Source organism: Lepisma saccharinum, chromosome 7, assembly GCF_977018435.1.
Source record: "Lepisma saccharinum chromosome 7, izLepSacc3.1, whole genome shotgun sequence".
NCBI lineage: Eukaryota > Metazoa > Arthropoda > Insecta > Zygentoma > Lepismatidae > Lepisma > Lepisma saccharinum.
Window position 1 is genome coordinate 22,496,338 of NC_139235.1, and position 122,640 is coordinate 22,618,977.

General features: G+C 38.5%; 1 protein-coding gene across 2 annotated transcripts; it reads right to left on the minus strand.

The window, feature by feature from the left end:
- Positions 1-39,170: 39,170 nt before the first annotated feature.
- LOC145989766 (protein arginine N-methyltransferase 9-like) lies at positions 39,171-121,689 on the minus strand. 2 transcript variants are annotated; one of them, XM_083125078.1, is made up of 8 exons: positions 121,603-121,689; positions 109,588-109,793; positions 103,732-103,858; positions 66,284-66,520; positions 62,491-62,658; positions 55,335-56,480; positions 44,481-44,634; positions 39,171-39,632 (listed from the first exon to the last, which is right to left on the minus strand). In XM_083125078.1, the coding sequence occupies exons 2-8, from the start codon at positions 109,751-109,753 to the stop codon at positions 39,249-39,251; spliced, it is 2,382 nt and encodes a 793-aa protein (XP_082981204.1). In that variant the 5' UTR covers positions 109,754-109,793; positions 121,603-121,689; the 3' UTR covers positions 39,171-39,248. The 2 variants fall into 2 exon arrangements, with proteins under 2 accessions (XP_082981204.1, XP_082981203.1); XM_083125077.1 differs by having other exon boundaries at positions 39,172-39,632; positions 121,543-121,654.
- Between the last annotated feature and the right edge of the window lie 951 nt (positions 121,690-122,640).

Below are 122,640 nucleotides of genomic sequence, written 5' to 3' on the forward strand. Positions count from 1 at the left end.
GACACAATATCAACATAGAGTAGTAATACTGCTCTATTGTTTCATCATCACCCTTCTTTCGTGCACTAAGTTCGATTAAGGCGTCGCCCTCTGGATAGACAGGTGAAAAGGCTTCTTCTAGTTTTGCCTTTAGTTCAGAAAACAAATTTAATGCCTCTAAGGTACTCTTATGCAATTCCCAAAAATCAGATGCGCTGTTCTTTAAATATGCTGGAAGGTACTTTATTTTATCCCTTTCGGACCATCCCAAAATAGTTGCTACCCTCTCATAGGTTTGAATAAACTGTCGGACGTTTTCACCATTATTTCCTGAAAACGTGTCGGGCTGCACGGACGGTACACGCCCGTGACATGGAACTGATGTTGTCTTTGTACTAGTGCTTTCTGAGTCGGTCGGCATTGTGACTATTTGTGGTTTTCTTTCCGCTATAGGCTGGTTACATTCACTAAGGATACACGGAATTTCTATTTGTCTACGTGATGCAATTCTTCACTACGTCTTGGCTCTTTTATTTCTTGATCAGACATCCAAGTATTTCCAAAGTCATAGTTTCAACAATTTCAATAATTACATGTACCAATTATTTTGGTGAGATGCCTTCTCTTTTACTACTATTTTTTTTGGTGAGATGCCTTCTCACTTTTACTACTACTTTTGGTGAGATGCCTTCTCACTTTTACTACTACTTTTGGTGAGATGCCCCGCACCTCCACCATTTAATATGTCACGAACCCTGACTCGAACCATAGACTTCCAAGTCTACCACTGGGCTACCCTCAGAGTCCGTGGGACATATGTTTGCCGGGGCTCACCAGGGATCTCACAGCCACTGCGCTCACCTGACACAGAACTAGGTTCTTGGGCTGTACACTCTTTTCTCATCTGTACTCCCGGCAGAAGAGTACAAGATACAAAGAGAAAAGGGCAATATATATGGGGGTTCCACCACTTAACTTCTAAGAGTTAAGAATTTAAAGCAACTGACATTCACCATTACCATTTGCGTAGAGATTAGACACTACTTCTATATCTATGACTCTTGGAAAGAAACTTGTATGCATTACCTTCTGAAATCAAGATGAATAAAAGAGAAACACAAATATAAACTTAATAAACATATATTCTTTAGTAAATGTTACAATATCGGGCTTTATACAGACTCTAATGTATTCACTCGCCATGAGTGATCGTTCGAAGTGTACATATCGATCTGCTTGATCGAACCTCCTTTCCTTTGGAGTTTTACGATGAACATTCAAGTTACATGGGCCGTTAGGCCTAATGGTATACAAAAATATATAAAAACACATACATTACCTTGCAGCTATGCTTCTAGTGAAGTTGGCTTCATAGCTCAGGCTTAGAACCTGGCTTAATTCTACTCTCTCTGACTGAACTAAATGAATGAACTGAATGAATCTTCTGCTCTCTCTCTGTCTCACACTGACATTTGAGGCAAAACCTAAGCTTTTATACGACTGAAAAAGGCTTGTCACTGGGTGGGGTTATCTACTGGCACCCTCTGATTGACGTGTTATTCTTTGAACTCTGACTTATGTTAAAACTAAGAAATAACAAGTTTCTAAAGAATTGGGAAAGTTCCTATTACCATATATGAAAGGTTAATGTTTTTGGCTCTTTGGGCTTGAAAGGTTGGATAAGGAAATCATGGTAATTGATCATTCACTCGAGCATATGAGTGGCGTGATCTTATCAACTCTACAAACAAACAGGAAGCTCATTATTCCTTTCTGCGGCTTGGCTGGGACAACCCTTGACAAAGCGTGCTTCCCTCCGGAAGACAAACAATGCAGATTATCAACCAATGCGGGCAGACCTCTGACATATGAGATAAACTGTATCCTGTTGTGGCTTCTTGCCAAGTTGATAAACAAGTATTTTCCTTGTCGAAAGAGCTCTTCTAAGCCTCCTAAAAACTTACCATTGCTGAGCAATGAATAACATAAAGGAAAGTAATGGTTGAAGGCATATGGTAGTCGGAATAAAGTTACTGAGTTCGATTCCGGTGGGTGACTAAAATTCTAGGTGTGACACATCCATCACTTAACGTTCCACTTGATGCTGTGAGAGCATCGGTAGGCATCTAAGAAAAGCATCCTGTGGAAATACAGATGTAGCAGAGTTACATTTGCTACGGTGAATGGTTTCCAAGGTGTAGTCACAGTATATTCCATTCTCATTGCTTTCCTTCAAGTGGATTCACTCACTTCCATAATCAGATACATCGGAGGTTTGTATACACTAAAAGTAGCTCTTAAAAAAGAATGTGGACATTAAAGTAGCTCTTAAATAATGCAATATTTAGAATGCTTCCATCATTTAACGTTCCACTTGATGCTGTGAGAGCATCGGCAGGCATCTAAGAAAAGCATCCTGTGGAAATACAGCTGTAGCAGAGTTACATTTGGTACGGTGAATGGTTTCCAAGGTGTAGTCAGAGTATATTCCATTCTCATTGGTTTCCTTCAAGTGGATTCACTCACTTCCATAATCAGATACATCGAAGGAATGTATACACTAAAAGTAGCTCCTAAAGAAGAATGTGGACACTAAAAGTAGCTCTTAAGAAATGGAATATTTAAAATGCATCTATCACATGACGTTCCACTTGATGCTGTGAGTGCATAGTCAGGCATCTAAGAAAAACATCCTGTCGAAATACAGCTGTAGCAGAGTTACATTTGCTACGGTGAATGGTTTCCAAGGAGTAGTCACAGTATATTCCATTCTCATTGCTTTCCTTCAAGTGGATTCACTCACTTCCATAATCAGATACATCGGAGGTTTGTATACACTAAAAGTAGCTCTTAAAAAAGAATGTGGACACTAAAAGTAGCTCTTAAATAATGCAATATTTAAAATACTTCCATCATTTAACGTTCCACTTCATGCTGTGAGTGCATTGGCAGGCATCTAAGAAAAGCATCCTGTGGAAATTCAGCTGTAGCAGAGTTACATTTGCTACGGTGAATGGTTTCCAAGGTGTAGTCACAGTATATTCCATTCTCAGTGTTTTGCTTCAAGTGGATTCACTCACTTCCATAATCAGATACATTGGAGGAATGTATACACTAAAAGTAGCTCTTAAATAATGCAATATTTAAAATGCATCCATCACTTAACGTTCCACTTGATGCTGTGAGAGCATCGGTAGGCATCTAAGAAAAGCATCCTGTGGAAATACAGATGTAGCAGAGTTACATTTGCTATGGTGAATGGTTTCCAAGGTGTAGTCACAGCATATTCCATTCTCATTGCTTTCCTTCAAGTGGATTCACTCACTTCCATAATCAGATACATCGGAAGTTTGTATACACTAAAAGTAGCTCTTAAAAAAGAATGTGGACACTAAAAGTAGCTCTTAAATAATGCAATATTTAGAATGCTTCCATCATTTAACGTTCCACTTGATGCTGTGAGAGCATCGGCAGGCATCTAAGAAAAGCATCCTGAGGAAATACAGCTGTAGCAGAGTTACATTTGGTATGGTGAATGGTTTCCAAGGTGTAGTCACAGTATATTCCATTCTCATTGGTTTCATTCCAGTGGATTCACTCACTTCCATAATCAGATACATCGAAGGAATGTATACACTAAAAGTAGCTCTTAAAAAAGAATGTGGACACTAAAAGTAGCTCTTAAATAATGCAATATTTAGAATGCTTCCATCATTTAACGTTCCACTTGATGCTGTGAGAACATCGGCAGGCATCTAAGAAAAGCATCCTGTGGAAATACAGCTGTAGCAGAGTTACATTTGGTACGGTGAATGGTTTCCAAGGTGTAGTCAGAGTACATTCCATTCTCATTGGTTTCCTTCAAGTGGATTCACTCACTTCCATAATCAGATACATCGAAGGAATGTATACACTAAAAGTAGCTCTTAAAGAAGAATGTGGACACTAAAAGTAGCTCTTAAGAAATGGAATATTTAAAATGCATCTATCACATGACGTTCCACTTGATGTTGTGAGTGCATAGTCAGGCATCTAAGAAAAACATCCTGTCGAAATACAGTTTTAGCAGAGTTACATTTGCTACGGTGATTTGTTTCCAAGGAGTAGTCACAGTATATTCCATTCTCATTGCTTTCCTTCAAGTGGATTCACTCACTTCCATAATCAGATACATCGGAGGTTTGTATACACTAAAAGTAGCTCTTAAAAAAGAATGTGGACACTAAAAGTAGCTCTTAAATAATACAATATTTAAAATGCTTCCATCATTTAACGTTCCACTTGATGCTGTGAGTGCATCGGCAGGCATCTAAGAAAAGCATCCTGTGGAAATACAGCTGTAGCAGAGTTACATTTGGTACGGTGAATGGTTTCCAAGGTGTAGTCAGAGTATATTCCATTCTCATTGGTTTCCCTCAAGTGGATTCACTCACTTCCATAATCAGATACATCGAAGAAATGTATACACTAAAAGTAGCTCTTAAAGAAGAATGTGGACACTAAAAGTAGCTCTTAAAGAAGAAGTGGACACTAAAAGTAGCTCTTAAATAATGCAATATTTAAAATGCATCCATCACTTAACGTTCCACTTGATGCTGTGAGAGCATCAGTAGGCATCTAAGAAAAGCATCCTGTGGAAATACAGATGTAGCAGAGTTACATTTGCTACGGTGAATGGTTTCCAAGGTGTAGTCACAGTATATTCCATTCTCATTGCTTTCCTTCAAGTGGATTCACTCACTTCCATAATCAGATACATCGGAGGTTTGTATACACTAAAAGTAGTTCTTAAAGAAGAATGTGGATACTAAAAGTAGCTCCTAAATAATGCAATATTTAAAATGCTTCCATCATTTAATGTTCCACTTGATGATGTGAGTGCATCGGCAGGCATCTAAGAAAAGCATCCTGTGGAAATACAGCTGTAGCAGAGATACATTTGCTACGGTGAATGGTTTCCAAGGTGTAGTCACAGTATATTCCATTCTCATTGGTTTCCTTCAAGTGGATTCACTCACTTCCATAATCAGATACATCGAAGGAATGTATACACTAAAAGTAGCTCTTAAAGAAGAATGTGGACACTAAAAGTAACTCTTAAATAATGGAATATTTAAAATGCATCTATCACATGACGTTCCACTTGATGCTGTGAATGCATGGACAGGCATCCAAGAAAAACTTCCTGTCGAAATACAGCTGTAGCAGAGTTACATTTGCTATGGTGAATGGTTTCCAAGGTGTAGTCAGAGTATATTCCATTATCATTGGTTTCCTTCAAGTGGATTCACTCACTTCCATAATCAGATACATCGAAGGAATGTATACACTAAAAGTAGCTCTTAAAGAAGAATGTGGACACTAAAAGTAACTCTTAAATAATGGAATATTTAAAATGCATCTATCACATGACGTTCCACTTGATGCTGTGAATGCATGGACAGGCATCCAAAAAAAACTTCCTGTCGAAATACAGCTGTAGCAGAGTTACATTTGCTACGGTGAATAGTTTCCAAGGAGTAGTCACAGTATAATCCATTCTCATTGCTTTCCTTCAAGTGGATTCACTCACTTCCATAATCAGATACATCGGAGGTTTGTATACACTAAAAGTAGCTCTTAAAAAGAATGTGGACACTAAAAGTAGCTCTTAAATAATACAATATTTAAAATGCTTCCATCATATAACGTTCCACTTGATGCTGTGAATGCATCGGCAGGCATCTAAGAAAAGCATCATGTGGAAATACAGCTGTAGCAGAGTTACATTTGCTACGGTGAATGGTTTCTAAGGTGTAGTCACACTATATTCCATTCTCATTGGTTTCCTTCAAGTGGATTCACTCACTTCCATAATCAGATACATCGAAGGAATGTATACACTAAAAGTAGCTCTTAAAGAAGAATGTGGACACTAAATGTAGCTCTTAAATAATGCAATATTTAAAATGCATCCATCACTTAACGTTCCACTTGATGCTGTGAGAGCATCGGTAGGCATCTAAGAAAAGCATCCTGTGAAAATACAGATGTAGCAGAGTTACATTTGCTATGGTGAATGGTTTCCAAGGTGTAGTCACAGTATATTTTATTCTCATTGGTTTCCTTCAAGTGGATTCACTCACTTCCATAATCAGATACATCGGAGGTTTGTATACACTAAAAGTAGCTCTTAAAAAAGAATGTGGACACTAAAAGTAGCTCCTAAATAATGCAATATTTAAAATGCTTCCATCATTTAACGTTCCACTTCATGTTGTGAGTGCATTGGCAGGCATCTAAGAAAAGCATCCTGTGGAAATTCAGCTGTAGCAGAGTTACATTTGCTACGGTGAATGGTTTCCAAGGTGTAGTCAGAGTATATTCCATTCTCAGTGTTTTGCTTCAAGTGGATTCACTCACTTCCATAATCAGATACATTGGAGGAATGTATACACTAAAAGTAGCTCTTAAATAATGCAATATTTAAAATGCATCTATCACACATCACTTAACGTTCCACTTGATGCTGTGAGAGCATAGTCAGGCATCTAAGAAAAACATCCTGCCGAAATACAGCTGTAGCATAGTTACATTTGCTACGGTGAATGGTTTCCAAGGAGTAGTCACAGTATATTCCATTCTCATTGCTCTCCTTCAAGTGGATTCACTCACTTCCATAATCAGATACATCGAAGGAATGTATACACTAAAAGTAGCTCTTGATTATTGGAATATTTAAAATGCATCTATCACATGACGTTCCACTTGATGCTGTGAGTGCATAGTCAGGCATCTAAGAAAAACATCCTGCCGAAATACAGCTGTAGCATAGTTACATTTGCTACGGTGAATGGTTTCCAAGGAGTAGTCACAGTATATTCCATTCTCATTGCTCTCCTTCAAGTGGATTCATTCACTTCCATAATCAGATACATCGAAGGAATGTATACACTAAAAGTAGCTCTTAAAGAAGAATGTGGACACTAAAAGTAACTCTTAAATAATGCAATATTTAAAATGCGTCCATCACTTAACGTTCCACTTGATGCTGTGAGAGCATCGGTAGGCATCTAAGAAAAGCATCCTGTGGAAATACAGATGTAGCAGAGTTACATTTGCTACGGTGAATGGTTTCCAAGGTGTAGTCACAGTATATTCCATTCTCATTGCTTTCCTTCAAGTGGATTCACTCACTTCCATAATCAGATACATCGAAGGAATGTATACACTAAAAGTAGCTCTTAAAGAAGAATGTGGACACTAAACGTAGCTCTTAAGAAATGGAATATTTAAAATGCATCTATCACATGACGTTCCACTTGATGCTGTGAGTGCATAGTCAGGCATCTAAGAAAAACATCCTGTCGAAATACAGCTGTAGCAGAGTTACATTTGCTGCGGTGAATGGTTTCCAAGGAGTAGTCACAGTATATTCCATTCTCATTGCTTTCCTTCAAGTGGATTCACTCACTTCCATAATCAGATACATCGGAGGTTTGTATACACTAAAAGTAGCTGTTAAAAAAGAATGTGGACACTAAAAGTAGCTCCTAAATAATGCAATATTTAAAATGCTTCCATCATTTAACGTTCCACTTCATGCTGTGAGTGCATTGGCAGGCATCTAAGAAAAGCATCCTGTGGAAATTCAGCTGTAGCAGAGTGTCATTTGCTACGGTGAATGGTTTCCACGGTGTAGTCACAGTATATTCCATTCTCAGTGTTTTGCTTCAAGTGGATTCACTCACTTCCATAATCAGATACATTGGAGGAATGTATACACTAAAAGTAGCTCTTAAATAATGCAATATTTAAAATGCATCTATCACACATCACTTAACGTTCCACTTGATGCTGTGAGAGCATCCGTAGGCATCTAAGAAAAGCATCCTGTGGAAATACAGATATATCAGAGTTACATTTGCTACGGTTAATGGTTTCCAAGGTGTAGTCACAGTATATTCCATTCTCATTGCTTTCCTTCAAGTGGATTCACTCACTTCCATAATCAGATACATCGGAAGTTTGTATACACTAAAAGTAGATCTTAAAAAAGAATGTGGACACTAAAAGTAGCTCTTAAATAATGCAATATTTAGAATGCTTCCATCATTTAACATTCCACTTGATGCTGTGAGAGCATCGGCAGGCATCTAAGAAAAGCATCCTGTGGAAATACAGCTGTAGCAGAGTTACATTTGGTATGGTGAATGGTTTCCAAGGTGTAGTCACAGTATATTCCATTCTCATTGGTTTCCTCCAAGTGGATTCACTCACTTCCATAATCAGATACATCGAAGGAATGTATACACTAAAAGTAGCTCTTAAAGAAGAATGTGGATACTAAAAGTAGCTCTTAAATAATGCAATATTTAAAATGCTTCCATCATTTAATGTTCCACTTGATGCTGTGAGTGCATCGGCAGGCATCTAAGAAAAACATCCTGTGGAAATACAGCTGTAGCAGAGATACATTTGCTACGGTGAATGGTTTCCAAGGTATAGTCACAGTATATTACATTCTCATTGGTTTCCTTCAAGTGGATTCACTCACTTCCATAATCAGATACATCGAAGGAATGTATACACTAAAGGTAGCTCTTAAAGAAGAATGAGGACACTAAAAGTAGCTCTTAATTATTGGAATATTTAAAATGCATCTATCACATGACGTTCCACTTGATGCTGTGAGTGCATAGTCAGGCATCTAAGAAAAACATCCTGCCGAAATACAGCTGTAGCAGAGTTACATTTGCTACGGTGAATGGTTTCCAAGGAGTAGTCACAGTATATTCCATTCTCATTGCTCTCCTTCAAGTGGATTCACTCACTTCCATAATCAGATACATCGAAGGAATGTATACACTAAAAGTAGCTCTTAAAGAAGAATGTGGACACTAAAAGTAGCTCTTAAATAATGGAATATTTAAAATGCATCCATCACATGACGTTCCACTTGATGCTGTGAGTGCATAGTCAGGCATCTAAGAAAAACATCCTGTGGAAATACAGCTGTAGCAGAGTTACATTTGCTACAGTGAATGGTTTCCAAGGAGTAGTCAAAGTATATTCCATTCTCGTTGCTTTCCTTCAAGTGGATTCACTCACTTCCATAATCAGATACATCGGAGGTTTGTATACACTAAAATTAGCTCTTAAAAAAGAATGTGGACACTAAAAGTAGCTCTTAAATAATACAATATTTAAAATGCTTCCATCATTTAACGTTCCACTTGATGCTGTGAGTGCATTGGCAGGCATCTAAGAAAAGCATCCTGTGGAAATACAGCTGTAGCAGAGTTACATTTGCTACGGTGAATGGTTTCCAAGGTGTAGTCACACTATATTCCATTCTCATTGGTTTCCTTCAAGTGGATTCACTCACTTCCATAATCAGATACATCGGAGGTTTGTATACACTAAAAGTAGCTCTTAAAAAAGAATGTGGACACTAAAAGTAGCTCTTAAATTATGCAATATTTAAAATGCTTCCATCATTTAACGTTCCACTTGATGCTGTGAGTGCATCGGCAGGCATCTAAGAAAAGCATCCTGTAGAAATACAGTTGTAGCAGAGTTACATTTGGTACGGTGAATGGTTTCCAAGGTGTAGTCAGAGTATATTTCATTCTCATTGGTTTCCTTCAACTGGATTCACTCACTTCCATAATCAGATACATCGAAGGAATGTATACACTAAAAGTAGATCTTAAAGAAAAATCTGGATACTAAAAGTAGCTCTTAAATAATGCAATATTTAAAATGCTTCCATCATTTAAGGTTCCACTTGATGCTGTGAGTGCATCGGCAGGCATCTAAGAAAAGCATCCTGTGGAAATACAACTGTAGCAGAGTTACATTTGCTACGGTGAATGGTTTCCAAGGAGTAGTCACAGTATATTCCATTCTCATTGCTCTCCTTCAAGTGGATTCACTCACTTCCATAATCAGATACATCGGAGGTTTGTATACAATAAAAGTAGCTGTTAAAAAAGAATGTGGACACTAAAAGTAGCTCTTAAATAATACAATATTTAAAATGCTTCCATCATATAACGTTCCACTTGATGCTGTGAGTGCATCGGCAGGCATCTAAGAAAAGCATCATGTGGAAATACAGCTGTAGCAGAGTTACATTTGCTACGGTGAATGGTTTCTAAGGTGTAGTCACACTATATTCCATTCTCATTGGTTTCCTTCAAGTGGATTCACTCACTTCCATAATCAGATACATCGAAGGAATGTATACACTAAAAGTAGCTCTTAAAGAAGAATGTGGACACTAAATGTAGCTCTTAAATAATGCAATATTTAAAATGCATCCATCACTTAACGTTCCACTTGATGCTGTGAGAGCATTGGTAGGCATCTAAGAAAAGCATCCTGTGAAAATACAGATGTAGCAGAGTTACATTTGCTATGGTGAATGGTTTCCAAGGTGTAGTCACAGTATATTTTATTCTCATTGGTTTCCTTCAAGTGGATTCACTCACTTCCATAATCAGATACATCGGAGGTTTGTATACACTAAAAGTAGCTCTTAAAAAAGAATGTGGACACTAAAAGTAGCTCCTAAATAATGCAATATTTAAAATGCTTCCATCATTTAACGTTCCACTTCATGCTGTGAGTGCATTGGCAGGCATCTAAGAAAAGCATCCTGTGGAAATTCAGCTGTAGCAGAGTTACATTTGCTACGGTGAATGGTTTCCAAGGTGTAGTCAGAGTATATTCCATTCTCAGTGTTTTGCTTCAAGTGGATTCACTCACTTCCATAATCAGATACATTGGAGGAATGTATACACTAAAAGTAGCTCTTAAATAATGCAATATTTAAAATGCATCTATCACACATCACTTAACGTTCCACTTGATGCTGTGAGAGCATAGTCAGGCATCTAAGAAAAACATCCTGCCGAAATACAGCTGTAGCATAGTTACATTTGCTACGGTGAATGGTTTCCAAGGAGTAGTCACAGTATATTCCATTCTCATTGCTCTCCTTCAAGTGGATTCACTCACTTCCATAATCAGATACATCGAAGGAATGTATACACTAAAAGTAGCTCTTAAAGAAGAATGTGGACACTAAAAGTAGCTCTTGATTATTGGAATATTTAAAATGCATCTATCACATGACGTTCCACTTGATGCTGTGAGTGCATAGTCAGGCATCTAAGAAAAACATCCTGCCGAAATACAGGTGTAGCATAGTTACATTTGCTACGGTGAATGGTTTCCAAGGAGTAGTCACAGTATATTCCATTCTCATTGAACTCCTTCAAGTGGATTCATTCACTTCCATAATCAGATACATCGAAGGAATGTATACACTAAAAGTAGCTCTTAAAGAAGAATGTGGACACTAAAAGTAACTCTTAAATAATGCAATATTTAAAATGCGTCCATCACTTAACGTTCCACTTGATGCTGTGAGAGCATCGGTAGGCATCTAAGAAAAGCATCCTGTGGAAATACAGATGTAGCAGAGTTACATTTGCTACGGTGAATGGTTTCCAAGGTGTAGTCACAGTATATTCCATTCTCATTGCTTTCCTTCAAGTGGATTCACTCACTTCCATAATCAGATACATCGAAGGAATGTATACACTAAAAGTAGCTCTTAAAGAAGAATGTGGACACTAAACGTAGCTCTTAAGAAATGGAATATTTAAAATGCATCTATCACATGACGTTCCACTTGATGCTGTGAGTGCATAGTCAGGCATCTAAGAAAAACATCCTGTCGAAATACAGCTGTAGCAGAGTTACATTTGCTGCGGTGAATGGTTTCCAAGGAGTAGTCACAGTATATTCCATTCTCATTGCTTTCCTTCAAGTGGATTCACTCACTTCCATAATCAGATACATCGGAGGTTTGTATACACTAAAAGTAGCTGTTAAAAAAGAATGTGGACACTAAAAGTAGCTCCTAAATAATGCAATATTTAAAATGCTTCCATCATTTAACGTTCCACTTCATGCTGTGAGTGCATTGGCAGGCATCTAAGAAAAGCATCCTGTGGAAATTCAGCTGTAGCAGAGTGTCATTTGCTACGGTGAATGGTTTCCACGGTGTAGTCACAGTATATTCCATTCTCAGTGTTTTGCTTCAAGTGGATTCACTCACTTCCATAATCAGATACATTGGAGGAATGTATACACTAAAAGTAGCTCTTAAATAATGCAATATTTAAAATGCATCCATCACTTAACGTTCCACTTGATGCTGTGAGAGCATCGGTAGGCATCTAAGAAAAGCATCCTGTGGAAATACAGATGTAGCAGAGTTACATTTGCTACGGTTAATGGTTTCCAAGGTGTAGTCACAGTATATTCCATTCTCATTGCTTTCCTTCAAGTGGATTCACTCACTTCCATAATCAGATACATCGGAAGTTTGTATACACTAAAAGTAGATCTTAAAAAAGAATGTGGACACTAAAAGTAGCTCTTAAATAATGCAATATTTAGAATGCTTCCATCATTTAACATTCCACTTGATGCTGTGAGAGCATCGGCAGGCATCTAAGAAAAGCATCCGGTGGAAATACAGCTGTAGCAGAGTTACATTTGGTATGGTGAATGGTTTCCAAGGTGTAGTCACAGTATATTCCATTCTCATTGGTTTCCTCCAAGTGGATTCACTCACTTCCATAATCAGATACATCGAAGGAATGTATACACTAAAAGTAGCTCTTAAAGAAGAATGTGGATACTAAAAGTAGCTCTTAAATAATGCAATATTTAAAATGCTTCCATCATTTAATGTTCCACTTGATGCTGTGAGTGCATCGGCAGGCATCTAAGAAAAACATCCTGTGGAAATACAGCTGTAGCAGAGATACATTTGCTACGGTGAATGGTTTCCAAGGTATAGTCACAGTATATTACATTCTCATTGGTTTCCTTCAAGTGGATTCACTCACTTCCATAATCAGATACATCGAAGGAATGTATACACTAAAGGTAGCTCTTAAAGAAGAATGAGGACACTAAAAGTAGCTCTTAATTATTGGAATATTTAAAATGCATCTATCACATGACGTTCCACTTGATGCTGTGAGTGCATAGTCAGGCATCTAAGAAAAACATCCTGCCGAAATACAGCTGTAGCAGAGTTACATTTGCTACGGTGAATGGTTTCCAAGGAGTAGTCACAGTATATTCCATTCTCATTGCTCTCCTTCAAGTGGATTCACTCACTTCCATAATCAGATACATCGAAGGAATGTATACACTAAAAGTAGCTCTTAAAGAAGAATGTGGACACTAAAAGTAGCTCTTAAATAATGGAATATTTAAAATGCATCCATCACATGACGTTCCACTTGATGCTGTGAGTGCATAGTCAGGCATCTAAGAAAAACATCCTGTGGAAATACAGCTGTAGCAGAGTTACATTTGCTACAGTGAATGGTTTCCAAGGAGTAGTCACAGTATATTCCATTCTCGTTGCTTTCCTTCAAGTGGATTCACTCACTTCCATAATCAGATACATCGGAGGTTTGTATACACTAAAATTAGCTCTTAAAAAAGAATGTGGACACTAAAAGTAGCTCTTAAATAATACAATATTTAAAATGCTTCCATCATTTAACGTTCCACTTGATGCTGTGAGTGCATTGGCAGGCATCTAAGAAAAGCATCCTGTGGAAATACAGCTGTAGCAGAGTTACATTTGCTACGGTGAATGGTTTCCAAGGTGTAGTCACACTATATTCCATTCTCATTGGTTTCCTTCAAGTGGATTCACTCACTTCCATAATCAGATACATCGGAGGTTTGTATACACTAAAAGTAGCTCTTAAAAAAGAATGTGGACACTAAAAGTAGCTCTTAAATTATGCAATATTTAAAATGCTTCCATCATTTAACGTTCCACTTGATGCTGTGAGTGCATCGGCAGGCATCTAAGAAAAGCATCCTGTAGAAATACAGTTGTAGCAGAGTTACATTTGGTACGGTGAATGGTTTCCAAGGTGTAGTCAGAGTATATTTCATTCTCATTGGTTTCCTTCAACTGGATTCACTCACTTCCATAATCAGATACATCGAAGGAATGTATACACTAAAAGTAGATCTTAAAGAAAAATCTGGATACTAAAAGTAGCTCTTAAATAATGCAATATTTAAAATGCTTCCATCATTTAAGGTTCCACTTGATGCTGTGAGTGCATCGGCAGGCATCTAAGAAAAGCATCCTGTGGAAATACAACTGTAGCAGAGTTACATTTGCTACGGTGAATGGTTTCCAAGGAGTAGTCACAGTATATTCCATTCTCATTGCTCTCCTTCAAGTGGATTCACTCACTTCCATAATCAGATACATCGGAGGTTTGTATACAATAAAAGTAGCTGTTAAAAAAGAATGTGGACACTAAAAGTAGCTCTTAAATAATACAATATTTAAAATGCTTCCATCATTTAACGTTCCACTTGATGCTGTGAGTGCATCGGCAGGCATCTAAGAAAAGCATCCTGTGGAAATACAGCTGTAGCAGAGTTACATTAGCTACGGTGAATGGTTTCCAAGGTGTAGTCACAGTATATTCCATTCTCATTGGGTTCCTTCAAGTGGATTCACTCACTTCCATAATCAGATACATCGAAGGAATGTATACACTAAAAGTAGCTCTTAAAGAAGAATGTGGACACTAAAAGTAGCTCTTAAAGAAGAATGTGGACACTAAAAGTAGCTCTTAAATAATGCAATATTTAAAATGCATCCATCACTTAACGTTCCACTTGATGCTGTGAGAGCATCAGTAGGCATCTAAGAAAAGCATCCTGTGAAAATACAGATGTAGCAGAGTTACATTTGGTACGGTGAATGGTTTCCAAGGTGTAGTCAGAGTATATTCCATTCTCATTAGTTTCCTTCAAGTGGATTCACTCACTTCCATAATCAGATACATCGAAGGAATGTATACACTAAAAGTAGCTCTTAAAGAAGAATGTGGACACTAAACGTAGCTCTAAACAAATGGAATATTTAAAATGCATCTATCACATGACGTTGCACTTGATGCTGTGAGTGCATAGTCAGGCATCTAAGAAAAAAATCCTGTCGAAATACAGCTGTAGCAGAGTTACATTTGCTACGGTGAATGGTTTCCAAGGAGTAGTCACAGTATATTCCATTCTCATTGCTTTCCTTCAAGTGGATTCACTCACTTCCATAATCAGATACATCGGAGGTTTGTATACACTAAAAGTAGCTCTTAAAAAAGAATGTGGACACTAAAAGTAGCTCTTAAATAATGCAATATTTAGAATGCTTCCATCATTTAACGTTCCACTTCATGCTGTGAGTGCATTGGCAGGCATCTAAGAAAAGCATCCTGTGGAAATTCAGCTGTAGCAGAGTTACATTTGCTACGGTGAATGGTTTCCAAGGTGTAGTCACAGTATATTCCATTCTCAGTGTTTTGCTTCAAGTGGATTCACTCACTTCCATAATCAGATACATTGGAGGAATGTATACACTAAAAGTAGCTCTTAAATAATGCAATATTTAAAATGCATCCATCACTTAACGTTCCACTTGATGCTGTGAGAGCATCGGTAGGCATCTAAGAAAACCATCCTGTGGAAATACAGATGTAGCAGAGTTAATTTTGCGAAGGTGAATGGTTTCCAAGGTGTAGTCACAGTATATTCCATTCTCATTGCTTTCCTTCAAGTGGATTCACTCACTTCCATAATCAGATACATCGGAAGTTTGTATACACTAAAAGTAGCTCTTAAAAAAGAATGTGGACACTAAAAGTAGCTCTTAAATAATGCAATATTTAGAATGCTTCCATCATTTAACGTTCCACTTGATGCTGTGAGAGCATCGGCAGGCATCTAAGAAAAGCATCCTGTGGAAATACAGCTGTAGCAGAGTTACATTTGGTATGGTGAATGGTTTCCAAGGTGTAGTCACAGTATATTACATTCTCATTGGTTTCCTTCCAGTGGATTCACTCATTTCCATAATCAGATACATCGAAGGAATGTATACACTAAAAGTAGCTCTTAAAGAAGAATGTGGACACTAAAAGTAGCTTTTAAAAAATGGAATATTTAAAATGCATCTATCACATGATGTTCCACTTGATGCTGTGAGTGCATCGGCAGGCATCTAAGAAAAGCATCCTGTGGAAATACAGCTGTACCAGAGTTACATTTGCTATGGTGAATGGTTTCCAAGGTGTAGTAACAGTATATTCGAATCTCATTGCTTTCCTTCACGTGGATTCACTCACTTCCATACTCAGATACATCAGAGGAATGTATACACTAAAAGTAGCTCTTAAAGAAGAATGTGGACACTAAAAGTAGCTCTTAAACAATGCAATATTTAAAATGCATCTATCACTTAACGTTCCACTTGATGCTGTGTGTGCATCAGCAGGCATCTAAGAAAAGCATCCTGTGGAAATACAGCTGTAGCAGAGTTACATTTGCTTCGGTGAATCGTTTTCATGGTGTAGTCACAGTATATTCCATTCTCATTGGTTTCCTTCAAGTGGATTCACTCACTTCCATAATCAGATACATCCGAGGAATGTATACACTAAAAGTAGCTCTTAAAGAAGAATGTGGACACTAAAAATAGCTGTTAATTAATGCAATATTTAAAATGCACCCATCATTGAAAGTTCCACTTGATGCTGTGAGTGCATTGGCAGGCATATTTATGAAAAGCATCTTGTGGTGGTCCATCTGTAGCATTACTATGCTTGTTGAGGTGGATGGTTTCCAAGGTATAGTCACAGTATAAACCTTTCTCGTTGGATTCTTTCAAGCGAATTCATGCATTTCCCACTTCCATAATCAGATAACCTTTGAAGGAATGTTGAGGTTCATTGATGTGACACTATTAACATTGTTGATGGGAAAGTAACTTTTAGATTAATGCAAGTTCGAAATGTTACTCAGTCATTTAACACTCCATTTGATGCTGTGCCAAAACATCCACAAAGATAAGAAGCATCTTCACAGAGATCCAGCTGGTGTACACTTGCTATGGTGATGTATCCAAAGTGTAGTCACAGTATAATCCATTCGTGATGTATATCCAAGGTATAGTAACAGTATAATAGATTCTCATGGGATTCTTTCAAGTGGATTCACACATTTCCATAATGAACCTTGGAAAGCATATTTAGTTTCATATTAAATTATTATTATTCTTTATTTATTGTTACTGGAAAGTGGCTTTTAAAACTCATGGAATTTTGGCCGACATCAGCCAAGTTGTTTCTGAAATTTCCTCTCTTTTACCAAAATTGCTATGATACTCAAAATTCTGAAAAATTAAAACTGCTTAAAATCCATTCATGTGAATCTTTGTGTAGTGTGTTTTCACTGCTATCTATATATTTTGAATAATTTCATAGCTAAGTAAGCATATTAAATTATTGTGAATATCTAGGCAATAGAAAAAGCAAAACACACCAAAATTCACTTGAATTCTTTATGTTTAGAATGTTACACCATTATTGAACATTCCACTTGATGCTTCGAGTACACTGGTTTATATCTAAGAAGCATTATGTGGGGTCCAGCTTGGAGTGAGTATATACAAGTTGTGGTGGGCAATTTTCAAGGTGCAGTATGAAAATGATTTGTGATCAACTTGTAAGCTTAAAAATTATGAATGCTTTTGAATTCGAGGAATAAAATACATTTTTTAAATTTCTGTGTAGATGGGTGGGCTGGATGGATGTTTTTCCTATTTCTGTGAATTTTAGAGAAAATTTATGACTTGCCTTTAGATTAAGAGAGAAGTGAGTCGTTACAGTTTAATTCTGGTAACACACCAACCTTACGCTGATCACTTCTCATAGGAAAACCCAAACAAAAACTTTGGCTCGTTAGTCCTGGGTTTCCATCGCGTTCCACACCAGCTGCAGTGGGGTTACACTCACTGTGGTGAAAGATATCCAAGGTGTAGTCACAATATAATACATATTCATGGAATTCTTTCAAGTGGATTCACACATTTCCATGATCAGATAATCTTCGAAAGAATTTTGAGGTTCACTGATGTCCCACTATTAACTTTCTTGACTGGAAAGTGATTTAAAGAATACCTGTTGTAGAATATCACCCAATTCTTAACCATTTCACATTCCACTTGATGGTGTGAGTGCGTAGTCAGGCATCTAAGAATATATATATATAGGAATATATAAACTAAAAGTAGCTCTTAAAGAAGAATGTGGACACTAAAATTAACTCTTAAATAATGCAATATTTAAAATGCATCCATCACTTAACGTTCCACTTGATGCTGTGAGTGAATCGGCAGGCATCTCAGAAAAGCATCCTGTGGAAGTACAGCTATAGAAGAGTTACATTTCCTATGGTGAATGGTTTCCAAGGAGTAGTCACAGTATATTCCAATCTCATTGGTTTCCTTCAAGTGGATTCACTCACTTCCATAATCAGATACATCGGTGGAATGTATACACTAAAAGTAGCTCTTAAAAAAGAATGTGGACACTAAAAGTAGTTCTTACATAATGCAATATTTAAAATGCATCCATCACTTAACGGTCCACTTGATGCTGTGCGTGCATCGGCAGGCATCTAAGAAAAGCATCCTGTTGAAATACTGCTGTAGCAGAGTTTCATTTGCTACGGTGAATGGTTTCCAAGGTGTAGTCACAGTATATTCCAATTTCATTGGTTTCCTTCAAGTGGATTCACTCACTTCCATAATCAGATATATCAGAGGAATGTATACACTAAAAGTAGGTCTCAAAGAAGAATGTGGACACTAAAAGTAGCTCTTAAACAATGCAATATTTAAAATGCATCCATCACTTAACATTCCACTTGATGATGTGAGTGCATCGGCAGGCTTCTAAGAAAAGCATCATGTGGAAATACAGCTGTAGCAGAGATACATTTGCTACCGTGAATGGTTTCCAAGGTGTAGTCACAGTATATTCCATTCTCAGTGTTTTCCTTCAAGTGGATTTACTCACTTCCATAATCAGATACATTGGAGGAATGTATACACTAAAAGTAACTCTTAAAGAATGCAATATTTAAAATGCATCCATCACTTAACATTCCACTTGATGGTGTGAGTGCATAATCAGGTATCTAAGAAAAGAATCCTGTGGAAATACAGCTGTAGCAGAGTTGCACGACCTGTGGCGGATGGTTTCCAAGATGGAGTCACAGTATATTTATTTCTCAATGGTTTCCTAGAAATAGGATTCACTCATTTTCATAATCAGATACCATTGGAGGAATGTATACACCAAAAAAAAGCTCTTAAAGAATGTAGATACTAAAAGTAGCTATTAAAGAATGTGGACACTAAAAGTATCTCTTAAATAATGCAATATTTAAAATGGACCCATCATTTAACATTCCACTTGATACTGTGCATGATTCGGCAGGCTTCTAAGAAAAGCACCCTGTCGAAATACTGCTGTAGCAGAGTTACATTTGCTATGGTGAATGCTTTCCAAGGTGGAGTCACAGTATATTCCCATCTCATTGGTTTCCTTCAAGTGGATTCACTCACTTCCATAATCAGATATATCAGAGGAATGCATACGCTAAAAGTAGCTCTTAAAGAAGAATGTGGATACTAAAAGTAGCTCTTAAATAATGCAACATTTAAAATGCATCCATTACTTAACGTTCCACTTGATGCTGTGAGTGCACAGTCAGGCATCTAAGAAAAACATCCTGTGGAAATACAGCTGTAGCAGAGTTACTTTTGCTATGGTGAATGGTTTCCAAGGAGTAGTCACAGTATATTCCATTATCATTGCTTTCCTTCAAGTGCATTCACTCACTTCCATAATCAGATACATCAGAGGTTTGTATACACTAAAAGTAGCTCTTAAAGAAGAATGTGGACACTAAAAGTAGATCTTAAATAATGCAATATTTAAAATGCTTCCATCATTTATCGTTTAAGGCTTCTAAGGAAAGCATCATGTGGAAATACAGCTGTAGCAGAGTTACATTTGATACCGTGAATGGTTTCCAAGGTGTAGTCACAGTATATTCCATTCTCAGTGTTTTCCTTCAAGTGGATTTACTCACTTCCATAATCAGATACGTTGGAGGAATGTATACACTAAAAGTAGCTCTTAAAGAATACAATATTTAAAATGCATCCATCACTTAACATTCCACTTGATGGTGTGAGTGCATAGTCAGGCATCTAAGAAAAGAATCCTGTGAAAATACAGCTGTAACAGAGTTGCACGACCTGTGGTGGATGGTTTCCAAGATGGAGTCACAGTATATTTATTTCTCAATGGGTTCCTAGAAATAGGATTCACTCATTTTCATAATCAGATACCATTGGAGGAATGTATACACCAAAAAAAAGCTCTTAAAGAATGTAGATACTAAAAGTAGCTATTAAAGAATGTGGACACTAAAAGTATCTCTTAAATAATGCAATATTTAAAATGGACCCATCATTTAACATTCCACTTGATACTGTGAGTGCATTGGCAGGCATATTTATGAAAAGCATCTTGTGGTGGTCCATCTGTAGCATTACTATGCTTGTTGAGGTGGATGGTTTCCAAGGTATAGTCACAGTATAAACCTTTCTCGTTGGATTCTTTCAAGCGAATTCATGCATTTCCCACTTCCATAATCAGATAACCTTTGAAGGAATGTTGAGGTTCATTGATGTGACACTATTAACATTGTTGATGGGAAAGTAACTTTTAGATTAATGCAAGTTCGAAATGTTACTCAATCATTTAACACTCCATTTGATGCTGTGCCAAAACATCCACAAAGATAAGAAGCATCCTCACAGAGATCCAGCTGGTGTACACTTGCTATGGTGATGTATCCAAAGTGTAGTCACAGTATAATCCATTCGTGATGTATATCCAAGGTATAGTAACAGTATAATAGATTCTCATGGGATTCTTTCAAGTGGATTCACACATTTCCATAATGAACCTTGGAAAGCATATTTAGTTTCATATTAAATTATTATTATTCTTTATTTATTGTTACTGGAAAGTGGCTTTTAAAACTCATGGAATTTTGGCCGACATCAGCCAAGTTGTTTCTGAAATTTCCTCTCTTTTACCAAAATTGCTATGATACTCAAAATTCTGAAAAATTAAAACTGCTTAAAATCCATTCATGTGAATCTTTGTGTAGCGTGTTTTCACTGCTATCTATATATTTTGAATAATTTCATAGCTAAGTAAGCATATTAAATTATTGTGAATATCTAGGCAATAGAAAAAGCAAAACACACCAAAATTCACTTGAATTCTTTATGTTTAGAATGTTACACCATTATTGAACATTCCACTTGATGCTTCGAGTACACTGGTTTATATCTAAGAAGCATTATGTGGGGTCCAGCTTGGAGTGAGTATATACAAGTTGTGGTGGGCAATTTTCAAGGTGCAGTATGAAAATGATTTGTGATCAACTTGTAAGCTTAAAAATTATGAATGCTTTTGAATTCGAGGAATAAAATACATTTTTTAAATTTCTGTGTAGATGGGTGGGCTGGATGGATGTTTTTCCTATTTCTGTGAATTTTAGAGAAAATTTATGACTTGCCTTTAGATTAAGAGAGAAGTGAGTCGTTACAGTTTAATTCTGGTAACACACCAACCTTACGCTGATCACTTCTCATAGGAAAACCCAAACAAAAACTTTGGCTCGTTAGTCCTGGGTTTCCATCGCGTTCCACACCAGCTGCAGTGGGGTTACACTCACTGTGGTGAAAGATATCCAAGGTGTAGTCACAATATAATACATATTCATGGAATTCTTTCAAGTGGATTCACACATTTCCATGATCAGATAATCTTCGAAAGAATTTTGAGGTTCACTGATGTCCCACTATTAACTTTCTTGACTGGAAAGTGATTTAAAGAATACCTGTTGTAGAATATCACCCAATTCTTAACCATTTCACATTCCACTTGATGGTGTGAGTGCGTAGTCAGGCATCTAAGAATATATATATATAGGAATATATAAACTAAAAGTAGCTCTTAAAGAAGAATGTGGACACTAAAATTAGCTCTTAAATAATGCAATATTTAAAATGCATCCATCACTTAACGTTCCACTTGATGCTGTGAGTGAATCGGCAGGCATCTCAGAAAAGCATCCTGTGGAAGTACAGCTATAGAAGAGTTACATTTGCTATGGTGAATGGTTTCCAAGGAGTAGTCACAGTATATTCCAATCTCATTGGTTTCCTTCAAGTGGATTCACTCACTTCCATAATCAGATACATCGGTGGAATGTATACACTAAAAGTAGCTCTTAAAAAAGAATGTGGACACTAAAAGTAGTTCTTACATAATGCAATATTTAAAATGCATCCATCACTTAACGGTCCACTTGATGCTGTGCGTGCATCGGCAGGCATCTAAGAAAAGCATCCTGTTGAAATACTGCTGTAGCAGAGTTACATTTGCTACGGTGAATGGTTTCCAAGGTGTAGTCACAGTATATTCCAATTTCATTGGTTTCCTTCAAGTGGATTCACTCACTTCCATAATCAGATATATCAGAGGAATGTATACACTAAAAGTAGGTCTCAAAGAAGAATGTGGACACTAAAAGTAGCTCTTAAACAATGCAATATTTAAAATGCATCCATCACTTAACATTCCACTTGATGATGTGAGTGCATCGGCAGGCTTCTAAGAAAAGCATCATGTGGAAATACAGCTGTAGCAGAGATACATTTGCTACCGTGAATGGTTTCCAAGGTGTAGTCACAGTATATTCCATTCTCAGTGTTTTCCTTCAAGTGGATTTACTCACTTCCATAATCAGATACATTGGAGGAATGTATACACTAAAAGTAACTCTTAAAGAATGCAATATTTAAAATGCATCCATCACTTTACATTCCACTTGATGGTGTGAGTGCATAATCAGGCATCTAAGAAAAGAATCCTGTGGAAATACAGCTGTAGCAGAGTTGCACGACCTGTGGTGGATGGTTTCCAAGATGGAGTCACAGTATATTTATTTCTCAATGGTTTCCTAGAAATAGGATTCACTCATTTTCATAATCAGATACCATTGGAGAAATGTATACACCAAAAAAAAGCTCTTAAAGAATGTAGATACTAAAAGTAGCTATTAAAGAATGTGGACACTAAAAGTATCTCTTAAATAATGCAATATTTAAAATGGACTCATCATTTAACATTCCACTTGAGACTGTGCATGATTCGGCAGGCTTCTAAGAAAAGCACCCTGTCGAAATACTGCTGTAGCAGAGTTACATTTGCTATGGTGAATGCTTTCCAAGGTGGAGTCACAGTATATTCCCATCTCATTGGTTTCCTTCAAGTGGATTCACTCACTTCCATAATCAGATATATCAGAGGAATGCATACGCTAAAAGTAGCTCTTAAAGAAGAATGTGGATACTAAAAGTAGCTCTTAAATAATGCAACATTTAAAATGCATCCATTACTTAACGTTCCACTTGATGCTGTGAGTGCACAGTCAGGCATCTAAGAAAAACATCCTGTGGAAATACAGCTGTAGCAGAGTTACTTTTGCTATGGTGAATGGTTTCCAAGAAGTAGTCACAGTATATTCCATTATCATTGCTTTCCTTCAAGTGCATTCACTCACTTCCATAATCAGATACATCAGAGGTTTGTATACACTAAAAGTAGCTCTTAAAGAAGAATGTGGACACTAAAAGTAGCTCTTAAATAATGCAATATTTAAAATGCTTCCATCATTTATCGTTTAAGGCTTCTAAGGAAAGCATCATGTGGAAATACAGCTGTAGCAGAGTTACATTTGCTACCGTGAATGGTTTCCAAGGTGTAGTCACAGTATATTCCATTCTCAGTGTTTCCCTTCAAGTGGATTTACTCACTTCCATAATCAGATACGTTGGAGGAATGTATACACTAAAAGTAGCTCTTAAAGAATACAATATTTAAAATGCATCCATCACTTAACATTCCACTTGATGGTGTGAGTGCATAGTCAGGCATCTAAGAAAAGAATCCTGTGGAAATACAGCTGTAACAGAGTTGCACGACCTGTGGTGGATGGTTTCCAAGATGGAGTCACAGTATATTTATTTCTCAATGGGTTCTTAGAAATAGGATTCACTCATTTTCATAATCAGATACCATTGGAGGAATGTATACACCAAAAAAAAGCTCTTAAAGAATGTAGATACTAAAAGTAGCTATTAAAGAATGTGGACACTAAAAGTATCTCTTAAATAATGCAATATTTAAAATGGACCCATCATTTAACATTCCACTTGATACTGTGCATGATTCGGCAGGCATCTAAGAAAAGCACCCTGTCGAAATACTGCTGTAGCAGAGTTACATTTGCTATGGTGAATGCTTTCCAAGGTGTAGTAACAGTATATTCCAATCTCATTGGTTTCCTTCAAGTGGATTCACTCACTTCCATAATCAGATATATCAGAGGAATGCATACGCTAAAAGTAGTCTTAAAGAAGAATGTGGACTAAAAGTAGCTCTTAAATAATGCAACATTTAAAATGCATCCATCACTTAACGTTCCAATTGATGCTGTGAGTGCACAGTCAGGCATCTAAGAAAAATATCCTGTGGAAATACAGCTGTAGCAGAGTTACATTTGCTATGGTGAATGGTTTCCAAGGAGTAGTCACAGTATATTCCATTCTCATTGCTATCCTTCAAGTGGATTCACTCACTTCCATAATCAGATACATCAGAGGTTTGTATACACTAAAAGTAGCTCTTAAAAAAGAATGTGGACACTAAAAGTAGCTCTTAAATAATGCAATATTTAAAATGCTTCCATCATTTAACGTTCCACTTCATGCTGTGAGAGCATTGGCAGGCATCTAAGAAAAGCATCCTGTTGAAATTCAGCTGTAGCAGAGTTACATTTGCTACGGTGAATGGTTTCCAAGTTGCAGTCACAGTATATTCCATTCTCAGTGTTTTGCTTCAAATGGATTCACTCACTTCCATAATCAGATACATTGAAGGAATGTATACACTAAAAGTAGCTCTTAAAGAAGAATGTGGACACTAAAAGTAGCTCTTAAATAATGGAATATTTAAAATGCATCTATCACTTGACGTTCCACTTGATGCTGTATGTGAATCGGCAGGCATCTCAGAAAAGCATCCTGTGGAAATACAGCTGTAGGAGAGTTACATTTGCTACGGTGAATGGTTTCCAAGGTGTAGTCACAGTATATTCCAATCTCAGAGGTTTCCTTCAAGTGGATTCACTCACTTCCATAATCAGATACATCGGAGGAATGTATACACTAAAAGTAGCTCTTAAAGAAGAATGTGGACACTAAAAGTAGCTCTTAAATACTGATATATTTAAAATGCATCTATCAGTTGATGTTCCACTTGATGCTGTGAGAGCATCAGCAGGCATAAAAGGAAAGCATCCTGTGGAAATACAGCTGTACCAGAGTTACATTTGCTGCGGTTAATGGTTTCCAAGGTGAAGTCACAGTATATTCCAATCCCAGAGGTTTCCTTCAAGTGGATTCACTCACTTCCATAATCAGATACATCGAAGGAATGTATACACTAAAAGTAGCTCTTAAAGAAGAATTTGGACACTAAAAGTAGCTCTTAAACAATGCAATATTTAAATGCATCTATCACTTAACCTTCCACTTGTTGCTGTGAGTGCATCGGCAGGCATCTAAGAAAAGCATCCTGTGGAAATACAGGTGTAGCAGAGTTACATTTGGTACGGTGAATGGTTTCCAAGGTGTAGTCACAGTATATTCCATTCTCAGTGTTTTCCTTCAAGTGGATTCACTCACTTCCATAATCAGATACATTGAAGGAATGTATACACTAAAAGTAGCTCTTAAATAATGCAATATTTAAAATGCATCTATCACTTAACGTTCCACTTGATGCTGTGAGTGCATCGGCAGACATCTAAGAAAAGCATCCTGTGGAAATACAGCTGTAGCAGAGTTACATTTGTTTCGGTGAATGGTTTCCAAGGTGCAGTCACAGTATATTCCATTCTCATTGGTTTCCTTCAAGTGGATTCACTCACTTCCATAATCAGATACATCGGAGGAATCTACATACGAAAAGTAGCTCTTAAAGAAGAATGTAGACACTAAAAGTAGCTCTTAAACAATGCAATATTTAAAATGCATCTATCACTTAACGTTCCACTTGATGCTGTGAGTGCATCGGCAGGCATCTAAGAAAAGCATCCTGTAGAAATACAGCTGTAGCAGAGTTACATTTGCTACAATGAATGGTTTCCAAGGTGTAGTCACAGTATATTCCAATCTCAGTGGTTTGCTTCAAGTGGATTCACTCACTTCCATAATCAGATACATCCGAGGAATGTATACACTAAAAGTAGCTTTTAAAGAAGAATGTGGACACTAAAAATAGCTGTTAATTAATGCAATATTTAAAATGCACCCATCATTGAAAGTTCCACTTGATGCTGTGAGTGCATTGGCAGGCATATTTATGAAAATCATCTTGTGGTGGTCCAGTTGTAGCATTACTATGCTTGCTGAGGTGGATGGTTTCCAAGGTATAGTCACAGTATAAACCTTTCTCGTTGGATTCTTTCAAGCGAATTTATGCATTTCCCACTTCCATAATCAGATAACCTTTGAAGGAATGTTGAGGTTCATTGATGTGACACTATTAACTTTGTTGATGGTAAAGTAACTTTTAATTAATGCAAGTTCGAAATGTTACTCAATCATTTAACACTCCATTTGATGCTGTGCCAACATCCACAGAGATAAGAAGCATCTTCACAGAGATCCAGCTGGTGGACACTTGCTATGGTGATGTATCCAAGGTGTAGTCACAGTATAATCCATTTGTGATGTATATCCAAGGTATAGTAACAGTATAATAGATTCTCATGGGATTCTTTCAAGTGGATTCACACATTTCCATAATGAACCTTGGAAAGCATATTTAGTTTCATATTAAATTATTATTATTCTTTATTTTTTGTTACTGGAAAGTGGCTTTTAAAACTCATGGAATTTTGGCCGACATCAGCCAAGTTGTTTCTGAAATTTCCTCTCTTTTACCAAAATTGCTATGATACTCAAAATTCTGAAAAATTAAATCTGCTTAAAATCCATGCATGTGAATCTTTGTGTAGCGTGTTTTCACTGCTATCTATATATTTTGAATAATTTCATAGCTAATAGGCATATTAAATTATTGTGAATATCCAGGCAATGGAAAAAGCAAAACACACCAAAATTCACTTGAATTCTTTATGTCTAGAATGTTACACCATTATTGAACATTCCACTTGATGCTTCGAGTACACTGGTTTATATCTAAGAAGCATTATGTGGGTCCAGCTTGGAGTGAGTATATACAACTTGTGGTGGACGATTTGCGAGGTGCAGTATGGAAATGATTTGTGATCAACTTGTAAGCTTAAAAATTATGAATGCTTTTGAATTCGAGGAATAAAATACATTTTTTAAATTTCAGTGTAGATGGGTGGGCTGGATGGATGTTTTTCCTATTTCTGTGAATTTTCCAGAAAATTTATGACTTGCCTTTAGATTAAGAGAGAAGTGAGTCGTTACAGTTTAATTCTGGTAACACACCAACCTTACGCTGATCACTTCTCATAGGAAAACCCAAACAAAAACTTTGGCTCGTTAGTCCTGGGTTTCCATCCCGTTCCACACCAGCTGCAGTGGGGTTACACTCACTGTGGTGAAAGATATCCAAGGTGTAGTCACAATATAATCCATATTCATGGAATTCTTTCAAGTGGATTCACACATTTCCATGATCAGATAATCTTCGAAAGAATTTTGAGGTTCACTGATGTCCCACTATTAACTTTCTTGACTGGAAAGTGATTTAAAGAATACCTGTTGTAGAATATCACCCAATTCTTAACCATTTCACATTCCACTTGATGGTGTGAGTGCATAGTCAGGCATCTAAGAAAAGAATCCTGTGGAAATACAGCTGTAGCAGAGTTGCACGACCTGTGGTGGATGGTTTCCAAGATGTAGTCACAGTATATTTATTTCTCATTGGTTTCCTAGAAATAGGATTCACTCATTTTCATAATCAGATACCATTAGAGAAATGTATACACTAAAAGTAGCTCTTAAAGAATGTAGACACTAAAAGTAGCTATTAAAGAAGAATGTGGACACTAAAAGTATCTCTTAAATAATGGAATATTTAAAATGCACCCCTCATTTAACATTCCACTTGAGATGCTGTGTGTGCATCGGCAGGCATCTAAGAAAAGCATCCTGTCGAAATACTGCTGAAGCAGAGTTACATTTGCTACGGTGAATGGTTTCCAAGGTGTAGTCACAGTATATTCCAATCTCATTCGTTTCCTTCAAGTGGATTCACTCACTTCCATAATCAGATACATCGGAGCATTGTATACACTAAAAGTAGCTCTTAAAAAAGAATGTGGACACTAAAAGTAGCTCTTAAATTATGCAGTATTTAAAATGCTTCCATCATTTAACATTCCACTTGATGCTGTGGGTGCATCGGCAGGCATCTAAGAAAAGCATCCTGTAGAAATACAGCTGTAGCAGAGTTACATTTGCTATGGTGAATGGTTTCCAAGGTGTAGTCAGAGTATATTCCATTCTCATTGGTTTCCTTCAAGTGGATTCACTCACTTCCATAATCAGATACATCGGAGCTTTGTATACACTAAAAGTAGCTCTTAAAAAAGAATGTGGACACTAAAAGTAGCTCTTAAATTATGCAATATTTAAAATGCTTCCATCATTTAACGTTCCACTTGATGCTGTGAGTGCATCGGCAGGCATCAAAGAAAAGTATCCTGTAGAAATACAGCTGTAGCAGAGTTACATTTGCTACGGTGAATAGTTTCCAAGGTGTAGTCAGAGTATATTCCATTCTCATTGGTTTCCTTCAAGTGGATTCACTCACTTCCATAATCAGATACATCGAAGGAATGTATACACTAAAAGTAGCTCTTAAAGAAGAATGTGGATACTAAAAGTAGCTCTTAAATAATGCAATATTTAAAATGCTTCCATCATTAACGTTCCACTTGATGATGTGAGTGCATCGGCAGGCATCTATGAAAAGCATCCTGTGGAAATACAGCTGTAGCAGAGATACATTTTCTACGGTGAATGGTTTCCAACGTGTAGTCACAGTATATTCCATTCTCAGTGTTTTCCTTCAAGTGGATTTACTCACTTCCATAATCAGATACATTGGAGGAATGTATACACTAAAAGTAGCTCTTAAAGAATGCAATATTTAAAATGCATCCATCACTTAACATTCCACTCGATGGTGTGAGTGCATAGTCAGGCATCTAAGAAAAGAATCCTGTGGAAATACAGCTGTAGCAGAGTTGCACGACCTGTGGTGGATGGTTTCCAAGATGGAGTCACAGTATATTTATTTCTCAATGATTTTCTAGAAATAGGATTCACTCATTTTCATAATCAGATACCATTGGAGGAATGTATACACCAAAAAAAAGCTCTTAAAGAATGTAGATACTAAAAGTAGCTATTAAAGAATGTGGACACTAAAAGTATCTCTTAAATAATGCAATATTTAAAATGCACCCATCATTTAACATTCCACTTGATACTGTGCATGATTCGGCAGGCTTCTAAGAAAAGCACCCTGTCGAAATACTGCTGTAGCAGAGTTACATTTGCTATGGTGAATGCTTTCCAAGGTGGAGTCACAGTATATTCCCATCTCATTGGTTTCCTTCAAGTGGATTCACTCACTTCCATAATCAGATATATCAGAGGAATGCATATGCTAAAAGTAGCTCTTAAAGAAGAATGTGGATACTAAAAGTAGCTCTTAAATAATGCAACATTTAAAATGCATCCATTACTTAACGTTCCACTTGATGCTGTGAGTGCACAGTCAGGCATCTAAGAAAAACATCCTGTGGAAATACAGCTGTAGCAGAGTTACATTTGCTATGGTGAATGGTTTCCAAGGAGTAGTCACAGTATATTCCATTATCATTGCTTTCCTTCAAGTGCATTCACTCACTTCCATAATCAGATACATCAGAGGTTTGTATACACTAAAAGTAGCTCTTAAAGAAGAATGTGGACACTAAAAGTAGCTCTTAAATAATGCAATATTTAAAATGCTTCCATCATTTAACGTTTAAGGCTTCTAAGCAAAGCATCATGTGGAAATACAGCTGTAGCAGAGTTACATTTGCTACCGTGAATGGTTTCCAAGGTGTAGTCACAGTATATTCTATTCTCAGTGTTTTCCTTCAAGTGGATTTACTCACTTCCATAATCAGATACATTGGAGGAATGTATACACTAAAAGTAGCTCTTAAAGAATGCAATATTTAAAATGCATCCATCACTTAACATTCCACTTGATGGTGTGAGTGCATAGTCAGGCATCTAAGAAAAGAATCCTGTGGAAATACAGCTGTAACAGAGTTGCACGACCTGTGGTGGATGGTTTCCAAGATGGAGTCACAGTATATTTATTTCTCAATGGTGTCCTAGAAATAGGATTCACTCATTTTCATAATCAGATACCATTGGAGGAATGTATACACCAAAAAAAAGCTCTTAAAGAATGTAGATACTAAAAGTAGCTATTAAAGAATGTGGACACTAAAAGTATCTCTTAAATAATGCAATATTTAAAATGCACCCATCATTTAACATTCCACTTGATACTGTGCATGATTCGGCAGGCATCTAAGAAAAGCACCCTGTCGAAATACTGCTGTAGCAGAGTTACATTTGCTATGGTGAATGCTTTCCAAGGTGTAGTCACAGTATATTCCAATCTCATTGGTTTCCTTCAAGTGGATTCACTCACTTCCATAATCAGATATATCAGAGGAATGCATACGCTAAAAGTAGTCTTAAAGAAGAATGTGGACTAAAAGTAGCTCTTAAATAATGCAACATTTAAAATGCATCCATCACTTAACGTTCCACTTGATGCTGTGAGTGCACAGTCAGGCATCTAAGAAAAACATCCTGTGGAAATACAGCTGTAGCAGAGTTACATTTGCTATGGTGAATGGTTTCCAAGGAGTAGTCACAGTATATTCCATTCTCATTGCTATCCTTCAAGTGGATTCATTCACTTCCATAATCAGATACATCAGAGGTTTGTATACACTAAAAGTAGCTCTTAAAAAAGAATGTGGACACTAAAAGTAGCTCTTAAATAATGCAATATTTAGAATGCTTCCATCATTTAACGTTCCACTTCATGCTGTGAGTGCATTGGCAGGCATCTAAGAAAAGCATCCTGTGGAAATTCAGCTGTAGCAGAGTTACATTTGCTACGGTGAATGGTTTCCAAGTTGCAGTCACAGTATATTCCATTCTCAGTGTTTTGCTTCAAATGGATTCACTCGCTTCCATAATCAGATACATTGAAGGAATGTATACACTAAAAGTAGCTCTTAAAGAAAAATGTGGACACTAAAAGTAGCTCTTAAATAATGGAATATTTAAAATGCATCTATCACTTGACGTTCCACTTGATGCTGTATGTGAATCGTCAGGCATCTCAGAAAAGCATCCTGTGGAAATACAGCTGTAGGAGAGTTACATTTGCTACGGTGAATGGTTTCCAAGGTGTAGTCACAGTATATTCCAATCTCAGAGGTTTCCTTCAAGTGGATTCACTCACTTCCATAATCAGATACATCGGAGGAATGTATACACTAAAAGTAGCTCTTAAAGAAGAATGTGGACACTAAAAGTAGCTCTTAAATACTGGTATATTTAAAATGCATCTATCAGTTGATGTTCCACTTGATGCTGTGAGAGCATCAGCAGGCATAAAAGGAAAGCATCCTGTGGAAATACAGCTGTACCAGGGTTACATTTGCTGCGGTTAATGGTTTCCAAGGTGAAGTCACAGTATATTCCAATCTCATTGGTTTCCTTCAAGTGGATTCACTCACTTATATAATCAGATACATCGGAGGAATGTATACACTAAAAGTAGCTCTTAAAGAAGAATGTGGACACTAAAGGTAGCTCTTAAACAATGCAATATTTAAAATGCATCTATCACTTAACGTTCCACTTGATGCTGTGAGTGCATCGGCAGGCATCTAAGAAAAGCATCCTGTGGAAATACAGCTGTAGCAGAGTTACTTTTGCTTCGGTGAATGGTTTTCATGGTGTAGTCACAGTATATTCCATTCTCATTGGTTTCCTTCAAGTGGATTCACTCACTTCCATAATCAGATACATCCGAGGAATGTATACACTAAAAGTAGCTCATAAAGAAGAATGTGGACACTAAAAATAGCTGTTAATTAATGCAATATTTAAAATGCATCCATCACTTAACGGTCCACTTGATGCTGTGCGTGCATCGGCAGGCATCTAAGAAAAGCATCCTGTTGAAATACTGCTGTAGCAGAGTTACATTTGCTACGGTGAATGATTTCCAAGGTGTAGTCACAGTATATTCCAATTTCATTGGTTTCCTTCAAGTGGATTCATTCACTTCCATAATCAGATACATCAGAGGAATGTATACACTAAAAGTAGGTCTTAAAGAAGAATGTGGACACTAAAAGTAGCTCTTAAACATTGCAATATTTAAAATGCATCCATCACTTAACATTCCACTTGATGCTGTGAGTGCATCGGCAGGCTTCTAAGAAAAGCATCATGTGGAAATACAGCTGTAGCAGAGTTACATTTGCTACCGTGAATGGTTTCCAAGGTGTAGTCACAGTATATTCCATTATCAGTGTTTTCCTTCAAGTGGATTTACTCACTTCCATAATCAGATACATTGGAGGAATGTATACACTAAAAGTAGCTCTTAAAGAATGCAATATTTAAAATGCATCTATCACTTAATGTTCCACTTGATACTGTGAGTGCATCAGCAGGCATCTAAGAAAAGCATCCTGTGGAAATACACCTGTAGCAGAGTTACATTTGCTACGGTGAATGGTTTTCAAGGTGTAGTCACAGTGTATTCCATTCTCATTGGTTTCCTTCAAGTGGATTCACTCACTTCCATAATCAGATACATCCAAGGAATGTATACACTAAAAGTAGCTCTGAAAGAAGAATGAGGACACTAAAAATAGCTGTTAATTAATGCAATATTTAAAATGCACCCATCATTGAAAGTTCCACTTGATGCTGTGAGTGCATTGGCAGGCATATATATGAAAAGCATCTTGTGGTGGTCCAGCCGTATCATTACTATGCTTGCTGAGGTGAATGGTTTCCAAGGTATAGTCACAGTATAAACCTTTCTCGTTGGATTCTTTCAAGCGAATTCATGCATTTCCCACTTCCATAATCAGATAACCTTTGAAGGAATGTTGAGGTTCATTGATGTGACACTTTTAACTTTGTTGATTGGAAAGTAACTTTTAATTAATGCAAGTTCGAAATGTTACTCAATCATTTAACACTCCATTTGATGCTGTGCCAACATCCACAGAGATAAGAAGCATCTTCACAGAGATCCAGCTGGTGGACATTTGCTATGGTGATGTATCCAAGGTGTAGTCACAGTATAATCCATTCGTGATGTATATCCAAGGTATAGTAACAGTATAATAGATTCTCATGGGATTCTTTCAAGTGGATTCACACATTTCCATAATGAACCTTGGAAAGCATATTTAGTTTCATAATAAATTATTATTATTCTTTATTTTTTGTTACTGGAAAGTGGCTTTTAAAACTCATGGAATTTTGGCCGACATCAGCCAAGTTGTTTCTGAAATTTCCTCTCTTTTACCAAAATTGCTATGATACTCAATATTCTGAAAAATTTAATCTGCTTAAAATCCATTCATGTCAATCTTTGTGTAGCGTGTTTTCACTGCTATCTATATATTTTGAACAATTTCATAGCTAAGTAGGCATATTAAATTATTGTGAATATCTAGGCAATAGAAAAAGCAAAACACACCAAAATTCACTTGAATTCTTTATGTCTAGAATGTTACACCATTATTGAACATTCCACTTGATGCTTCGAGTACACTGGTTTATATCTAAGAAGCATTATGTGGGGTCCAGCTTGGAGTGAGTATATACAAGCTGTGGTGGACAATTTGCAAGGTGCAGTATGGAAATGATTTGTGATCAACTTGTAAGCTTAACAATTATGAATGCTTTTGAATTCGAGGAATAAAAAAAAAAAAAAAAAAAAAAGTAAAGTGCTCCCCTGTGCATAGCACCACACCATGAAAGCGTATAGGGGGTGTTGGAGTAACGCCCCACACTTTCTTGATCCGGTCATGAGTGGGGGTGATGTGATCAGCATAAAATACATTTTTTTTAAATTTCAGTGTATCGAGGTGGGCTGGATGGAGGTTTATCCTATTTTTGTGAATTTTCCAGAAAGTTTATGACTTGCCTTTAGATTAAGAGAGAAGTGAGTCAGTACAGTTTAATTCTTATAACACACCAATCTTATGCTGGTAACTTCTCATAGGAAAACCCAAACAAAAACTTTGGCTCGTTAGTCCTGGGTTTTCATCGCGTTCCACACCAGAGCGTAGCAGATTCCTTCACTGTTTACTTACAGAAAGTAATTTCAAAATTGACGCTTTGAGTTATTGCCGAAAGGTTGCACAAATTCATTTATTTAGTACACAGTGGTCCATAAGTGATGAGACATGCACTGAAAACAAATGTGAGTGGAAAACATAAATCAAGTATCCTTATCCACGATATACAATAGAATAAAGGTAAAGCTTTGTAGGAAATGTTACTAATATAGTGGCCATCTTGCAACGAAATTTCATAAATGGAAAAGTAGCCATCTAGCATATCAAAATAAGGTAGAATTTCACAAGAAGTTCTACCCAATTTTAATCTCCTCTGAAGGCCAATAGTTCTTTCTTCATAAGGTTGGTGGTTCTCCACATAAAATTTATGTTGAATTTGGCCTCTTGAACCTACATTTCAATTATTCGCAAATTAAATTTTCACTTTTATTGAGGTTTTTTTTTTTCTGAAGTTGTACATTTTATACAGTGCAAACTTTCTTTTTTCAGAGAATTTCCCCTTATCTGTATTTGTTCGTGTCAGAAAACAGATACACTCGGGAAAGTGAGGAATCGGATATAGTGGAAAATGTGGATGGATGTCGGTGAAGGAAGATGGTGGAAATGCACGTGTTCACTTGAAGGAACAGCAAAGTGGTAGAGGCCAGACACAGAAATCCAGAGACCCGTGTTTGAGTCCTGATTATCACGTCTTTTGTTTGTATTTAACTGAAAATATCGCCAAGAGTTACAATGTGCCTTTACTGTATCACATTTCTCCTTTCCTAATAAGTCTGTGGAGTGTTGAAGTTCGTAACAGTGTAGATTATGAAACAGCAAATTATGTATAGTGTAATATAGCCTCTCCATAACTGAATGCTCAGAACTGTTAACTGATCGACAGAAACCTCTTAGGTTAGCAACGAATGACAATAATATGAGGAATGAAATATCATCATACTTCATTAACTATTTTCTGATTTTCTAGTCTGGAACCTGCTACTTCTATTCAAGAAACTTCCCACTTGTCTTCAAATGCTAGGTCAATATAAAATACGGAATTCGAACCTGGAACTACTCACACCGGTGTATCAGCTAACATTATATGCCGGAACTCAAAAATATAATCACCAGCTTACGTTATTTGTTTATTTCCCTCAAGTTATAATATCATCATGACTGTACATAAATAAGTATGAGCTATAAAATGTTTATACTTGCCATGACTGTTTAACAGGGACGTCGGAACTTATTCAAGAGTGGGGAGGCAGGCTTTCCAATTTACCAACTGATTTTTACAATCTCTTTTATATATATATACATATATATAATTAATAATACATATTATATTGTCATTTATTTTTATATAGCTATTTATTGGGTATTCATTTCTGACAAACCATGATAAATAAATTAACCCACTATTTGATGCTCTGTTGATTTTTTAATGTCATTTATTTTAGCTAAACGAGGAGATGAGAGGAGGATAAATAAATCTCTCCTTGCGCAGAGTCTTGTGTCAAGAAAGTGTTCATGTTGATCATACATTTTCGTAGCAAGAGGTAGGCTGTAGAGGAAGAAATTTCATCCGCCTAAGACATCTTACTTCATTTCATCATGCCGACCTCCGTGGCTTACTGGTTATCGCAGCATGTTACGAAGCCTGGGGTCCCGGGTTCGAATCCCAGCCTGGGCATAGGTGTTATTTGTGAATGTCATTTCATCATGTCATCATTCATTCTCATATCTGTGATTAGCCAAAATGGAAGAAAAGTGAAGTAAAAATAAACTCAATCAATTCTTTTTATCACAAAGTGTGTGAAGACAACTATTCTATTAAAGAAAACCGAAAAACATAGGTAAATATTGTGCATGGTAGTGTTATAAAAAATTAATTGACAAAAATTTGATTCGAAGTCAACATTATACACACGGGCTCAACGAAGTTGGATCTATGGGGTAGATTTTCGTAACGAATAGTTACAGGTTTAACACTGTGGTGTTTCTCCACAAATCGAAATGCTGAGCATATAAAGATTTTAATACTATACGCGTAAACTGATGAATATATATATGCACTCAAAAATCCGTCGTCGTCGTGAATGTGCCATTATAACAATCTAAAACTATGAAATTAATCGCAATCAAACTCTGTGTATTTTCAACTATCTCTGGTAGAACCTCCTCTGTAGTATGCATTATTTCCAGTTACATTTCACTTTCATAGGTCATCTCCAATTTATCCACACAAAATACTTATACAGGGTAAGTCAAAATGATGGACCCGATTACAGAAATTTATTCTGTGAAATCTAATAAACATATGTTATTGTGAGACATGCGCTTCGAAAGTTAAGTTTCAAGGTTTAGTTTCCTCGCAGTGTTTCCACTTTCTACCGCTAGGAGTCAGCAGCGAGCAGGGAAATGGCACTGACTGGAGAACAGAGCTCTTTCTGTGTGCTTGATTATCATGTGAACAAGTCTGTGATTAGTGTGCAACGGCATTTCCGTACCAAATATCGGAGAGAACCACCTACGGTGAAGGCCATTCGTAAGTGGTATGAACATTTCAGAGATTCGGGCTGCATCTGTAAACGAAAATCGACTGGCCGTCCGTCGACTGGGGAAGAGACAGTGGAACGAGTGCGCACATGTTTCGTGCAGAGTTCACAGAAGTCCACCTACCGGGCAGCGAGAGAACTTCAACTTCCACAGAAAACTGCGGAAACATTTACAAATGAAACCCTACCGCTTGCAACTAGTTCAAGCCTTAAAAGACACTGATTATGCTTTGCGCGCATCCTTCTGTGCTGATTTCCTCGCATTAATGGAAACGGATGGGTTCTCTGAGAGGTTAATTTGCAGTGATGAAGCAACTTTTCACCTTTCAGGGAAAGTGAATAGACACAATGTAAGGATTTAGGGAACTGCTAACCCCCATGAATTATTGGAACGCGAACGCGATTCTCCCAAAGTGAATGCCTTTTGTGCCATTTCCCATGAAAAGATTTATGGGCCCTTTTTGTTTCATGAACGTACTGTGACAGGACTTGTTTTCCTTGATATGCTGCAACTATGTCTCCTTCCACAGCTTGCAGAGGATAGCGCAGATTTCATTCTCCAATTGGATGGTGCCCCTGCACATTACCATGGCAGCATTCGGGACCATCTCAATGCGGCATTGGAACAACGTTGGATAGGCCTTGCATCTCTGGAGGATCGACCTCTCCTTCATTGGCCACCTCGTTCCCCCGACTTGTCCCCATGTGATTTCTTCATGTGGGGTATTGTCAAGGATCATGTTTACGTACCACCACTTCCAACAACATTGGATGACCTGCGTGATCGCATCACAGCAGGCATTGCTGATATTGGCCACAACATGCTACACAAGGTTTGGCAGGAGATAGACTATCGGCTTGATGTGTGCCGTGTTACGCGAGGTGTTCACATAGAACACTTGTGATTTGTTTGAAAAAAAACTTTGACAGTTTACCTTTCTTAGCACATGTCTCACAATAACATTTGCTTATTATATTTCACAGAATAAATGTCTGAAATTGGGTCCATCATAAAACAAAATCACCCTCTCGAAGTAAAATGAAATGAGCCGTGAACATAAGAATAAATTACGATACTTCTAAAACTAAGTCAGCCACGTTTAGACACGACGTTCAAAACTAACAGGAGAACTAAAAAAAAAGTTAATCCGCTCCTCCCTTACCACGTCACAAGTGCTTGATATGTTGTCTTTTGACAAGATTTTTTTCTATATCTGAATTTTCTATTTCTCATTACTATAGGTTGGAATATAAACAACATGGACACTTTAAAGTTTGCAGCACTAAAAACGGAGAGTGCGAAGAAGGGATGACATATTGAGACGGTTGAGCAAAAATACTTTATTGCCACTCTTGATGATGAGTGGGGAACAAGTCAACCCCCCCCCCCCCCGATCCCACCTCCCTGACTGTTAATGTTTTGGGTTCAGATCCTATGAAGTAAAATATATGTGTGTATTCCCAAATCTTAAAACTACATTCATATTTTTCCTTCATGGGTTGAGACACTAACTGTTTGTCCATGTGTGAACTTGGTATGAAAGTTACAAACTGATCATACTGAGTGAGGACATGCATCAGATCAAAACCATGACATTTTGGATACCGTACATCTTCCAGCAGGATGGTGCACCAGCTCACACACACCATTTAGTGCACAGCTGGCTCTCCGACAATGTGGACATGTTTTAGTCCAAGAATATTCTGCTCTCCAAATGGTCCAGGTATAAACCATCCGGACTATTACATGTGGAGCATTATTGAAAGGGTTACTAACAAGTCCAGGCACGCCAACGTGGCTGCTATTAAGGCAACGTTCATAGATTTGGACCAAGAGCAGTTAAAGAAGGCATGCTCGCATTTCAGGCAGTGAACCGAGGCAGTGATTGCAAGGTTTGAAGAATAAGCATTTACTACAACACACTCTTTGTCTTGTCAATATTTTGCTGATGCACCCTGGTTTTGCACAATTGCACACAAAGTTTTGCATAGGAAGGTTTTTTAGTAAAACTTGAAACTTATTCCCCAAACATGAATTGAAACTACTATGAACAATATTCATCATAGGGCAAAATAAAAGAAAAAGAAAATAATACTGATCTTTTTCTTTTCCAAAAATAAGTCTTCAAATATATGAAAAGTAAAAACTTACAATTATAATAGAAGTTATCATACTGTATCAAGACACTTTGCTGATTACACTTTAACCTCTGTGTTAGAACAAGGATTGACACATTGATTAATCTTAATATTAACAAGTCCTTGTTGATACCGAGCTGCAACTGTGAGCCTTGTGGATTCATCAACACATACGCCAGGGTTCACCAAAATAGCAGCCTGGTATATATGGGACATGCTGTGTAATGTAGATGATGTAATTCCATGCCATAATTCCACTTCAAACCAATATGGCAGTGCATTGGCGCTTCCCTTGTTAATGACACCAACCTCTGCACATTTGTCCAAACAAAAAGATGACTTGTCGTCAAGAACTTTCAAGTCGATTTCCAACACTTTAATGGGTTTGCTAAGTTCCTTGTATTTTAATTCCTGCAATGCCAATTCAAGATGATAATTAACCTGGAAAAGTGAACAAAAATGTATTGTCTTGTTTTTAGGTACACACAAGAGGTATCAAGAAATTTAAGTTGGTTCAATCAGGATTCAACCCTGTACCTCTGGCATATGTGAGAGCTACAGTGTTTCAAAAGTTATGCAACCCAAATTTTGAAAATTTATATAATGAAAACAGTAAGAGATATTTACACCGGGTTTCTACATTATAAAGCCCCATCCATTGAGATATTTTTCAATGCTTAACATTATCACTTTACTCCATACAGAAAATTAGATGAATTAATAACTGGCGGAAGGCAGCGTTAAATTTTTTCCAGAAATGCACTTTGAGAGAGAAAAAGATATAAGAAATTATCAAATGGCCATAATTAGACGTCTGATGACTGGCCAAGTCAATCTTTCACTTGCGACCAATATTGATCACGTGCAACATTTGATGGATTTATGACTGGCAATTTTATGGGTTAAGTGATATAGTGCCATTTTTGGACATATCTCCGTAGCTGGCAACACTAGCAGGTCGAAATTTTGTAAACAGACGCACGCAACATGTGCTTAAACATTGGCCCTACATTTGAATGATCTCTTACAGTTTAATATCCATTTATTATCTCTTACGGTTTTCACAATATAAATTTTTAAAGTTTGGGTTCCGTGACTTTTTTTGAAACACACTGTACTTGGCACTGTCAACGACATCAGTGTTTCAAAGCCAATAGATCTTGTTGCAGTCACCCTGACAAACAATTCTACATGATTACACAGCAGAAGCAAATAATCAGGAGAAATCGGGGTTTGCCAGCATTTCAGTTGGTTGACCAAGGGAATGGTATACCAGAGGTACAGGTTCAAGTCCTGGCTGAGCCTGCATTTTTCACCTCAATTTCTGTCACTTAGATATGAACTTTATGAAATGAAAGAAGCATCTCATACCAATGACGCAAAATTGGTGAATCACTTTGACCCAGTGACGGACCAGGAATAAAATTCTGTTCTGGCATTGTTGTTAACACTAGAACGACGAGAAAATTAACCACCCTAGAACAGCAAAGGGCGGTCATTTTGACCGCCTTAAGATTTTAATGTAATTTTGAAATAAACAGTGAAAAATGTTGAAATACATGTATTTTGTTGTACTATAATATTACATTACCTTTTAGTCTCTTCACTCTCTACACACACAGGTAGCAATAGACGTCCTTCTGGCCGATGCAAGATCCGCAGACAGCTTTCTTACATCGCACACACTCCATATTTATCTTGTTTTGGTTGCATCTTCCAATTTGGCACTACCTTCTTTTCTTGATATCCACCTTGCCTTCATTCCTCTCTGTCTTTGAGGTTTGCCGCAGGAAGTTCTGTCGCAGCTCTTCAGCCAATTTCCTGATGAATTCTTATCTTTTCACCTTTTCCCCTGTCACTTTGCAGTACAAAATATAACTGTTGATAGCTACAATATCCAACAAATTGTAGAAAACGTGAACAGGCCAACGTCTGGAGGCTGCCTTTGTTGTGTATATCCTTGACATCTGGTCAAAAATACCGTATTTACTCATGTATAATGCACACTTTTTTCCAAATTTTTTGCCCCCAAAAAGAGTGGTGCATATTATGCACAGAATAATTCAGACAGCCAACATGAAACCGTACAGGGTCATTCCATGATTTTGGGACACTTGCATTGATTTTTCATGTTTACGGAACCCTATCAAATTATATATCGTTGTAAAGCTTGAATCCTGCAGTTTCTGAATATGGAAACAGTATTCCATACAAGATAACGACACTAATGTGAAATGCGGTTGAAATAAGTTCATCAAAACCTGAAGAAACATTCTAATTTTTATGGTACTTTGGATGAAAGAAAACAAAGAAAAAGATAATAAATATTAAAATGTATTACTGGCCAAATAATATGACATACATGGAGTGTGTAAATTCCTTAATGGAAGAAATCTTGATTTGCTAACTGCTATTTGGAAGGTACTGAATGTCCCTTGTATAAATGTTACATTAGTCACGGAAAGAAAAAGTATATATTTCAATGAGCAATTGAATAGGTATGACGTCATTCACTCTTGATCAGTATAGCAACAGCTTTACAACCTACAACTAAGAAAGCCATTTCTCGAAACTGGATTGTTCTGCGCATTATATATGAGATATACTTTTTTGTCACTTTTACCCATCAAAAACCAGGGTGCGCATTATACATGCATTATACAGTATCTACATCAAATTTTGTCTTATTATCGTATTTATTTGTTTCAGGTTTCTTTTTTCCATCAGCTTCAATGGAGACCTGACTGTGCAAGGAACTGAGAACAATCACATTTTTAGCAAGCTTTCCTTGGTACACAGTCATCGTGATGTCCTCGTGACGTAGAATAACACTGGAATAAAGCTCTTCTTTTGACTTCCTTGCTTCATCAGGAACTTCTCTGCGTGATTTGTTCATCGTGCCCACAATGGTAGTCTTCTTTTCTTTTAGTTTCTTGGCCAATTTGAGTGTTGTAAAAAAAACTGCCCGTTGTAACATTGTGACCTTGATTCAGGAAGGGTTCCATAAGCCGCAAAACAACATATTCCCCAAGGGACTGCCCTTCTGGTCGATTCTCTTCTTTTCCAAGGTAGGGGAAGGAGTTACAAACATAATTTGTTTTAGTATCAATTGCAACCCAAAACTTTAATCCATATTTATCGGGTTTACTGCCCATAAAATGAGTAAAGCGGCATTGCGTTTTGCTGGGTAAAAGCTGTTTGTCAATTGTTACGTCAATTGTTACGTTTTCACTTGGTCTGTAACAACTCAAACAATTGTTGATAAATTTTCTCCAAACTCCTGACACGAGCGCAAATTTGTCGGTCAAGTTTCTTTTCTTTCGAGATGACTTTTCATCGAAACGCAAGTATCTCAGTATCTCCTTGTAGCGATCCCTTGGCATTGTGTCTCGGAAGAAGCTGACTCCCCAACTTTGAGACCACAGATCTTCGACTGATATTCCTTTTGCACAATAAACACCTCTTACATACATCAAAGAGATTGCAGCTTCCACTTCCTCCAATGTTAGGCGACATTCCTGTGTTCCAAGCTGATGTCTTACTTCTATTTCTGTGCATTTTCGGATTAGGCGTAACATGGATTCATCAAACAGAAGACGAAAAGCACTTGAAACTTCCCCTGCACAAATACGTCGTTTGGCATAGCTTGTAGGTCCACCATGTTCTCTCAGTACATTTCCTGCCTGTCACCGGAATATGACCCTTGACTATCTCCCAAACAGAACTGTCTATCTCTTCCCAACCAAACCTCCTTTTCACTAACCCGAGTATCTCCTCCTGCCTCTTCTCTGCTGTGGGAAGACGTTGTTGCAACTGTTTCAATGGGCATGTCATCTTCTCGGTCACACACCACTGCATCCTCATTCTAAGATGATGATAGAGGACAGGGTAGTATTTCTGGACCTGATTCTCCAGAATCTTGACTTGAGTACCCCCTTCTTCCTCAGATAGCTCCGAGAATGCTTTCAATTTGCTGCGAAGACAACCCACGCTTACACGACATCTTCTCAAGTCAAGTACTCACTGATGAATGTAAGATCGAAGAACAAAGCAATTTGCTAGCTCAAATCGAAACACCTGTATTACTAGTAAAAGGAAAACGTGACCAACAATGAAGTAACAATCGTTGCGCGTGTACTAACATGTAAAGAAAGAGAAGTTAGCTTTCGAACAATGAAAATAACAAGAACACAAGCCTATAATGATTTTCCTATGATGGTCAAAATGACCATTCCTCGTCATTCTAGGGTAATGTACTCATACAGCCCATATCTTGGAATTTTTTTAAAATTGCTTACATCCATCGAAAGGAGATATAAAATTATGAAAAGTCAAGTACATTGAGAATTTTTGCGCAAAAAGTTTGAGAACATGAAAAAAACAAAAAATTGAAAACAGTTAAAATGACCGCTCCTGTCGTTCTAGTGTTAACCCAGCTTGCATGAGAATATGGAAAAAAGATTTACATTATATCATAAGTAATGTTAAACACTAGACTCTTCTGAAACTCTCTCTCTCAACCACAATCTCTTGTCTGTAAGTCTTCTTCAGCTAAAGCAAATATGAAGGTCGCCCCTTTACAAATTCAGTGGCACACTAATGACTTTTTTTTTTTTTTTAGGAGGGTGGTATTGAATTGACATGGAGTTACCAATTATAATTATGGGTCAATAAATATTTTATATTAAAAGTTCAAAAATAAAATTTGCAAATTTGTCTCTGGCAAGACTAATGACTGCATAGATCCAAACTTAAATGTCCAAAGAGTAAGTGGCCCAGGATTTATTAGGAGAGTATGACCGTTAGGGGTCCTGCAGCATGGCCATGTGGTCTAAGGCATCATGCAGGTTCAAGTCTCCTGTGGGAAGCGTAACAACTTTTCGGCATGTGTATGGGACCGGTGGGCACACAACACAAGAAATTGAGGAGCTATGAATGAGTTGCGTAACCCAGTCATGAAAACTATGACGACGACTGGAGGTTTGTCATGCTGACCACACATCACCTGTAACCGGTTGAATGATCTCCCACCGTGAGTGAGTGAGTGAGTAGAATCAGGTGGGAGTGAGGTTGGCAGTCGCTAGGTAGGCCCAGGCCCTCAATGGGCTGTTGCACCATGGGTTATTATGACCATCACGGGGGTTATGCTTTTTAAGTCAACAATATATTTTACTATATTTTCCAGGATTTTATGTTCTTCTTAGGAATGCCATGTGAAATGGGGACTCCGCTGCATGACATACTTCTTATTTAACACATCTTAAGCTATGCTTGAGAGTTTTACCATACCTGATAAGCATTAATAAATTCTGCAACACGATATCCACAGGTGTGGGAGTCGTCTAACACATGGGATGCCTTTGTGAGCCAGTCTGATTCCACAACTTGAGTTACGACAGATAACTTCTTTGGTAAGATCACTCCACCATCCTTCAACAGTCTCCTAATTTAAATTAAACAGTAATAGTGTTATAAGTTTCCACATTCAAATAATTACAGGGAAGGAAAAGATTAATAAAAATAATAAATCTAAGCTGAGGCACCAATAAAGCCCATGAAAATTGTCCTTGAGTGACAAAATTTCTTTATTCCCCCAACATTTTGACACAGTTCACAGATCCCTTTCTCAAGAGTGCAATGAAATGTAATGATCAGACATCAATTTTTGTTTTAACACATAGCATAAAATAATAAAGAAATGCTGTGTCAGGAAAAGACACATCGCATTAAAAGAAAGAACTAAAGAGTACAGTTATTTTTTGCGCTGTATCTAGTTATATAAGCTCTCCAGACAAACAATTAGTCACCCCTTCACAAACACACAGTGGTCTCTTTATGTCGATATAGATGGCGTTGCATGGATACCATGTGGCTGTATGATCCCTCACTGACCCTGGCAGTGACATGAGTGTGTCAGCCAGTTGTAAGTAAGCAGCGGGTCAAGATGTGACTGACTGGCAAAAGGGAGTGATTGTGTTTGGGCATGCCCATGGGCACACAGTGAATGAAGTTGCCAGATTCGTTGGTGTATCAACACATGCTGTCGAACATGTCTATAGTGGAACCACAAGCAAAAAAACCTGCACAGAAGCACATTGCGCCGGCGGGTGCGGGAAAGGGCAGGGGGTAAGGAACATTCAGCTGGCTCACGTCAGCATTGCCAGGCCTATTGATTTCTCGGGAGAATTCCTTAATAAACTATTGCTATGGAACCTCCAGCGGACAGCTCAAAAACACGTTTCCTGCTCATCTTACTTGAACATGGAGGGAAAGGTGGAGTGGAACTCCACTCAGCCGTGAAAAGTGCTGTTTGAACTGTGAAATTATGTCAAACGCTACTCAATTGTGCTAGGACATTATTTTATTACTTTTACTACATTACTACGTATTTTTAGATGGCTCTATTTTATCCCACCCCAAACTCTATTTCTATTTTAGTTATTTTACGTCACTTTTGTGCCTCTACGGGTGAGTACGACAACAAGGATGAATGAAGAAGTGATGAAATGGATGAAGTGACACAAACACAGTGAAAAGTTCATGCCTTGCTAGGTAGAACCTCTGACTTCGTAGCGTGGGTAAATTATTTTTATATATATATGTGTGTGTATGTATGTGGGTGTGTGGGTGTTTATTTATAGCAGATGGGTGAACCCTAGCATAAGCGTTGTTATCTTCAATTATTGAGGAAGACATGCTGTATAATTCACCAATATATTTCACATACGTAACTCTTTTAATATTATGGTGCAGGACCCGTGCCAACCCTTAACTTTTACCTGTACACCGAACACCAGCAGAAGGCAAATTAATTTGTTATTGTTAGCATTCGACTTGAAAGATTGTGGAAAATCTCCGACAACGAAGGTCGGCACGTTAGCTTCATTTATGAACACAACTTTCTACGATTTACTGTCCGAAAATAGAGGCATGGCAGACCCCTTGTGTCGGTGCTGAGAAAGGGCAAACTTGAGGGTGTTTTCCGTGCACCCTCTTAGATTTTACCACCGGGAGATGCGGAAGAGATGAAAGACATTGGTTGGGTCCCTCAGACGGTTTATTATCTTTTGTTTGAAACATGTCCACTCCTGAAATGGAGATGTTCGGTTTCTTTTCGCCAAACACGGGGTGCTGGGTTTACCACCAATGTTACAAAAGTATCTGTGACATTTACACCGTAAACAACTTGCGCCACTGCAGCAGGGGGCTTTTATTGTGACCCTTTGCTTGGCGACTCTAGGTTATTCACAACCTATCTTGTTTCCTTCCCTTCTGAAAAATGAATGTTGACATAAAAGTACCTATTATTTCAGAGCTATGAGTCGATTTCAGTCACGGTAATTTACATCCATTATTATAATAGGAACGTGGTAATTTCAAACTCAAGTGGTGTTTTCTGAAAGGTTAATATGCCTAGTTTACCCGCCTGACAATAAAAAAAAAAAAACGTTGTTTCCTCCTCATTGGAAAAAATTTGCACACGTTCCCTTGCCCCCAAGTGCGCACGCCTATGCCACCTCCCAAAAAACGTTGTTTATCCGCTACTATTAGATCATTGGATTTTGTAGCAGATCTTCTGGTTTCTCAAGGAACAATCTCCTGACTTTTTCAAGTCTGACCTGGCAACACTGCCCTGAACACCAACAACGGCAGGGAAGATGCGCGAACGATTTTCAAGGAAGTTTTTTTTTTTTCCTTGTGGTCAAACTATACAAGGAATGGGCACGAAACGTGGCATCAGAACTGTGGTCGCAAACCGATCCTAAACCAGAGGGACCAGAGATGAGTTTCACGCCTTGTCAGTGGAAATCGGTTTCAAAGCTGACAGAAATTGCAGCTCACCGTGAATTCAGCTCCATCCCCACCAATTCCTGAAGGAATACTGCTCGCAGTGGCATGTCTTCAATGGGCTCGAGAACACAAATACTGGACTGTAGGGGACTGGAAACATGTAGTAATGTGGTCCGACAAGTCCCGATTCTGTATTTTTTCAATGATGCCAGGCAAAGAGTGAAGCATTTCATCCGCAGTGTGTGGAGGGTGTGGTTCAAGCAGGAGGTGGGTCTGTGATGGTGTGGGGATGTTTCTCATACCACGACTTGAGCCCACTCATTCAGGTGTCTGTGAACATAAACCAGCATATGTATCTGGACATTCTCGGTGACCAGGTGTTGCCATTTATCCAACATCATCTTGCTGATTATGCTGTGGACACTCCCATCTTCCAAGATGACATCTGCCATGTGCACTGGGCTCAAAGTGTGTGTGCATGGTTTGAGGAACATTCCGGTACCCTGTCACACCTGGTCTGGCCCGCAAAGTCCCCTGATTTGACCGCATTGAAAATGTGTGGGACTATTTGGGGCAGTGGGTAAACTGCAGATATCAGAATCCTGTACTTTGCTGGAATTACGGGATCTCCTGCTGAGCAAATGGATTCACCTCGATGTGGCATACCTGCAACACTTCGTGGAGTCACTTCCTCACCAAATCCAGGTGGTTATCCGGGCCAGAGGCGGAGTTACCCGGTATTAGGTTAGTTTTTGAGAAGGTGACTAATTTTTTGTCTGGAGTGTTTATGATAATAGTAATAATAATAAAAAAAAACATGTCAACAACTATAACACTATATTGTGTAATTTAATACATTTACGACTAGTATTATGTGATTTTCATGCAGTTTGTAAAGCATCGCGGTACTATTCACTTTACAACTACACCACTGCCAAAAAGACCAAATTTTCAAATCTATCTAGGCCCATTTTCAGGAATGAAGAGATTTCAAGCCAACATTGTTACAGGTTAGTTACATGGTAAGCAATTTCTTCCCTTTGTATTTCATTGCAACATAAAGGAAAATCACATTATGATTATTTTATTTACTTATATATTTATTTCGTCTTATTGTTCATGCTGCTGAAGTTAAGTCTATGACAGCCTTCTCTACCAATAATGGTTGTCTGGGTTATGAATATGATGTTGACAAGTCTTGAAAATTTTTTAATTGGATATCAGATTTTTTTGACCTGGATTTTAGAAATCACATATTAATTAATTTACCCATCATCCTAATACATGATATGTCCGTGGGTGATCAATGGTGACTTTTAGTTTAGTTTGTTCTGGATTTTACTCTTTGTTCATGAGGGCCAATCCTGTTGCTTCTGTAATAGGGCAATTACAGTCACACAGTCACTGAATCAATATGAGTATGAAACTATTGGCATAGCCCAACCAAATTTTTAAATAAATAAAAGCAGTAGTTTTACGGCAGTGCGGTACCATATTTTTAATTCCAGGTGCTTCCCAATAAAATAATTATTATATTGCTGTCATGCAACATTAGAGCTATTATGCTACATTAGGTTTTGTTTAGAGACACACATGTTAATGAAAGCAAACTTAAAAACTAAATATTTAGTCATTTTATGAGGTAGGAAGCATCCTGGTTACATGAAAAAGTACAAGAGCACTGCCCTGGTGCACTGGAATGACTACACCACGACTTGTCTCAGTTAAAGTTATGATCAAGATAGGGTGCAAAATCCTGGGGGGTTTCCCCCACCAACAATTTGTCCTAACAAATCCCCCCACCCAAAATTTTCAGAAGTGGAGGGTTGTCATAATAACAAAGACAGGCAATTAGTTTTGACTCCAAATAGAATTTACTAGATAACACACACAAAGAATGAAGGATAATATCTGTCCCTGACTGTGCTTGTGAGCGATACATCCTTTCACTCTCTTTCCCCCCCCCCTCTCTCCCTCACTCTCTTTCAAGAGAGTACACCATCCTTTCTCAACCAATGGGTGTGCGACCCACTACTGGGTCCCGAGGGAGTATTTAGTGGGTCACGAAGTGGGGTTCGAAAATGTATTTACTGTCTTAAAACCCCAAGAGCAAAACTAAGAGAACAACTGTGTGATATCAGCTGAGATTCCGACATTAAAACTAAATTTTTAAAAGTTTTGGATATCTTTAAGAGGTGAGTATCTTGAACTTTCGGATGAGGCATTAAAGTTGCTCATGCCATCCTCCACCTCATATTTGTGTGAAAAGGAATTTTCATCTCTCATTAAATTGAAAAGCAAGTACAAAAATAGAACTGACCCACATTCAGATTTACGACTTAACCACCATCGAACCCAACATACACAAATTTCAGCATGTGTGTTTAGTTAGATGTTAAGACTAGAGTAAATTAGTCTATTGAATTACATATTTCTTTTCTAGAATGAGGTAGGTGTAATTTGTTTAAGTAAGCGTAAAAAGGGCATCTTAAAGTACTCCATGTTAGCAAAAATATGGTTATAAACTGGGTGCACAGCCCTACAAGTAATTCTGCCGGCACCCATGCTTGTGGGTTCCATTAAGTGTAATATTCTTCAAGGTGTGTGCCCACCTGAAAAAGGTTGAGAACCACTGGACTACACTGATAACAATACATGCACAATAAAATTAAAACTCAAGAATGCATGACAAATACAGTGAAACCCCGATTATACGTTCCCGGATTTTTACATTTTCCCGTATTATACATTCAATCTTGATGGTCCCAATATTGCAAAATGTTATAAAATTTTCCTCGATTTTACATTTTCCCGCATTGTAAAATTTTTCCCCTGAAAAACGTAAAATTGAGGTTCCACTGTATGTGTGAAATTAATTGATTTATATTAATAGAAACAGGAACTTGTAATTTACTCTTCAAGATTCATTTTCCACGCGATCGATTTTGCCACCTGTCTGGTGACTTCATCAGGCATGTACTACCATAAAGACCATAAAGCCACCAGACAGGTGGCAAAATCGATCGCAAACAAAAACTGCGTGGAAAAATTAAACTTGAACTCATTTCAGTGAATTACCTATCTCTGCATAGCTGCAAAACAGATATCTTTAGATACAAAAACTTGTACATAAGAAAACCATTTCAACTACAGTGACTCAAAAAAGTATTCAACTCACCACAGGCCTCCCATGGAAACATCCACAACAAGCAGAAAAGGAACGAAGATGATGTACATGTGCACAGAAGTTTAGTGCATACTATGGAGGTACAAACTACACAGAAAAGAAACAGCTTTAGTAGTTGACAGGAGGAGCTCAGGAAAACAAAGACAAGATGCATAATTGGAGCTCAAAAAAGTATTCAACTGTAATACTTGCAGAATAAAATATTAGGTGTGTGTGACATCCTTAATACCTGTTTGGACCTCCTTTCCTCTTGATGATTTCCTGCAACCGTTGTGGAACTGATTTCACCAAGGTATTTCTTGTTTGTTGGGTAATCTGCCCCCATTCGTCCAACAAAATGCACTTGAGGTAATTTTTGTTGATAATGTGGTGTTTCTGGATTCTTTCTTCGAAAATATGCCAGACATTCTCGATAGGATTAATGTCTTGCGACTGGGGAGCTATTTGCATCCAGCGTGGGGTTGTACAATAACCAGAGCTTGGTGTTGAGGGCTGAATGTTTCGGATCATTGCCCTGGGTGAGGGTATAGTCACCAGGAAGCCAGTGGCGTATGCTGGTTCTAACGAGTGGGTAATCTCCGACCCTTGATCCTCAAACTCGAAAAGTTTCCGTGCAATTTATGTCAGGATCCATATTGGATTTAGGAATATTGTGTCGGAATGTTTGTCTTATTGCTACGACCACAATCAATTAATTCTCGTTATTGCAGTTTAATATACGTGTAGAATTTCAAATAATAAAACAAGACAGTATTATAAAGCTATAAAAAAACAACCTGTGAAATATAAAATGAAAGACGTGCACTAGTGAAATACAAACCCGCAATATTAATTTAAGTGCAAAATTCAACTTACTCCAGGACCCGATTACTTGTGCCGTACCACATCCAAAGCACGCTGTTTGTCCAGTTGCACGTCAATACCTGTCTGTGCAAAAGATTGCAGCTTAACAAAGGAAGTTATGTGACTTTTGGATTTTTCATGTTTGGCACAAGCGTTGCAAAGATTACAGTATCCACCACGCGTCCATACATTCTTTTCAGCCCCGAAAAGTAAGCACGGCCAACAAAAAAGCAAAGCTTATTAACACTTATACTTCCTGTCAACCATATTATATATGATTATAATCATAGCATTGTTTTGTCATAATTTGCTTGAGAAAATGCCTCACATATTCCCGATTTTTGTCTGTGTGTAGAAATAAGTTCAAGCGATGACACTGGCCTACCTGTATTAACAATTTGCAACTTCTCCTGAAAAGATCTTGTTCCAAAAGGTTACACCAGCAAATCTTGTATCACATCCATTACAATTTAACACAGCACTATCATGACAAACACTTTCACCTAAATAAATAATAAACACGAAGCACAGCACGAAGCCAACGACTACACGCATTCAGTTTCACGCGCCAAACTTCTGTTGTTGTGTTCCCGGTTCAGAATGAAATTCCCTATGAATGATAAAAAAAATCCCTTTCCGAGCCCGAAATGACAGGTTTTAAAAGTTCGAATCATTGCAGGCCAGAGCCAGAATTTTATTTCGGGATGGGGATCATCCCTTATTAGCAGCCACCACATAAAGTTGAAACAGTGGGGTTAGAAGTCCTGAAGATGAATCTCAGATTATTACAACGTATTATGCAAGGTGTTTAATCCTGCTAATGAAGTAAAATTAATTACCACTAAACAATTTTTAAATTAGATATTTGTAAGATTTCGGGGAGGGGGGTTTCATCCCCCTGAGTCCTCCACCTGGCTACGTGCCTGATGTGTTTTTTTCGTTTTATGTTTAATTCGTTCATCTTCATCACTATTAATCTAAAGAGGCGGAATATAGCAACATAAATTAAGTAATATATATATATATATATAATTTATTTTTGATATCTTTCCCTTTAAAAAATATTCAGTTCCGTGAAGGAAGTATTCTCGCTGCTTTTGAAGATTAGAGAGGAGAAACAATTACTATTTTTGTAAATACAAGGATGGGGGGAGTCAGCATATAGGTGCTTTAATTGCTTAAGTTTTGAATTTTAATTTAGTTTGCTTCATCTTCAATATTTAAGCTTTTTCCTTTTGATAAATTTATGTTCAAGTAACAGAAATCAGCAAGACAGAAGCAAATGTAAAGTGAAAATTAGCGTAAAATTGGTTTTGCCCATGTTATTCAATTTTCCTGTTCTTCGCACTCTACCGGGTATGTTTTCCCTATTCAGCGGAGGGAACGGTAAAGGCTCTGAAGGTTGAGAGTGCGACCGGTGGACTCTCACAAGGAGGAGCTTACCCTGGGCACGGAATCACCGCACCTGAGAAGCAGTGTTTCCTCCCCCTCTTTCCTCTCTCCTCCATCCTCGCCAAGGGTTGTAAGGGAAGCGGGAGGAAAGACGTCAGGGTGAGATTCCCTGAAGTCATTCCACCGGCTGTAGAAAGGTTCCAGGACATTCAGCGGCAAACGGTTGGAAACATTCGCGCGCTGGAAGCAAAGAAATGTATGCATCGAAATTGGTTTGGAAGAATATTGCGAAGAAATGTATACATTTTTTTTTTTAAAAAAAAGAAAGAAATACAGCCGGGTCATCTGCGATTACCTAGATGACCCCGAGTATACGCCGCTGCAGGAAGCCCCATAATGTTCACTGAGTTGGGTAGATGCACCTTCAAAATGTTGATGTAACATGTGTGGTCCATTGTACAAGTGTACCATTAATGAAACACAAATCTCCAACACCATTGGCACTCACACAGCCCCACACTATTACCCATCCCTCACCGTATTTTGTTGTAACTGTGAGACTTTCCTTATCTAGTTCACAGTTCTTTTATCGCGATGCCATCAAGTGCCCATCTGATGCCCATTTGTTATTCTTTCTTGTAATGTTATGAAATTGTAATGAAATTTGAGCCTACGGGCATCAGATGGGCACATGATTGTGTGGCGATAGAAGAACTGTGAACTAGATGAGGAAAATCTCACAGTTACAACAAAATATGGTGAGGGATGGGTAATGGTGTGGGGCTGTGTGAGTGCCAATGGTGTTGGGGATTTGTGTTTCATTAATGGTACACTTGTACAGTGAACCACACATGTTACATCAACATTTTGAAGGTGCATCTACCCAACTCAGTGAACATTATGGGGCTTACTGGTGACTATACCCTCACCCAGGGCAATGACCATGCTGGATGCAAACAGCTCCCCAACGCAAGACATTAATCCTATCGAGAATGTCTGGCATATTTTCGAAGAAAGAATCCAGAAACACCACATTATCAACAAAAATTACCTCAAGTGCATTTTGTTGGACGAATGGGGGCAGATTACCCAACAAACAAAAGATACCTTGGTGAAATCAGTCCCACAACGGTTGCAGGAAATCATCAAGAGGAAAGGGGGTCCAAGCAGGTATTAAGGATGTCACACACACCTAATATTTTATGCTGCAAGTATTACAACTGAATATTTTTTTGAGCTCCAATTATGCATCTTGTCTTTGTTTTCCTGTGCTCCTTCTGTCAACTACTAAAGCTGTTTCTTTTCTGTGTACAAGGGTAGTTCAAGGTTGACCGGGATTTTCGTACGTAAAAAATCGATGAATAGCCGGATCATGATGAAACGTGCGGGTGACGTAATGTATTCCTTCGCGAGTAACTAGCGCCCGGCATGACGTATTTCGCGCATGTGCAGCAGTTGCAGCGAACATGGCGGCAAGCAGTGTGTCTGTGGCTGTGGAGCAGCGGTGTGTAATCAAATTTCTCGTGAAGGAGAAAGTGAAACCAGCTGAGATTTTCAGACGATTGCAAGCACAGTATGGTGAACAAACGATTTCGTGGACAAGAGTGTACGAATGGTGAGCAGTTTCGCGAAGGACGGGAGCTGGTGACAAATGAAGCGCATGGACACATTCCCCCGACTGCAGTCACACCAGTGAATATCGCACGTGTTGAGCAAATGATTCTTGAGAACCGGCGAGTAACAGTGCGGGATATTGCTGCCGAGGTGAATATCAGTGTCGAGAGTGTTGAGACAATCATTCACGACCACTTACGCTTCCGCAAAATCTGTGCAAGGTGGTTTCCCCGCCAGCTGACATTCGATCAGAAGTGGACACGCAGGTCGGTCAGTGAACAGCTTCTGAATCGGTTTTGAGCAGAAGGTGATGAATTGTTGCATCACGTGTGATGAAACATGGTTGCACAATTCAACCCCAGAGACCAAAAGACGCAGCATGGAGTGGCGGCATAAAGGTTCCCCCCCAAAAGAAAAGCAAAACGCAGCCGTCCGCTTGAAAGATCATGGCAAGTGTCTTCTGGGACATGAAGGGCGTTATCCATGTGGATTTTCTGGACAAAGGGAGCATGATTAATGCCCAGTATTACTCCACATTCTTGAGTGGTGCTGTACGAAAGTCCATTCGCAAGAAAAGCCCTGGGATGTTGTCTGGAAATGTCATTCTTCTCCATGACAATGCCCGCCCTCACACGGCCAATGTGACAACAACAACAACAACAACAACCAACATGCGCTGGGAAGTTCTGCCCCATCCCCCCTACAGTCCGGATTTAGCCCCCAGTGATTATCATTTGTTTGCACCCCTTACAGACCATCTGGGAGGGAAGAAATTCACGACAGAAGCACTGCGGAGCGATGTCCTCCAGTGGCTACGACAACAAAAAAGCTCTTTCTACGCCAAAGGAATTCGGGAGCTGCAAGAACGATAGCAACGGTGCCTCGGCGCGCATGGAGAATACTTTGAAAAACTGACATAGTTTGGTGTTTCTTCTGCTACCTATTTCCTCTGCAGAAATAAAAGTCCCAGTCAACCTTGAACGACCCTTGTAGTTTGTACCTTAATAGTAATAGTATGCACTAAACGTCTGTGCACATGTACTTCCATCTTCGTTCCTTTTCTGCTTGTTGTAGATTTTCCCATGTGAAGTCTGTGGTGAGTTAAATACTTTTTTGAGTCACTGTAGATATTTTGCAATTATTTTGACATTTTTAACCAGTTGGTGAAGGAATAAGTTTTCTATCTCATAAATATCTTATATAACTAGAGTTTCAATGATTTCACACTCTAGATCAAGAAATATTTATCTAAACTTTTCTGGCCACTAGTTTGAATCTACAAAATTACAAGCTGAATTACACATGTAAGATCTTACCTTAGTGATGGGATTTGCAGCAGTGCTTTCTCATCAAGTTCTCCTTTTCGGTCAATAGGATCCACTAATATGCAATCAAACTGAATGCCAAGGTCTTCAACATCTTGGTCCTTAAGAAATAATAATTGGTCACTTTGTATATTATTCAGAGACGCTATGTACTTTATAGCTTTTTCAGTGGATTCTTGTGCAGCAACACAAACTAGTTTACTTTCTCTGCACGCTTTCAACAATTGCAAGCCCAACAACGGAAATGGGCTTAAGTCCAAAATTACCATTCTATCTCTCCATGTGGTTATATTGTGTGGGAGAGACGCTAAGGCTTCGATCCACTTGTCGTTATTCAAGAAGCTTACTACATCTTCCGTAAGTGTGATCGTAAATGATTGTGATGTTTGGAGTTCTGAGAAGAGTTCAACCAGTTTGAAATCTGGTGCTGAGGAATCTCCTTTTATGCCATCCTCCGTCGTCATGCTCCCCTCAAATTTAACATCTAGCGAAACTTTACTCCCGCAATTCAAACTACACAACAACTTATCCCCTGGCTTTACTTCAACAGGGGTCTTCAGCGGGAACAAAGCTTGTTCCCAGCACGACTCACTCTCGGGCGATGTCGACAGAGAAATGTCCTCGTCCAGTTGTAACTTGAACCACAACACTAGAGCATCGAGCCTGCCTGGCGCCACACAAACAATGTCGAAATTGCATGCATTCTCGCCACTAATGTGCCTATTGATCTCTTCTGGATCGTTAAAGTTGACATACAAAACTTCCTTGGGCATGACCAAATAACGAAAGCTGTCAGAAATTTCTGCCAAGTCAATTGAATCATATTCCTCCTCCTTCTCAACCACTATTTGAATGTTTTCTATACCTAACAACTGAAGAGTTCTCATATTTAACAATTTACTCTTCCTCACTACTGCATCACACTCGATTCCAGCAATTGAAACCACTGCACCAAAAGGCACCACAATGCCACAGCAATGCTGTTCATGACATAAAAGTTCCTTGTTGTGCTTTGAATTTCCTCTCAGTGTAGGGCATGCTGGCAGAAGTAAAGATTCCCAAGCATGTGAAAGAGTCTCTAAAACATGTTCGCCCAGAAGACCAACATCCATGGTTTCAGTAACAACCAATGAAACCCTGAGAAAAAAAAAATAATAATAAAAAATAAATAAACAAACATGATGTACTCCTTTCCTTTACAACTTAATTTTATATTATCATACTAACATGGCATTTCCTCCATATGTTTATTATCTTTTCCAATATTATATTCATGGCTTGTAAAAATTTATTTTTCACACTTAACTTTAGGGTTAGTATAATCGACAACAACTGTGCCTTTAATTGTCTGTTTATGAGTTTGAGTTTTAAGTCCACTTTATGCACAGTTAGGCTAATTGGAACTGGACCTACAATTTAAAGTTGAATCTGAACTGCTATGTGCCTCCCTACAATTTAAAGTTGAATCTGAACTGCTATGTGCCTCCACTGGGTATCAAACCCAAGACTCTTTGATTAGCAGGTGATGATGTTACCACTACACCATTAGGGTGACCCAACATTGTTTGCTATCACCTGTGGTGCCACAGTGTTCAGTTCGCCAACTTTGCCAATAGAGATAAAAGTTTGGACATTAAGGCTCGACTAGACCATTGACAGCCGTGAGAGTGAATTTTTCAAAATTTATCTCTCCTTTCAAAAAAATGCTATGATATTTCAAATATGAGGGGCATTCAAATGAAACCCGGTCACTAGTGTAATCAGTGTATTAAGTGAAAAATGTAGTTATACACATTACATGTACTCAAAAATGTAGATACACACAGTACACATACTCAAAAATAATCGCCAAAACTGTTTGCACATTTATCCCATTGCGACACAAGCCGGTCGATACCATCCTTGAAGAAGCTAGTAGGCTGCTCTCGGATCCAGGCCTGGACCCATTCACACACTTCGTCGTCCGATGCGAATCGATGTCTGCGAATAGCTTGTTTGAGAGGTCCAAAAACATGGAAATCACATGGGGAAAGGTCTGGACTGTACGGTGGATGTTCCAGCGTTTCCCACCGAAACTGCTGCACTGTCGTCTTCACCGCATTGGCCGTGTGTGGGCGGGCATTATCATGCAGGAGGATAACGCCATTGGACATGCCTGGGCGTTTCGACTTGATGGCTCGTCGAAGGTTCTGTAATGTGGCTTGATAACGCTGGACATTGATGGTGGTTCCCCGTTCCAGGAACTCGACAAGCAGTGGGCCCTTGTGGTAAAAAAAAAAAAAATGACATCTTGACCTTACCAGAACTGGTGTGCACGGCCTTTGCTTTCTTTGGAGGTGGTGAATTCGAATGTTTCTACTGCTTGCTCTGACGCTTGCTTTCCGGTTCAAAATGGTGACACCATGTTTCGTCACCTGTGACAATACGCGACAGAAAGCCGTATTCCTCCTCATGATAACGTTGCAGATGACTCAAAGACAGGCCCATTCGATTTTTCCGCTGTTCGGCGGTCAGGTGGTGGGGAACCCACTGCGCACAAATTTTGCGAAAGTTCAGGTGTTGATGCATGATGCTGTGGGTGGTGCCCACACTAATACCCAGTAACCGATGGATGTCGTCTACGGTGATTCTGCGGTTGTCCAAGACTAAAGCATTCACTTCCGCAATCATTTTCGGTGTGATGACACGATGAGCCTGTCCAGGACGAGCATCGTCTTCCAGTGACTCGTGCCCCTCAAGGTATCGTTTGCCAATTCCACAACACTTGAACGACTCAGGCTGTACTCACCGTACACAGCCTTCATCCGTCGATACATTTCACGGCCTCCAACTCCTTCCGCCGCCAAAAAACGAATCACTCCTCGTTGTTCCTGCTTACTCGCCTGCATGTTCTGTACTGGACGATAACTTGTGTGACCACCTTCTCTTCGACATGATACCAGACTGGCGCAATGCAACGTCAAATGGTGCGCATGCCTCAGTCTCTTGACCAATAGCTGGCTCTACCATACCCGCAGTTACGTGGTGCCACCGTACATGTACGGCACATTTAGATGCACTGACCGGGTTTCATTTGAATGTCCCTCATATGAAAAATTACACACACTTAGAATTCCTTCTACAGCATTGACGTGAATTTTCGTGTAGTTTGCTTTCACTCTTATCTAGATATTCTTAATAGTTTCGTGATTACGTAAGTCTATTAAAGTATTGATAATATCTAGATAACAGTGAAAGCAAACTAAACAAAAATTCACGTCAGTGATCTAGAAGGAATTCTAAGCTGATGTAATTTTTCATATTTAGGAATTTCAAACTGAGAGGAAAATTTGAAAAAATTGGCCCTGACGGCTGCCAAAGGTCCAGTCGAGCCTTAACTTACATGCTTGACATTCGGAGCCAATAGATGGAAAAGAGGTTGCTCTTTGGCAGCTGAACGAGTTGTGATGAACACAAACCTTGTACACTTGGTCACCGCATGGACATTAGCAATGCAAATTTATCAAGCCAGTACTGGTTTACCTGATGACTAGAAAAATTCATTGATCAACTAAACTGAAGAAGTTTTCAAAGTTCCACTGAAGCCTCACTTCATTAAATTGGACTGATGTGAGATTTTGGTTAATGTTGATAAAGTACGGATATGAAATTTATTCATTTATTCTATCAATTTGATTTAAAAATTAAAAATGTTCCGTGAAGAACCAGATTCAGTCATTTTCCCTCTCCATGCAACCACATGACTGGAATGGAATTTGGTTTTATAAAAGAAGCTGTATATCTATACACCTACTTTACTTTATACCTTTACATTAAATAAATAAATAAAAGCCTTCTTTTATGTATCTTCAATGAGCCCAAATTGAATCAGAATAACAGTTTTAAAAATGTTCTTTATATACACATTTTCATATTTCTTTAGTGAGGAAACTGAGGTATTCAAAATTTTACAACATATTAGCAACATGTAGATATGTAAATTTTCTTATATAAACCTGCACATTATGCAGCATGCTTAACATGAGATAATGTAACCAGTTTTGTGTGCATAAATCTTTTTACTCTTAATAATACTGAATATGTATTATTAGTAGGGGCAGATATTTGCATGTTTTTCCTCGGTGAAAATTCACATGCTTTTAATGGATCAATTCATTTGATTTGATTGGGAATACTCACAAAGTATTATAGTGCACATAAAATGCTTACTGTGCACATTATTGCATATAATGGAAGTAGTTTTCATGGAATCATTTATTTCAAGTTTGTGTCCCCCCCTTTTGTTATCGTTTGATCATTGTATCAAGCCTATAGTGTCTAACTGTGGGCTCTATTTGGGTCAAGGACATCCAGAAATTGGTACTGTTGTCGCAAAGATCAAGATCTTCCCACCAACCAGTGACATCTAAAAGAAATTAGCCATGGTTACAGGTGGCCATGGCAGTGACAGTGACATGGTGACATTATCTGTTGATAAACTGTTGATACATTGTCTTTGTATCCCAGCCTGGGCATGTGTAGGGTTACCAGATCGCTATGAGGGAAATGTAGTACATAATCTTCCAAAATGTAGGACTTTAAGTCAAAATGTAGGACACACAACATTCACAATAAATAATACACATTTCCAGAATATATTAGAAAGTAATTTAAAATTTTCAGCTTTTAAAAAAATATGATTTCCTAATGAATTCTTAAATGTAAAATTTCCAAACTTGCAATCAATACTACACAATAGACTCCTTACTACTAGATTTAACTGACACTTTTCAAAGGAGCCAATTTTTATCAAATTTAGTCAAAATATATTTATGATAGACTGAACAGTCAAACTCTTTGAAATTATGCTGAACCCCAGTACCAAACATTTCACAGACTTTTTAAAAACATTATTTCTCTCATGACTCCAGTGTGCTAATGGTAACAAAAGTACTCTCTCATTATGAGCAGGAATTGCAAATAAATATTCAGCAATTACCATAAATTTCTTCTAGGGTAGCTTTTAGTTCAATAACTTTGTTCTCTATAACCCCTGCTTTACAATCAAAACATTGAATAAAAATGGGAAACACCTTGTTCCATCAGTATAAACCCCAAGGCAAGAAATTACTCACGCACTGAACAGTGACATCATCAGAATATGGCCCAGTGTTCTAGCAGAAACCTTTATTTTCTTTTTGGGCAATGACTGAATCAAAATAAATTTCACTATTGAATTTGGGAGTGCAGTCAATAGACTTGTAACTTGCATAATTTCTCTCTGTTTAACTGAAACATGTATTTTCCTAATTAATATTGTGTAACGACCAAAATGTAGGACATTTATGATACTTTTCAAATTCCTCCTGGATGCCGGACACTAAAATGTAGGACACGTCCAGGAAAAACCGGACATCTGGTTCTTTGTGAGTGTCCATTCATCAGTTTCACCATATCATCACTCATCCTGAGCTTTGTAATTAGCCAAAAGTGGCAGAAAAGCGAAGTAAAATAACTGAAATCAATAAACAATTCTTAGGACATGTTTTAAAAATTTACATTGTACATTTTGCCTGTTTGTAATGCATATTTGCTTTTTAGGGCATATAAATCCACCTGCTAACCATTAGTAAGACATACCAAGATTGGGTATTTTCCAAAATTCAGGTTTTGGAAATCAACGCATAAGGCATGCAGTGAAGCAGGTATATACTGTTTACATGTATTACCAATGCATCCTTTAAAAAGAGATGCATGATTACAGTATTGGAACATAAAAAAAAAAATGTTGCCCTATAGGAGGAATATTATTACTTATTTACAAGTGAATTGCTGCACAGGGCATGAAGAAAACATTGCTCTCCATGAAATTTCAAAGAAACCAATGAAATTGAATCTCCTGATTGATTCTGCATGTCAAAAATAAAAAGAAAAAAACATGGCTTGACCAATGCTCAAACTTACAGTTTTACAGATTCCCACTGATACTTGAACATTGTAACAACTAACAGTTGTATTCAGAATATTTATAAATATATATAAATTATATGTAAGTATTTCATTTTATTTGATTTGCATTTGATTTAGCATCACTTTTCTGCCACTTTTCGCTAATTGCGCTGATGAGTATGAGCATGGGTGTCGCCAGAAATTTTTGCGGGGGGGGGGGGTGCAAATGATAAAAGTTACATAGTAGATAAATAATAAGTATTATTACCACGGTTATAAATGTTATTATATAATAAATATTATAAACTAACAAAGTAAATTTTATTCAAAATAAAATAATAATAATAATAATCATTGTTATTATTATATAAATGTGGAGACGCCATCCACAAAACGAGTGAATACCAGCACAACTATTTTCCATTATTTATTTTGCATTTTATGCAGTTAGTATCTGAAATGCATTTTGATGTTAACTTTTGCACGTCTCATTCAAGAAAAAGCTTTAAATGTTAGGGGATTTTTTTTCATAAAGTTTGTTGTGTGATTTTTCACCTACAACTGTAATTATTAGAATTTTGAAAACTGTGAAACCATTTGTTCCTTGGATGAAATGGTAGAATATAAACTTGTTCAGGTATTTTTCACTCAATGTTTTCGATCTAATGCATTTTTACTTTGATTATTCTGTTTGAGTAGTAACTAAATGAACTTTATTTCTGTTCTTAACAATAAGAGTAACAAACTTTCGGCTTTCTTGTATCTTTAAATGAACAATGTCAATATCCAGGGGGGTCCACTGACCAGTTCAACCCCCTCCCGACTCCCATGAGTATGAGTGATGATATGATGAAGAAACACACAAAGAAATTCCCGCTTGCCACACAGTGTTGTAAAATTTAATAAAACCACACATTTTGCAGACCCTGCGACAAGCCACATTCTGAAAAAGTTATTAAATCTGAACCAATACTTTCCAAAGCCAATACTACTAGTATCGGATGAATGGTGTGCCCAAGGTGGGGGGCAGGGGTTATACCACCTAGTATTCCTAAAAAAAAGAATATCAAATGCAGGAAAAGATGGCAAAGAGAGGACTGACTACTATAAACTCTACGTAACCTCCCACTTTTGAATATCCAGGGCACGCCACTGATGATACTGATACATGAACCCTAGGAAAAAACAAACTGCAAAGTAGATGCCACCTGTAACTTACTTATTTCGAATATCCTGAGGAATCTTGAGATCGGTAGACATTTTATTCAGCAGACGCACCTGACCTTCCATTCCATTTGCTGCTAAAACCTCTGACGCTATTTGGATCATTGTGCACGAGTAGTCGCAAGCAAAAACATTCTCTGCACCAGCTTCCACTGCAAACATGCTGCAAAACATGCACAAACTAAGATTCTTTAAATTCATATCACAAATATGGTTGAATTCTATCTTACACTAAACATATAATAACTTATATTCTTGATTTTGGAAACCAGAGCATGGTCGGCATTGAGGATGTGTGCAATCCTGCCTTCATGGCACAGTTCATACCCTTATACATTTTTAAAAAATCTAAGTTACGTAATGAGATAGAAATCAACATTAAAGAACAAGTAAAGTTAAGTTTAATCACAATAATTCTGTGGTTATAAACTGAACAAAAGTTGCAGCTGCCTTTGGGTAAAACTAGCCATGCAGTTTATTACATTTGCACTGTTATAAAATTTATTACAACACCAATCAACAGCTTTCTGTGAATGTTTAGAACAAGATGTCAAAATTAATGAGATTACAGGGTATTATTATACACAGGGTGCAGAAGAAGTAATGCCCTTTTTACAGGTGCCTATAATCTTTACTAAATGCTTTGTGATAATTATAGGTCTAAGTGTAGTTAGAAAAATTGCAGTTCAACAATACCACACCAAACTGAATAATGCTTTCTAAAAAACTTTCTTAAAAAAATTCTTTAAAAAACATTTAACCTCTTAACTGGGTATGACGTAATACTCCGTTCTGGCTCTACTGATTTATAATGGGCATGACGGGATACTACGTTCTCATGTTCTTACTGCTGATATCTGTTGTGTATGACGAGATACTTCGTCAAATTACTTTCTTCTTTGTTTCACCAGATGTCTCTGACTTCCAGACTGTTGTAACCGTTAGAGTTAGCGGGAAGCAACGAACACAGCCCGACGTTCAGTTCTATCGCGTATGCAATAATGGCTCAGGCAAATCGGAAGCGACGGCGTGTTTTTCCTGCCGAGGAAATCTGAGATAAATTGTAGTTGTAAATCTCGCATATTGTAAAAAGTACAACAAGGACCAATAAAAGAATAAACAATACCTAAATGGTATGCCATGGAGCACAGAAATATTAACTAAAATATTGGTTTACGAAATTCATCAATTTATCAACAAAAATTCCCAGGGCAGATTGGGCTTTCGACGAGGAAATTTCCCAGTTAAGAGGTTAAAAACTGTTTACTTACGTGTTAGCGAGTATTTTGTTATTTGAGCAATGTTTGATTAAAAAACCAAAACCTAAAACTGTTAAAAACGTCCCGCACACAGTCACCCATGATAGTATCTGGTTCTTCTTGGAATGCAGGAAGTGACAGACATATTTCCCTTCCCGACTGTGTGGGACGTTTTTAACAGTTTCAGGTTTTGATTTTTTAACATCTTCAGGGATTCTTAATGGGAGTAATATTGGTTTTGAGAAGCTTTTTACCAAGGCTTAGGCATGATTTTTAAAATTTTTCTATTTTCCAAATGTACCTTTTAACCCATACCTTGTTTTTTTAAAAAAGTGACGTGGCATGTAGGATAAACTTGTGCCAAGAGAAGCCTGAGGAAGGGGGCTGTAGGAACTCAGAAACTTTGCTTAACCCCTTCCCTGTGTTCGGCGTAATATTACGCCCTTGGTCACTATAGCTTATTCTGTGTTGGGGATAATATTACGCCCGCGAACATCTCTGACTGAAGTAACCTGTGTTGAACGGAATAATATGTTTTTGTTGGTGAAACATGTTTTGCTATTGAAGGAACAACGACTATTTATTTAGTCACGATTTTCAGTGCCAACAAAGAAGAAGAAGTAGTTCAGAAGAAAGTAAATTGTTTTTGTGTTATGATGACAAAGTGCAAATGTGAGTTCGTTTGTGTGGCACATTTAGTCAGTTGCTTTATGTACATTTTTTTTGGTGTTGCATTATTTGAGCTGTTGGGTGATTTATTGTTGGTTTTTGAGTTTCTAACAGTATCTAATAGTATTGTACAGGATTGCAAAATATTTTTTCCCTCGTACCTATTGAAGCTATTGCAATGAAACTTGGTGGACACATTACATATAGACCATAGTATTTTTCAAGGATTATAATCGGGTACCTATATCCAGGGCTGGTCCAGAGGGCCCCAAAGTTACCAAAAGAGATTTTTTGGAGGGAAATTTCCGGAATTATCCCCGATTATAATCTAATATCATTGTCAAACAGGATTGCAAAATATTTTTTCCCCTCATCCCTATTGAAGATATTGCAATGAAACTTGGTGGACGCATTACATATAGACCATAGTATTTTTCAAGGATTATAATCGAGTACCTATATCCAGGGCTGGTCCAGAGAGTCCCAAAGTTACCAAAAGGGATTTTTCGAAGGGAAATTTCCAGAATTATCCCCGATTTCTTTTTCCTCATACTTGATGTACACATGTGCATGGTACCATTTGAAAGCCTGTTCTATTCTGAAGAGAAAGACGTATGAAACATGGTACTCGGATGAATTGTGCTGAAGCAGTAGCTACTTAAAAATATTACTACACAAACTCAGAAAACATATACACAGAACAGGAAAGCATTTTGTCAGAAAATTAGACAGGGAAGGGGTTAAATAACAAAATAATCACTAACACATAAGTAAACAGTTTTTAGATGTTTTTTTAAAGAAATTTTTTAAGAAAGTTTTTTTAGAAAGCATTATTCAGTTTGCCACGAGTAATTCGCACATATGCTATTATGATTTCACAATACCACACCAACATAGTTATGTAAAATGTACATTAATAAGAATACTAATTAATTTACGTTAAATGTTCACAAAATGTTGTTGTTCTCTTGCGAAAGTTACATTCCCTACCAAGCACACTCAAGCAAGCCTTATCACATATTTTTTTTGTCAATGTCTGATATTTCATCCCAAATTGTGTCCTGCAAATCACCAATGGTTCAAGGTTTGGTCTGGTACTCAATTTTGAGTTCTTGTTTTAAGGTCACTTTATGCACAAATAGGCTAACTGGGACTGGACCTACAGTTTAAATCAGGATCTGAACACCTATGTGCCTCCACACTGGGTATCGAATAGGCACCTCTTGATTACAAGGCAATGATGTTACCTCTCAATGAGGCTCCTGTACATAATATCTTTAAGAACACCTCACACAAAAATAAACAGGGCAATGTTAGGTCCAGCAATCAAGGTGGCCACTCAACTACAGTACTCAAAAAAAATGGTACATATTGTGAAAACATGTACGTATTCCTGTTAGACGATGTGAAACAATATCCATGTGAACATATGAAGCTTACCCATGGCCAGCTTATTCACCTGATCTCAACTACATTGGAAATGCATAGCTATCGCCAATCGCCCCACCATAGATTCTCCAACAGTCCACTGAGGCTGCCACACAGGAATGGGACTGTATACCTCAGGATACACTGGATATCTAGTTCAAAGCATGGCATGCCATGTAAAGAGGTGCATACGTGCTCGGGATGGGCACATTGGCTCCTGAAGACCAAGAAATGCATAAGTGATGGCCGTTTGGATTTCTGACTCTCATTATACACTTCAGATGTTTTGGTTTGCTTTTAACAGTGTTACTGTATGATCACATTACTTATTGCCATAGAAACATCATGAAATAGTCATACTGAAAATGAACATGTCTATTTGTTTACAGATCTACTTTTTTTAAAAAATGAACAATAACCATTCTTTCTTACCTGAGGATGCCCGTTCCTGTTCCTATATCAAGAACAGTTCCGTGTCCCTGCTTGACTTTCTTAATTATGGCTTCTCGGTATGCATCGTTCCTCATGGTGTCGTTCAACATGCGGAAATGCCATCTTTCAACCACTAGATTCGATATGCTCTGCAGATTCTTCAGCGCTGGGAGGAAGTCAGGATTCGTGGACAAAGCTTGTCGGAAATAATGGGAAGCTTCTTTTAGGTGCCCTAACCTAAAATTGTAATGTCAAAGAAAAAAAAAACTCAGTACATACAAATTCTCTTATTTCAAAATTGTTACTGTTTCATACTGCACTGGTGCAATATCTGTTAACAACTGGATGCAAATTAATCTGGAAGACGGGGTGCTAGGGATTGTCCACATCTCCTCTGCACCTATGTATTCTGGGAACAAAGGTACAGGGTGTCTGAGAAGACCATGGCCGTATTTAGAGGGGGGGTTTCTAGGGTTCAAACCCCCCCCGAAACTTCTGACATGTTGGATTAATGGATGTTCAGAAACCAAAATCTGTAACAAATTTTCAATTTTTTTTCGAAGCATCACAAAAATACAAGGAGACAATGTTGAAACGATCGAGCTAGAATTTTCATACATTTGGAATTCTGAAAGTTGAGTGAAACAGGATTTATTCTCGGAATCGCATCCCACCGGCGACCCCTCCATTATCACTTCTGCTGTCATCTTTCCAGTGTTGTTCCTGCGTCACAAGGAATATAGACTGAAGATTCCCTTATGATTGTCCCAAAATTCCCTTTCCAACTTTTAAATTCCCCGTCCGATAAAGTCGAAAATAAACCCCCTTGATAGGAGTTGAAACCTAGGATCTCCAGTTTCGTAGCGCATTACGTTCGCGATTGAGGTTACAATCCATGCACCAGGCTAAGCTTTTAAAGAGAATAACTGGTTCCACACTTTTCAAAATTCCAAAAATTAATTTTAAAGTCAAACAACAAAAACTTTATAACTAAAATTTCCATCTAACTTTTAAAGTTTTTTCTTGAAGGTATCTAAAGTTTAATGACGAAGTAAAATAATTGTGCATTTCAGTACACACTGTATGAAACGTAAAAAAAAACAAAAATAAACTTATGCTGGATATTCACTCATCTGCTGGATTGAGTAAGCTCTCAAGGATATAACAATAATATAATAATTATTATTATTAGTATTATTATGGAATAAAATTGTTTTATTATTATGAAATTTTAATTATTATTGTACAATTATTATTATTATTTCTATTATTCAAATTTCTGGCGACGCCCTGGGAATAATTATGAATGAACCCCCCCCCCCGAAAATTTTTCCTGTCTACGGCCGTGGAGAAGACCCCATACCGATACTTGCATGTATCCTGTTACAACCATGTTGAAAATTGGTCAATTTTTGGTTGCTTGGGAATAATTTTGATTTTGTGGTTGGCATGCCTGTTTATATGGAATGCTTACTCGAATCTGTATGTCAGTGTTGTACCATGGTTGATATGAGAAGACAGTTACATTGCTGAGGAACAGTTAATGACATGTGTGCGAGTGCATGAATGACAACATATGGAGCAAACGCTGTACTGTAATGTAATGTAAAGTTTGCAACTGTGTTATAATGTAAATAAATAGACATATATGATATGATCTAAAGATATATTATACGCGGGCCATTTCTCTTGTAGTGGCAACACTATTGGTATACACTTGTCAGTTCTCGCTGGGACAAAAGACGATTGGGTCTTGTTTAGTCTTTTACTACGGATCGTATGTAGGTGTTTGGTGCTGAATAACACTGTTGTGTGGTAGTTAGAAGACGTAAAGTGAAGTGTGTGTATAATTCCACCCTGAACAATGTTCACGTGTGAAGAACAGCGAATATTCATAAAATTTCAGGTTGCACATGGAAGGTATGCACGGCAAATTCAAAAGAGCTTACGTGAGGCATGTGGGACCATGCTTTACCGTATCGTACCATTGCCAGATGGGGCAAGGCATTTGAAAGTGGTCATGAATCAGCCACGAAAGAACATGGTAGTGGGCATCCTCGCATGGGAACAGATCCACACCACCTTGATGCACTTCGCAGATTGCTGGAGAATGATTGGCGCTGGACAGTGGCGTGCCTAGGATTTTCGAAAGGGAGGGGATATGTATACTTTTTCTTGGTATAGTGCTGGTCTTCTAAGCATCACCAGTTCGGTATCTTTGACACAACCCCAGAGGAAGCCGACCGGCCATGTACCTGGTTTCGAGCCACCACCTGTTTTTCAGAAAAGCAATGTTGTCACTTTTGCCTGCTGTGTTTAGACATCCATTCATTCACTGCGATGTTATACTCCCATGGTTTTTAAATTGTATTAAAAAATAGCACACCACAATAACACAACCTTGAAAAGACAAACCAATCGCAACCTCACCTTCAGAAATTTCTAAGTAACTGAATTGGCATCATCTCATTTACTCCACGTGGACTTGACAAGAGCTGTCATTTCTTGGATGGACGCTATTGGTGGGAAAGGTTCGAGGGAACGATTTATTGGACTCCACGTGGACTTGACATGTTGTTGTTAGAGGGAAAACTGATCTTTCGGAACTTTCTTTGAAGTAAAGTGAGGTTGCTTTGGGGATGACAACCATAGTCAGCACTCATTTTGTCATATTTTCCTACCTTTGACGTTCTTTTTTTTAGGAATAATGGGCCAAAGGTGGGGGGGGTTATAACCCCATCAACCCCCTCCCCCCCTTGGGCACACCACTGGCGCTGGACATGTAGTGAATTAGCAAATGAACTGAAGATTTCACCATCCTCTGTATGACAGATGCTACCTTGGGACTTTGGCCTGCGTAATATATCGGCAAAATCGGTACCACATATCCTGATGGAAGTTCAGCAATGGCACAGATGGGAATGTGCACGCATGCATCTTGCACATTGGCGATTGGAAGGTAACACATGTTTGGAAACTTGTTCACACAGCAGCAGGAGATTACATTGAAGGATTGTAAATGATTCCAGGTATGTATCTTCTTTCATGTCTCTTTCTCATTCATGTTGCAACTACACGAAAAATGGCCCTCGTATACATCTAGAGGTAATATGTAAAGGGTACAGCAACTTCTTGGACATCCTGTATATCTACATATCTCTACCAGAGATGATTTTATTGCTCCATGGCGGTATAACAGTCAATAGTTCATGCTGTAACACACAAATTTCCATCATAAATTTAAAGGTAAACTTGGTCAGGAAACTAGCATCATTTCATACTTTCAAATGTCATTGACAAAACATCTGACCACTGTGAAATTGAACACTTAGTTCACGCACGCAGCATGATGCATTGTGTTTTTTGATTCGGGAGGCATGGAATGCGAACAAAGCAATAGGTGTGATCACTTCTCCAAACAACCATATACAGAAATACCCCTCATTTTAAGGGCATGGCGTAAAGTTTTACACAATGTGTTCATTTATTTAAATTCTTTCAAAAATGTTTAAAAATATTGGAATAGCTTCCAATGTATTCTAGAGTATGTGCTTCTCATAAGACTTTGAACCAATACCATTACCAATTTCCACTGATACCAATACAGATACTTGAAAATTGTAACATTTTAAAGTAGTTCAGAATATGTTTTCCACTGGAACTATAGGTTATTGATCTACCTGAGATTTGCTGTAGAGTTTTTACAATTTCACATGAGATAATCACTTAATCACAAAATCTATTTTCCAAAAATAAGGAATTGGCATTATATTTTTACTCTGTGAAAGTGTTGTGTGGAATTTCTGAAGACCTCTTGGTATAACCAGAGTATGGAAAAGTATCGGTTGGCATCACTGATTATATTTCAACTGATACTTTCCGGTACCGGTAGTATCGGTATCTGCTCAGTATATTCTCAGCTCGTAGAGATGCACAACAAAAATTCACCCTTTGCAAAGTGTAATTGCTGGATCTGCAGATGTTTTGAGTTCATTTTAAAGGATCTGCCACTGTTTTGAGTTTGTTCTAACCCTTTATCGACTAACGGGACTTTAAAGTCCCACATCCTACAAACACTTGCTACAAGGGTCACTATTTATATTTTGAGCCTAACAATGAAAAAACAGAAATTTGGCATTGATAACTGGTTTATTGTTTTTCGAAGTATTCTCCTTTATGGTCAATACACTTTTGCATTCGTTCGAACCATTTGTCAAAGCAGTTTTTCCAATCTTCTTGAGACACCTCCATAATATGGTTTTTGAACGCATCAACGGCATCTTCCGCCGACGAAAATCGTTGTCCACGCAATTTATTCTTGACATTCGGGAACAAGAAGAAGTCATTGGGTGCCAAATCAGGACTGTATGGTGGATGACCCATCAATTCGATTTTTGACTGTTCATAAAGTCGGTTGTTAGACGAGATGTGTGACAGCTGGCATTGTCTTGATGAAGAATGATCCGACGGCGTTTGTTTGTTTTCCGTATTTGACCGAAGACCTCTGGCAAACAAATTGTTGTGTACCATTCAGAGTTGACCGTTCTACGTTCCTCTAAAGGCACAGTTGCCACATGACCAGTTTTCCCGAAAAAAACAGGCGACCATTTGTTTTGATGTGCTTCGAGCGCGAACAACTTTTGTTGGATTGGGTTCATCTTGTAACACCCATACAGTCGACTGCTGTTTACGTTCCGGCTCATATGCATATATCCATGACTCGTCACCTGTTACAATCTTATATACGTCTTTTGAAGCACCACGATTATATTTATTGAGCATTTGTTTGCACCAATTAATGCGAGCGTCTTTTTGAGTTTTTGTCAAATTGTGTTGGATTCAACGAGAACATACCTTTCTCACAACTAAATGATCATGTAATATTTTATATATGCTGGTGGAACTAATGCCTATGGTTGCCTCAATCTCACAGTATGTCACATGATTATCTTGCAGTATTAGGTTTTGCACAGCATCAATGTTTTCTTGAACAACAACTGATTTTGGACGACCTTCGCGAATCTCGTCGGTGAACGAATGGCGGCCACGATTAAATTTGTTATACCAGCGTTTCACAGTGGCAAAGAATGGGGCTTCATCGCCAAATGTGGAAGTAATTTGTTCGATGCACTCTTGTCTTGATAATCCACGTCGAAAATCATAAAAAATCATCGCATGAAAATGTTCACGAGTTAATTCCATTTTATTGTTGTCGCGCAATCTCCAAGGCAACATAAACAACACAAATCAAGCTATTGACAAAACATTTGAAGTACGTTATGGTCAATAATGCCAGACGATTCCCTGCAAACGTCATATCGCGCCTAACTTCAATCAGTGTTGCCAAGGCTCAAAATATAAATAGTGGCCCTCGTACATGACACGGTTGGTTTCTCACTTGGCAGGACTTGTGCATCCCTGTCAATTGTAGTGTTTACTACTCACAACTTAAATTCAAGGGTACAAGAAGATGTCTCTATTTCAACCATATGTATTACTGCCTCTCACCGCCCACACACATACACACATGAATATATTAACAATTAAAGGATCTGTGTGATTCCAATGTATCCAAAAAATTCAAAAATTCTAATTCGATTCAATGGTACATATATATATATATATTAAAAATATTTAATTTAAGGTGCGAAGTTTATATTTGCCATTTCACATACTCAGACACGATATATATCTAGAAGCACAAGTCACAAATGTTACGAGATATATTAATGTGCAAAAAATGATAATTGTGTAACAATTTTAAAAAACTCAATATGCTGACCACCAAGGCAGAAATTTATTTTATTATAAAGCATAAACTAAACGTAACGTTTCAACCTTCTAGCAAGGTCTTCTTCAGACTCTGCACCAAGTACAAATGTAACAAAGTACAAAACAGGACTATATATATACACACAAACATTACTCCCCTCCAGACTATTAGAAAGTTGTTCTGGAACATTCTAGCAGGTGGCTTTCCCTTGTCAACTGTACTTTCACCTAAAAGGCTAAACATATTATCTTCCATATAAAATGTGGTTGGACTCTTTATCTCATGCTCTTTTTCCTTCATTCTTCTTCCTTCTTCTCTCATCTTTATCGCTTGTCCTTTTCACTCTTTCTAATACCTTCTTCAATTCTTTGTTTATATTCTCAGTCCCCCATTCCAGTTCATTGTTTCTTCTTCACCTTTCTTCTCTATTTCCTTGACAACTTTCTAATAGTCTGGAGGGGAGTAATGTTTGTGTTTATATATCGTCCTGTTTTGTACCTTGCTACATTTGTACTTGGTGCAGAGTCTGAAGAAGACCTTGCTAAAAGGTTGAAACGTTACGTTTAATTTATGTTTTATAATAAAATAAATTTCTGCCTTGGTCAGCATATTGAGTTTCATATCATGGAAACAAGGCTTAATGGTGTTAACAATTATAAACTCAAATTTACGTAATCAACTTCAAGATATCTTCCTTTGAAGTAATCTTCCATCTGTCAGATAGGCTGTTCTGCAAAGGACACTATAGGTATTTTTTACTCTTACGGCAGGCCGTCCTCATGCTGGCAAGGGAAGTGGGGAACGAGGAACATGCAGCAGACCAACCAGACAACAGCGGTGGCGCCGAGAGTTACGACATTGAGAGGAGAAGGTGCTTCCTGCATCTTGTTCTACAGGCTGCTGCATTTCTTATCCTGTTGGATTGGTCACTTCCCCACCCCCCAATTCCCTTGCCAGCATGTAGGGTGCCCACCGTAAGACTGGAAAATACCTATAACAAAGTAAATAGATTGAGAAAATTCTGTTCTATTTTCCACACATCTCTCTTTTCTCGATAAAAATAAAAGCTAAACTGTGAAAAACTTGCCTCAAGGCATTTATAAATATGTATAATAAATTCAATGGGATTTGAATTAACAAAAGTAACAATTTTCACGTCTAAGGAGAAAAATTCCCGCAGAATTTCCAGAGCCAATAAATCACGCATAATTTCCAGAATGCAAGGAATTCTCGGTGAGTAGCCACCCTGCATATACTCTTCTTCTTAGCAGCCAGCCTTCATTTTGCCTTTTCCCCTAATTTTGACATAAAAAAGGTAAAGTGCTCCCCTGTGCTTAGCACCACGCCATGAAGGCGTATAGAGGGTGTGGGGGTAACGCCCCACACTTTCTTGATCCGGTCGTGAGTGGGGGTAACGCCCCACACTTTCTTGATCCGGTCGTGAGTGGGGGTGATGTGATCAGCATCACACCCCTGACCACCTTTACCCCCCCCCCAGGGTTTCCCCCAGGTACCCATGTCATTCGACGCTGGGTGGGTGCCGGGGCCGCTTCCAACGTTAGAAAAGTTCCCAGATTTGAACCGGCCGGGAATCGAACCCGGAACCTTGAGCATGGTAGTCAGACGTGTTACCGACTGAGCCACTGACATTATTTTTTTATTTTTAACTAATACTGGGCCAAATGGGGGATATGACCACCTCCCTCCCCCCCTCATTGCACACATACTAGATAGCTCTTTTTGATGTTGTAGGGCTATGGCACAAAGATCGATATTGATGAGAGTATTAATAGGCGATTGGCAGAAAATCTCTCTAAAGTACACACATAATTTGAGGATAATAGTGATGAATGTTAGAAGCGTGCCCAAGGGGTTGTTGGCAGGGGTCATAACCCACCGCCCCCTGGCCTTTGGCCTAGTATATTTAAAAAACAGTCAAAAAGGTGGGAAAGATGGAAAATAAGGGCTTGTATTATTAGTATTATTACAATGTCAGATGATATTTTGTTGTCAATCCTGCCAAAGGAAGTCTTACCCATAGATATAAATGTTTCAAACTGCCATTTTGTTCCATATCAGACTATAAAGGGTTAAAGGATCTGCCACTGTTTTGAGTTTGTTTTAAAGGATCTGCCATAGTTTAGAATTTGCTTTAAAGTTTGTCAAAGTTCGTTTTAACTCCACATTATGAGCTAATCGAGACTGGAACTACAGTTTAAAGTTATATTCAAACCACTGTCGAATGTATATCCACTGGGTATGTGATTTGTTCTCTTCTACTTTGCTTTTCTGCCACTTTGGCTAATCGCAAAGATGAGGAGTGATAATATGGTGAGCCTCAGCTACTGGATGGGTCACAGGTGGCGGATAGTGAAACCTACTTCTGATATGAGGGGGAGATGCAAATAAGGGGAAATTCAAATAAGCAGTACCGGACCGAGGCGGCAAGGCTATCAGGGTGTGGAGGGTGTCCAGTGGCATGGACATACTCAGCAAATACCACAGATACCCATCGACAGCCTTGTGACATGGCGAATAAAAACTTCCATCAAAGTGTTTGCCCCCACTGCCTTGTGGGCCTGGAGGGATCCAGAAAGGGTAAGGGAGTTGGAACCCTGACAGAAAACGAGGGTGTACCTGAGAACCCACAGGTGGCAGCACCACCACTCAGGTGTAGGCTGTGGCAGGCCTGATTAGCCAACAGCGGAAAACAAAAAAAATCGAGTTAATAATGAAGCAAGCCGGACTGGAAATTGGAGACAACATGGGCTACGAATAGGGATTGAATATTGGAACACTGACAGGAAGGACTGAAGAAATTGTGGATCCAATGGGAGAACAGGGATCGACATCTTTGGAATGTGCGAAACGATGGAAAGGAAGACGGCAGACGAAGTGGGGTTGGATTTATAGTCAGAAGTGGAATAAGTGAGGAAGTAGAAAGGGTAAATGACAGAATAATAAAACTAAAAACGGATGTAAGAGGGAAAGTAATAGAAATAATTCAAGTGCATGCCCCACAAACAGGATGTACAAGGGAGGAGAAAGAAGAATTTGAAGAAGACACACAGGAAAGGAATGGCAAATTGTGATGGGTGATTTTAATGCACAAGTGGGAAGAGACAGGAAAGGGTATGCAGAAGTACTTGGAGCAGATGGATGGGAACAGAGGAATGAGGAGGGATGGACTTTTGTAAGAGAAACTGACTGTCAGTAGGTAATAGCTGGTTTAAGAAGAAATATGACAGCCACAAGATTACAATATACAGTTGGAATCATGAACAAAAGTGTGTAATAAATCTGATAAACAAGGAAGTAAAGAAGAAATTGAACAACATTAAAGTAATACCCAGTGAGAACTTAGTACTAGTAGGAGATGTGAGGAGATGGAAAATAAAAGATAGAAGAGAGGAACAAGAGAGAAGGATAAGAGTGTGAAAATAGAAGGATAAGATGATAAAAGAGAAATATCCAAGGTCCATGGAATCAGTCTTCCTCTCTTCCTGAGAATGTCCTGCCATAACTGGGCTTTCTAACAACCCCTGCGGTCGAGAATTCTGTGACGTCATTGCGGAAGCACTTGCCTTCCTTCACCAGTGTTTTTACATGGAAGCGCATTGGAGGCACCAATGTTTCCAATTAGTGTACAGACATATGTGTATGCAATTGTTGTTGGAGTTTTTGTATGCAACGTCGTATTTAGAGAGAGCGTCAAGGAAAAGTTGCAAAGTACTAAAATTCAATAACCAAAATACTTGATTGCGGGACTCCGTTTGTTGGAGGAACTCAGTTCCTGCTGCGACATAACACATGAAAGTCCACCCTTTGTTATACCTTGTAAACAATAGGTAAAGAGCAAAGAGAGTTAAATTTGTCTCTTGTTGGTGGGTGGTCCGAAATTTATAAAAAAATATACATTTCAGTCAGTGCAATTCGTTTAAGTTTTAATTCAGAACCTAATTTTCTGAAGTGACAAGACGCGATAGATCTTGTGTTTATAGGATGCAATAATAATAATAATATAATCACTCCATTTTTCGCTTGCAGGATCAATTAAAAATGATGAATTGTTTTATTTTACTTGGTGCTTTTTGCCACTTTTGGCTAATTGTGAAGACGAGGAAAAATGGTGCTAAGATATAGATGAGGGAAAATCACAAATACATATTGACAGCACACAACCCAAGCCCCATAAAGGAATATACTGGCAATGGATTCAGACGCCCCTGAATAATGTAGTCCAGTGAGGTTGACATTTGGGTCTCTTGAGAAGGGGTCACTCCTTACACCCCGCACGATCATTTATGAACATACCACAATATTTAGAATAGTTTTTATGATGAACATAACAAATAATAAAAACAAAGGATCCTAAAGAGTACCGAAACCTTTCTTCCCAGAAAAAAAAATCAATAATGATGATAATAATATTATAAATAAAATGACATTGTTTTAATTTGTTTATTATTATTATTATGATAGTAGTAGTAGTAACAGTTCCAATGAGCCAGCCCCCATGGCGGAGTAGTTACCACATTGCGTTACGATGCCAAGGGTCACGGGTTCGAATCCGGGCATGGGTGATTGTGAGAGTTGATTCATCAATTTCATCATATCATCACTCCTGCCCATCTTTGCACTAAAGTGAAGTAGAATAAACCAAATCAAATCAAAGTACGTAGTTCCCATGTCTATTCATTTGTGATTGGCATTCCGGCTATTGAATGAATGAATTATGTATTGACGGTGCCTGTGGAAATTAGTGCATGGTGATGATAATAATATGTTACATTTTTATCATCTGGAACTATTAACATTTTCGTTAATCTCGTCGTCACCTTGTAATCAAGGGGTCTCGTGTTTGATACCCAGTGGATGCACATAGTGGTTCGGATCCCAGTTTAAACTGTAGGCCCAGTCCAGATTAGTCTATCTGTGCATAAAGTGGACTTAAACAACAAATCCATCAATCGATCTTTTCGTTAATATATACATTTATTTTACTATTTATTTATTTATTTTGACATTAATTTTCTAGGTAGAACACCTCTCTCTGATAAAAAGAATAGTGAGTGGTCTTAAGTAAGTAGAAGGAGGAATGTGTTTTGTTAAATGCATATTCTTACACCATCTCTTTACTGTTCATATAGGTAAGGTAAAGTTCCATTGCACATTTCACCGTGCCATTAACCACACATCTTCGATCTCGTCATTTTAGATGTGTGATCAGCATCACGTTCTGGCCAACTTAGCCCACCCCAACGGTTGTCCCCAAGAACCCATTTATTTGGCTGGGTGAACCCCAGAGTCGCTTTATGAAGGGACAAGGCTGGAAAAATTCCGACCTTAGATCACCCACATCGGGAATCGTACTCGGGTCTCGTAGCAGTCAGATGCCCTACTGACTAAATCACCGCAGCTCCCTGTCTCTATTCACATAATAATCCATAATTGTTAAAAGTATTACCTATTCTGTATCTATTCTTTCTACTTAGTTATTTTATCGTATTTCTGCCACTTTTGGCTAATCGCGACAATGAGTGATAATTGGATAAAATTGATGAAGAATACGCATGCCCAGGCTGGGATTCTGACCCGGGAACTTAGGTGGCAATATCGAAAGTCGACTACTTTATGAGCTCTTTGTCTTATAATATAGTATTATTAGCAGATATTGTAATATCAAGACAATTCTGCTATTCTTATTACATGTGATACAATTGACCAGCGTCCGACAACTTTTCCCGAATATATTTCTAGATAAGTGCCTACGGCCATGCCATGCCCCAGAAATGAAGTGAACGATGTAATGAATCAAATATTTTGTTGTAACTATTAAAAAATATTGACACGTCGTCGTTGTTTTCAAATGACTTTGTCAAAGCAGAGGGAAAGCTTACTTTCGTGGTAACGTCACAAGTTTACCATCCCCGCCCCTTGCAGAAAAGGGGCTGTTATGGTCAGACTTCTTGAAGCCGGGTAGGACAAACGAGTCTTCAAGGACCTTGGAAATATCAAGAAATATTAAGAACAAAAGTGCCAAGAGATGACCCCAAAGGAGTAGAAAGAGAATGGACAAGATTTGAAACATAATTAGTAGAGGCAGCTGAATAGGTATGTGGAAGCACAAGCAAGAAAAGAAAATAACACCATGGTGGAATGAAAGAACTAGAGAGGCAGTGGAAAACAAAAATGATGCATTTAGAAAATGGTTTAAAGTTAAATCACAAAATGCATGAAAAGAGTACGTGATAAAAAAAGAAATAAGCAAGAACAGTAGTAAAGGAGGAAAGCAGAGTGGAAGGAAGAATGGGCCAAAGTGCTAGAAGAAGATGTAGATGGGAACAAGAAAGTATTGTATGGATTAGTGAGAGAAAGGATGGATTAGTGAGAGAAAGAAAAGAAAGAGGAGACAGCTGTAAGCTAAGGGATGAAAGGGGAAATGTTATAGAAGAGGATGAAGAAATAAGGAGAATGTGGAGAAATCATTGATAAATTGCTGAATGTGAAAAAAGGAAATAAACATGAAGTGAAGGAAAAGAAAAGAGGGACGAAAATGTGAATCTCACATGGAAAGAAGTGGAGGAAGCTCTGAAGAGAATGAAGAGCGGTAGAGCACCAGGAGTAGTTGAAGTGCCAGTGGAAATGATACTAGGAGCAGGAGTGATTGGTGTGCAGTGGCTGTACAGAATGTTGAAAACAGTGTGGCAAGAGAGAGAAGTGCCAAGAAATTGGACAAAGGGACTAATACAGAGGCTGTTCAGCGTATATTTGACCAAACGTGATTCCTTCCCCTCGTGCTCAGAATGAACTTGCCCAACCTTGGTCGGGCACGTTTGTAAGTGTAGTGTGTGATCTGTAAATGAGTGGTTGTGTTTTCTCACTGGGCCGAAAATCCCACCCAAACTGAGCCACTTTTGGGACGAGTATGTTGTATAACTTTCCAAGTGTTTGCGTTTTCTCGCTTGGCCGAAAATGTTGCCAAAACTGAGTTGCTTTTGGGAAGGTTATGTTGTAGCCCTTTATGATGGAAAGTTCAGTGTGTCAATGATCAGGAAGTAGTGTAAGAGCAAGGATTGTGACGTTAGTTTGACTTTATTCAAGAATGTGATTGGCAAGTATAAGTATTGCATGGCCCCAGCGTTCGGTTCTCCAACAAAGGGGACGAGAACACGGCAGTGCACACAATCCACCACCAGTATGCAGGCGAAACTTCGCAGAATGGCCATGCAAGAGAATCCACCAACCCAAAGACAGATGGTGAATCATCTAACTATGTCTTTGGAAACTGTTAACCGCACCTTGCACTGCATACTGGTAAATACGTAAACACTTGGAAAAGTTATACAATGCACTCCTCCCAAAAGTGGGTCAGTTTGGGCAGGATTTTCGGCTCAGTGAGAAAACACTATCACTCTTTTACAGCTCACATACTACACTGACAAACGTGCCCGACCAAGGTTGGGTGAGTTAATTTTGAGTGCAGGGGAAAGGAATCGCGTTTGGTCACATATACGCTGAACAGCCTCTGTAGTTCCCATATTCAAGAAGGATGACGGAAAGGAATGTAAAAACTACAGAGGAATAACACTTATGTGCCACTCAGCAAAGGTGTATGAGAAAATATTAGAGAAAAGAATAAGGGAAGTAACAGAGCTGAACATGAGAGAGGAACAGTATGGATTTAGAAGAGGCAGATCAACCGTAGATCTGATATTCACCATAAGGCAATTACAGGAAAGGCACTGCAAGTATGGAAATGATTTGATTATGGCATTCCTAGATATAGAAAAGGCATACAATAACGTGGACAGAACAAAGATTTGGAAGGCTCTAAGAGAGAAAGGAGTTGAGGAAGAGATAGTGTACACAGTGAAGAGCACATACAAGGCCAACCAGAGCTGTGTGAAGACACCAGTAGGAAGAACGGAGTGGTTCAATATAAGTAATGGGCTAAAACAGGGAATTGCTCTTTCCCCACTGCTCTTCATAATTACAATGGATGCAATTAATGAAGAGGTGGGGAAGAAGATAACAGAGGAGGAGTTGAGGGCCCTGTTGTTCGCTGATGTCTTAGTAATAAGGAGGAACAGGGAATAAGAAGTAGAGAGAGCTTGATAGTTGGAATGAGGAAATCAGAAGAACAGGAATGAAATTCAGTGCAGAAAAGAGCGAGGTGTTAATAACAACAAGATTAATATGGAACAGGGATGTACCTACGAAATGCAAGAAGGTAATATACAACACATACTATGAGACTTGGACAATGACAGAGAAAGACAAAAGAAAGATGCAGGCAGTGGAGATGAAATTTTTAAGGAGTATATTGGGGAAAACTAGAAGGGATAGAATAAGGAATGAGGAGATCCGACAGACAGTGGGTGTGGTGAAGCTTCAGGACAGGATAGATCAGGCACAGATGAGATGGTTCGGACACATGAAGAGGATGGATGCAGAAAGACTACCAGTAAGAGCTTACAATGCACAATGAGTGAGAATAAGGCCAAGGGGGAGGCCAAGATGACTGTGGAAAGAGCAGATAGCACAGAGTGTTAGGAGAAGAGGACAAGATTGGATACTGTGGAAAGAGATGAGTGTTGGAGGACCAGGGAAAAATGGAGAGGCTTGACTTCTATGGGGACCCAGCCAGAGGCAGGAAACTGGAAAGGATGATGATGATGGTGAAGGGGCATTCATAGGGAACACCCATGTCCAGGCTGGTACTCAAACATGAGACCCCTACCACTATAGCACATTGTGCTAACCACTCCACCATGGAGGTTGGTATGTATCTACTGGGAATCAAACTTGTGATCCCCTCTAATACAAGGTGACAGTGTTACAACTATCCCACTGGAGAGGTCCTGCCATTCCTATCAGTATACACCTTCTTTACTTGAGACACTGCATGACTTGAAGAAACTTAATTAGCGAAAGGTGGTTATGCAAACAAAAACGACTGACTCCATTGTAAAAGACAAATTTAAATCTGTAACTATTGTATAAATAATTAACAGTTCTGAATGATACATTCAAGTTTGACATTTTGTTTCAAAATGCTTTCTTCTTCTAATTTAAGACACAGCCTTGCGTCAGGTTAAGTTTGCAGCAGGTTTTATGTATTAATCCGTGCGAGAACGGAGCTCAGAATCATCCGTGCCAGTCTTGCCTGAACCACCGAGCTCTTTGTATCTCAGACAATGAGAGAATCGGCAGTATTGCCAACTCCTAACACATGAAAATCCGTACATGCATGTCAAGGGGAATGCATTTTTGCTTCTTTTAATCTCCTGAATCATACAATTTTTAAAGTACTTTCTGTGCATAGATTATGTAGTAAATGTGTCCTTACTTAATACAAATCGCGAAATATCTTCGAAACATGAGGGCAGTGCACAAAAGAAAAAAATGTAAATGACATCCCCTTCTTGCATTTAATGACGAGTTATTGTTTCTCGTTTAGATAGAAATAAATTTATGAAAATCTTGGTTGCTTCGTTCGCAATACATACGTTACTATAACATACACGCCCTTCAAGTTTATACTACCAAAAAAACATGATTTGTTATTGGTGGTATATACAATGTAGTGAATTGTCTGTTACTATTACTCTTGTTTGCTTTCAATTTATGAATGACTTCACTAAACCAGGAGCCAAATGTTGGTCTGTCCATTTCTTCCCTTCCTTTGCACGGAACAGTATACATGCATCTTCAACAAAGCCTTCATTGCCGCCAGTGGGTGTAACAATAAGCCTCCCCGTCCCCCGTCGAGTGCTTCAGCCCTGGCGGTGGTTTTGCAAGCTCCCACGCTTGAATCAATATACGCCCCGCCCCACGTTGACACATGCCTCCTCCAACATGTTGTTTCTTTTTCACGGCGATATCTTTTAATACCACGGAGATTCTTTTGTCGTCAAACAACAAACAATAATTTCCTACTCCTAAACTCAAATGCAAATCATTCAACACGCGAGAGACAGTTTGTGCGCGCACTGACGGCAAATTACGTCACGCCCCCTGCTTTATTTTGGTCTTATTGCCTTAAGGAGGAATATGGATTTAAAACATCTTGTTTGATTTTGAAGAGCATTTTCCTTCGGGTGATACTCAAAATAACACTTGGGCAAAGCCGGGCACTGAACAGGAGACCTCGATTCAGCTATTCTCGCCGCTGTATCGCATGATTATTAATCACGATAAACATAGGGTGATGGGATGTGCAACACTGGTATGGAGGATTCCACATGCTCTGCAAGGTATTCAGTCTCGCTTGACTCACTCTCGAGCTTCAGCGATTCTTCAGCATAAGAGAGATCCCAGTTGGCGAATCTACGGATCCAAGTTCGTCTGCACAGTGATTGCAATCGATCAAGTCCATACCTGCTAATGGATGTATAATTTTGTCTCTATATTACAAATTAAATAACTGTTTTCTTGCAAGTATGCAGTTGTGTGGGAATGGAACCCGTCTCAGCGGAACTATATTCTGCATGCACGTTTGGATCTACATATGTGAAAACCTGCTGCAAACTTGACCTGACGCGAGGCTTATAGAAGTCATTTTGGTATTATAAATACATCATCAAAATAGAAGCCTATCTGACAAACTTTAAAGTATACTCAAAACACTTCAATTCCTGAAGATGAGTGTGTCCTGTTCTCTCAAAACCTCAGATGTATATCCAGAATAACCTGGCTAACATCTGGAGATAATCTCTTCATCATTGTTACCAGGAAAACTTCAAGAATTATTTCAAAACTTCTCAGAATTAATTCTTAGTGTAAGAAAATATGAAACCGTACTTTGACAAGTGCATACAGTGATATTTTCACACAAACACACAAAGATGGGAATACTTTCTGCCATCTCATGGGAAAATACCCTAGATCAGGTTTGAGCACCTTGCTTGCATTTGAGGAGACAAGAAAACACTACGTAGAGCAAGCTTTCCTCCTGCACAATGCTCCTCTAGCCAGTAAAAAAACAGAGCGGAGCATCTTACTTCTGTTTCCTCTACCATCGTCATAGTGCCGTATTATCCAATATTACCTAGTTTAGTGCTGGTAAACCAATTTATCTCATCTATTTTTGTAAAATATACCTAGCTTTAATATGTAGAATATTGCTTATTATTAGAGCCCGGATTTTAGGCAAAATGCCTATTCGTTTCCGATGCTGGTAGACAAAAATTGACCACAAAAGTAGACCGATCCGAAGGTTGTTAACATTCTGAACAATACTTTATGTTGCCATTTTTTTGCCTATTTCATCTTATGCTGCCTTTTTCAAACATTTTTGCCTGTTTTGTCATTCCGACAAGGCATTTTTTAAATTATATCTCTCTTCTTCTATTTGATTTCATTTTTCAATAACCCTTGTTATTCAAATTTTTATTTGTAAATACATTTTTAAAGATTTAAGAAGAATTTAAGTCCTTCTCTTCAATTTTTAATGCCCCGTCTTCAATTTTCAATACCTGTTTCTGAAACTTGACTGCCTTTTTTTCGACATACACTGCCTTTTTTTCAATTTTTCGTTGCCTTTTTGCCTGCCATTTTAATAGTTTTCAGTGCCTGAACATCTGGGCTCTACTTATTATATATTATGCAAGCTTTTGAACCAGAATTTAATAAAACTATTTAAAGACCACTGATTGTTGTACAATGCTCTTTTGACGACCAGATTTGCTCCCCAATTGAACATGGGGAGGGCTGACGAAGCTGAAGCAAGTGACTATTTAAAAACACCGGGCCTGCATGTGGCCATTTCACTGCTGGAAACAGTGTTGGCAGGAGAAAAATGATTGTTCCTATCTGTTTCTGTGCCATGCTCTTTAGTGGTTTACCAATGGCTGCTCTTGGTAGAGACAGTGTTGCTATTTTCTTTGGTGAAGAGAAATTTAGGTCCAATTCTCAGTTAAAAGGGAATTTTATGAAAAATATAATAAATGCCAGAAACTTTGAAGTTGTCAGACTTTGGTTTTTGTTTTGCTTGCGTTGGTATTTTATTCATATTATATCTAATTTATACTGATAGAGGATGTGTAATAAATACACACTATAAATAAGAATTGTCGTGGTAAACCACATGAAATTTTCAAGATCATCTCCTACTGGAAGAACGCAACAATTGAAGCTTCCTGCCTTGCTCCCTCCCTAGCTTCAACCCTTCTTACAATGCTACAGCAAAACTCCTCTCTCCAATTCACATGTGCACACAAGAGCACTCTTCCACAAATACAGCAGGTTATTACCCAGTATCACCTCAGATAGGGCTACCAGATTGCTAGGGGAAATGTAGGACATGATGTCCCAAAATGTAAGACTAAGTCAAAATGTAGGACAAAAAACATTTGCAATAAATAATACACATTTGTAGAACAGGTTAGAAAGTAATTTAAAATTGGCACTTTTCAGTTTTGAAAAATATGATTTCTTAATGAATTCTTAAATGCAAAATTTTCAAACTTCTAATTAATACTAAACAATAATACTACATGCTTTAACTGGCACTTCTCAGAGGAGCCAATTTTCCTCAAAATTATTTATGAGAGACGGAACAATCCAACCCTTTGAAATTTTACTGTATCAGTACCAGTGGCGGCGATTGGTTTCCAAAACTTGGGGTGGGGGGGTGGAGGGGGCAATGTGCCAAAACTAGGGGGCAAGGACAGTTTACTTTCCCTTTGTAGATAAGGTTTAGCATAGTGGGAGATCAAGAGTCACAGCCCCCACCTCCCCCCCGCTAATCACCGCGACAGACCAGTACCAAACCTTTTACAGATTTGGGTAAAGATCAAGAGAAATTTCACTATTGAGTTTGGGAGTGCAGTCCACAGACTTGTAACTTCTTGCATGATTTCCCTTTGTTAAACTGAGATAAATATTTTCCTCATTAATATTGTGAGACGCTCAAAATGTAGGACTTTTATGATATTTTTCAAATTCCTCCCGGATGCCGGACATAAGGTTAAAATGTAGGAGATGTCCGGGGAAAACCCAGACGTCTGGTAACCCTAACCTTAGAACAACATCAGAATCTCTATTTCTGCCAAATCTGAACCTAGGGAGTTTTTCCTTGAGATAATCTCTCAGGCTCAAAGAACAATTGAAATGAAAACCATAACGTAACATTATACAAACATTTAATCAAAATTATCATGCTGCCAGTCAATGTAATTTTGCAGACACCAGCAAGTAGCCGTTGAACTACTTGCAACTGAAATCAAGAAAATTTAATTTACACTTTCATTATTTTTATAAAGTGAAAATGTGACTTTCAAAATTACAAATTGGCAAAAATTGAAATAGTTACATGATTTTCAAAATCTTTATATAAGTTCTATGTGCATCTACTCTGAAATATTTCACTTGCATCAATATTTTGGGTACAGTCACAGCAATCACATCTTAATGTTTTGATTTTGTGCTTAAAAATAAACCTCATGCAAAATTTAACATGGAAATTTCACAAATAGCAACAGGGTATATACATAAATAGAAACTCCTCTGCACAAGAATTATGTATTATTATTCACCATATAGTTACAAACAGCATTAGTTTTATAACAGATAACATTTTACAAGCTTGTTTACACCCAATGCAGTTGGAAGGAAAATATTTGTATCCTGCATTATATGGCATGTTTAATCAATTCCAAACAAGGTAATATGCTAGCTCATTCTTTTGTTAATAATTTGTAATTTCAAAACTGCTTAGTGTTGGAAATAATTTCAGATCTTGTACTTTCTTTCACTTGTGTAAAATCTTGATGTCGTTGGGTAAAATTTGTCACACACTTTGGTATACTTGGACTATTGTAAAAAATATATTAAAATATCATTTAATAGCTTGCTGTGAATGGTAACAATGAGTCGCCAAAATCAAAAGTAATTTTTCACAAAAGAGACAGAATTATTAATTTGTGTAAGAAGAGAATTCAATCATGTTTGTCCTATGTTTCTCTTCCAACTCCAATGGCTTTGACAATACAAAAAAGAAGCTCGAGAAAAAATACCTGTTACAATGTACTGCTTATTAATACATAGTGGATAATACCAGAAGGTATAAGACAGATTCTTGTGCCAAATAATTATATACTTTGCTTATGCACGTCAAAATCATGCATTACTAATACAGTATACGTCAAGTTTTATCTTAATACAATACTGATGTGTTGTGTAACAAAAGTTTAAAATGTCAACAAGTAAATCAAAACCCAAGACATACACATAATGTCAACATTGTGCAAAAATACTAAGAAAACAAAATTGTACTGAATTTGCATTATAGGACAACAAATCACTGAACATTATACAATATGGTATTACAATGCTCATATAGAACACAATAATGTCTGTCAAAACTGCTGAAAAAAATCAATAATTATGGTCAATAAGTTTATATTTGGCTTCATAGGAATATACTTGTCACAATGTCTTTTTTTATTCTCAAAGTATCACAGAGGGTAATACAACCACCTCATCCTCCATCCAAAGAGTTTCAAAGAACTGTTGCGGCACGGAGTTGACTTCTTTCTTGAACCAGTCTTGTACGTGAACACTAGTCTCGGACAGCAGGCAACAGGGGACACTGAACGAATAGATTTCGTGCTGCGTCTCGTTCTGTAAGCTCGAGTAACACATTTTCCCCTTCACGCGATAAATCGTCAATGGAACGAACGGCAAGCAGCTGCTGCCGTTTTCGTTCCCGTCCATGGCATAGAAGTAGACGACGGGATAACCCAGCATGACGCCAAGTATCATGGGAATATTCCAGTTTTTGTGAGCCTTGATCACAAGCAGGTTATCCCACAGACCGGTCTGCTGCATATCTTTAAAGAACTGCTCGATCTCCTTCACCAGCATTTCCATTATTTCGCAGATGTTGTCCTCGGCTATCTCGTCCACGAAAACTGGCATCTTCAAGCACTCGCTCACGTCAACGAAGTATCTCTTAACATTCTTCTCCGCCACGCTCCGGACCAAACATTCAACATGGTACAGATCAACAACAAGAAGTTCTTGCGACACGGACAACACGTGGATCTGCTTTCGAAGGATCCCCAAATTTTTGAGCTGCGAAACTAACGTGAGGAGCTGGTCGCACTCTATGGCCGCAATATCCCACAAGAAAGCAGGCTTTAAGCCTTGATTTACAGCCTCGAGGTTAGTTATAATGCTGGGCATCAGTTTCTTCCATTTGCGGCCCATTTGTTTCATGATGATCTGTTTCCATGTTCGGAAAAGGCTGTCTTCTTCTCCTTCCACCTCATCTATGCCAGCTTCCAAATCTGCCATATTTGTTCTCAGACACCATTCCTGGAATAATCAAGGATCAGCCTATCAACTTACTGAGAGCTTCTAATGTCACAGAACAGATGATTACTGATACATACAAGGGGCAGTCACAAATATGGGATAGCTAAGAATTGGATTTTTATGTAGCCAAAACAAACAAAATGTGTACATAAATATGTGGAAATATCACTGAAAAATGAAATAAACAGTAAAATGTGTAAAAACAATATTTTCATAGTCTTCAATCATTTTCTTCGTTCCTGTGCTATTTTTTAGGTTCTAGACAGTAAAGAAGTAATTACACTAAATTAATTTTTCAATTATAAGAAGTTATCTCAAACAAAATTAATTCGTAATAAATTGATAACCTGAATGACATCAGTTTTGGGTACAAGTCAGTAGTGTGGTGCACCTCTGAGGAAGATTCATTTCAATTTCCACAACATATTATTCTGGATCAAATGAAAATAGAACAGTGGATGTATTGGGTTATATTTATGTATGTGTGTGACGACAACCCTGTGCAGCAGTAGAGTGGGATGTAACGAAGGAAACCCCTACTGCATAATGAACTCTCCCTAGATAGTTGCATGTGAGCACACGATATGCATAGGCAGTCTGGCAGCAGAGCAGCAGTATTGTCCGAGAAGGCGAGCAGCAAGCAGGCAGGCAGGCAGTCAACCAGTGAGTGCTTCACCTGCAGTGGCAGAATGTTTGGCAGCAAAGAAGAGCAATGTGGTGTTATTCGTTTCTTAGTGGTAGAAAGAGTTGGGAGTTCACGGAACATGTGGCAGGTGATGAATCTTGGTGCCACCACTTCCATCCCGAAAGCAAATAACAAAGCCAACAATGGGAGACATCTCAGCTCTCCACCGCCAAAGAAGTCCAAGATGGTGCAGTAGTGGCAAAGTGATGCTGACATGTTTTTACGATCCATTCTCCTAGAGTTCCTGGACCATGGTCAAACGATCAACGCTGCTTGTTACTGCAGTACCCTCCACCCTTTGCGTGCAGCAATCAAGGCCAAATGGGCCGGCCTGTTGTCCTCTGGAGTGGTTTTGATGCATGACAACGCACGGCCACATACGTCAGCTGTTACAAAGAATGTTGGCGACGTTTGGGTGGACAGTGTTGGAACGCCCACCATATAGTCCTGATCCATCACCATGCAACTTCCATATCTTTGGTCCGTTGATAAAGACATTGAAGGGTCGGCGCTTCCACTCGGTCAATGACGTCATGGACAATGTTCGCAACTGGTTCCAATCTCAGCCAAAGGAGTTCTACGAGCAGGGTATTTACCGCTTGGTGACTGGCAAATCATGACAATGAGCATAAATGATGATTAGAGGAGTGATGAGTGATGAACAGACCAGGCCCACGCAGGTACTCAAACAAGGAACCTTTGTTGGGAAAATCACGAGTCAACAGTTAAATGTGCTCATCCACTGAGGCTGCTGTATGTCATCAGTTGATGATGATGATCAAAATATTGTGTAAAAATTTAACATAATCCAAAAGTAAAAATAAAACACAAATAAATTAACTTTTTGCCATGTTAAAACAAGAAAACATTTTAAAAAATAGTGAAGATTTAAAAACAATTTGCAAACAGAACAAATATCACCATATGCATTTGTCAAAGTACAGAATAAATATTATATATATATACACACACACACATGTTTTTAAACAAACAAATTCCCATGAATAGTATTTCATAAGCACACAAATGATGTAGCATTGTCTAGTTATACCCTAACATCTCTTCTGTACACAAACAGAATGTATCCTCTTTTCCAAAATATTAAAATGTGTCTACTCCTAATCTCTACCTACAGAATAACTGAAAAGCAGTGGGTTGGTTTGTAAATTCTGTTACCACAGTTGGTGCAACAAATTTACCTTGATTCACAGATAAAAAAATTCAAGTAAATAATATTGGCAAATACAGTTTACATAAACACTATAATAAATGGAATAGTTTATACGTACAATTGCGATTGATGACATTTCTCAAGGTAGATCAATTTGCATGAATTGTAAATACGTCAACAGGTAAATTACCCATGTGAACATAAGCATAATTACTTAAGATGATTTCACAATAACGTGCCACGTGACACATACCACATCATACTTGAGGGCTGACCAATTAAATGCATGCTTATTCAGCGTATCATTCTGCTACGGGGTGCAACATTACTATTGATTGGTTCCTTCCCAAGTGGCACGTGTCATATGTTACTTGTCCCATCAATGTGATATTTTTGACAATAGTATGTGTTAAGAAAGTAGAATAAAATCAGCTTTAGGAACAGTATCTTATTATTATTATTATGAACAATTATATGACAATAGATACACAAAAATTTAAGAAAAATTAGGGATGCGACAGATTAATTGGTAATCAGTATCTGCTGATACTGGCATGTTGGTGTATTGGAAAGATTACCGATAACTTTACCGATCTGATATATCTATAAATATCACACAATTTAGTGCAATATTCTGCTATGCTATTATAATATTTATGGCTATAAACATCTAATCTCCAAGCCCTACTTTTTAAAAAGTAGTCTAAATATGCAGCTTCTCACATTGCAGTATCTTGTATCATGTATTTATTAAGGAGGTCGATGGACCATAGAAATTCTTCAAGGGACTATTTGGATTTTATATGGGATTGTTAGAATATAGATTATCGGTATCGATCAATTCTTTATCGGTACTTTATCAGTTTCGGCCAAAATTTCATATGGGCCCATCCCTAAAAAAAATAATAAAAATGTGCAATGGTACTTATTTGTCAATAGGATGGAGGTGATGAAGTACGATTTCATTTCAAGAAAGAAAGGTGCTTGCTGCGTAAATTATAGTTGTGACGGGCTAGGATCCGGCATGGAGACCACCTTTATGGCAGTGACCCTTCGTTGGCGTGTCTATGAAGGAACTCATGGTCAAACAACCAATTAGGCCTACTGCTTGGGCAAGAAGCGGCACCATTCAAATTCCCCCTCCCCAAAGCAGCCAGCAGGGAAACAGGATTTTGTCAAAATAACAGTTCTGCACTGTGAATGGATACCGGTTGGTATGGCAGGTCCATTGTAGTACACAACTCATAAAATTCATAATCAATGAGACATTTTAAATTGAGAAGTGTCAAAAACTTTCCAAATATGAAACGATATACAACTAATCCTCGAGAACTAATTGTCGTGGAGAAATGAAATTGTCCTTTCTTTCCCCAGAATTACAGGGCTTTTAGTGAAAGTGAAATATATATATTGTACCTCGCAATAATTAAAGTTAAAGGAAGAAGAAGATTGAAATTTATGGGAGGGGGAAATGGTATTCAGCATGCCGCTGTGGCCACCACATTAGACCAAAGTGAATGAAAAATGTAGTATGTAGCAGTGGTATATTCCTACAACTATGCAAAATTTCATTGAAAATAGGCCGATACTTCTTAGGAGGAAAATAATAACAATGTATGAGAGTGGCAGTGTTGCCAGCTTATGGAGACAATTCCTAGAATTTTGCGTCTAGTGTTGGCCCTATGGATGCTCGATGGACCAAATTTGGACGGAAGCAAAACAAAACACCACACTCTGAAGATATGTAATGCCCGGAATGCTATGATTGTTATTGATGCCCTTGGTATTTCAATATTTTCCTATTTTCCATCCTCTCCATTTCTTTTCTGAACTTCGAATCCATTGTTGTATCTATGATAACTATTTGTTAAGCCTGTAGATGTTCACTAAACATATTGTGGAGACCAGATAAGAATAAATTATTAATATCTGCCTGCCACGGCTTCTCTCCTTTATTATGACTGAAGTATTTAAGTCACCGTAAAAATTCAGTTTATTTTTACATATCAGATACTTGGGCTGCGTGCAAGGAAACTGATAGAGGCCTTGTCATCTTTCGGAATCCTTGATTGCACATGTGGAATTTCAGTTACTTTCGATTGAACTTCTCTTACTCAAAACAGTTGCAGTACAAGATGTTCGGTCCCAGCCTCATGATGATTAGTTGTTCAACTCCCTCTCCCCCTTTTTTGCGGAAATCTACATGGCATGCATACAGCTAGCGAGACGTCATAGTTTAGCTTCAGCAAGCATTCCAACTCCCCCTGGAAATGCCAGTGTTACACAACTGGAGTGGGAAATGTTTCACAGGGTTATTGCCAAAGTCTCTTTGCATGAACTAGTAAATCAGATATTTATTTTTGAGCACAGTGAACTCGTATTTAGTTTTACTAGTCATTTACAACTTGTGGGCATGATTCAATACTAAGAGGTTGACCGAGATGGAAGTATTCATTCCATAACAGCTGGTGACGTATCTACAACGTTTGAAATGAGTGTAAGTATGAGTGGCTTTTTCTCTGCAGAAAGTATATAACCTTTTATATTTGTATTAAGAAGTGCGAGAGCGGAACGTGAGTGATAGAGAGGTTGTTGTGTTGTCTATCAAGCCTTGAATTTAATTACATAATCTCAAGTTATATGTTGAATGTATCTATCGACACATATTCACATGGGAAGTTTTTGCATATTTTTGTCAGCACCAAAAAAAAGTCCTTTTTAAATGTAATGAACAAGCTGGGCCGGATTAACCTATGGGCAACTGGGGCAATTGCCCTGGGGCCTCCAACAAAAGGAAGCTGTGAAGGGCTTCCACCAAATGTATATTTTAACCAGCTGGTTATACTTGTGAAAAATTACATAAGAAGAAATAAAATAAAAAAACTTCAAAATTGTCGTATGTCTACACTGATCTGATTCAGTATTCTAAATGAACTTGTAGTGGCAACTCCATCACAAATTACATCTGCAGCTCGCTAGCTTGTGAACATCTACGAGGAGGATCTGGAACCCTCGCTAGAGAATGAGCTGATACAGTTTGCACACCTAGTAAGCAGTAGCAACAGGGTGCGAAATCACTACAGATTGAGGAAGGGAAGGAGCAGACCCACAGACACACACACTATATATATATATATATATATATATATACACCGTGCGTCCATTTCGATCTGCAGCCGAGAGATCGGGAGAAGCGTGGCGGGCGGCGCTGGCGGAGATGCCGACATTTGCGGCCTGAAATGCCCGCTTATTTTTATGGACATATGCAGACATTTATATAAATATTGCAAAACGAGCACTAACCTGTGTTATAAGAGTATGGTTTTAATTTTAGTAGCTTAGTTGCTGTATGTGCTGATGATTTTGACACTCCCATCTCCTGTGAAACACGGCGTAGAGGTTTGTTTGGATAACTTTCTAACGCTGCCCCAATTTCATCGAGTTCATCGAGGAAGCTCACGAAAACCATTGACTTTGAATGGTTGCGTCGGCAGCGTAATCTTGATACAGTGTTGCACATTCGAAACCTCCAAACGATCCCCATCGACACAAAACTCTTTCAAGGATATAAACTTAAGCAGGACGTTGCTGGTCAAAACTATGATTAAAATGTTTTATTATCTGTGACTCTTATCGTCACTTCCAAAGCGTATTTTTTCGTGTATATAATTGCAGAACTTGGATGAATTACAGATGATGAATTATAACCCAGGTTAGTGCTCGTTTTGCAATATTTATATAAATGTCTGGATATGTCCGTAAAAATAAGCGAGCATTACAGGCCGCAAATGTCGGCATCTCCGCCAGCGCCGCCCGCCACGCTTCTCCCGATCTCTCGGCTGCAGATCGAAATGGACGCACGGTATATATATATAATGGATAAAAGCAAGGAGGGCCAAAAGGGCTAAGTAAAAATCAAATAAGGTAAAAGGAAACACTCACCGGACAGTAGGAAAATTCAAAATTTTTGCTAATTTATAGCATCATCGGTGTGAGAAGAAACAGAAGACAGAACCGGAAGTTGGGGTCCTGCAGAGTTGCCAGGTCCCCATTGAAGAAGAAGCGGTGCGTAGAACAAAAAAAACACTGTTTCGTCACCAGGCTCGTCGTATACTGTGAGTGTGTAGGATGAGTTGGGAGGGAGGGCGGGAAGGTGGGTGAGGGTTGGGCATTACTGGGTGGCCTTGTTCAGGCCAGGTGGAGTGGTTGCACTCATGGCCGATATATAGGCCCTCTCCCATCTTTTGCAAACAGAGGTGTTGGCTGGTTGGGGTAGGAGGTGGATGATCGCTACCCGGAAGCAGTCGTTGAAACTGATGTTGTGGTGGTTGGTGTGGACGGCGACAGTGAAGTCCAGGTTGTGGGTGGAGGAGCGGTGGTTATTGATGCGGAGGTTGAGGGCCGTTGATGTTTCCCCCAGGTAAAAATCACCACAGATGTTGCAGGTGAGGATGTAGATAAGGTTTGAGGCATGGCAGGTCCCTTTGGGATGGAGGGTAAATTTGCCAGTGGCCGTGTGCACCTGGAGGGTGTGAGAAGTGATGAGGATGGGGCAGGTCTTGCACCTGGGTCGGTTGCATTTATGGGCAGGGGGGTGTTGGATGTGTGGTGAAGGAGTGTTGTGGACCAGGATGTTTTGGAGGTTAGGGGGGCATTTGAAAACCACCCTGGGTTTGTCGGGAAATATGTTTTTGGTTTCGGGATCACTGTGGAGGATTGGGAGAAGAGAGTGCAGTGTGTGCCTAATTTTGTTGAGGTGGGGATGATATTGGGTGATGAGTGCAGGTGGGTTGGTGGCAGCAGGTTTCTTGGTGGTAGTGGTATGTGAGGCAGCTCGTGATATTTGCTTGGTGACCAGGATGGAGGGATATCCACGGTTAACCAGGGCCTGGTGTAGGCGGAGGTTATAATTCTGGCGGGAGGTGGGTGAAGTGTTCAGGCGCTGTCCCCTGAGGGCCAGAGAGAATGGAATTGCTTTTTTGGTGTGGAACGGGTGGGAGCTGGAGAAGTGTAGGTATTGCATGTGGTTGGTGGGTTTTATGTGGATGGAGGTAGTCAGGTGTCCTCCCTCGATGTGCACGTCCACATCCAGGAAGTGATCTGGTTGGGGGAGTGTGTCCAGGTGAATTTTAGGGAACGGAAGTGGTTAAGTTGGTCCAGGAAGGCTGACAAGGATGGTTCTCCATGTGTCCAGAGCATGAAGATGTCGTCGATGAAGCGGAGCCAGAGGAGGGGTTGGAGGGGTTGGGTAGCCAAAAACTCTTGCTCAAGTTGGCCCATGAAGAGGTTTGCATAGGATGGGGCCATTCTGGTAGCCATGGCTGTACCTCGGATCTGTAGGAAATTTTGGTTTTCATTGCCTGTCATATCTGTGGGTCAGATGGTCCCGTACGTTCCGTGCAAAGTGGGGTGGCGCCCCATCATGCTGGAACCACATGTTTTGCCTAATGGCCAATGGCACATTTTCCAACATCTCGGGCAATGTCTCTTGGAGAAAAATCAGATAAGTACGACCTGTGAGATTGGTGGGAAGTACGTATGGGCCAATTAAACGACCGGCCAGTATTCCTGCCCAGACGTTGATGCCCATTCGCTGCTGGAACCCACGAGCTTTCGTTGCGAATGGGTTCTCTTCATCCCACACATGGCTGTTGCGGGAATTAAAAACACCCTCTCTGGTGAATTTTGCCTCATCCGTGAAGAGCACCAACTGTGGAAACTGAGGCGTATTCACGCAACGACGCACAAACCATGTGCAGAAGCGAACACGTGGTTCAAAATCTGTGGGACCCATGGCGTGCACCTTCTGGGGGTGATATGGGTGCAGTTGTTGATCATGAAGGACATTCCACACTACAGACTGAGATACACCAACATCCCGCGCTACGATTCGGGTACTCGTATTAGGGTCTTCGTGCACAGCATGAAGAATTGCCTCCTCCACCGCAGGCATGCGCCTCGTCCTTGGGGCACCTGTGTCCACTCTACTCACAACAAATGTTCCAGATTCACGAAGATGACGGTTCACTTTTTCGAATATGGTGTGTGATGGCGTCACACGTTCCGGGAAACGTTCCTGGTACATCGCACGGACAGCCCTTCCATTGCATCTCGCTTCCCTGTAAATGAACATCATGTCTGCATACTCCTCGAAACTGTATTGCACCATCGTGGGAGTTTTCACGTCCACACACACCCACAACGTCGTAATGTTCCCAGAAGATACGTCGTGTGTACGTACTCAACCAATGTGTCACGTCCAGCGCTCTCTCCATACAGTCTTGCAATACCCAGAGGGCGCAAGGGTCAACTTCGACCAGGGATAGCGAGTGACTCCTAGTATGACGTCAGCGCACACCTTCATGCATCACAGAGGCTACGAACGGGAAGGAACGTCAGTAAGTACGGGTTGGTCGCTCCCTTCCATGTCCTTCACGTGAGAACGTTAATGACTAACGTCGGACTCGCATGGGATACCTCTACACGCTCTGCAGTAATGTAGTACAGAACAATACGAACGTGTCCCAGCATTCGTGGGGCACGTGGATACGTATTTGGTGCTGCTCCTCAGAGAGCCGACTTCCGGCTGACCTTGTACTCCCGAGGTCCCGGGTTCAACGAATTTCCGGTGGGAGGGGGCACGTAGTGGTTCATATCGCAATTGTAATTGCACGTTGCGTTCCACGTAGCATGCACCTGTACATCCATCACTCCGTTTTGCGTACCATCTGGGATGCGCGACAGTCACTGTCCAAGCATGTTCCATTTGTCGCACTTCATGCGCTCCTCTGGGGACTCCCTCCATGTGTCACTTTTCGACCGTCCTGTGACAGCATGTTTTCCTTTGGGGATTCCCCTTGCGCATTACGAAAAGCGCCGCAATTTCAACGCCCTGATATTGTTTGGATACGACTTCCTCCACTTCCGCCAGAGCCGATCTTCGTATCTTTCGTGGTTCAGACGTTATTGCTCTTTGAAAGAGGTGTGAACAGATTTTCTCACGGCTCTGGCAGCCACACGGTGCAGTTTTCGTAATTTTGCCACATGGCACTTTCGGCTTGTTTTTCCTTCTAGATTCACCCCCCTAAGTTTGTAATGGGAGTTCGAAATCACCCTGTATACATACATACATACATACATACAAGGGTCGTTCAAGGTTGACCGGGACTTTTATTTCTGCAGAGGAAATAGGTAGCAGAAGAAACACCAAACTATGTCAGTTTTTCAAAGTATTCTCCGTGCGCGCCGAGGCACCGTTGCCATCGTTCTGGCAGCTCCCGAATTCCTTTGGCGTAGAAAGAACTTGGTTGTTGTCGTAGCCACTGGAGGACATGGCTCCGCAGTGCTTCGTCTGTCGTGAATTTCTTCCCTCCCAGATGGTCTTTAAGGGGTGCAAACAAATGATAATCACTGGGGGCTAAATCTGGACTGTAGGGGGGATGGGCCAGAACTTCCCAGTGCATGTCGGCCAGAGTTGTTGTTGTCACCCCAGGTCTTTTCTTGCGAATGGACTTTCGTACAGCACCACTCAACAATGTGGAGTAATACTGGGCATTAATCGTGCTCCCTTTGTCCAGAAAATTCACATGGATAACGCCCTTCATGTCCCAGAAGACACTTGCCATGATCTTTCCAGCGGACGGCTGCATTTTACTTTTCTTGGGGGGCAGGGAACCTTTACGCCGCCACTCCATGCTGCATCTTTTGGTCTCTAGGGTTGAATTGTGCAACCATGTTTCATCACACGTGATGATGGATTGCAACAATTCATCACCTTCTGCTCGAAACAGATTCAGAAGCTGTTCACAGAGCATCCTGCGTGTCCACTTCTGATCGAATGTCAGCTGGCGGGGAACCCACCTTGCACAGATTTTGCGGAAGCGTAAGTGGTCGTGAATGATTGTCTCAACACTCCCGACACTGATATTCACCTCGGCAGCAATATCCCGCACTGTTACTCGCTGGTTCTCAAGAATCATTTGCTCAACATGTGCGATATTCACTGGTGTGACTGCAGTCGGGCGAATGTGTCCATGCGCTTCATTTGTCACCAGCTCCCGTCCTTCGCGAAACTGCTCACACCATTCGTACACTCTTGTCCGCGACATCGTTTGTTCACCATACTGTGCTTGCAATCGTCTGAAAATCTCAGCAGGTTTCACTTTCGCCTTCACGAGAAATTTGATTACACACCGCTGCTTCACAGCCACAGACACACTGCTTGCCGCCATGTTTGCTGCAACTGCTGTGCATGCGCGAAATACGTCATGCAGGGTGCTAGTTACTCGCGAAGGAATACATTACGTCACCTGCACGTTTCATCATGATCCAGCTATTCATCGATCTTTTACGTACGAAAATCCGGGTCAACCTTGAACGACCCTTATATATATATATATATATATAATGTCATTAAATATATGTCAATTATCAAATAATTCAATTATATTATAATTATATATATTATATTACAAAACATTGATTGTCCTTCATTTAAAATTCGATTGCAAATTTAAGATATTACTACACTGCTAATGCTGTGAACAATGATTTGCGTGAGTAAGGGGAGTGGCCAAAATTAAGACACACAAGATAATGCCAACATAAAAATTACATCTAAAAGCTAAGAAGTATTTTATTTATATAATTAGCGGTAGTTGACGAAATGCGATGAGAAATGGAGAAGAAATAACAAATCGGACTAATTTCTGTGTTCTGGGGATTGCTGGGTTGATTGTACTTAGAGGCGAGGCTCTGTTGTTTAATCTTTGTGTGTGTTTTCGATATTATTCCCGTGAAGTATATTCGACTTTAAAACTATTTGTTTATCTTTTGTTGTTACAACAAAAATAATTCTCCCCCCTGGAAAGGTTTGGTGGGGGGTGGGAAATTTTAGGACAAGATCGTTGGTGGGGGGGAATTCCCCCTGTCCCCCCAGGATTTCGCACCCTGAGTAGCAATGTCAAACATCAGGAAGACATCCCAATGGAACTGTCTATGTATAATATTTTACATAAGGACACGTTCCGCAGTACATTTCCCAATGTCGAAATTCTCTTTAGAATGTATTTGGTCTTAATGGTAACAAACTGCAGTGGAGAAAGATCTTTCTCAAAGATGAAATTAGCGAAAAACAGTCTTTGTGCTGCCATGGGACAGGCTCACTTGTCCAATCTTTGTTTATTAAGCATTGAACATGAACTTCTTCATGAATTGGACTTCGATGATATAGTAGATGAATTTTCGGCAAAAAAGGCAAGAAAAGTGTGTCTACTATAAGTGTTAAGCCTTCGGGAATTTTCTTGAAGAAAGTGTGGTTACTCCAATGTCCACAAAGAACCTGTCGGTAATTGTCCAGTAGATGCACCATATTTACTCTTAATTGTAAATAATATCATTTATAATAAATTATGTACGTAAGTACAGTCTACTACTAAGTTCTGTTTCCATCTGAACCCCCCTGCATTTACTATATATTGTAGTTACGGTGTTCACTCTCATAATATACTGTAGACATTTAGACGCAGGATTTTAGTGCTGCTATAGAGATACAATTTTCGTCCTGTAACTTTATTTTTCTGCGCTATTCTCCCTGCAAACCTATCTGTGATATGTTCAATTGTGAATGACTACTGATTCTAAAATCAGGTCTACCATTTCAACTGCTGAAAATTGGTGGTTAACATATTGAGCTAATAAAGCTCCTAGTAAAAATAATTTAAAAAAATGAGGGGCTCCTACAAAACATTTTGCCCAGGGGCCTCCACAAACCTTGATACAGCCCTGTGAACAAGTATGGATTAGTATTATTGCGAAAGAATATTTATTGATAAATTTTGTACTGGATTAATTAATATTGCTGAAGACAGGGTCGGCTCTACCGTACATGCAACATGTGCATTTGCATGGGGCGGCAAAATGTATAAAAAATGGAAGCTGCATTATTTGAGGCAGTTTGGTCTTCTTGGGGCGGAGAAAATTCAAATTTAATCCATTTGAATATGCAGTATAAAGCAGAAACGGATAAGAAAAGCAAAGAGTAACTGCGAAAAAAAAAAAGCGGTGCCGAAAGTTTATCTTAGTTGTCCTCTTACAAAAGCAGCTATTATTGTTTTGTCTGTGAAAATGGTAAGCAACATCTACTGTGCATGTGCGGTGCCAAGTTATAAGGCTATCTATTGTTTGATTGTGCGCCAGTCTGCCAGTCCTTCGCCCCTGCCCCCTGTTATCAAGGTTTGAGTTAAACTGACGTGTCACATATGGTAGTCGGGTAGAGCAGCATTGTTCTTTGACATGTTGATCGCGAAAGGTGGTGATGATAGGTATTGCGGAATCACGCAAGATGCAATAGTAAGTACAAATCTCCGCTGTTTTTGTTGTTGCTGGTTGCACCTCATTTACGATCTTGACGGTGCAACAATAGTGCAGTTAGCATATGTCGTGTGTGAGAACACGCGTGCGTTTGAGTGTGACAATGTATTGAGAGACTTTTGTGCTGTCATTAAAACAACTGTTGATGTTGCATTTGTAATTGTAAACTAAGGTATGTCTGATAAAAGGGAAAAAAAAAACTCTCGGGTGCAGAATATCGTAAATGCAAACGAGAAAAAGAGCGCAATATAGAAAAAAAAAGTGGAACTTTGCACAAATTTCTGAAACTTGAGGCAAGCGATGTAGTGAAAGCCGAAGAATTCAAAACCGGTGATTCTGAACCTCGTGGCAGGTTGTTCTAATTGCGATCCTGATGATAATGGTGTATTTCAGCAAAAAAGTGAAACAGAATCTCCTTTTGTCGGTGCTCAGGATGTAGTGAAACTGTATGAAGAATATACAGATCCAGCAAAATGGAATCCACATTTGAGTGACACCGAAAGAGTAAGAGATCGTTAAAAAAGGCCCACCTGATTTTATTTTCCCTCGCAGCTCTAATGGTAGGAAATTTTCACCTGCACATTTCACTCGCGAATTAAGTAAAGGAACCCATTGACAGAACGTTTCTGGTTTTTTTAAAAAAAATTCTGTCTTCTGCTTATATTGTAAGTTGTTCTATAATAAAAAATTCTAACTCACAACTGAGGGCTACAATGATTGGGGACACTTGTATGAGTACAAAGTGAATAGTGTAATCATGAAGAAATCATAGTTTATGAGGCATACATAATTGTTCATACATAGTTTATTGTAAATAGTGATGAAGTGAAGATATGTTACTACATGTACAACGTTCTGGAAAATGTACATAATTATGTACAGTATAAATAGTCATGAAGAAATAGTGAAACAAAACGGGAGAGCTGAGAGTTCTGCAGTGAGTAAATGCAACAGATATTTTATTATTATTAGGCTTAAATATATATTATTTTTTTTTATTTATGAAAAACTTATCTTCTCACATTATGTATTCTTTCATTTTATTATGTTAAAAATTGGTTATACCTAGGGACATTGATTTTTCGCAATGCGCAAAATCGCGAAATGTGAAAAAAAGATGCAATTTTGAACATTCTGCATGTAACTACACCCCCATTGATGAAATATGCATGAGTTTTATTCCCGAAGTAATGCAAAATGTGTGCTTTTTCGCAAAATAACCGTGAAATATCATCAAATTAAGTAGAAAACATGCAAAAACCGGCAATCGACTTTGTGCGCACAAAACTGTTGATTTGTAACGAAACGTTTGCCTAAAGTTTCCTACCACTTGCAGCTGAAGAAAGTTTTATCTTCGATCACATCAGGAAGATGCTGCAAATTGGGATTTCCCATGCACATAATCTCAGTTCGAAAACTTCGCTCCCCGTCAAGCTGCATTCCTTTCTTCCCCTGAATGTCTACTCAACTTCCAGTTTCATTGAACTTGCTAGCTCTAGCAGCCATAAGATTAGTCTGTTCCCGCACATCAAGGGAAACAATGGTGTCATTTGTGTTCAGTAATGAATGAATTTTGTTCATCATGTGATTTTCAACATGTGTTTGTGTATGTGCAGTAGTGATTATTTTATTTGTTGGACAGCAAGGATATCCTTTAAATACATACAATGAATAAATCACTTGAGACTTGCAATTTAGAAATGAAGCGATTTTGTGTTGATCTCTTCTTTTTGGTTGAACAGCTAAGTACTTGTGTATGTGTACAGTATACAAAAATGAAGTAGTTTATCAATTTATAGCTCTTTTGTATGTTGTTTTCTTTCATAATGAAAAAGTGTGTGCCAATTTTTTTTCCCACCGCTGGTATATACCGCTGATCTAACATTTTATTTACCGCTCTCCTCAGTTTTTATTTACCATAAATTTGTCTCCCTAGTTATACCATGTGAAATTGCCATGGATAACAAGCTTAGTTGTTCATACATTACGTTTTCTTTGTATGTATTTTGGGGAGGGGGTGGCAAGAAGTAAAATTGCTCGGGGCGGCAAAATTCCTAGCGCCGGGGCTGGCTGGAGACATTTATATCAACTTACTGTTGTTGTTGGAACTTCTAATATACGTTGAGGTTATCAAAAAAAAAGAAAACATATGGATGAATGGGATGTTAAAATTATTAACGTTAAACTTGATTGACCAGTTTGTAATAAAAAACAGTTGTACAGTATTTTATGATTCAGTTAAGAATTTCTATTCAATTGCTGATATACTAGTTAATCTTAGGAAAGTGAGTGTGGTATGAATACGCTTATCTGCGGTTTCTCTGGGTATATGCAACTTGTCGAAAAGGGGAACTGGACGATTCCACAATATTTTCGACAAAGTTTGTGTTAATCCAGATTCAGCATTTGTGCAATTGGGTTCTTTCTTTCTTTTCTTTTGCTTCAGTCAGATCTCGGGTGTGTGTAGAATATTCCAATAATATATATATATATATATATATATATATATAACCTTTTGAACTGAGCACAGAGTACTCACCATCTGTTGATATTACTGTACATATTAGACTTTATAATTGCAGCTTCCAGGTTTACATTACATATATTTTTGGTCATTGCTACCTGCGTATAAGCAGATTCGAACCCAGATACAATAAATATTGAGACTGCACTTACCCATTACAATATTACCAATGTATCTCTTAAAAACAGATGCATGTTTGTAGCATTGAAAATGTCAATAATAAATACAAGCTATTCCAATGTGGGAACATCATATACAAATCAAAAGTTTGCAAAGTTGTACTTTGGTAACAAAACATTTGCACAAGATTTCTTCCTACATTTTCCATGAGAAAAATAACAATAACTTACAAGTGATCACTTGAGCGAATTATGTTTTACACTTCAAACTCGCTTCTGCATTCATTTCCAGTGATCATCCACAACTTGTAAAAAAACATAAATGGTGTAATAACTAATGGCTAGACACATATCATCTTAAATCTAAACTTTCAAACCCATCCGTTCTATCCCTGAAGGAAAGAAAAGGAGTAAGAGTTATGGAAGGAATAGTCAACATGCCGTATTTGTGGAAAGGTGTTCTCGTTTGCAAGCCCTGTAGAGTGAACAACAGGAGGTCATGAGGGAGGTTTTGTTGGTCACTTTTGTGGGAAACCACTCGTCATCTGATTCATGAGTAACAGTGCAGTGTGGCATGAAAGAAACAGGAGGTAGTTTTGCGAGAAGGAGGGTGCCTTCGGTAGATTTTACGGTAAACTTTCCATATCCGGAAAATGCCTGAAACTCGCTATTTATGTCACTTTCCATATTCCTACTTACGTATTCTGCATTGAGAAACATTGCTGAAGGTGGAATTTCGCTTTTTTTCATGGAAATAATCTATATTTTCGACGTATGAAGTCAGTTTTGTTAGTTTCTTTTCCCTTTCGGTAACACACTAAATGGCGGTCACAGTTTCACTACCGTAGTCAGCATGCAGTGTTTCCACCCCACTCCACCAAAAATACCTACATAACCCCACAAACCATTGATGCATAGCCCCACGAACCATTCATACATAGCCCCACAGACCATTTCCAGTAAGGTTAGGTTAGGTTGGGTCATGTTTAAGTTAGAATAGTTAAAAATTGATTTAGAAAAAAAAAATGTGTAGCCCCACACACCATTCTCGCATAGCCCAACAAACCATTGATACATAGCCCCACGAACCATTGACACATAGCCCCACAAACCTTTTGCGGAAACGTACCTTCTTCAGTTACAAAAACACGTGTTTGGAAACACTGACCGGGATTACGTCATCACACACAGGCAACATCAGGCTGGAAGGAAATGGATGCAACAGCTTTTGTGCATCCGTCACACATTTATATCGAAAAATACATGATTTACCAGCAAAATTCAATGAACGATGCAAGAAAACACTTCCCCGAACTTCCACAAGTCTAAAGAAACTGCATTCATTAAGTAATTTCTCATGTAATGTAAATTTTAAGAAATCAGTTTTCCGGATACGGAAAGTTTACCGATTTTACATCTCAGTGAACCATGTGCACCATTAAGTATTTAAGCAAACTCTGGAGAGAAAAAAATCACCTTACCTGAAAAGATGTGCTCCTAAGTTGCTAACAATCTCTTCGCTTTCTGGGAAAATGTCCAACGCCTGCTCATAGCAGTGGAAAAGGTCCTTGTACCTCTGCTGGGACTCCAACTGTTCACCCCAAGTACCTGAGAGTACATCAACAAAGTTGTATTGGGTGTACATACAAAGTCAGATAATATACAGATTCAACAGATATTCATTTATGCACAAACTAAATCCCACAGGGTAGCTGGGATGATAAAAAGCATACAAAATTTGTACACGAGCGAGTTTTGACACAACGATTGCTTAACCATTAGTGGGTGGGAACCGCTCCTGCCTCTACGGATGGGACTTTTCAAACTTGCTGCAATGTACAAAAAAAGTCTTAGCTTGAGAACTAATTGATTAAATTTTTATTTCTTCCCCAGATATGACAGGGTTTTTAGCGAGGGTGAAATTTATACATTGTACCTTCCAATATGTCCCGCACCATGGCCGTGCAGTTAAAGGCATGAGCCTTTGGGCTTGGGCTACAGGATGCACACAGGTTCATAGCAACTTTTCTCCTGAGAGTTCAGCCAGTGTGCAAAAACTGGTGGTCACCCACCATCGTGAGGAAATTGGGGACCTATGAATGAATAGCGTAAACCGGTCACGAAACTTACAACAATAACTGGGAGTTCCAAGTGATGACCACACATTAACCCGTAACTGGTTGGTAACATACTCTGCTGAGGTATGTGGGAGTGAGACTGGCAGTCGGCAGGGAGGCCTTGGCCTTGAAGAGCTATTGCAGCATGTGCCATTTATTTTTTCTGGGGGGATACCTCCCAATAATGAATGAAAATATGTAGCAGTGCTAAATTCCTACAACCATGGAAAATGACATTGAAAATGGCCACATACTTCTTAGGTAAAAATAACAACAATGTATAAGAAAAACAGTGCAGCCATTTTATGGAAAAAAAAATCTGGAAATTTGCTTCTAAAGTGAGAATCATAGAACTTAAGACCTTCTGTAAACAAAAGCACGTGTACCCTAACAGTGTTGCAAACTTATGAAAAAGAAATAATCCACATAGCCTACAAGGTGTAAAAACATTCTATTTGTCAACAGATGCGGAATAAGCAGTGTATCACTGAGTGATGACCTGTTGAAAGTTATTGAATGTATGTTAAAAAAAAAGTTTAAAAAATGTACATCTTGCCTGATGGTCGACTTTCAGACTCATCGCCAAAGTTCCCTGGCTCGAATCCCGGCATGGGTGTTATTTGTGAGTGTCCCTTCATCAATTTCATCTGACGATCACTCATTCTCATCGTCAGGATTAGCCAAAAGTGGAAGAAAAGCAACGCTAAATTGAAAAAATAAAATACAAAATGTACATCTTATCCCCCAGAAGTAAGACGGTTCCGTACCAAAGGATTAATTTTCTCTCATATTTTACGAAAAAAACATTGCTAGAAGAATGTGACACATGAGATAAATTAAGTTTTGAACCCGGGGTTTCTTCATTAAATTTATTTGATGTTGGACAGTGTTATGATTTATTATTATAGATAATGAAAGTAAGCTAACACATATGATTTGATTGACTAAATTAATAATTATGCAGCAACGACACCAAGGGAAACTAGAATGCCAACTTAGAGAAGCATAAAAGTGGGGAAAGAAGACTGTAAAGTAAAGTAAAGTGTTCCCCTGTGCTTAGCACCACGCCATGAAGGCGTATAGGGGGTGTGGGGGTAACGCCCCACACTTTCTTGATCCGGTCATGAGTGAGGGTGATGTGATCAGCATCACGCCCCTGACCGCCTTTACCCCCCAGGGTTTCCCCCAGGTACCCATGTTATTCGACGCTGGGTGGGTGCCGGGGCCGCTTCCATCGTTAGAAAAGATTTGGATCGAACCCGGGACCTTGAGCATGGTAGTCAGACGCGTTACCGACTGAGCCACCGCGGCCACGGAAAGAAGACTGTAGAATACAGAAATATTTTGAGGCAGTCACATTTTATTGTACGCTACATATAAAATAAAATGCATATTTGGGGGTGAATTTTTAAATATTGTCACATTTTTCTTCTCTCTTGTTGTGAGGTGTTCATTTTAAATCAACTTCCCTCACCCTACGGCCTGCCCTCCTTCACCCGCAAGAGTATTCCGGAGTGGGAGGATGTCACCATCCGGATGGTGAACACCTCTAGATTATAGATCGACTCCTGCCTCCCACTCCCTTTCCTATCCCCGGAGGATCGTCACTGACAATGTGAAATCATACTATCATATGCCGACAATCGACATACGACTTCCGTTTCTGTACTTGACTTAGTGAGAAGTATTGTGGTTGGCAACAGCCTAATAACGGATTTCTTCCGCATCATGTAGTCCGTTCTATGAAAGTACGCTAATGGAAGAAAAACGTGTAAATTACATTGGATTATACATTTTAAAATATATTTTCATTAAAGGTTTCTGTTTATAATAATAATACGTGATTATTGTATAAATTACAATCGATTATCAGTTAAAATAAGAATACGTTTTTCCATGTTACGTAAAACTAAAGATTGCAAGTGAGCAGCATATGATGGCCGCACCATTCACGAACAGCTGGCGCGGAGTGATACGTTACTCGAAGTGAGACGGTTGTTTACAGAAGGTCGGAAGGTTCGTGATTCTTACTTTAGTGTCGACCCTATGAACCCTGGATGAAACAAATTTGCAGGGAAGCACGACAAAAGATCACTCTTCGAGGATATATAATCATCTTTTGAAAAGTTTGAAGGCCTTTGAAAAGGGACAAATGTTGCTCTTGGCCGCCCTTCTAGAGACTCAAAAACAATGGAAAAAATTCAACAGATATACTTACCGATATATCAGTATCGACTCAGCCTAAAATAAATATATTGTTTTGTCATTCCAGTATATACGTGGGTTGGAAATTTAATAGTGACAAACTGTCGTATATACACCACGAAAAGGAACCGGTAATTCTCACTTATACCACATGTTAGTTTGATACTTAAGCTACCTCCCAGTAAATGGACTCTTCCTTCCAACACTAGGTGCATGCGCAGTGATTGAGGAATAGAATGTCGCTGGAGTTGGCGGTCGAAAGTTGTGTAGTCAGAACCCCACTAATGTGAAAGTTCTGGTGATTCTCACCGTACCTCCGGGACAGACCGTCAATGCACAGTATTACGGTTCATTTTTGGAACATAACCAGCGTTGAGAAAGAAGGGATACTTTCTGCTGAATCCTCCCATAATTTTGCAGGAGAGTGCTCGGGTGCATGTAGTGCAACCTGTGCCTAATTTGTTAGCTCAATGGGGCTGGCAGATGCTCTACCAGCCCCTGTGACCCCTAAGATGAATCTTCCAAACTGTTGAAGAGATTCTTCAGGCAACAGACCGCTCCATTCGAACCATCAACAGAACAGGCGCTGCTACAGAAATACTACGACTTCCACATCGCTGGCAACTGTTGGACACAATGCTGAGGACTACATCGAAGAGCTGTAAAAGTTTCACAGAGGTATCTCTTTTGTATCATTTGAGAATAAATAGTTGCCACTATTAAATTTCCAAACCACGTGTCACATGCATATAAATGAACAAGAAATACAGAACTGAATTATAATCCGTAGTTTTCAAGAAATTATATGTTAATTGTTGTCGATATATCAACCACTTGGCCACAGTTGCAACTGTCAGGCCGCCAAAGGTTGATGTCCAATTTATAGTCAGATATGCTAATCAGGACTAGGCCTGTTTAAAGTGTGACGCAAATCACATAAAAGGAATTGAACTGAGACTACTATGCTATCACTGAGACTCTAAGACAGTGTTGAACAAGATCACAACGAAATTATGATTTCATGGACACAAAATAGCAAATTCGTAGAAATGCACGAAATAAAAAATTATGTTGAATTGTAAATAGATCATTATCATTTAGCTCATATTTAACGCAGTGGCTGATAAAATTTAGCAAACTATAATTTTAAAAAGAATCGCAAATGAAATTCAGCAATGAAGACTGTAACAAAATATACAGGGAGTCCATAAAGTCCTGCAAAAAACTAAAACTCTATAACTTTTTAGCTGTTGCATTTAACAATACACATTTTTTGGGTGAGAAGGGTGGAAGTTTAAAGTTTTGTTCTGGCCACACTGCTCAGTGACGCTTGCACTGGTAATCACGTGATCATGTGACTTAAGATGGCGTCCATCCAGGAAAAGGCACAGTGTGTTCTGTGGTTTGCAGAATTAAAATCTTGTGTTTTAGTGCAGAGAAAGTACCAGACAACATATGGGAAACCACCCCCAGCAAATTCAAGTATCAAGAGATGGTATGAAAAGTTCAAGGCAACGGGAAGTGTGTCAGATTTGCCACGCAGTGGAAGGCCAGGATCGAGTGACGATGTGATTCAGTCAGTGCAGGACAGCGTGCATCGGAGTCCAATGAAATCGCTGAAACGAAGATCACTGGAACTGGGAATACCGAAGTCAACATTACACAAGATCGTACGCAAGAAGGTGAAGGCCCGGCCCTACAAGTTCGGCAGTTTCTTAACGAACAATTTCAAGGTAGATGGATTGGCCGAAGAGGGCCCACACCTTGGCCTTCAAGAACACCAGACTTGAAACCTTGCGATTATTGGTTGTGGGGACATGTAAAGACCCAGGTGTATTCACAGAAACCAGCTAATCTGGATGACCTAAAAGAAAAAAATAAGAGATGTGATTCTGAATATCCCAGGAGAGCACCGTCAGCATGCAATTCTCGGTTTCACAAAAATACTGCAACAGTGTTTGGACGTGAATGGTTCACAATTGGAGGTTTGGCGATGAACCTAACAAGCAGGAAATAAACTTTGAACCTTGCTGTAAGTACACACAAAATATTTTGTTAATAAACTTAACAGTTTTCAAGTTATAGAGTTTTAGTTTCTTGCAGGACTTTATGGACTCCCTGTATGTTGTTAGAATTGAAACACTGATTAATTTTTATTTTAAGTTACAGTTACGCAGGAAGTCTTCTGCCACAAGCAGCTCTTAAAATACTGAAAAAGGAAATTACCAACTTAATCTCACGAGAAGTAAGACAACATAATACATCCTGTTCTCCAAATTAAGCACAAACAACAGATTAGTACAATAAAAAAAACTGTTTTTTGATATGAAAATAATACGAAAGGAAAAGGAAATACGTACATGGAAAGTTATTTGGATGGGCAACATAGCACACTATGTATAGACTATAGAAAGGAAAGGTGCGGTTAGAAAACAGCTTAAACATTGAAAAAATAAATGCGTGTTTTTACATACACTGTGCTGAAAACATAAAAACAACTTTATGAACATTTAAAAAAATCATGATCTGTGATTTAAATGAAAGTCAGATTTATATTTATTTTAAAAAAATATCAAAATTATTTTGTACATAAATATGATTTTAATCCACCATGCTCCTTATTCTTCTGCACAAGTTGCTGTTTCATGATACTCCTTGGTTGCTTTGCATATATAGGAATATGTATTTTACATACATTTACATTTATTTAACCAACATATAAAGAAACATATGCAATTGATGCTATAATATAATGTAAACTGGTGGAGAGCACGAGAGAAAATTATATGACTGGAAGTAATATTCCCTGACATTTTATTAGTCCTTAAATTCTCAAACTTTACTGGTTTTACAGGTTTGTTCACACCTTGGAGCATGAAGTGGACTCAAAACAAAACTTTGAAAAAACTTGGTTAAATTAAGGAGATTATGAATTTAACTTTGGTAGTCCCAATTCCCAAGAAGCGCATAAAATCAAAATCAGTTTTCTGATCAGAATGCTAGAACAAAACTTACAGAGTGTTGACGAGAAAGAGAATCTGAGATCTGATTTCCATTCTGGGCACAATTTCAATGCGACTAATTGATGGGCGAATGCTCGTCCGGGATTTCCCTTCTCCAGGTAGTGCTCAGCCTTTTGTTTCGACCTGCCCGCAACAAGCAGTGTGGCCTCGGGTTCCATGACCCCTCCTCCTCTGCAGGTCACCTCGTTCGAGTTACTCCTGTAAAGAAAAGTTTAATTGTTGGTGTCAACATTCACTTGTTGCCACCTTAGAAACTAAACTTCTGGCGCAATAGCCTTTTGATGGCCAAGCCTTGCCCTGCAAATTTTTATTTGGGTGATGCCTGTCAGTGCATCAATCATTGCTGTTTGCTGGCTTTTGAGATGGGAGTCCATTCTTGACTGAATGATTTTATGCAGGTTGAAGCAGAAACAATTAGACGATTTAAATTTGGTGCCATACCGACATCTTCGTAGGTGGTGTGGTGGAACACACATCCCTGAGTACAGAGGTTTAAATAACCTTCAGTCACCATGCAGTGTTGATCGGAAGAGTATCGAGCGTTATTTAGAAACAATTACTCTGCTACTGTAATGTAGCAAGTTTTCGACAACATTTTGACATTGTTAGGAAACGTTCCAGCACACCAAACACTTGAATTGAATTAAACAATTCAGGGCTACTGCATCCATTGTCAGCAAGAGGCCTCCTCGTCTCCATATCTTCAAATGTCAAAATATCATCAAAAAACATGCTGCATTGCAGTAGGAGTCATTGTTTCTAAATAATGCTCGACAGCAAATGCTTGATGCTCTTCCAACCAACATTGCATGATGACTGAAGACTAAACAGCTCTACCCTCAAGGATGTGTTTCACCATGTCACCTACAACGATGTCCTTATGGTGTCAAATTTAAATTGTCTAATTGTTTCTGCCCCAACGTAGGGCTGTGCGATATCCATTTTTTGATATCGAAGTTCGATATTGATTGAATATCGATAATACTGATATTGACCCTACCAAAAATACTGATATTGAAGATCACGAGAATATAGACACATCTATGTCTTTCAATTTGAAGTTTCTGGAGCTGTCCCTGCTCGTAGCGTCGAAACTATGCATCAAACAAAAAAATGTTATTACAAAATATTTTGTGCTGTGTATATGCTTTATCGAGGCGAGACCAAGAACGAGACAATCATTTACAACTTGAGACAGTCTTTGATAAGTATTGTCTCGTATCGATACCATCCCTATACTTGGCAACACAAGGGTATCCAGCAAGTTGTATAAAGTAAAATTGTTATTATTTGTTGCATGTACCTAGTCATATCATAAATTCTGTTACAAAGTTTAGACAGGGTTGGCAACACAGATTGGCAAGGTAACCTCGCAATGTTGGATCAAAGAACAACCAGTATCATTGTGTGTTTGACTGTGGTAGCGGAAAGGTGAATTTAGCCGAAGTGGGGTGTATACGAATGTCGTGTGGCAGTAATCGCACTACACAAAGTTGGCAAGTCATTATCGGACATTTTGAACACCCTGAGAAAGCTGAATATCAGCAGGATGGGCCATTTCATGCCAAATCACACAGCCTTCGACCTCACCATATCCGAATTGCATAAAAATGTGCGAGTTAATAGTATTTGAGGAAACAATAATATTTGCACAGTAACAGCCACCAGTGATGCATACTTTTTGTGTAGCAGGTTTGCCAACTTACAGAAAAAGTGAAAAATTTGACACACTGGGCCGAAGAAAAAAATCATAACTGTTGTTGCAGGTAAGCTAGAATCTTCATGTTGGGCTCATTTTAAAGCTAGAGGATTGTTCTTTTAATAAAAAATAAACTTCTTTACCGTCGATCAAATTTTTATGTCAAGGTCATATCATATGACCTTTAACCTTGAAAATTTTCAAAACTGTTTTTTTTTTAATTTTGAAACTGATACATATGGTGCATTAAGATGTTCTCTATAAGTGACAGAAATATCATCTTGGGATGGCATTGGGAACAGGAGCTGCTGAAATTTATAAACTTATCGAAAAAGTATTACTGTGCATTGACTGAGATAGAAACACTGGGAACGATGTACATGTTTACATATTAGAAAAGTACACAATAATAATAACAAATAACATTATGTATAGTGCAGATAAGTGGCGTTTCCTATTCTTCCTCTTCTCTTCTCTTCTGAAACCGGGATCTTATTTGTCCGTCCAGTTTCAGTTCTAGGATCTACACTAGTCAGAACATCCTGGATGGGAATTATTCTTTATGTCTGAATGTTGAGGATATACATATGATGGAGAAGGACCATGTGGATGAAGAAAACTGATAACAACCTCGTAAGAACTTTCACAAACATAGACAACACATCCCAACCACCATGCATGATCATGAACACACATCACAAAACCACGAACTTCATCCAAAGGGCGACACTGGTGTGGTGTTTTTCACTTCTTATGTCTGTAGAAAACCTTTTCACAACAAGTTCTTCTGGTGTCACAGGTATTCTGCATGCAAACTTCTCCCAGGTTTAGGATTTGGTGATGACATTAGTCCACATTCCCTCACTAGCTTTTTTGAAGTTCGTATCATGTGATTTGTTGCACTTGGGAATTCATTCTTAATTCTGCCAATACTCCAATCATTAGGTAGTATAGTCAAGATTTGCACTTTAGCACTTCTTTCTGTACATTTTTCAAACTTTTCTTTCGACTGCTCCAATATTTTTCCTTAAGTACTTTTGTTTTCTGCAACCTGTTCTTCTGCTGCTGGTATTTGGAATATTTTATTTTGTACTGCTTCTGTAATCTTCTTTATTTTGCTTTTGCTATAACCTGTTAATTTAATTTTTTTCTGTTTGATGGGTGATTTTCCCACACTTTGTAAGCTTTCATTTAATGCCTGGATAGAGACATCCCTGTGGATCTTCTCCACTTCCTCATCACTACCATTATCACTTTCTCTTTGTTCTCTAACCATTGTGTCTTCACCACTCACGTACAAGGGCACGATGGTTCTGATTGGAATTTGTTTTCTACAAGCATAACATATCTTGTATCCAATCTGCAGGTGTGGCAGCTTCTCTACCATCCATGGGAGAACATTTCTTAATTGTTTTCTGCTACTGCTATGTCCTTCAATATCAAAGGGGTTACAGCACTGTGTAGATACATAATAGTTCTTATCCATTGTAATTACTGCAAAGAGATCCACACACACACACACTTCCAAGACGAAATGTTAATAAGCACACTGGCACAGGACACCTCTCACTGCTTGAAAGACTGTAGCTGCACTGAGAACAAAGTGACTGAGCACGTCTGAACTTGCTTCTTGGATACCTCAAGTGCAACAACTGCCTAAGTCCACTGCACCAATGGGTAGTAACTATCATAGCTCTCCAATCAAGGAGATTGGAATGCTAGAGTGGGAAATTAAATTAGGCGAGGACATGGAAGTTTGGGAACATATAATGCTGAATGACCCGAAACAACAATGGAGATAAAATGCTGGAGTTTTGTATTGATAACGAGCTCCGCATCGGAAACTCCTTCTTCCCTCATAAAAGAATACATCAAATTACCTTCTAAGCAATCAGCAGAGGAGTACAGAGTACAATAGATTACTGCATATATACAAAAAACACCCACTATGATGTAATGGATGTAAGAGTTTTTCGCAACGCTGAACTTAGTACTCAACATAGATTTATTAGTAATGACGACCCGATTCAAACCACTACCAGCACCAACTAAGATATAAACCTTAGCAAACTTAAAGAAAAACTTAAAAATAAAGAACAAAACAATAGACAATAATGCAACGTGGAAAATAAATGGAAAGTAATGAAAGAAAGCCTTATTGAAGTTGCAAGAGAAATATGTGGAATAGTAAAGATAACAAATGAAACAGACAAGATGGTGGAACGACAATGTGAAAGAAAAAGTTGCAATTAAAAAGAAATCATGGCAAAAATATTTAAAGACCAACAGAATGGAGGACAAAGAAGCATATATAGAGGCAAGAGATATAGAAAAACATATAGTGAGAACAGCGAAGAAGGAAACCTGGGAACAAGAAAGTAGATAAAAATCATAAAAAGAATCCAAGAAAATCTTGAAAAGAAAACGAGGAAAGAAAATAAGGAATATCAAAAACAAGAATAACGAGGTGAAAACCAATATGAAGGTAATTTTAGATACCTGGAGTGAATATTATGCGGAAACCTTTAGAGAAGAAGAGGAATTGTACGAGGAAAGACCCATGAGTGAAGAAAACAAGAACATGGAAGCTGAGGAAGAAATCAAACTAAAAGAAGTACAAGAGGCAATTAAATACTTAAAAACTGGTAAAGCACCTGGTTGGAATAATATTCATCCAGAATTTATAAAATATGGAGGAAAAGAAATAGAAAAATGGATATGGGATTTAAACAGACTAATATGGGCAACAGAGAGGATACCAAAAGATTGGGAACAGAATGTAATAATTCCCAGTGCTCGAAAAATTTTCTTCAAAACTAGGCGCCAGGAAATTATCTACTAGCAATTGTGATTCAAAGTGTTTCAAAAGTCGCACAACCCAAACATTGAAAATGTATATCATGAAAACCGTAAGAGGTATTTACACCAGGTTTTCTGCACTAAACTAATCATGTATGCTATCACTGGGTTAATAAATTTATGTTAGCATGTATCCAAATAAAAGCAATTACATTATTTAAAAAAATATTTTTAATTTGCTGAAATCACCTGAGAATTGATTTTCAACAATATATACCAATGCAGAAATTTTCAGTGAAAAATGCAATGCAAGTTCGACCAGGACTTGAACACGGGTCTCTGATATACCGTGCCATTGCCATTGTTTGACTACTCGTAAAACAGTTGCTTTGTGAGGTACAGCAGAAGCAAGGGATTTTTCTTGGAAAACGTCTTGCACATGAGTGTAAGAATGAGTAGTAAAATACTCTTCAGCAATGCACACGCGCTGCTCTAAAGAATACGCCATGCTGAATCAACTAAAAGAACAGGCATAGCATCGAAAGTGAGCGAAGAATATTCAGTGTAACCAGAGGCAGACTAGGATTCTCTCAATAGTTCAACTTCGGCACAAAATCTTGGTGTATGATTTTTCACGTAAATGTATAGCCAATACTTAGGCACATGTGATGTGCGTCTGTTGACAATATTTCGACCTGCTAGCATATGTCCCAAAAATGGCACTTTATCACTCAACCCATAACATCGCCAATAAAAAATCCATCAAATGTTGCACATGAGCAATATTGGTCACAAATGACAGATTGACATGGCATCAGTCATCAGACATCTAATGATGACCCTTCGAAAATTTATTACGTATTTTTCTCATTCAAAAGTGCATTTCTGGAAAAATTTTAACGCTGCCTTCCGCCACTTATTAATGTACCTAAATTTTCTGAATGGAGAAAACTGATAATTTTAAGCATTGAAAAATATCTCAATGGATGAGCCTTTATAATGCAGAACACCCGGTGTAAATATCTCTTATGGTTTTCATGATATACATTTTCAAAGTTTGGGTTGTGCAACTTTTGAAACACACTATATAAGAAGCTGAGCATCATGGTATTCCAAACATCGCTAAATCATTCGAGAAAACAGGAAATGGAGTTTTGGGGGGACAAAGAGTAAGAAATTATTACTGACTCTCTGGAATGTTCACAACGTTGATTATTTTAAAAAAATAATTTGTTAACTTACGCTGTACTGCAATTTGAACTTAGAATCATCAAAATTTCATACATATTACAGCAAAAGATCACAGTCGTCAGGCTGAAATTTTTAGTCGCCATGGCGACCGGAATTTTTCGAGCCCTGACAATTCCTATATATAAAAAAGGAAGTACCCTCGACTGCTCAAATTATACAGCAATATGCTTAACACCAGTGGCCCAGAAACTATATTCACACATTATAGAAAAAAGATTAAGGCAACAAGTGGAAGACAAATTGTAAGAAGAGCAAGCAGGCTTCAAGCCTCATCGCCAACCTCAAGATCTAATCTTCTCCTGAACGCAATAGAGAAGATATTAAGCAGAGGAGGGGAACTATTTACAGTTTTTCTCCAAGGATTTTTTTGGCATTGCCTAATTCGCAGCTAACCTCCATATCTGGTGGGCGTTGCTGAGGTTTGCATCGGAAAAAAGCTTCATAGAGGCTTCTACTGCTGGGATCCCCATATTGTGTGACAAGCAAAAATAGTCTATGTGCTGAAGTGCCCATACTACAGGTTGGGGTAGGGCTATGTGATATATCGATATTGAGTTGATATTTTTAAAATATCAAAGCATCGATATCGTTAAAATATCGGTGTCGATATATCAATATCAAAAATATCGACGTCTATATTTGATATCAATATTATCAACGTATGGTGGTGTTGCATTCCTTACGTGCAACTGAAGTCAAGCATAAGGATGTTAAGATAACAAGTAATGCGGGGACGGAAATTGGGAGGTGATTGATGAGAGATTGCCTCCGATTAACATGGAAAGAATATACCTAGTCATATCATAAATTCTGTTACAAAGTTAATAATGAACTACAGGCACAATGAGCAAGCTAATGTATTATATATATATATGTAAATATCGTCACAATGATAGGAGAACCTGTGCTAAATTGATAAACACTCAGTGGCTATCATGTTAAAATTTCATCCTAATGTACCCAATAGTTTCTGTGAAAATGGAACTTCAAGTTACAACAATTTGGCTAACATTGTCTGGATAGGCAATTGAAACTTCCTTTAAGGCACCCCCAAATAAATTAGTCTGTGCATGCCAGTATATAGTATCTAAAGTAACAGAATTAGGCAATCAGAACCTGGACGACGAAAATTACTGACAGAATAAAAATCAATCTGCACATTCATACATATAGCAGGGCGCGAAATTTCCGGTCGCCAGGTCGCCATTGGCGACCAAAACTTTGGGGCTGGCGACTAAAATTTTGTTGTTTCAAATGTGTGTCAAACATGCCCGAACATCTCATTCCAACGTTCGTACATGGTTTTGGAAAGCGAGCCGATTGAAAACCCCGTGTCCACTCAACGCCGACCCCATCTCACAAATTTATTTAATGTAGCATACTATGTAGCTAAACATGAGAAGCCATTTAAAGACTTTGCAGATCTGCTGTGTTTGGGAGGAAAATTAAGTGTGAGTGTTCTACCTAAGTATGGCAATAAAAAGCAATGCAGAGAATTTATTCATTTCATAGCTGAAACTTTGAAGTTAGATCTAGTGGAGAAAATAAAGAAAAGTACATACATCAGCCTTCTGATTGATGGATCCACAGATAGATAGTCAGTCGAGCATGCAAATGTGTATGTTCGATACGTGGATGCAATTGATGGTCACATCAAAGAGGACATTTTAGGAGTAATAGAGCTCCCAAACGCTACTTCTGCTGGTCACTTCACAGCCATAACTGATTATTTAGTATTTAGATTGGGCAATAGGTTCAAATAAATACAGAAACAAGTATTACATTGTAGGCTTGGGTACTGATGGTCCAGCAAATATGGTTGGGCACAAATCAGGATTGGGTGTGCAAATGAAAGATATTTGTAATAAAATTATAAATTTTCACTGCCTTGCACACCGTTTGCAGTTAGCTGTGTTGGAGTTAAATATCTTAAGAGCATTTGATTCCGTGATAAGGAATATTTTTCAGTTTTATCATGGCTCTGCTAAAGACTTCACCTCTTGAGAGAAACAGCAGAAGTTATAGGAGAAGAAATTCTAAAACTGAGTGATATCCACACTATTAGGTGGTTAGCCAGCAAAGAAAGTGCTGTAAGAGATCTCTTGCAATCATGAGGCTGTTGTGACCCATGGAAAAGACAATGAAAGTACTAAACCTAAGGGTTTGCTGAAAAGTTTGAAGCAATTTAAATTTGTTAAGTTTGTTTGTTTTGGATTTTTAGAGGAAACTGAACCCTTTAAGCGTGGCACTACAAAATAAGAGTCTTTTGATTTCATCTCTGAAAATAAGAATTGAACACTGTATTTCAGTTTTGGCTGACCTGGAATCTAATGTTGGACCAAGCGAACAAGATTTCTTGGACCATGTATTCATTTCAGGAAAGATCAGGGATGTGCAGCTCACAAACATTCAAAATAGAGAGCAAGAGTTTCAGACTGTTAGAGGAAACTTAATTAACAATGAGAAGGTGTACATCACAGAAAGATTGCAATCTATATCAACAGATGTGATTGCATCTTTGCATGTTTTCGACACCTTGGGTTGGCCTCCCAAAGAAAATATTCTTCAGTTTGGGATAGAAGACATAAAGAAGCTCTACATGTACTTGAACCCGAGTCTTTATAATGAGAAAATGGATGTTCTCTTAGCAGAGTGGACATAATACAAACTTTTGTTTCCTTCTCTGACTTTGAATCAGATGCTGGAGAAGATTCACAGTGAAGAGTGTTCAGCAAGATTCCCCAATTTGCTCCAGATTTTGACATTTTGTGCTGTTTACCAGTGAGCACAGCTTCATGTGTGAGAGGTTTCAGCTGTTACAACAGACTCAAGACTATTTACAGGAACTCTCTAAAGACTGAGACACTGGATGATTTGATCAGAGTTTCCGTAAATGAACCACCCTGTCAGTGTTTGACCCAGCAGTTGCGATTGTTAAGTGGTACTTCAGTGCAGAACGACAGCGCTACATAAACATTAATTCCTAAGGTATGTTCTTTTTAATAATTGCTCATATTTTTATTATTTCTCAATAAAAAATAGTGGCGACCAAATATTTTAGTCCGGCGACTGACTTCAAACTAGAAATTTCATGCCCTGCATATAGGGCTGTTAGACCTTTTTCTCCCTAGAAAGCTAACGAGGGGTCCTTTACCCACCGTGCCCCTCGAGAATTATGTTGAACTTTGTATTAATCGACAGATTTTGATGTTTTAGGTAATATAAAGTTAGTTCCAGTGTGCAGAAAACACAAATAATGAAGATATTTGATCACAAAGTATGACCCACGTAAGCAAAACCTTCCCATTTCAGAGTGCTTTCGCTGCTTTTTATTAATAAAACCCTTTGTATGCACACTCAAAACAACAAATGAACATGTCGATAATAACTATTGGTTCCAAACCTAGAAATCCTAACCTAACTACATAAAATTATAGTTGCTGTTGGTGAATATCGTTTTGCGTGCTATATTCACTTACGTGAAGCCTTCGGGTTGTTCTTATTCACGGTAAAGTAACACGCTAAGGTAAAAGACGTACTTTACTTCACAATAACAATTTCCTCGAGCTAAAAATCACTGAAAACGCTCATAAACAACAAAATCTTCATATACCATGCATAATATTTCACTTTCTCTAGGGAGTACAGTGTGTCAAGGATACTGCAAACGTATCGTCTGGCAGACTATGCATGTGGTGCAGTTTTCTTCTCTGTCTCCCTTCCAATTAAATCTATCTGCATTTGAGTCAGAGAGACTGACAGGGAAGTATCGGTGTCCTTTTACATGCCTTCTTTCAGGGTGTGTTTAACGAAACATTAGTGTCTACATACACCAAAACTTCGCAAGATTTTGCTAACATGCTGAACATGGAAATACAAAAAACTAATGCAGTTGCTCGAGAACAACAAGAAAAGAAGATTTGTGAGTTCTGCTCCTCAACCAAGAGGAGGATGTCCAGACTCTTCTGCAGCCGTTGCTCCAAAGCATAGGGTGGTGAACACCAGTCAAAGTGTTGTTATGAGTGCACACAAAGTTTGTAAAAATGTAATTTTGTATCATGCTTGATATTCATATCTTTTGTAAGTAAATACTAACTTTTGTAAAATTTATACTGTTTTAAATCAGAAGAAATCGCTAGTCCAGAAGACGAATGGTAAGCTTTAACGTTTGGCACAAGACAGGTTAGGTTTCTAGGGTTAAGGGCTCTGTAACAGTTCGTTATATCGGACACACATTTAAATCGGATATTTTGTGTTTCACATGGTTCGTACTTACCAATTGTGTATTGTGGAACATAGTTCAAGGTGCCATTATGCTTTTTACACAAAAACAAACACAATTTTTCACATACAGAGTTATCTTTTTATTCCTTTCTTCGCTTCCGGAACACACAATATGGGGTGCACATCTTGACTCATGTTGTGGGTATACAGTGTTTCAACCTTCCTCACCGAAAAATACCTACTATCGTGTTCGTCACCGGTGGAAATTATACATTATGCACGGGTAGCTGACTGATAACCCCATGAACCATTGACGGATAGCCCCATAAACCATTCACAGATAGCCCAACAAACCAATTCCATAAGGTTAGGTTAGGTTTGGGTGAGTTGGGTTAGGCAAGCATAGTAAAAAAAAAAGGAGTTTGAAACACTGACAGTGGGTTACGTCATTGAACGTGCAGAGCATGCAGTTCACGTATGGGAAGCATGTCAATTGTGCATCGGTGGGATATTTCTCTTGAAAAATATATGATATGCCGGTCATATAGATTCCACGATGAAAAAAAATACCTCCACGAATGTTGGAAAGCTTGGCGAAACTCATTTCCGTAAGTAGTTTCTTCTGTAAAAATAAAGAAATGTGTCTCCTATACAATGAACTGTTACCAAGGGCTCTACTTGTTAAATGTCTGTTATATATCGGAGACACATTTAAATCAGAAATTTTGTGTTTAGGATGTTTCGTACTTACCAAATATGTATAGGGGAACATAGTTGAAGGTGCCATTATGCTTTTTACAGGAAAATAACATCGACTTTTCACATTACGAATAATTCTTTTGGTTCCTTTCTTCCGTTGCGGAACATACAATATGGCACGCACAGCTGTGGATCATCGCGTGTCGTGCTTGTGTTTTGTCGATTGGGAGTGGGTATGCAGTGTTTCAACCTTCGTAACCAAAAAATACCTACTTTCACGTTCATTATGTCACCACTGACGGATAGCCCCAAAAACCATTCACAATGAGCCCCACAAACCATTGACGGATAGCCCCAAAAACCATTCACGATAACCCCACGAACCATTGACGCTTAGCCTCAAAAACCATTCACGATAGCCCCAAAAACCATTCACGATAGCCCCAAAAACCATTCGCGATAGCCCCAAAAACCATTCACGATAGCCCCAAAAACCATTTCCGGCAAGGTTAGGTTATGTTGGGTTAGGTAAGCAGTTGAAAAATAATCTCGTAAAAAAAAGGCACGTTTGGAAACACTGGCGAGACCGCGTGACTTTCGACGCTTGCGCCATCTGCAGGTACATAATGGAAACAACAGCATAATGTTGTCGCTTTGCACAAAATGCAAGTTTATTATATCAAAAGTGCCTATCTCTTGTTGTGCAGCATTCTACGGTGAGAAAATACCTCCACGAACTTTAAAAATGCTACAGAAACTATTTTCCGTAAGTAGTTTCTTCTGTAAAAATGAAAAAAAATGTGTCTCCGATATAACAGACATTTACCCTCTACTTATATTTGAGGTTGGAAATTTTACGAAAACTGTTCAAAGGTCAAACTTTTGTGGACAATATGTATCATGTATAGAATATCGTTTCTAAGCCCCCTAAATTTCTAAAAACTACATCTCAACTCAAATTCTTTGAAAAAGCTCAGTATCACGGGAGGACATATGTACCTTGGACGGTATGCACGTAACGCCCATGTAAAACTGCAGTCTCGAAGAAAAGACGCAGGGTGCTTACAACTACGTCACCAGGCCTACTTTGCCACCATACACACATTCCCTTCAATTTATTGAAAAGGAAACAAAGTACAAAAACAAGAAAATGTAACTCGCAAATAGAACACGAAAATACATTTATTTTACATTTCTACTGAAAACAAACTCACTTTACAAAATTAATTCTAAGTTCATAAGCATGCAACTACAATAATAAGCTTCAAAAATTACCTGTTAAGTCAGATTGCAATAAAATAATAAATGAAATAAGTATATCATTTTAAACGTTACCAATTTGCCTTTTGCCCGGTTCGGTCAGTGTGGTAGTGTCCGTTGTGTATTTTATTTACATTTTATTTCTTCTTTTCGAACTCCACAAACATTTCCAGTGTGGCAGTGTCCGAAGAGAATTTCGATTGTCATTTGGATGTCCTAAGATTTACATTGGAGAGTAAAGTGTTTTGCCTGAAGTTTATCGTAATAAAAATACGTTTCGCAAATATTTTTGATACAGTAGAAAGTCATACATTTTCGAAAATTACATTCTTTTAAGCCAAGATAAAGTACAACGACAGGGAACCGATTGAACCGTATGTTTATGAGCAAAGAACAGTGGCGGTGATTAGGTTGGAAGTGGGTGATGGACCAGTTGGCTCCCTACACTTATTGCCATTTCTTGCCCCCGTACTATGGCCTCTTAATGCTAGGCATTATCTACCACAAAGTAAACTGTCGATGTCTCAAATCGCAGCTACTGACAGTGAACATTAAAGTTGGTGTTATTTTGAGGCGGGTCCGTCATCTCAATGGTCACCCACCGGGTGAAAATTTTATCTTGAGTCGACCCTGGCCACAAACATGTCTAGGTCAGTAAGCAACGAATGATTGTGTGGTCTAATAAGAAAAACATCAGGGAAAGCTGGAATACATTTTATAGTGTAGCCAGCCTCTGTGGCAGAGTGGTTAGCACAGAGTGCTACATTGCAAGGGGCACCGGGTTCGAATCCAAGCCTGGGCATGGAGATTTGTGAGAGTCCCTTCATCAATATCATTGTATCATCACGCATTCTCATCTTCGACATTAGCCAAAAGTGGCAGAAAAGTGAAGTGAAATAAAGCAAATCAAACCTTAGTAGTTAGTATGAATGTTGACCTCTGTGACGGAGTGACCCATCAGTGTGCTATGACGTCAGAGGTCCTGGCTTCGAATCCCTGTTAAGACATAGATGTTTGTGTTAGTCCTTAAAAGAGAAAAGGGGAGAATGTAAAATATGACACGTCATCATTATCCCTCGCTGTTTCCTGCCTCTGGCTGGGTCGGCATAGAAG

Coding starts and splice junctions, on each gene's coding strand:
- LOC145989766 (XM_083125078.1), bottom strand. CDS start 109,753: ATGGAACCCGAGGCCACACTGCTTGTTGCGGGCAGGTCGAAACAAAAG. Junction 44,635..55,334: donor CTGCAAATCCCATCACTAAG/GTAAGATCTTAC, acceptor AATTTAAATTAG/GAGACTGTTGAAGGATGGTG. Junction 39,633..44,480: donor AATTTATTAATGCTTATCAG/GTATGGTAAAAC, acceptor TCACTTTTCCAG/GTTAATTATCATCTTGAATT.